Source organism: Crotalus tigris, unplaced genomic scaffold (assembly GCF_016545835.1).
Source record: "Crotalus tigris isolate CLP2741 ecotype Arizona unplaced genomic scaffold, ASM1654583v1 scf7180000017783.2778290, whole genome shotgun sequence".
Taxonomy (NCBI): Eukaryota; Metazoa; Chordata; class Lepidosauria; order Squamata; family Viperidae; genus Crotalus; species Crotalus tigris.
In genome coordinates this window covers 568,130-712,308 of record NW_024096633.1, presented here as the reverse complement: position 1 = coordinate 712,308, position 144,179 = coordinate 568,130, and positions in this window count along the sequence as shown.

Genomic DNA, 144,179 nt, shown 5'->3' with positions numbered 1-144,179 from the left:
CAGCTATTATCATAGGATTTGATCTCTCTTTCATTGTTCATTGATCTCTTTGTCTCCCAATAATTAGTCTCAAGGGTGATCATTGTCCTGTTGTCTCCTTGTGAGGAGCAGCTGCCTGGAACACATGTTGATGACTTCCTGTCCAGAGAGGTTTCAAACTATCTAGTGGTTCTTCAGTTTTTCCGATGTTCATCATCTTTGTGCTCCAAAGAGACATGTTTAGCTCACCATGCTTCCACCAGAAGTCTAATAAAATTAAATATGATGTTGTTGATGATGATGATTGACTCTACTTCCAAATGAATTTTTCAAAGAATTTTTGTAGCCTTGATCCAAACTATTTTTAAAGTATACTCTTGTGAATGATGTATTGTTTCAGTAAGTTTATGAGCATAATAATATGGGAACACTATACCGCATCCATTCAAAAATTTGAATTTGGTAACAAAAGGAATGTATTTATGATATAAGTAGAGTTGGGTGAACTTTTGGTCCCATATGGAATTTTACGTAATTTCAACATAACCCTATTTTTGATAGATGCAAAATGCATATGCAAAAAATGCATATGCATAGCAAAAGCCATATTTATTGAATATAGTGGCTTAAAATGTAAAAAGAAAAAAAACACACACACGTACAAACATATAAACAAAATGCACACAAAATACATGTTACCAAAGAAAATTAAGAAGAAAGCTACCTTTACCCTCCTTAGCATAAAGACTGGTGAAATCTCAAATAATGAACAAATAAACTCTTCAATGCCTTGGTAAGGCCACACTTGGAATACTGCATCCAGTTTTGGTCACCACGATGTAAAATTGTGCACAGGTTGCCAAACGAAAATGCATGCATTTTTAAAAAATCTGGATCCAAAGATGAAAGTGAACAAAATGTAGCTATTCCTGTAATAAAGAAGAACAAAATGGCATTTTGCCTAGGTGCACTAAGGCCAATCAAGAAGAACACAGTCTCTCAAAAGGAAAGCCTCTCTAAATTCATATCTTTAGGATATGGACTTCTCCTTCAGGCTTTAGGGTAGACACTTAATCCTATCCAGTCCTCAGGAGGGTCAGAGTCAAATGTGTCAGTTTGATCTGTTAACTGTGTATAAAAATAGCCATCTAAAGAAGCGAAGATACCCCCTAGATACCGTGGATATTGGCTAGTCTGCCTTCTCAGTTGTGATTTTACTGGAAGCATAAGAAAATGATGCCTTATTTTTAATATCAGCTCAGGCAGCACAATGTCTTGAGATAACCTCATTCAAATTACAGTAATTTCAATAGCCAAATAATGGAAACATATATCTTCTCTGAGGAGAAAAATTGAACTTGAGCTCACACAAGCCAGTACAATTTCAGAGGACATTAAACCCTTCCAGTGTTTTCTTTAAGAATGTAAAGTAAAATGAGCAAGTATTTTTAGAATATTGTACTTGTCTGTTTTTGAAATCTTTCTTCCTCTCTTATTTACCACTCTGGAGGTCTTCACATAAATCTCTTCATCCTTGTCATTTCCTGTCCCAAATGGAAATGCCACAAATATTGTTTTGTCAAAGTTAGCAAAGGAGAAAATTCCTAAGATATGTATATCACCAGACTTTCAGAGAGATAGCTCTGCCCTATGGTACAAATAAAATCTCCTCATGCTGCAAGCTCTATGCATCCCTATTTAGCTGATATACCAATGACCTTCCAGAGCTAAATGCACAAGCTTTACATCTTGTTTTATGCTGGCTCTCACATACGCAGGTTGGGTTGCAGAAGCTGAGAAGTAGATTTGATTCCTATTGTCGTGACAGTCTGATTTAACAATTCAGTGATGTTACCCCAAAGCATCAGTGCCATATACCAAAGAGAAAGATTACTTATCATTCACTCAAACATTGTTTATGTGTCAATAAAAGCTCATCTGCTAAGTGCAAAGTAACCTAGATTTGGCCCAAGAAAGAGCAATGTGCCATGGATAGGACATAATTATCTTGTCCAATGAAGAAGACAATGGATTTTTCCCCACCAAAACACTTTGCATCACCTGAAAGTCCTTCTGTGTTATTTACAAAATGGAGAAGAAAGCATTGCCTCTCACCAAGGTCTAGATGAGAGGAACTTCTGGGAAGTTTCTGAACAAAACCATATGCGGACATCTGTATTGTTTCACAAAAGAACTTCGAAGGATGCTGCTCTCAAACCTTCATAAAAACAAAGCAATCCACCCTTTGCATCCTCCTATCATCCTAATTCATTACAAACCCTCTTTTCCTCTGGTTGATGGAAAAGAAGGACCTCTTTCAAAACTCTAATGTAAGTAGGGTGAATATAGTAACAGTATAGATCAGACATGACAATGATCAGTAATAGTTACATAGGAAGCAGTTAGATTGTTAAGATCCTTGGGATGGATGTAGTTTAGCAGGTGTCCCATTAGAATCATTTGTTTGTATCTCCAACAAGTCTTGTCTCCCAAAGCTCCCATGATGAGCAATGTGATGCACTTGTGTATTCTTGACTCCTATTTGACACTGTTCTACACATCCTGAATTATGAAATATTTAAGCTGACAGATCTAATGTAGCGACAGGGAGAAACGTCCAAGGGCACCTTTGTTTTCAGCAATAGGTCACCTTACAGTGCATTTCAGTGTGCTACTTTCGCCATTACTTCTTCCACAGATAGTTCCAATAATGCTTTTAAGTCAGTTTTCTTGCCCAGCAGAGAGAAAATACTTTTATCTTATTTCATTAGAAAGCAAAATAAAAACAAACCAGTCCGTAGAACTGACTGTACTTTTGATCCATCATAGACAAACCACAATAATGATTGAAGCAAGAGCTGCTGTGTCATTCGAAATGGAGTTTAAATTGGATTGGATGATGAAGCAAAGAGTAAATGTGGAGGAACTTCACTCACTTGTAGTTTTACCCTTTTAAACCACATCTGACTTTTGAATCTCTTTATTTAGGATTGAAGGATTTAGATATCTGCACAGTTCTTTTTTATACGCACACACAGACATATACACGTACACACATACACTTTGGAGAAAACACAAAAGGACAAATAGCCAGCAAAATTTATCAATTAAAAGATTTATCAAGTCCAGATAAATTTTATATGCATTTTTAAGAAACAATTCAGACGTTGGATACAATGAAATTAATATTGGAAAAACAAGAAACTGTGAGGTCACACTGAACATCGTTTCCTATCACAAGTTAAAAACCTAATTAACAGTAATCTTAATATTCATAAAAAGGGACTGTTTAAATAATATTACAATGTTTTAGAAAACATGCACAACGAATGTACTTCCTTCTCTCTCTCTCTCTCTCTCTGTGTGTGTGTGTGTGTGTGTGTGTGTGTGTGTGAATTTTAAATTAATTAATTTAATCTAATGAATTTTAAAAATAATTGAGCAAAATAGGAGGCAGATAGCTCCCTACTTCATCATGGGATCTGAATGGCGTTCTTCTATCACTGAAGCTTATGGGTGGAGCTAATAGAGTTAATGATTTCTACCAATATAGAACATATTTATTAAAAGTTCAGGACCTGTCAGGACAAACTGATATTTCAAAACTATATAACAAAGTTTAGGATATATAACAAAACCTCTAATTCTTCTAATCAAATGTCTTAATTGCTAATTTGTGACTATCAGTTTTTTAACATCGCCAATGAATGCTTCCCTATGGTCTGCATTATATTCCTCTCTGAAATATTTGTCAGATGTTACCATATTCCTCCCCCTTTTTTCCCTAGGCTAAACAAACCAACTCTATAGACAGGTCTACTAAAGTGTTAATATCCTTGAAGTGAATTCAAAATAACATTACTTAAACCAGATAGATTATTTCATCTTTCAGATGGAAAGTAAAGTCACGTTTATATGTAATACAAAAAGAAAAATAGATTCAGGGGAAAATACAATGTTGAAATATTTTCTTACATAATGTGACAGGAAAAAATAATGAAGGATATAGGTTCTTAATTTTAAAAAGGAAATTGGTTTTCATTCTGCTTTTCAATCTTCTAGAAACCCTTTATTTGTAATAAACAACCCTTCACTTCTCATCTCTGAATTTCAAATAACCCTCCCACAATTGAAACAGTACCAAGAATTCCAGATAAATTTTATATGAGAACTAGAGAAACAATTGCAAATCAAAATTCAGCATGAAAAACACAGTGTAAATAGCAATAATATACACTACTGGGGCATTCGCCCTTCCAAAGTTTATATGGTTGCTTTTCAAGCAATATGTTTCATTACTTGGTTGTGATTGTTTGTTCCACTTTTGATTTAATCTGAACCAAGACTAAAGAAATTGCAATATATACAATATGTATACTGCTATAGAAGCTGAATATTCACTACAGCTTAATTAGCTCACAAAGAAATAATAATAAAATATGTATATTACACATAATTATTAAAGATACTGAAATATGCAATTATATACATTATTACTATTAAAAAAACTTACTCAGTTCTTGAATTAACACCATAGAGGAAGGGGAAAAAATAAGGACTACAGATTGTGTGCTCCAGAATGAATACCAAACGAGAAACAGTGGAATGCAGAATATATCAGTGTGGACATTTTTCCTATTTCATTTGCTTCATTGTTAATGTAAGGCATACAACTGCCACTTTTTCATCATTTTTGTGGATTGTTAATAGTTCAGAGTGCTAAGAAATTAAAAGGCTATTATGGAAAGAATTAATAAAGTTTATTGTCAAAGAGTACATTTTTCTTAGATCTTTTCTGGACAGCACTATTTCTACTCAATTCACAGCAGTTTGAAGCAGACCTGCTGATTGTTTTGATGACCTTGAAATCCAAGGATACTGAGGAAATTGTGCTTTCTCTGCAGGTATCCAAGAGGACTCCATAAAGAAAATTGTCCAATTAGTCTCCCTTTCAAGTTATTGCAGTCCTGAAGCAATGGGAAAAAAAAACCTCATCTCCATTTCACTTGGAAAAAAAAGGCTGTGTCATGTGATAATATTATTAATAATAATATTGGAATACATATAATGTGGCGAAACTGCCTGCTTAGCAAACCAAGCCATCATTCTTCCTGTGTTGAACATCTTAATGCTCTGAAGATAACATGTTATTATGTTTTCCGTTTTTAAGAGTTTTTCACAGTGGGTTTTGGAAATATGCAACCACACTTGCAGGTGATAAAAGTAGGAGCCAAGGGTAGTTACTAATTCTAAATAAAGGGCACAGTTTTCTAGGTTGTGGAAAACAGAAGCTGTTTTAAAGATGCTTCTATCCTGTAAAGGAGAATATTTGTAGCTTAGGGTGGAAATGAGGGTCCTTGGTTGTTTTCTCATAGACATTTCATTATCCAAACCAGGTGACATGATGCATGCAGTGGTGGGATTCAAATATGTGAGCAACCTATTTTCTGTGTGGATGCTGCTTCAGTAAGTCCATTATGGGCCTGGGCAACAGAAAATTAGCTACTGATTCTGCCAAAGTGGTGCAAACTGGCTGAATCCCACCACTGGATGCATGTTAAGAAAGAGTGGGGTTTGTTCTCGGTTTGTATTCTAGTGGCTTGCCTTGCCAAAAAACTGCCAAACAAACCAACCATGAGCAAACTAACAAAACCTCTAAGACTACCACCACCACCACTGATGGGGCAAGCCACTAGAATATCAACGGAGAGCAAAACCCACTAGCACTGATGATGTTACCTAGTTTGGGTAATGAAATGTCTGCAAAGAAACAACCAAGCCCAGAGAGCACCAAGGACCCCTCATGCTTCTATCCTGGCACCATTTCCATTCTATTGGTGTGACCAAAAAAGCCTCACTGCCCACCCTATCTGTGCTCTATTTAAAAAGGGAAATAAAATATTTTAATAAATAATAATAATAACAGCAAAACATATTTTCTATAACCTTTTTTTAAGACAGAACTCTAATTAAATTTATCACTTTTATGTTAGGTCTGCATTTCCTGTCCAAAATCCATTAGGAGGCTCAAGTTTGGAAGTCCAGAGGAAGGCTGAGCCTCAGCTTAAGACATAATATTTTTCCTGTACACTTGAAGAATTGCATTGTTTCTATATATTACAACATTTCACTTCTCCTTCTAATGGAAAAATGGATCACTAAGTCAATGAAAGTCAATAGGGTTTGGGGCATTTTTGGTGGGAGGAAGCTATTGCTGAAGTGGAAATAAATCTGTTCAGCTAACATGAGATCACAAGCTATTGGTTATGGTCAATGATCACAACCTATAATAAAGTTGGATATTTGAAATTTCAGTGTTATTCCTTCCTTCCTTCCTCCCTCCCTTCCTTCCTTCCTTCCTTCCTTCCTTCTTTCTTTCCTTGTACAAATACTGTAGCAGAAGGAATGAGTTTCCATGGGAACTCTGTTTTTACCTGACAGTTTTCAAAAAATATTTTTTGCTTTCCAGATGAAATTTTAGCAATCCCTAAGGTAGGTACCGATATTGCAAGTGGATATGAAGCATATGACCCGTAAATCATTGTTTGTGACCAGAAACCATCCAAGACCAACTCTGCCTCTTCTTTTGAAATTCATGCACTTCTGAAAGTTTGCCGGCAAGTCAGTGAAACGAGGCCAGAGGCAGGTTTTTTTTCTTCTGCTAAACGAATTTGTGGCATGTCTGATTTGAACCATATGTGACTCCAGTGCAAAGAAAATGAGCCTCAACATAAGACATAATCATTTCCCCATACACTTGAGGAATTGCACTGCTTCAGTGTATTACAAATTTGCAAGCAATTTCCCTGCTGCCATCCAAGGCTGTCTTGCAAACCGCTGGCAACTAATTGAGAGGAGAACCAGGGAACATCTCCGAAATACAGGAATAGGTGTTTCTCACTCATTTGATTTTTTTTTCATTAACGGTAAAGCAGGTGTTATTGGACTGTGTTATTGGGCTTTGGGAAAGGTTAAGAAGGATTTGGCTGTCATTCTCTTCCCCTCCAATTATTGAATATTTCACAGATTTTCCCTATGACTATGTATGTGGACGATCAATTTTTTTTTAAATGGAAACTGAAAGATACTTTCCTTTTTCTCCTTTTGTTTGCAATTGTCAGATAAAGGAGGGATTTGAAACAAAGGCTCAATAGGAACAGATCAGCAACAGGAAGACTGTCTAACAACATGAAAAAAAAATAAAGGCTAAGAGTAAACACATTGGTGATTCTCAAGTCTTATGTTAAAATTCTAAGAACATGTGCTTATCTGATTTGACTTCCCACCCTAATATACTGTTTGGGGTTTTTTCTTTTTCTTAACAGCAAAGGGACTGATGCAAAGAATAACCATTCAAGCAGGCATTATGACTACCAACGCAATCTTCTCACCCACATACCCACCTCAATACAAAGCACAGACATTTTGTAATATTTATTCATTTCTTTGCAAAACATTTCTGATCAGTCTAGACACAGGGAATAAAGAGTAATGGAGTGAGTAGGGCAAGGAAAATGGCTTTCATATTTGTACTTTGTCAGTCTCAAACTTCTCTATCAGCCACCTAAGAGGGTATGAAAGAAGATCCGCTATCAGAAATCAGCAAAATGTTTCAGTTCCAGACTGAAAGCCTCTCATTTGACTATTCCAGGCTCAAACCAAAAACAACATTTTTTTTAAAGAAACTGGGACAAAACATGTTGCTTTGTTCTGAATGCAAAAACATCAGGCTTGTCCCAACTTGAGCGTTTTGGAAAGAAAGACCCTTGACTCCATTTCTGAAGTGAAAGGATTATTTTTTACTAAAGCCAAATAGTTACAACATAAGCAAAACTGGATCTTAATATTTCCTTGCAAAGCCTGTGATTTTCTCTCTTCCGTGGCCCACCCCTCCTTAACCCTCAGTGTCCAATGATATTTGAACTAGATGCTTTGGGAACTGCTTTGAGGTTTGGTGCCTCTTTGGTGGAGTTTCACATTCCATTGCCATGGCTCTGTCCTTGATCAGCTGATCACCTCTGGTTGTCATCCCCCTTTCTACTTCCCCAATCCTGATGAAAACAAAATGTTACAATTTTGAATGATGTTAGTTCCAGTGCTTTAACTGTTTGGGATATTGTGATTAGGTAGTTTTGTGGCCTGTGATTCACTTGCTCTCCCCCACCCAAGTAAAGATACTAATTTATAATGAAATGGAGTGATAAAATGGAGCACTCTGTGGTGGCTTCACATGGAGGGGCAATACAGTTAAGGTAGGACTTGCAGCATTACAGTCCAAGCCCTGAGCCATTTGAACATGCATCAGTGTCATATACATGTACAAAGAAATGGGGCTTTGATGGTTATGCCATGACTGCCATCAGTCCTGTCTTGATGCCATCTGTAGATGCTGCTCATTGACACAAAAGTAGCATATGATCATTTGAGAAAAGACTGCTCATACTCATAGACTATTAAGACAGTCCAGTGTTAATCAGAATGGTGGTAAATTCTTATTTGTAAAGCAGAAATTGTGTGTTGACAAGGGGACCATTTAAGATTTTCGTGCATTTTTATTTATACCCAGAAATTACTAAACTATTATCTTGAAGAATTGGGTTGGATTTGACAAAGCTGACATCTATCCTTTTTAATAGCAATAGCAATAGTAGTTAGACTTATATACCACTTCACAGTGCTTTACAGCCCTCTCAGAATCAGCATATTGCACCCAACAATCTGGGGCCTCATTTTCCTGGCTTCAGATAGATAGAAGGCTGAGTCTCAATCCTGAGATACTCAGGACTGAACTGCTGGAAGTTGGCAGAGTTTTAACATTTTAACCACTGTGCCACCACAGCTCCTCAAGTAAGGCTGTAGCCAATATTTATCCTTAATTCAGCTAAGATCTTCACACACACACACACACACACACACACACACACACACACACACACACCACTTATCCTGTCCTAATATTTAATTGTATGTCTCCCTTGGTCAATACAATCCAAGCAGCTGTTCCCTGCCAATCCATTTTGGATCACTATCTATCGTCTATTCTTTTACTTGCATTAAAAGGCATCTTTGGTACACCTTGGATTATATTTTTATTGTACAGGAGTGCTTTTTTTCCCCTTCCAGACCTGAATCAAGTCAACTACAAAACATCAGCAAAGTTACAATGTGACAGATGAGGTTGTCTTGGGAAATGGCAGACATGGAAGTATACAGGTGAGGAGATGTCAACTAATTTTATAGAGAAGAAGGCTAGGAGAAAGAAAGAAAGAAAGAAAGAAAGAAAGAAAGAAAGAAAGAAAGAAAGAAAGAAAGAAAGAAGGGAGGGAGGGAGGGAGGGAGGGAGGGAGGGAGGGAGGAAGAAAGGAAGGAAGGAAGGAAGAAAAGGAAGGAAGAAAACAACTGTGCAATTTTATGACATGGACTTGAAAAATAATCAGACAAATATGTTCAATCTCAGAGCTAATCTTTGGGAATCAAACTGACATAAAATTTTATCTTTGAAAAATGCTGATCAGAGAAAGGATTTTGCTTCCAGCTTATTTCAACAACACCTTGGGATTCATTCCTGATGGTCTTTAAAAGAAATTGTTCAGACAAAATTATAATTTTTCCCTATCTCTCCTTAAAGAAAAGAACAAAGGGTATTACACATGATTTGGTGATCATTATAAAATAAGTGAATGTTCCTCTAGAGCAAAAATTAGATGTTAATGGAAAATAGGCCACATGAGAAGTTTAGCCTAGTTTTCACCTAGATGTTTATGTTTCACATGCCTTGCTTCTAAAATTCATAGCTCAAGTGAGAGGCATCTACATCCACTCCTTTAACTTGTATTTTAATATCTGGCCTTCCTCTTTTACTCTGTCTGTCTGTTTGTCTGTCTATCTATCTCCTGCCTTTATTATTTTTACAAATAACTCAAGGTGGCAAACATATCCAGCACACCTTCCTGTGAGGTGGGTTGGGCTGAGAGAAAGTGATTGGCCCAAAGTCACTCATCTTACTTTCATGGCTAAGGCATGACTTGAAGTCATGATCTCTCACTTTCTAACTAAACCGGTTCTTAATTTTACCTTTAAACAGTTTTTAATTATTTTATTCTACACTGATCTTTGACCCAATTAAACTTGGATCTCACCAGGCATGCATAAAATGAGATCTGATTTCTGCTATCTCCCCAGTCCACTTTGCAAACCCTCTCTACCTCACCTCATGCTGTTCTTATTCAATTTAAATCCTTACAGTAGACTCATTACTGCAAGATCCCAAGATTATGATTTGAAGATGATTTATTAACTTTGTTGCAGGTAAGCATATCCTCAGTAGACTATGAGACAGCATGAAATCACCTAGTTCTATTACTGAGGAACCCTGGAATATTTATTGATTGATTGATTTGATTTGTACCTTGCCCTTAATCAAATGTCCAGGCTGTCATCAAAATGTTGCAACTGCAGTAACAAAGTGGAACAAAATGTTTAAAACTGAAATGCTAACCCCACTCTTCCCCATAGTACTATAAAAAGAACCGAGTACAGTTAAGATGAATACTGTACCATTGTTTGAAAAAAATAATGCATGTGTAATATTTTTTTAATAGTCATTAAAAAGAATTGCTTTTTTAATAGATTTAATGGAAAAAGTGGTTCATGACAAGAAGGAGATACAAGACAATACTGTCTGGGAAAAGTTCTCAAGATCTGCAATGTAAACATTAAAATATTCCAAATGGACTATACCAAATGGTAGATAGAAACATGTCAAATCTTATTCTATGGGCATGCATGCATGTATGTATACATTCTATTTATGATCCTGTAGTTCCTATTCAGGGCAGGGTAAATGGATAAAGCTGTTTATTGGCTGGATACTCTTCCTGACACCTATGTGGAGTTTGCAGCAGATATTTTTTCTTTGCATCTGTCAGGGCCCACTTCAAAACATCATCCCAAGAAAGCAGGACTCTTGAGGCTGTTTCATTTCAAAAGGAACTTTTATTAGGAGAAGCTGATAGTAGGTATAGAAGGCAGGATCTGAGGGTTTCCCACTCAGATCAATAGGCTAAAAGAGTCCCAAGCAAACCCCACCCCAATAGTTTATCTGGTCAGTTTAAACGAGCCAATCACCAGGGGTTAAGTCCGCTATGGGAACGGAGCTGATAATGGGGTCCGTTCCCATGCTTGTGAAGATGTTGTTAGGTCTTCACTCCTTCTCTTCCCCACTGAGAGATAAGCCAGATGGCCAGAGGCACATTCCTTTCTCACCCCAGGTTGACATCAAGGGAAAGACAGTTCAAAGAGTAAGCATGAAGAAAGCAGTGGAAGGGATACAATGTAGCAAAGCAGAAAAATATACCAGAGAGCCTTCCCCCTCAGGAGAATGGCAGAACCCACAGAAAGAAATGGATAGAATTGAAATAGATCTCTCCCCAGGAAAAGGAATGGGTTCTGACAGCATCCTAGGAGAGAAACATCTGCCACTACCTAGGATTGAACTCTCAACCTTCCTAGTGGGAGGTGAGAATCTTCATCACTAGGCCACCATGCTACTCCATATGTATGTGTATGTGTATATGTGTTGAGTGTTTTTTTTTTTTTTTACAATGCACCATGTTGGCCCAAATATGGGCAGAAGAAATCTTCCCAGGTTCGAATCTTGGAAGGGTATGGCTGGCTGATGAGAGCTAAATAACTCGCAATTGCTATACCATTTAACTCTTTGTTAGCACTCCAAATTTAACATATATATATATATATGTGTGTGTGTGTGTGTGTGTGTGTGTGTGTGTTTTCTGAGGTTTTCGCAGGTATTTGTATGTAGGTCTTTGGTTGTTCGGGTTTTCTCCCACGTAAAATTGGAAGTGTCTTGGCGACGTTTCGACGAAGTCCCATTCGTCATCTTCAGGCTGGTGCTTTCAGCTTCGTGCTTTGAGCAGCAATGTGTGGTCTTAGCTGTTTATTCCTTTTAACTGACAGTGGGGGTATGAACTGATTGGGTGGGAGCTTGGCTGTGTTCTGATTGGGTGGAGGTGTGTTCTGAATGGTTAGGGGCTTGGCTGTGCTCTGATTGGCTGGGGGAGTGTTCTGTTTGGTTGTGCTCAGGTTAGTCTGAGTTGCAGAGGGGTTTGAGATTTGGGGCTGCCTTGCTATTTTTTGGCTTCGCGTTCGTGGTCATGCTTCCTCTTCATGGAGGGTGTCAGTTTGCTTCATGTATGGATTGGAGGGGTTTAAAGTGGCTAATGATGCAGCTGTGGTCTGGCTTCTGGTTTGTGGTCGTGCCTCGTCATCGGTGTGGATTTGGGTTTGTTTTTTGCATGGATGTGTGGTGGTGACATCCTGTGTGGTTTTTGTGAGTGTGGGTCTGGTATCATTTTTTGTGTTAGGGAGTCGTTTGTCAATAAGGGCGGGTTTCCAAATGGCTGGTAGGCGGGAGGTATCATCTCACTTGTTCATGCTGTGTGGGCGTTTTTCTATCTCGATGGCTTCTCTGATTATTCTGTTATTAAAATGTTCACTTTTGGCAATGGTTCTGGTATTTTTAAAGTCAATTTCATGTCATGTGGCTTTAAGGTGTTGGACCAGGGAAGATGTTGGTTCCTCTTTTTTGACTGAGTTCTTATGTTCTTCAATGCGTGCACTTATTCTTCTGTTGGTTTGTCCAATGTATGTGGTGGGACAAGTGGTGCATGGGATTTCGTATACTCCTTGATTTTCTAATTCAATTTTATCTTTGGGGTTTCTAAGGCTGGTGGATATTTTTCTGTTTGTGCAGAATGCTGTTTTGATGTTGTGTTTATGGAGGATCTTACTGATTCTGTCTGTGGTGCCTTTTATGTATGGGAGGAGGCTTTGCCGTTTTCTTGTTCTTTGTCTTGGATTTTAGTGGGGGTTTCTTTTTGGATTAGGTTTGTAATCTTATTTCTATGGAATCCATTGGATGTTAGTACATTGGTGAGAGTGTGTAGTTCGGGCTTTAGGTGTTGTTCGTCAGCTAAGAGTTTTGTTCTGGAGATGAGTGTCTTGGCTACAGAGTTGATCTGTGCTGGGTGGTGGTGTGAGAGAGCGTGCAGATAGCGGTTTGTGTGTGTTTTCTTCTGGTAGATGTTGTGTCCTAGGGAGCCATTGGATTTCTTTTAGACTAAGACATCCAGGAAGGGAAGTTGGTTGTTAGTTTCTGTTTCCATGGTGAACTGTATTTTGGGGTGTAGGCTGTTGAGGTGTGTGAGGAAGTTGTCCAGTTTTTCTTTCCCATGTGGCCAGATTATGAAGGTGTTGTCTACGCATCGGAGCTAGAGTTTGGGTTTGTGATCCGATTCCACACTCACAAAAACCACACAGGATGTCACCACCACACATCCATGCAAAAAAACAAACCCAAAGCCACACCGATGACGAGGCACGATCACAAACCAGAAGCCAGACCACAGCTGCATCATTAGCCACTTTAAACCCCTCCAATCCATACATGAAGCAAACTGACACCCTCCATGAAGAGGATACACGACCACGAACGCGAAGCCAGAAAATAGCAAGGCAGCCCAAAATCTTAAACCCCTCTGCAACTCAGACTAACCTGAGCACAACCAAACAGAACAATCCCCCAGCCAATCAGAGCACAGCCAAGCCCCTAACCATTCAGAACACACCTCCACCCAATCAGAACACAGCCAAGCTCCCACCCAATCAGTTCATATCCCCACTGGCAGTTAAAAGGAATAAACAGCTAAGACCACACATTGCTGCTCAAAGCCCGAAGCTGAAAACACCAGCCTGAAGATGACGAATGGGACTTCGTCGAAACATCGCCAAGACACTTCCAATTTTACGTGGGAGAAAACCCGAACAACCAAAGACCTACATACAAATACCCGCGAAAACCTCAGAAAACAAATATATATGTATATATATATATTCAGATTGTATCACAATTGCGACTTGAGCCTGCTTAACACCCCTAGTTGGGGGGCTGCAAGGCAAAAGAGATTATAAAAAAGTAGTACTGCAGTATAGCAGTCAAAATGCCAAGGTGCAATCAATCAGACCTGTCTGTCTGAAAAACTTTCTATATATGTATATGTATATTATTTATGTAAAACTTACATGCCATCCATCTCACTCTCAGGGTAACTCTGGACAATTTGGGGATAAAAGCATAGAAACACAATACATACCACGTACAATGGGAGCCAAGTAGAAAGAAAAAATAAGTTAAAAATTAAAAGGCAGCCGGAGCACCTTCGGAGCCCTGACCATTTCCAGGATTGCGTTCCTTTCTTTGAACTCCAGTTGGCAGAACCAGATCTTCAAAGTTTTCCAAAAGGCCAAGAGAGTGGGGGCACACCACGCCTCTGCAGGAAGGGTGTTTCATAGGTTGGGGGCAATGGCTAAGAAGCCTCTCTTCCTGGATCCTGCCAATCAGGATATAGGCTGGGCTATAGTACAGAGACAATATTGGTTGCACTTGTGGACATGTAAGTGCAATCATATCCTAAAGCAACTCTTTCTCTTTTTTTAATTTGGATCTTGACCAAAGCAGTCTGTGACACAACTCTAGTAAGAGGACGCGATTGCAGTTTTTGGCCCCCAGGATTACATCTCTGAGGACATCTCTGACTGTAGACAGGGTCACATTCCCCCATTCAGATCTGGTGTACATTTTGGGGTGGACTATTCTTGGACTTATGACTCCTTTAGAAGGACCGGTGGCAGCTGTGGCCAGGATGGCCTTTACACAAATCTATCTTGTGCACCAATTGTGCCTTTTCCTCAGTGGTGGGATTCAAATATGTGAACAACTGGTTCTCTGTGTGGATGCTGCTTCCGGAAGTCCATTCTGGGCCTGGGCAACAAAAAATTAGCTACCGGTTCTGCTGAAGTGGTGTGAACCGGTTGAATCCCACCACTGCCTTTCTTGGATCAGAAAGACTTGCACACACTCACTCATGCCTTGGTCATCACTCTGTTTGAGTTATTGCAATATGTTCTACCTTGGATTGCCCTTGAAGACCAGCCAAAAACTGCAACTGGTCCAAATATATGTACTCATTATTTATAAAATTTATTGTTTCTTGTCTTGCCTTCTGGTACTGTACTAGGCCTGCATATCGGTTTATGTGCCACTAATTTTCTGAGATAAGGAAAGTTGTCTGAAGTGGTACCTGTTAGCTGAATATATCTTCAGTGTTGGCATGGAGGCATCCATGGTCCTACTGAGCTGAAATAGCCAGCATTCCTTACATTGACTATGTTGGTTGATGTTTCTGAAAGCTATAGCTAAGTCACATATAGAACTCTGACTGTCCCTGACTCACTAGAACAGCAGTTCTCAACCTGTGGATTGCAACCCTTTTGGGGGTCCAACAACCCTTTCACAGGGGTCGCCTAAGACCACCGGAAAACACATATTTCTGATAGTCTTAGGAACTGAGACACCGCTCCATATCTGTCTCCGCACGGCCTCCTCCACCATTTGCAGAGAGAAAGAGACAGAGAGGCACTTTCACTTCTCTTCTCTCTCTCTCTCTCTCTCTCTCAGTGGACTTACCTCCTGCAGGGCTCCTAATTGGCCCTGGGCCCGGGTGCCCCACTCACTGGGAGAAGCGCAGGCAGGGCCTTGTGGCTTGGAGCTGCCTGGGGAAGCCCCGGCATCCCTGCTGGGAGCGGCCCACTGGAGGCTCCACTGAGTGGGCCAACCCTCCCACAAGCCATGGCCCAAGGGAGACCAGCCCCTGTGATCCCCAGCCAGCCCAACCATTGGACCTGCTGGCCAGGAAAGTACGCCAGAGTCCAGGCTGCCGGGAAAGAAGAAGGAGATTCAGCAAAGGTAGGAGAGGAGAGCCACCTCCTGGGGCCCAGCACTGGCGGCGGCTTCCTTGCCATCCTCTTCCTCCTCCCTTCTTCCTCCTACTGCCCCCAAGGCAGTTCGGGCAGGTGCTGGGGCAAAAGGGGTGCCTGGGGGGGAGCAGCTGAGCTGGCAGAGGGGCTGGCAAGTGCCACGCAGCACCAGCCCCCACCAAGGCTTCATCGGATGGGCGGAGGGCGAGGCTGGGCAGTGCAAAGTTCTGGCTGGGACAGTGACAGCGGTTTTCTCACCCTTCTCCTCTCTTTCCTCCTTCTTCCTCCTGCTGCCCCCAAGGTGGCTCAGGCGGGCGCTGGGAGGACGAGGGGTGACTGGCAGGAGCAGCCGGGTTGGCACAAATAAAGCCATAGAAGGAGCTACTAGAGACATTTATGTCTCACAAATCATAATGTTAAAAATCACATATATAAACATCTACATATCTATGTATACTAGAAAAAAAGAAGATGAAGAAAATAAAAGATATTTGAAGGATACTTGGTAGGTCTTTTGGATTTGAAACACAATTTAGCTTTGGTCTGAAGAATAAATGATGCCTTGTTCTATATTTAATAGTTATAAATTATGAAATATCATACATTCTGATGTGAAGGTAATGATTAAACAAGCAGAAGGAATTAATATATGCAGAGTTAAATTTAGAAGCCTGAAGTTATTATTTAAGTCATATATCAATCAACTTCAGCTACAAGGGCAAAATGATTTAATTAGCTTGTATTCATATTTGAACAATTTGGGAAAGAATTTTACTCTGTAAACTGCTTTATTTTTAATGGTGCATTCATTATCAAAACAGCAAGGAAATATTTAATTTTTCCCAAATTCTCAATTTTCTGTGATCAAATAAATTTATGCTGGGCCAACAGATTACTCCAGTTCAGCTTTAGATCCATTTATCAAGCAATGGTATGAAATGAGTCAATGACATATTTGCTAGCCCAGATTTGAGTGTCGTGGAATGAGAAGGTCATTGTGATTTTCATTATTTGTAAATCTTTATAAAATGTTGAAAGCCTTTTTAAAAAGAAAAGTTAAAAATTTTAAATCCAATAAAATAAACAATTAAATAATACAGGCATGGGTAGTTTAAAAAGTAGCCAATGATATAATGGTTAGAAATATTGGATTTGATTGAAAAATTATAGCTTAAAATGTCCTTGTAACATGGCCCTGATTAAGTATCTCTTAGCCATACCTGTCTCACATGCTTGTTGTGAGATAAATTTTATTTATTTATTTGCTTTTTCAAAAGTAACTGTCTTTGTTTTTTCTTGAAGATGTTTCACTTCACATCCAAGAAACTTCTTCAGTTCTAACACTTGGAACTGAAAAAGCTACTTGGATGTGAAGTGAAACATTTTCAAGGAAAATTTATTTATTTATTTATTTATTTATTTTCAAATATTTATATGCTGCCCAATCCCAAAGGACTCAGAAAGAAAGTCCAGTTACCTTTTGAAAAAACACCTTTGGGACAACCATGACCTGGATGACTGAGATACTCCATAGACATTTATATTTCTAAACTGCCCATACCTAATAGATAGCCTTCTTGATGTCTGCAACATATCTATTAAAGTGACTATTAGCCTGAAAGCATATTGAGAGGTGAACTAACAAATCACTTCTACCTTAATACAGCTTTTATACATTTGTCAATTGAGCTGATTCTAAATTGTTTTCAGTTCATTAAATGAAAATATTAAATTTCAACTTTTTCAGAAATTTAGAATGAGTATTCACCGATATCTTTAAAGAAAAAGTCCTCATTTTTTGTTTCAAGAAGAGTCCTATTGCAAAGTAATGACACTAAAATTGAAACCTGTGCCAAAATTGTTTCAAAATTCCCTCCCTCCTTTTAATTTCTTTTCTTTTCTTTCTAAATGGTGGAAATTATGTGGATTTTTTTTTCAAATAGGGTGAAGACAACTGACAAGAATAATATGTCTCTTGGAATATTACTTATTTTACCACATGAGAATGGTGCCAATTACAAAACTTTTGAGCTCATTATGTCTAAAATGTGTTTACGTTGTCAAGTTTCCAGGTTCTTATTTCCCCTTTCCTAGTCATACATGTCAATCATTATAGGTTTGAGAAAGAATCAAGACAAAAATCAGAACATATTATTTATTTCAAGAAGCATACATAAAAGAGGATAGTTAAACCACATGCATTTGACAACAATTATTAGCTCAACAGATCAATTTCATGAAACTCATACTAAATTTCATCTTGACATACATCTAATTGCAACAGATTTTCAGCATAATGACTAAAAAACAATTCATAAATGTTTTACACCTTTCAAGTTTTTCAAAATGTTCCTCAGATAAAAAGATGGACATTATTTCATCTCTCAGCTTGAAGAAATCTCCTATTTATATATGTGTTTATAAATGACACTTTTAAACCTACTAGTCCAGGAAAACTTCACAATAAAATTCTTTCTTCTGTAATTCCAATATATCAATTCACCAGATAAGAGTTAAAGATCATTCCAGAAATTTCAGCCAAGGTAATAAACCAAGCTATTTCTCCATACAGTTGAGGGGTTCCACCCTGGCAGTATATCGACAAAATGGTTATGGCTGTGTTTACACAACTTGCTAAACTGGGTTTAGATTTCTGTGGATTGTTGTTTTTTGTATCTTACTTTTTTTTTTTTTTTTTTTTTTTATTAAAATTTTTCAAAAGTTTTACAAATAAGAATCCACCCTCCCCTCCCCAACCACCCCACCCCCCCCGACTTCCCAGAACTGAATATAGGATTATTTAACAAATATTTTAAAAATAACATTTGCAATTTATAAAATAATTAATAATAATAATAAAAATCACAATAATAATATATATAATAATAATATAGATAACATAAACTTTAAAATGAATAATATATACTAAAAAAGAAAAAAAAATAAAAAAAGAAGAGAGAGAGAGAAAGAAGAAAGAAGAAAGTAGACGAAGAATAAAGCATATATATATAAAAAAAAAAATATATATATGAATAATAATACGTAAAAAATGTATATATATAAAAAAGAAAAAGAAGAAAGAAAGAAAGAAAAAACAATCATTACAAATTATAAAAAGGCTAAATAATATTTTTCCATATCCAAATTATGTTGTTGTATCTTACTTTTGATATGAACAATACTGTTATAAATGTACATTCTAAGAAAGATAATCCATGATTAATCAAATGCAATCCATTGGGAAACAAATGGTAACAGATTGCAATATTCTGTCCAGAAAACTGAACTGACATTCACAATTGGAACAATGTGAACCTGCTTTTTAGAAGATGACCCATCTAGGTCATAACATATCCAATAAGATACTGGGAAAAAGTGGAGGCAAAAATAAATAGCACTGGGACATATGCTGTGGCTAGATTAACACTGAAAGGATGCCCAGTTGCTAATGTGCCAAGAAGCAAAAGAAAAAATTGCTGTAAAGATATACATACAATCAGTATGCAGAATGTCAAAATCATAAGCCAAGGCAAACTTGATTTTGTCAGAGCTGAAATGTCAGGACTGAATATTGACATTTTTGGAACTGGGAAACTGAAACGGGTCATTTCATATCAGAGGAACATCAAATTTTCTACTACGGATCAGGAAAATCATAGAAGAAATGGAATAGCCATCATTATTAACAAAAGGGAGTCGAAGTCAGAGCTCAGATATGTCACCACCCCTGAAATGATCAAATTATCTCAATTCATGTTCAAGGCAAATAAATCAATATTGCTGTGATCTGATCAAAGCAGAGATGCAGAGAAAACGATAGTTGAACAATTCTGTAAAAACCCAGAAAGGCATCGTGCTAATTATATATATATATAAAAAACACCTAAAATGCTAAAGTTGGAAATGAGTCACATCTGGAATAACAGGGAAAAAAATCAATTAGTGTATGAAATGAAGCAAGAGAGAGACTAAAAAAGTGTGCCAAGCAAACACACTGTTTATAACAAATAACTGATTCCTAGAATTTAAAAGATGACTCTGCACATGGATATCACTGAATAGACAGCAGCAAAATCAAATTGTTCACTCTGCAGGCAAAAACAGGATTGGATGCTGACTGGCTCAGACTACAAATTCCTTCTTGCAAAATTATAATTTAAGGAAAATAAAATCATCTTACCATCTTACAATAGAACCTCAGCAATATTCCATATAGCTATGTTACAAATATAGAGAATATATTGAATAGTTAGATTAGATAAAGTAAATCAGATCAAACAACAATATCTGAAATGCAAAAGAAAAATAGCCTCAGCTGAGGGAAACAGCTGAAGAAAGATAGAAAGCAAAAGACAACAAACAGAGAAGAAATTTGGCCAAATAAATGCTGCATTTCAGACAACAATAAGAGAAGAAAAAAAAAACTCCAGAAAGATTAAAAGAAGGGATTGTGTGACCATATGGACAAACAGTACAGAAAATTTCCTAACAGTAGAGCATTTAACCAATGGAATAGCTTGCCTTCAGAAGTTGTGGGTGTTCAATCACTGACGGTTTTCAAAAAGAGACTGGACTCTTTTGTCTGAAATGATATAGGGTCTGAAATGATATAGGATTCCAGCTCAAGCCTCCAAGGTCCCTTTCAACTTTATTATATGTTCTAAACCACCAATGCTGATGATACAAATAAAGGTTTGATCACAAAACTACAGGCAAACATTCTGGAAACTTAGGTTAAATTTGCTCTTGAACAAATAGTTAACAAAGAAGCTGCAGCAAAAGTATTTGAATTCTTACAAGAGAATGAAATTAAGGTTCTACCACAACTTGTAAGCAAGTGTGAAATGCACAGGAGTAGCCAAGGGACTGAAAAATATTATTTTAACTTCTAGACTGCTCAAACTTCTGAACAGCTGTACTTATCTCAATACAAGTTCATGTTCAAGATTTTGTAATTCAGTCTTCAACAGCACAAGGAAGTAGTACTGACAAGTACTATGCAAGCTAGATTCATAAAAATTATGGGCACATAATATCACACTGTTAACATCCAACACATAATGGAAAAAGCATGTGTATTCCAAAGCTACTTCAATATCTGTATCTTTAATTGTACAAATATTTTTCACAGTGTAGACAATAAGAAATGGTGGATAGCTCTTTAAAAATGGATATACTAGATTATCTCTATTGCCTATTGAAAAATTGCAATGAGATGAGAAAGCAACAATTAATATAGAAAAAGAATACATTATTTAAAATGGGGCAAGAGGTGTGCCAAAGTTACATACTGTCACCTTATTTATTTATGTGCAGAATATATCATGAGCAATGAAGGATGAGAAGAATTAGAAATGGGCATTAAAATGATGGCTGGAAGCAAGGCTCTTCTAGCGTTCAATATTAAATAATAATAATGACATGTCCATAGACAATCCCAAGGTAGCTAGATAATGATTCAAGAATTCAAGGAAACAATCATTGAGGAAAAATTATGGTAAAATGTTGTCCAGCAGGTGATGAAAAGCCAGAAGCACTGAATAATTCAACTACTCTGGATGTGTTCCACATGACTGTGTTCTTCAATTACAGTATACACAACTCTGTACAGATTCCTATGGCACAAGTTAATATATGTTTCAGTATGCTGTGAGAACTCAGGAAAAAGGTTAATTCAGTAACCAAGTCAAAAGTTTTTTATACAACAGGTAAAACTAATTTTAAGTACAATTACATTCTATTTAACCAACAGACTTTACTAAAAGAGATGTTTTCAAAGAACAGTAATTTTCATCTTTACTTCTGATGGTGCAGACCATAAATGCTGTGTGGCTAGTCTTAATGACTTAACACAGTTCCAAAAAACTAATTCACGAACACCAAATCAGATTTGACCTCAGAAAATATCAATGTTTCCAGTTCTATTAACACTTGTATCCAGACAGAATTGTTTGCTGCACAGGAAATCAGTTTCTTTTGCGGGTGCATGGTGCAACTCTAATGTTTAATGATTCGTTTAATCAAGACAAATGATTATTAAACATTTAAGAAGCCATTTAGTATTTTCATCTCAGTGCAGAATAATCTCTGATGATGAGACAATCTGGCATTGGAATTATGACTTCATTTTCTCCTTTTTCTGATGATATGTTTTCAAGCAAAGTATTTAGAAAGTTATATTAGTCAATATCAAATTAGCTCATAGGGTTGTTTAGAATATTAAAAAGGGAAAAGTACGTAGGAAAATCTGAGAATTCAAATTCACAATATAAAAAGAGTTATAAAATAGCAGTAAGGAAAAGAATATGACATTATGGTTTCATAAAATAATAAGGATTACAAAAGCAACAGTGTAATAACAGTATCATGAAGAAAATATGGAATATCATAAAGAGAAAGTAAGGTGAAAATGCAAAACAACCACCAAAAAAACTCCTTTAAAATCTTTTGCAAAGGTGACCTATTTTGTTTTAGTTACAACAGAAAGAAGTGAAACTTCCATTTCATTTTTTCCATGTATATATATGTGTAGATATATATATACACACATACATACAAGTACAGGTAGTCCTCAATTTATTAATCTCCATTTAGCAACTGGTTGAAGTTACAAAGGTGCTGAAAGCAGTTACTTACAACTGGTCCTCACACTTATGACCATTGCAGTCACATGATCAAAATTTGGGCACTTGGCAACCAGCATGTATGTATGACAGTTGCAGCATCTCAATGTCAATTTGTAACCTTCACAGCTGGCTTCCTACAGGCAAAGTCAATGCTTAACAATTACATAATTCACTTAATAACTAAAGTGATTTGCTTAATAACCAGGACAAAAAAGATCATGAAATTAAGTGCAGCTCACTTAACAACCATCTTGCTTAGCAAGAGAAATTCTGATCCGTTATAGACATAAATCAATGATATTTTGTATTTAAAACTGTTTTTGCTGTGAGAAAAAAAAAACTACATAAAATTATGAAACTTTTTTATGCAACAATGGAAGAACTGCATTAAATTTTTGGTGACTCAGAATTGCACTGCAAGCAATCTTGTAATTTGTCCTATTTTAGTACCTTAATCCCATCACTTTAAAATAATTCCATCTTTAATAGTGAGGAGTTGCTTGTAAATAGCTGAAGATATATGTGCTCATAGTGCTAACTATAGTACTATAGCTTCAGTAGGAGGGTTATTGGAGATAAAACAGCCATAATATGGTGAGCAAAATCATACCGAAGTATTGATTATGATTTAATAATAACATATTGCAAGATTATGGTCTAGACTCATACTCCATTAGAAAGACTTGTGCAAGCTTACTTAGTTATACCTAATCAAAGAAATTTGTAGTGTGGATGAGTTGTGACTCTATTAGCAAAACAAAGAGGAAAACCAAATTTGCAAAGCAAAGAGAAATATAGTGAAGTCCACCATGGCTTTGGTGGAATTTTGACTTTGTCTTGATTGAGCAGCCATATGGTAATCTGTTCCCCTGATGTAAAAAAAAAAAAAAAGGAGTAGAGTCTAATTTTTCAGTTTTAGTCTGAGTTGTTGCTCTGAAATCATTGATTATTTTTCTTTTGGTAAAGGTCTCTCTATCTGCTGATTCACAGGATGATTCATATCTATACTTCCATATCTAAATCTGGCTTAACTTTGCCAACACTTGTGATGAATAGAAAGAGTAGAGTGATATATGGAAATATGACTCCTTTGTGAAATGTTTTGCCCTTATTGACAAGAGGTGGTCTAGAGAAAAGCTTGTAAACTGTCTGGCTGACTCTTTGGCCTGTTGCTCACTGTGTGTTTTCTCTTGGCATATGAGGAGAAAACCCAGCTTTGCAAAGGAGACTCCAGATAAATCATTGGTCTTCATCAATGTGTAAAATAATAGTAAGGTTGCTTGTGGTGAATTTGGCTTGATTTGCAAATTCTTCAATAGCAAAAAGAAGTGAAACAATTGTTACATATTAGATAGAAATACATAGGGATTTCTGGTTTGCAAAAAGATAGGTGTTGTTCTCTAATGCATTCTCTTTTGCCCAGAGAAACTGAGAACATTTTAATAAAATTGCTCCTTAAAAAACTAAACAAAAATCCACCTGCATGATGACTTAGTAGACATTGATGAAAATCACTATTATAGTAATTTCTTTATTTCAGAACTGGAAAGTCAGCTGATTTAAGCTGGGGCAGGCCAGGATACATGACCAAAAGACATGTTTCATCTGGTGGTCATACATAATATAGGGCTGAAGGTATTTTGCTAGAATACTGCTATTTGTTTATTTGGCTAGCTGATGATATTAATGAATGGCTCCAGTGATCAATGATGGTTAAAAAGATTTACCTGGGTTTGTGATGATCCACTTGAGTTATTCATTCTTGCCTGGGAATACAACCCATAGAACTTAATGAGGCCTTCTTTTGTGGAGATGGGTATAGGACTAATTTTATAGTGAGCCATATCTGGATAATCACATTGTCATGATAGGAAGAATTTAGCCTCAGGTTACTGAGGCTATGATCCCAAAAAGTTTTATTTGAGCCTCTTAATTGTAATGCTGATTACTTGTGGAAGCCACCTGGTGTGTGCATTTCTGCTAGAAACCACAAAAGCAAATGGAACCCCATGAGTCAAAGGCAATGTTCAGTTGATTGTCTTCTACTGAAATCATAAAACGATTGACAGAGAATGAGGATAGAGTGAAATAAAAACAAACACAAATAGGTTTGATTTAAAAAAGTGAGCTTCCCTCCATTGCTTGTCATCACCAGTGGGAAAGTATAGACAGCAAAGAATTAAAGCTGTCATGCTGAGAGTACTTTAGGTTCTAATTATTATCTCTGTTTTGTATATCCTCAAATAAATCCACATTATCTCTAATGGGACTTTTTCCAGAGTTGTGTGTTCTAGCAAATTAATTGTGTTAGTCTTTGACAGAGAAAATGGCAGATAGAGAAGTTTGATGGCATCTGAAAAGCCAGTACATCTTTTCTAAAAATACAGCATACATTTCCTGGAGTTAGAATCCATTTTGGTAGATAATATGCTACATATGCACAAAACGGTTTTCTATACTGTTGGGAAAAACCACGTAATGATGAATTTTATACAGAGGGACTGAAACATCTGGCCTACAGAACAGCTTTTCTCAACCTCATTGTCCCTTCTGATTTGTACCAGTGATTTTCATTTTTCTACTATTTTGGAGCAAAAAGCACTTTAAAATTGCACTGTAACTCTACAATATGTTTAACCTAATTAAACTGTGTTTCTGTGTATCACATACCTTACAAGCCACCAACTTTACATCATTACTATAGTCCTCAATTCCCCCCCCCAAAAAAACATGTGTGACTTTAAAGATTTGCCAACCTCATCATTATAATCTCAATTATATTGATTTATTGTATTTGAAATTACTATCTTTTTATCCCATTTCCCTCTTCTAAAAGCAAAATTTTTGCAATACTTTAAGTTGTTAAATATACAGAGATAGCACCTTAGCTTACTCAGACAAATCACTGGGTGTCAATCCATCATTTTATTGTATAGACACACTATTCTAAAACAAAACAAAACAGAAGTATAAGTAAAAATCTACAATAACATTATGAGTATTAAATTGTGAAACAAGTAGTCAAAAGGCCAGCAAATACAAAAAAGAAATGCTATGAGTTAGTAAAAACAAAAATACATTAAAAGTCTCCTAAGGTGGTATGCAAATAATTCCATCCAACAAAAAATGCCTTCCACCTGCAAAATGTACTGATGTCTTAACTTCCTCCAGTAACTCCCATTTCTCCTTCTAAGTCTCATTTAGGGAGCCTTCCAAGTCTTTGCAATAAAGAAAAACATATCTGGGAAAGTACAATCTTGGAAAATCAAACCCTATTTCCCCCAGTACAATTTCACTGGAAAGAGGTCCTTGGATTTCACCTAAGTTTTTGGGGAGAAAATCAAAAGAGTCACGTTCAGTTGCAACTGTCCTTCAATGGACATACAAAAAGGGCAGGGCTTTGGGTGGCCATGGGAACCATCTGTTCCTCCATGGGTACCCCTGATTATAGTGTGAGCATTTCATCTGTCTCTATTAAATACTATATATACATCAATTTATTGACTTCCGGTTTTGTGCAGTAGCAACTGGTTGCTGCTAATTCCCGTGGCTAATTTTGCCCTGCCAGGGGACCCTAAATGGGTCTAAGTCGCCCCAGAGAGGTAACAAAGAAAGAAGGATGCTCAAGTGATTCTGGAATTGTGGTGGCCATTCTGTTTGACTTGGGGAAAGCCTTCTAAACCCAACAAGAGAAAGGCTGGCTGTATTGCCCAAGCTACTAGCAGCTGAAGTCCAAAAGCACTAAGCAGCACAACTGTGAACAATATGCTTGAAACTGGGTGAGGAATTCGATCTTCTCTTTTCTATTTTACATTTAATTTCCTGGAAAAGATCCCCAAGAAGCAAAAAACCTCTGAAAGGGAAGGAGGGGGATTTCTGCCCCACTTTGATACTAACGGAAGCAGCGAATTAATCTTCTGATGGAGGATCAAAATATATGGAAGTGAAATAAATATAAAATCTGAAACTTAAAATGTAAATCTGGATAAATCTGTCTGTGACCTTCAAAGCTTTAACAACAAAGAATAGCTGGACAAAAGAAAGACAATAATCTGGGCTGTAGACAAAGAGAGGATTATAAATTTCAGAAAAAAAACTTTTTTGAACTATATGGATTACAAATATCTATCTAATTAGGTCTCTAAAACTATTTACAGAGAAAAGAAAGGAAGAAGAAAACTCAAATTCTTGGCTATCATGAATCAGAGATATGTAGAAAGAATATATCAAGAAAACATAAATACTTCACAGGAGGAGATATATAGTATACTGCAACTAATTCAAACAACAATGACTTTAAAACAACTTTGAAATATAAATTAATCTATTTCCAAGTTAATTCTACCACAACAAAAATCCCAAAAACAACAACAGAGAAGGAGCAGATAAAACAGATAAATGGATATAGAATTGAGAATAGAGACTTAAAGATGGAACTTAACAAAACAAGGATTTAATCCTAGTGGAAAAAAAAACCAACTTATCCCTTAAAATTACAAAATAAATCTGAGGACAAGAAAACAGATTGGATAAAATGGATGTAGAGATGTCAGGAACATTGGAGAGAAAGAAAATGATAAGAGAAGCAGAAAAAGAGAAAAAGATTTTCAACAAACATGGAAAGGCAGAAGTCCCATACAAAGATACTTTTCCTGATTTACTTTTTATATCTACAGCAACATTTACGAACATACGGAAAAACTTTTTGATTCAGCAAAATACATTGTTTAAGAAAGACACTGAGCAAAAGAAAAAGACTAAAGTAAAAACTAAGAAAATAGATGATGGGACTTACCAGAGAGAATTCTTTAAAAAGAAACATTTGTTTGAATATGGTTAAAGAAATAGAAAAGTTTTGGAATATGTATGTCACTCTAAGAGGGATGAATTCTCTAAATATAATATAGTATGCTTTTTCCCTTTTTTGTTCTCTTTTTCGATATAAGTAATATAAAAATATTTTAGATATTTAAATGTGTTTGAATTTAAGAAAATTATAATGGATAAAAATGTTTTGTATAAGAGTTAAAGGACTAGATGACTAGATGTATTAAATGGAATGTTTAAAGATTAAACATATTTTAATTATGGTTAAAAAGAATAAGAAATTTGGGAAATAAATACATATTAGCTTAGGACGGATATATATTTTAAGTAGTATGTTATTTTTTATGCTTCTTTTGTTTTTCTTTCTTTTTTTCCACTGTTTTATCTATTCCTTAAGAAAGGTAAAAGTGTGAGATGGTTCATATGGAAAAATAGAGTTAAATTTTTAGATGTAATTATTTTTTGAGAAAATCTTAACCAGTAAGAATATCTAGAATTTGGTGGGAGAAATAAATTAAAATAAGGACTGTAACAGGACCTATGATAAGGCAACCAGAATGATTGGATAGAAAAAAATATTATATTGATGTGATTATTATTTATAGGACTATTGGGAAAAATACATATTTAATTTTTATCTATCAAAACAATAAGAATTGTATTAACTCAATGTTTGCAAAAGAGGATATTTTGGGAAAAGAGGAAATAACTAAAACTATTATGTGGATTATGGATTATAGAAATCAATTGTTAATGATTGTTTTACAAATGTAACCCAGACAACACACTGTTCACCAATTATAAAGTGATTTATGTTTTTAAAAAATCAATAAAATATATTACAAAAATATATACATCAATTTATCTACATTTTTAAGGCAAACATGATATGACAGTATTGTATTTAATTTTCATTTCCGATATAATCAAACAACATAGACCTAACTGTATTATATGATTATAAGGAACAAAATCAGAGGTAAGTAATATGTTTCCTTTATTACTAGGAATTTTGTTGTACCCTTTCCAGAATGACTTGTTTTAAATTGGACAAATAAATAAAATGCAAACATGTTGTAATATTGAGTGAACTTTGGGAATTATCTCTAGAAATACATTCTTTTTAACCCTTTAACTTAAAAGTTAATAATTGTTGATAAAAATATGAGCTGCTGGCCCTCTGGAAGATGAAATTCAACAGAGATGTACAAAGTAAATTGAACCTTCACCAATCACTTCAGCAATTCAAAATGTTATACATCTGTTGTTATATGCTACATGTTCCTTATAAGCCCATAACTCTTGGTAAAAGTGTATGTGGCTTCTTGATAAAAAAAATGTCCACTAGCAATTAAGATTACTTTAGTCTGACCTGGAACATTAACTCACAGGGATTCACCTCTTGAACTTTAAGAAATGAGAAGTATCATTATAACTTTTAATAGTCTGAAATAGGTTGGTCTATGAACAAAAATGCCTTTCCAAGTGAGGAAAAACCTTTTGGTTTGCAGTGGCATCCATTGGCAAGGATCACATTGATACAGCCTCACTCTTGGCAAATTGGCAGAGTCAAATTAGGTACTTGGTTCAGATGTCTTATTTGTGTCTGGGTATTATTTTTCCCTTGAATGTTGAGAAAGCAGAATTAAATGTTATACTTGCCAGTGATTAAAATGCTGTGAAAATGAAGTATAATTACTTGGAACAAAATGGAAGTGTCATTTCATACTGTGAGTATAACACTCAGCTTAATGGGTTGTACATTCTACATTGCCTGACTCTTTGTATCCCAAATCCACATACAGTACAAAGAGAAGGAAGAGATATACAACGAAGCAGCAAACCGAAACACATTTAAGTATGAAATATACAATTGCTTGCACAACTTGTTGAGGAGAAAGGGGTACATTGATAATTTAAAAAAAAATGTGGGCTGCCAAGTGCCAGCCAGCTGTTCTCCAGCTAATGGAACAGTGGAAGTGCTCCATTGGAGCTGGTGGCAGCAAGGTTTGGAGATGCTTGGCAGGCTGGGGTTGCAAATTTATTACTTTGTAAAAACATTGATGGATATTTGGGGAGGCATGATCTACAGTCATTTTATAGCAGGTTTGCAAACCCTCTAACACATGTAACAAGAATTGGGAAGAGGGCATGAAACACATTACTATGGCAGCAATGTTTCCTTCTATCAGTGCTTTTGCCAAGCACTGGGAAGGACCTGGAAGACTAATAATGCAGGTGTACAGCTTTCCCATGTGGTCCTGCACCCTAATCAGTCTACAGATGTAAACATCTTGTGTGGGAACATCTATATATGTAGAGAGGCTTTCCATGTTTATCTAAATTCAAGGATAGATACCAATGGAAAAAGACAGATTTAGCAGGCTCAGAAGCAGGGCAAAGCTGTTTCTATACTTTTGAAATATGATGGTATGAACAATGTCAGAGCTGAGATGACCCGATTCAAAGCTCACTTTGTTTAGTTCATCAAACCATCATGTCTCACCATCTAGTCCATGCGGTTAATAATGATAACAATAGAATTATAATATTAATATAAAAGAACAGCAACAACACAAGCTTGCTTTATGGACTTGTTATAAAATCAGCAGAAAAAAGAACATAGCAAGGGGTTCATCACACATTAAATAAATAATAAACAATAAACTATTATGCAATATGTTTTCATACTTGTATATATGTATATATGCATGGATGGATGTGTATGTGTATATATCTTGCAGGAAGAATGTTTGTTGGGGTTTTTCTCCCCTGTGCTGGTTAGCAGCAATGGTAGGATTGGGTTCCAATCTTGTTTCCCAATTGCATACCTTGTCTAATGGAAAACAGCCTTTCTCTTATATTTCCTAAAATTCTTATTGTTCTCCAAGCCTTAATGGAAGATTCTCTCTTTAGTACAGTGGTTCTCAACCTGTGGGTCGGGACCCCATTTGGGGTCGAACGACCATTTCACGGGGGTCGCCAAATCACGGTGTCCGCCATTTTTTTCCCTTTTCCCCAGCTGTCCTACTCCCTCTTATTGGTGGCCACACCCACTTGGGGGTCACCACAACATGGGGACCTGTATTATGGGGTCACGGCATTAGAAAGGTTGAGAACCACTGCTTTAGTAAATAACAATTTTAGTGATATGTGGGATATGGAGTAAGACAGAAGTGGACAACTGGTTTTTGTAAGGCTGAAACCCAAAAGCTAAAATCCTTATTGAAACTCCACATTTGTGCTACCGTATTCAGTTACTGAGTAATAGCTGCATGATTGTCTTCAAATCTTTACATAAAAATCAAGTAAATGAACTACAATAGAATTGTTTAGACACTTAAGTTAATTTCAACTACCTCTTATTCCAAACATAAAGAAAAATCAAAACTTCTAATTTCTCCTATTTAAAAGTTGAGATTATTCCTATGGCATTCAGTCATCAAAATAAAATATCCCAATTCCTTCTTTAAAAAAAAAAAAAAAAAACGCTTTCTCCTTGTATAATGGGAATAACCCAGTTCTTTGTACAATCTGATTCCAATCTTACTCAATTTTCTCAGGAGCATCAACAGGGAATGAGAGAAATGAGATTCAAAAAAGCCAAGAAGGTGGCCTCAGTCATATGATTATTGTTATCATCTTGACATTATTAACATCCCTTCCATGGATACCCCTGACACTTCCCTCTAGTTCTTACTTTAATGGGGATTTTTTAATTAAATGACTTCTTCTTTGCATGTAACTGACAACTGAGCTATCTTTCTTAGCTTACTTAACCCTGAAACAAGACAGAGTATAGGGTCCTTGGTGGTATATGAACGTGGGTTTTTTTTTTTTTTTTTTGTAGACATTTCATTACCAATCTAGGTAACTTCATCAGCACAGCACTGACGTTACCTAGTTTGGTAATAAAAAATCTGCAAGAAAACCAGCAAGCTCAGAGAGCATCAAGGACTTATCATTCTGACCCTGAGCTACAAATATTCTCTTATATCAGTACAATAAAGAGTACGAGTGTCTAAAAACCCAGGGCATGACAGACACCAGTGTGGGCAGCCCAAAGAAACTCTACCAAATGGAAACCATGGAATGAATGGGTCCATTTTCTCCTTATTGTTTAATATATTCTTCCTGTACTTTTATGATAAAGGCAGCTTATTTAGTATCAACATTCTAATAACTCCACTTGGTGATGAATCCTTAAGCTTGTCACCTAATAAAGGAAGATCAAAGGAGTAGTACAAGCAGCTGCCAACACACTGGACTTCTCTACGGGAAAAATGATGAGTTTGCCATGAATTGGGCTATTGTCAGTTCCTGTTTCTTAAAACAGATTTTATAGACAGCCTGCCAATCATCCCAAATGTGGTTGAAAATAGCTGTTGGATTGGCATATTAAGTATCACAGGAGACTGATGTAAATGTCGTGAACTATTGAGAAAGAATAAAGTGAGCTATAATACTTTTCCTCATCTGTTCCCAGTGTGCGCAGATAAAAATTTTATCACACCAAACAGCAGGATAGTTTGCATGAATTATTAAATCATCTGCATACAAGAGGGCTAGTAATTAAACAGGAAGACCTACTGAGGATTATCATAAATGACAATGAATAGAGCTTGCAAAGTCCAGCTATAAGTCAAGAGACTAACATGTATGATTGCTTTTAATTTGTATGACAATTTGTGAGTTATTCATTTATAACACTTTCAGATGTTGCCGTGAGGGAGCTGAATGTGCAATTAGTCTTCCAGCATGCATATGTCAAACAGGTATAATAAATGGTGAAGATACAGGCATCTTTAGACACCCACCTTTTACTCCAGAAAATGAGCAACTTCATTTCAGCCCATGTTTCATTTCTAAAGTTCAGGATTTTCTTCAAAAAGAGAGAGTTGCTTTATCTGTTCTTGGGCCTGATGAAGCCTCATTGCCTGAGGATGTTCCCATTTGTGCCTCAGTTGGAGTGGCCAAAGTGGTGATGTTTCAAAAAACCTGATAATTTGACAATAGTGAAGAACTTGTTTAGGACTAAAGGGAGACATTTCCGATGATAAGGACAATAACACTGTAAGTCATACGGGAGAGTCCCATTCCACAAATTATTAATTTAATACTTTGACTTGAATAGACTGCTTTTGAGGTGTGAATAGACTGCCTATGAAAAGTTCTACTTTAGGAAAACACAAGGGAAAAGGAAAAGAAATATTCAGTTGTGGTAAAAAGATAGATTCCTCCTTTTTCATGTGTATTGTGTAACTCTCATCTTTTTTTTTATCTTGAAAATTTTTATTTTTTTAAAAACATACAATCATTTATAAAAATACAATAAAATTTTAAAATAGAGAAACCCCCCCTTACCCTCCCTCCCACCCCCACCCCCCCTCCCTTCACTTCCCAGAGCAGAATACAGGGTTAAGAAAAAAAAAGAAAAAGAAAATTATAATAATTAAAAAAAAAGAAAAAAAAGAGAAAGAAAAAAAAATATCATAATTAACCTTTAACTCCATAACTTATAAAACAATTCTCTATAATATTTGATATTCATTCATAAAATAAATAAAACTTTTTAATTCCATATTTTTTCTGAATATAATCTATCCACCTTCCCCATACAGTAATATATCTTTCTTGTGTATGATCCTTTAAATAAGCAGAAATTTTTGCCATTTCTGCAAAACTAGATACTTTAAATATCCATTCTTCTAAAGTAGGCAAAGAATCTTTCTTCCAATATAGACCTACTAGTAACCTTGCTGCAGTTAATAAATTCAACATCAAAGTAGTTTCTTTTTCATTTAAGTCAACAAAAATACCAAGTAAAAATAGTTGAGGAGTAAACTTTATCTTCTTTCTAAAAATCTTTTGAATGTTCCACCAAATCATAATCCAAAAAGCCTTTACTTTTTTACAATTCCACCAAATATGAAAGTATGTCGCATCATTATTGCCACATCTCCAACATTTGGGCTGTATGTTGGAATACATACAAGATAATTTTTTAGGATCTAAATGCCATCTATAAAACATTTTATAAAAATTTTCTCTCAAATTTTGAGCTTGTGTAAATTTAACATTTCTTATCCAAATTATCTCCCATAAATCCAATGAGATCGGCTCCTGTATATTCTGAGCCCATTTAATCATACAATCTTTAACCAATTCTGTTTCCGAATCTAACTCTAATAAAACATTATATATTCTTTTTATATGAGCCGGACCTTGGTTTTTAATCTGAATAACCAATTGTCTATCTTCTAGTGTTATTCCCTCTTTCTTGTCTACAGTCCATCTATCCATTATTTGTAAATATTGAAACCATGACTGTAGAATATTTTGCTGCCTTAATACATCTAGGGATTTCAAATGCCAATTCGAACCAGAACAAATTAACAATTCTTTATATGAAATTTTATCAAAATTTGTCCCCTTAGAGGTTCCCTCAATTGCATGTCTGGGAATCCCCCAGATAGGTATTTTATAATTTAATCTATAATAATACTTCTTCCAAACACGAAGTAAGGCATTCCTCAAAATATGTGATTTAAAAGTCCGATCAACTTTCTTATTAAAAATTAAATATGCATGCCAACCATATATTAAATCCCAACCTTCCAAAAAAAGAATATCCATATTTGTTAAATTAAGCCAATCACTTAACCAAGTTAGGGCGGCTGCATCATAATATAATTTCAAATTGGGTGCCTTAAGTCCCCCTCTTTCTCGAGCATCCTGTAATATCTTAAATTTAACCCTTGGTTTCTTCCCGGCCCATATAAAATTATTGATACCCTTTTGCCATTCCTCCAAATTTGCCTCTTTTTTAAGAATAGGTATCATCTGAAACAAAAAAAGAAACTTTGGTAGAACATTCATTTTTACAGCTGAAATTCTCCCCAACAATGACAATTGCAATTTTTTCCAATCTATTAAATCCTTTTGGACTTTTGCCCATAGTGGTTCATAATTGTTCTTGTACAATTTTCCATTTGAAGCAGTTAGATATACTCCCAAGTATTTAACCTTTTTTACCATCTGAAAACCTGTGGCTTTAATCAAACTTTCCCTTTCTTTAACTGACATATTCTTAGATAATATCTTAGTCTTATAATTATTAACTTTAAAACCAGAAACATTCCCATACTGTGTTATAAGTTCTAATAAACCATCAATCGCCTGATTCGGCTGTTCCAAAATTAAAACCAAATCATCCGCAAATGCCCGCAATTTATACTCATTCTTCCTTATCTTTACACCCTTAACTGACTTCGATTCCCGAATCTGAATCAATAAAATTTCCAATGTTAAAACAAATAACAATGGGGATAATGGACATCCTTGTCTTGTCCCTTTTTGAATATTGAAATTCTCAGTCAATCCCCCATTTACAACAATTTGTGCAGATTGCTGCTGATATATAGCTTTAAGTGCATGTAAAAAATTATCCCCAAAATTCATTTTCTCTACCAAAGAAAATAAAAATTGCCAGTCCAATTGATCAAAAGCTTTTTCAGCGTCCAAAAAGATAAAAGCCACAGGAATCTGATTATTCTTATCCAAGTACTCAATTAAGTTAATAATTTGTCTAACATTATGTTTCATATATCTCCCTGTTATAAATCCTGCTTGATCACTATGAATCAAGTCTTTCATAACCTGCATTAATCTATTTGCCAAAATTTTTGTAAAGATCTTATAATCAACATTCAATAATGAAATTGGCCTATAATTCTTAGGCTCTGTAAGATCCTGATCTTCCTTCGGAATCAGTGATATAAAAGCTCTTTTCCAAGAAGGAGGAACTTGCATACCCAACAAAATACTATTAAAGAGTTCCTTTAGTGGCTCTATCATTTCTTCAGATAAAATCTTATAATACCTAGAAGTCAGTCCATCTGTTCCGTGTAACTCTCATCTTGAAAAGGCAACCAAGCTTTTATTGCTTTTGTGTTTGAAAGTACAACAGAAAGATGAAACCCCTGCTGGATGAAGTGCCAATTCCAAACAATGGTGATTTTTTTACTAATGCAAAAACACTTTATCAAGTAAATAGGAATCTTGCAATTTCTGCAATCCATTCTGTTTTTCAGCCACACCTATAACATGCTTTTGTCTGCAATCAGGTTCTCAATTCATCTCCTAGCCTGGATCATATTTTCTGTTCTTCTATAGCAGGCATGTCAAACTCGCGAGGTCATGTGACGTCGTGCAATGTATCAGGCCGGTTTTGCCATTGCCGACAATGGGGTGGGCATGGCTTCCACGTGATGCGTCTGACCCCCAGGCTGGCAGTTTGACACCCCTGTTCTATATTATTATTCTACTTTCTGTGGTTGGCCCACCTATATATCTCTCTGTAGATCTATTATATTCTATTTTTTAATTATCTGCAAAGCAGCCTTATAACAGCCTTTTTTCCCTGCACTTTTTTGTTCCTTTTATTCTTTTCTCCAAATTATATTTCTCTTTTTTAATTTTAATCCTCAAAGTCCTGTAATGGACTTCCATCTTTTTTCAGTTCCACAATTTCATCTGCATTTATTATTATTATGGATGGTCACAAAGTCAGCCAGATGTTTAGACTAGATTTGGCATTTGAGTATTTCTCAAAGACTTGGGATAGTCAGAAGTTGTTGTTTGATTGTGGTAAAGGTAGGATGTACCAAGTAAAGCTGTCTTTTACAATGGATTAATGGTGATTTTGTCAATGCCAATGGTGTTCAAGTGATGCTCCAGACATTTTTGGGATTGCACCCAAGGTAGCTGTTACTATTGGTACTATCTTTGCTTTCTTTTGCCACAACCTTCTATTTATAGGGCTTTGTATGTTACGATTTTCTCCAGTTCTTTCTCTTCTGCCACAAATCTCACATTTCAGTTTCATGACTGAACAGGAATTTTTTTGTTTGATAATTAACACAGCACCTAGTGACATTTCTTGATTTTCAAAAAAAAAATCAGTTGGGTCAGACTTGCATTGTGATTTAGTCTGAGAAGAAAAAAGACCATAAAGGGTATTATTTGAAAAAAAAACTATTAGAATATATCCACAAAATCACAAGAAATCACACCTGATTTGGGAAGTCTGTAAGCTAAAATAATTGTTTTTCTTCCTTTCTTTAGCCATCATGCAGCAGGTGTGGGGTATTTCCTTCCTTCCTTCCTTCCTCCCTCCCTCGCTTCCTCTTTCTTCTTTCTCTCTGTCTTCCTTGTTGATCTGTCATTATTTCCTTCCATCCCTTCCTCCCTCCCATTTACTTTTCTTGTAGGAAACCTGCAGGAAGAAAGGTATTGGGGAAGTCTTCCTTCTCTCCCCCCCTCCTCTCCTAGATTCTTCTCAAATCTCTGCCAGTCTTGGAGGTCCTTTGTGACTTGATTGCAAGTCACATTGCAATCTCCTTGCATGCTGAAAGGAGACTGTAAAAAAAGAGTACTTCTGCTCTTCCCTTGTCATTGCCATGTGCAAGCTAATCAAACTAGCTCACACCTGCTGCATAATGGCTAAAGGGTTAATTGGATTAAGACATGATTATTTTATAAACTTAATCTGGCTTAATCTGAAGAATTTATGCTCCTGCATTTCAAACAGGTGTGTGTGGGGGGAGGGGGGGGGGAAATCTGCACTGAAGATCAAATATTAGTCAAATTGTAAAAGGCCAGAATATTTGTATTAATATTAGGACAGGTGCTCTTCAAACAACCCTAAAATGAAACTTAAAAATTGAAGATGCAAAGAACACATTATGTACAGTGAGTATCAGATTAACAGAGACATGATCTTCAATATAACACTCTGTCATTCTTCTGTAACACATATTGACAAATCAGCTTAATGCTCACTCCCATCCCATCCCTCATTCTTTCTCTCTCCCCCCCCCTCTCTCTTTCTCCCTCCCTCCCTCTCCCTCTCCATCTCCATCTCTCTCCTACATACACGCATTAAACTATTCAGGTCAGTGACATATTTATACAGAGGTCATTAACACTGTGCTGATTTAGAAAACTTAATCCTTTAAAGATAAGGGGGGGAAGGTTTAGATCAATATCAGTATGGTTTTTAAAATGTTAATATCAATGAAGTTAAAGATGCTTAAATTGTCCATCTACTGCTGAATGTAGCATTGATGAACAGCTGCAAAACCTAATCTTTTTAATCACTTTCTCAGTTCTTCACTCCATTATGAAATTCAGAAAGCCAAGAAGATGAAAGGTGCAAACGTAAGGCTGCTTGACCCAAATGTGCCACTTGTTCTAAATATTATAACTGGTCTGCCAAGTCAACAGAGTGAAGCCCCACATTTCTGGATGGTTAGAATGGACTGGTCAACTCATTCCAGAATGCTGGTGGGAATGACATTTTTGACCATTTTCTTACTTCAAAAATGTTTTCACTGTATCAGGAAGACTGATTCAAACAACTAGGAATGAAGTACAGACTTTTTCTGGCACACGTGATAGACGTTGTTATTGTGGAATCTTAAACAATGAGAGACATATCTGACATCATTCTACACTCTTGAGATCACTTTTCCAAATTCAACCCACATTCATACTGTAATATGTTTCAAAATCTTGTCTCCTGGTGACTTGATGGACAACCTCACACAGTTTTCTTGGCAATAATATGAAAGCTTTTTGTTGCCTTTTTTCAGGATGGATTTTTTTCTCTTTTTTATTTTCCTATTCTAATCTATAGCACTGGGATGAAACAGTGACCTCCAATCAACATTAACCAGATATGAACCTTCTTAATTTTAACTCAGTTAACTCAGCAGAGGTCTGTTTAGAGATGTATTACGGTAATTGTTTTTTTTTAAAAGCATTTCAGTTGATTTCACAGTATACATGCAAGAAAGAAGAAAAACACACCAATTCAAAACATCTGAGGGAGAAGTTCTGGCTATAAAAATAATCTTTAAGCCTGCTTGCAAGCTATGGTAACAGTTCATATTGGGAGAATCCTTGCTAACATATTAATTAATTAATTAATTAATTAATTAATTAATGCATGCATTCATTCATTCATTCATTCATTCACTAAATTAATATGATTACACATCTTAAATTCATGTCTGTGGATAGTTAATAATAATTAAAACAGCATATCAAGCATAAAATGAAGAATAATATTAAAAGGAGTATGCAAATTGATCTTTACTTTGTTGCTTATATCCTATATATATTTAGGACACCAGAAGTCCATAAGAGATGATCCTATGAGTTTTGTCACTTGGTACGTTTTTTCATGTGTATCATGATGGCTTCATTCACATGATACTGACTGCCATCATGACTTTTCTGACACCCCTCCACCCATGGCACTACCTTCCAACGAACCTACTCACTGGCAACTGTACCTTATATCACAGATTAGGACTAAATTAAATCATATGCAAAGTAAGAAAAGACTTGCTGCAGTTTCTGCTTTTTTATTTACTCAGTTATAAGTGAAGGCATTTTCTACACACAGGAATGTAAGAAATATAAGTTTAGTCACAATACTTTTCTAATGGTCTCAATAAAATCATAAATGGGAATAGAGTGACATAGATTTCATGTACCATCCAGATAAGCACTTCAATCATCATAGATTCAGTCTTCAAAACTGGTCAAAATGTTCTTGAGTACTCTTTCAGGAGGAATACCAACTTGTTACTTGAGCAAAAAAAACAGCAAGCAATTGATAATTACCATTCCTGAGGAATTTCAACAAATTTTCTGAAAACTGCAGAGTAGATTCTCTTTCTGAAAACATTTTACTTTCAGATCAAATCTTATTGCAATCTTCATTTCAAATGTCAAAATGTTCTTAAATAGATGTCCCTTAAAGCAACCAGGTGAGATTCAATCAGTTCTCCTGAGTTGTTTATAATACAGATCTTAAAAGCCAGGGAGAAATTGGTACCTTTTCTTGGCACCTGATTACTAAGGACAAAATAGGATTACTAAGGATAAAAGAACGGTGGTGGCACAGTGGTTAGAATGTAGTACTCACTGTTCACTCCAGGAGTTCGATTCTGAGCAGCTCAAGGTTGACTCAGCCTTCCATCCTTCTGAGGTTGGTAAAATGAGGACCCAGATTGTTGGGAGAAATATGCTGATTCTGTAAACTACCTAGAGAGGGCTGTAAAGCACTATGAAGTGGTATATAAGTCTAAGTGTTATTGCTATCAGTCATGAAATGTAATGAGGGTATCTCTAGGAGGTCAATGATGTCAAAACAGTGATGACAATGTATAATTAGGCCATATTTCTTTTTACATTTGGGTGATGTGCAACATATGCTAAATAAGGGCAGGGCTTCAATTGTTCAATTGTGCCCACCATCTTGATGTTATTGACCCTTACCTCTTTGGCATTCAAAGATGCTTTGAGTGCAACTAAACAAGCACAAAGCTAATGCTTGACTTTCATTTGAACAATGTGTTTGGTACAACTTTTTATTACCTTTTCTTGTTTAAACAACCATAGATAAAAACAGGTATGTATCATGAAATGCAGGGAGTCTGCTGATGTTTGAAAAAGTTGATAGGCATCATTGGTCCACATCTGAGCACCAAGATCCATATTCCATTGATAAGCCCCAAAATCTCTAGCCCCTACCTTTTGTTTTTATTTTATTGTTACTGTTGATTCCTTGCACTATCTAAGAAATGAGTAGAAAACAAGTAGAAGACACATCTACTTCCACTTTTATTGTCTTTATTATTCTGGCATTCACACTCAGAAGAAAGAGAGCAATAAGAATGATGGAGAATATTGCTTAAATCATTACACCCTGTAGAACAGCATCACCCCAGAGATAAAGACTGCACCATCTCTTCTAGATTTAGGAAAATTCATAATACCTGGCTTTGGTCTAATTCCTGGAGTTATTGTTTTAATGTATGATTGTATTATGGGGGCTGTTTTGTCTGATTTTTGTTGTTTTTAAGGTTTGGCTGTCTGTGTGGCTTTATAGTTGATCTGTTTTTCTGATTTTCTTTAGTTTGTACACTGCTTGGAGTCAAATTAGTTTTGAATAATGCTGAGAGTCACAGGATAGTTAAATCAGTTTTATTTCACAATGGAGTGTAGTAAATACATAAATACACTAGTTTTTTTTCTAGATTATCTTTCAGTCTAGAAGAGAAAAAAATCCTTTTTCATAACACTTCCTTCTCACAGCGCAACAAGGGCATTTGGACAGCAGACCTTATTCTCTCATCTCTTATAGAATGGATCTGCTACAGCAGGGCAGCATCGTTTTAGCATCTGTTCACCATCTATACATTTTGGCTGGAAGATTTATTTAATAAGTTACTCAGCTGGAGCAAAGTAGCAGCTGGAATACAAGCAAGGCAGGCAGGTGCTCACATTATCATCCTTTCCTCTTCTAAATGCAATGGCTGTATGATATCTGATGGAAAAGCTTTTTCTAAGAGTTTTGCTACTTCAAAAGAAGCCAAGCAGAATCACCTCTGGGCTGAATGGATAAATTTCACCCATTCTTCTTTTTTTGTGTGATATCTAAAAAGCTGATAAGAAGCAAATGGAAAATGTAAGGCTGATTGGTATTTTCCTAAAGGTAGAATGTGAAGATTTATTTATTACTTATTTATTAGCTTAATCAATTGTTCACCTCCATTATGATTCAGGTGACTTATAGAATTGCGTAATTTAAGACAATATAATAGAAAACCATACAAAAACAAACATCCAGAAAAATAACACTAACTCTACCAAATCAAATATCCTACAAGAGGTCTACCACTCATTCTTCCTCAAGATCAAGATTTATCCACTCAGATTGAATATGAACTGGAAGTAGAAAAAAAACTGGTTTGGCTTTCTTCACACTCTTTAAGTGCAAAAAATCCATTCTATGTTTCTGACTGTGGGAATTTTAACTAGTGAACAGGAAACTGTGGGACCGTGATTAGACACACTCTCACTGCTTAAAATTGGGGAAGGAGTTACACCTTCCCCCCCAGTTATTTTTTTCCTTTTTATGCATACAGAGACTTAAAGAGAGGCAAATAATTTTCAAATAATGTTCATTTTTGTATAACTTCTGGGAATTCTGGGAGTAGATTCAGATATGCAATGGTTACAGTTTAAAATCTATGCAATATATGCGCAATGGCTCCAATCTAGATGATAATCCCTCTTCCCAGCATCCTCTGGGATTAGCTATATACTAATTAAACCTACAGTAATACACTTTCAAGAGAGATGAAATAACACAGAGAGAGTATATTATTCAATAGGAAAATGGGAGGCAAAGTTGTCTTTTTTATATTTCTATTTTTAGAAAGATCTGAAAGTTGTTCATGGTTACCTGAAACCTGAAAATAGCAAAACTGTGTCACAACCTGTCATAGCATTTGCTTTAATAAAACTGGGCTAAAGCAAAATAAATTGTAATAATAGTTTCTTTGAGTTACATCTCAGGATAAAAAAAATCTTGCAATTGGATATTAATCATATTTATTTTTCAGATTGTTTTTTGCTACATAACTCTGAGAACATATAATGGTTTCTCAGTCCAATATATAGTCCTGTATATATAGTACCTACTTAGCAGAAGCATCTATTCTATTCAATGGACCTTATCCTCAATGACATATGGGACTGAAATCTAAAGTGACTGCTACCTACTATATATAACCTGGATACAGATGATGATTCTGAACATGAAACCGATGTAGCTGTGAGGAATAAATTTAATTAGAATTAATAAAATGTGCCTTAAGTAATGTTGGCTCATAATGTCAACTGCTGTCCATAAAAGAAGGAGCCCAGTTGTGAAATCTGTACTAAGAAAAGAAATAGTATCTTATTGGCTCAACTGCTCTAGCAAAATGCTGTAGTAGAAACAATTTATTCATGGCTGGCATATCATTTTCCTTGTGCATTTAAAAGTCAAATACTTATTTCTCCTTGTTCACAATGTTGTTAGATCATCCCTCAGGGTAAGAGGTAACAGTGCATTAAGCAGTATATTTTAATCAGTCTGAAAAATATTTTTAATGATCTTATTTATGATCACTGATACCTTTCATTCATTTCACTTTCCTGGAAACATGCTGCCATACATACAGAAGACACAATTTATTGTCTACTTTACAGAGATTGACTAATCATTCTCAACTCTGCCAAATCAATGTTCTGGGTCTCTTGGCAGGAAGATGGTATAAAAAGGTGGTGTGGGGCACATTGTTAAACTAATTTGTGTGACTAATTACACCATGCAAGATGCAAAATGGAGTTGTAATGTAGATCAAACAAATTGATGATAATCTGCTAGTTTGAGGGTCTGTAGATGCCCCATAAAACTCTCATTAGTCTGTTACAGTAGATTAGAATCTTAGCACACAACTAAATATAACAAGTGCTTGGGTCCACGTAGTGTAGAGGCATCAAGTATTAGTATAGTGGCACAGTTAGGGTATGTGATACTATTTATTATGAGAGATTTTTCTAAACAATGGATGCAAATTGAAACTATGTTAAAGTCAGATATGTATATAAATCAATGACTTTTTTCACCCAGCATATTTTTCTAGAATAAAACAGATTGAAAATGTTTTTACTAAAACAATGTCTCAAATTTGGAAGAGTAATACATTGTTTTATAAGGGATGCTTCTCCTTTAACTCTATCTATGTATCTATCTATCAATCTATCTATCTATCTATCTATCTATCTATCTATCTATCTATCTATCTATCATCTATCTAATCAAGATAATTATTATGGTTTAGTTAAAATGAATTTCTTGATAGAATATAATCTTTATAAATTAAAAGATTTTTATAATAATTGGAAACTTTCTAATAAAGATCAGATTGAGCAATAAATAGGTTGTAAATTATTTCTGGCCAATCATCCTTAGTAACACTCTACCATTTTTCCCACTTTTATTCTACAGCATTAGTGGCTGTGTACTTTCTACATTTATTTTCATAGTGCCTCTTATTGTCTCTTGTAGGACTCCTAAAGACACTTCCATCACCTCTGTTTGGAAGGTAATGTAATAGTGTGTAATGTAGTATAAAGTAACCCTCTAAAAGTTGTGGGTGCTCCATCACTGGAGGTTTCCAAGAAACCTCCATTTGTCCAGAATGGTATAGGATCTCCTACCTGATTGGGGGTTGACTAGAAGACCTCCAAGGCTCCTCCCAACTCATATTGTTATTCTGTTACTGTTAATGTATTAAATTATTAAAGCTCCACCATCAACTGCAGTGAGATAGCTATATCAGCTATCAATTTTTTAGATGTTTTTAGATCTTAGACAAGACATTGAAAGAAATAGTTGAACATGCTGCCTGCTTATTTGGCTGCCTCTGTTGATAGAGCATTTGATTCTATTGTCAGGGCTGAATAAAGATCTTAAATGCTTTTGCATTTGAATTGACAAGGAACAATATCTTATCCTTAGCTTTGGGCAGCAAAATGTGTTAGAACTGTCTTGCACAGACTTACAAATTTAATTAGAATCAAGTCTTTCTCTTTACATTGAACTTGCACTAATTCCCAACTATGATTCCATTTGTATATGCAACTTATCAGTGTCTTCTTTCATGTACTGTAATGCATCATAGCTAACCTTTAGTGATGTACAAGCTTAATACTTTCTGATACATCTAACTGGGAGATTCTCCTTATTAATTTCTGCACTAGTGTCTTGAAGTTAATACTCTCTGTTTGTTGCAAAAATTAAGCTCAATGGGTTCTGTTCTGTGAGGTAGATGGGCTTTTAACGATACTGTGAACTAGAAAAATGCTTTTTCAAATGTTACCACAAACATTATACAAGGACTGCCATGAGCAAAGCTGATTATACTACATTTTGCCCAGTAAGAGACCTTGTACAATTACAATAGACAATTTAAATCTAGAATGCTATCATCTTCATTTGTTGTGGATTTAAAAGGATAGGTAATAATGATTACCTAGAAGCAAGAATTAGATAATTACAGCTGATATTAGAAGAGCATTTCAAGTTAATATTTACTAGACTGTTTAAAGTTTAAGAACATTGATGTTTGAAATGGTGGAAGTTTGCTGCTTCTGACATTTTTCCTAAAGATAATGTCACAAAACAAATAAAAAAAAAAACATTGCTTGTCAATTTATAAAAAATGATAGCATATGCTAAATTAGACAAAAGTTGGTATTAATGAAAATATTTTTCCCCTTTGGTTTTTCCACTTAGGCAAATTCATATTCATATCAGTCAAAAAAGATTCTCAAATGAAAAACATTCTTAGAAATCAAGCCATACAGCCAACACTGTAACACTATTATATTTGGGGCTGACAGATAAAGAGAATGAGGAAGAAGGTGATGCTATATATTTTGTACAAATATACAACATACAATTGTTATGGACTGGACTGTCTGATAATACATAATACATCAATCACTTTTATGAAAGATTTAGTGGCTGTGTTTTTAGGGCTCCAGAAGCATAAACACACTGAAGACTTAAAAGAAACTCTGTTCCTAGCCAAGTTGTATCACCAGATTTATGTCCATTGCTACCAAAACCATGGTAAATGTCAATACTATTTAATGTTGGTGGTAACACTAGTCTGTTCGCTGAAAGAACTATCATGAAGCTAAAGCTAAACTATTTTGGACACATAATGCAAAGAAGAGAATCACTGGAAAAAATTAGAAGCTTGGAACGCATCTAAGACAAATGATAAAGTAACTGAAAGAAGACAAGTTGACTTAATATTGTCATGGATGACACAAACATGAGTGCAGAGCAAAGAAACAGTTAATGTCAGACTGTCCTGGCAAAACAGTGTCCATAAAGTGGGAAATAATGGAGCAATTTTTAACTACAATTATATTAGAATGACAGATGCATTCTCTTTTCTTAGAGTAGTAACCAATATTCTTCCTTACACCATGGAACTTGTCTGGGTAGGAGTAATCATTTTCCCTTTATTCCCCAAAATATCTTTAAAGCGGGAGAATTCTTCTGAGAAGGCTGAATGAACTTGGTGCAGGAAAAGTAATAATATCTATCTCTATCTAATCTATATCTATATCTCTATCTATCTATCTCTATCTATCTCTATCTCTATCTATATCTATATAGATATGTTTTCTGAGGTTTTCATGGGTGTTTGTATGTAGGTCTTTGGTTATTCAGGTTTTCTCCCGCGTAAAATTGGAAGTGTCTTGATGCCTTTTCGATGAAGTCTCATTCATCATCTTCAGGCTGGTGTTTTCGGCTTCGTGCTTCTAGGAACAAGTCTGTGAAAATAAATCTATCGGTTTTGTTCTCCAGGTTCCAAGGGTACGTAATTGTTTCCTATTTATTGTAGAGTTTCAGCTATATTTATGAGACAATTAATGTGTCTAAAACTCAAGACTTACACATATTTTAAATAGGTAAAAATGGAAATTAAAAAGCAAACATGTAACTTTTCATTGTAAAATGAAATGGATGTCATAAACACTAAATAATTCCATCTACATCCCAAATGAAAGAGAATTGCTGGAATAAGGAAAGTATTGTAGCTTAAAAGTAGAAGTGATTTGGAAGATAATGAAATAGGTGCTAGCTAGGCTGATTAGTATCCTATTCTGAACATTCACTTGGTCCTTGGATTCATTTTGCTTTCCTATGCTACCATAAATGATAAAAGCAGTGATTGGTGAGCAAAAGCTGACTGTAAGGACCCACCCCACTTTGCATCTTAAGAAGACAGAACTCTTGGAATAATTCTTCCAACAGGAATCCTTTATTAAGAGAAAATGGTTGCAGATATGCTAGACAGGACTTGGGGTTCAAGCTCTCCCATTCAAGGTTTAAGGGGTTCCCCAGTAGTCCCACCCAATCAACCCCCCTTCCAGTGATAGTTTCAAGTATCACAATTCCACCCCCTTTCTTCTTTCTTCCGTCTGGATGGAGACTTCAGATAACTACATGAAAGGCAAATACCCTTCTTTGTTATGATAAGGTCCTCTAGTGCTAACGCTTTGATGTTACAATAAACACACATTCAGCATTCAGCTCTTTGAAGTGTACTGAAGGAAGTGAGGGCCATAAAGCCCCTTTGTTCTCCCCCTTCTCTCCCTCTGATGGCAGAATCCAGAGAAGGCAGAATTGGGAGTTTCTATATTTGATAATTAAAGATGAAATATAATTGGATTCTGACATCCAGCCCCTCTTAACAATAAGAGAGATCCACCTGCAAGAAAACAAAACAGGTATAAAAGTTAGTTAGGCTTGTTGGGATACTCTGTGTGAAACTTCTTCAATAGTTTCGGGGCTCTGACATGACGTTTATGGACCCACTCATTTTGTGAGGGAGGGAGGTGTTTCCAGGCAACTAGGTACTGAGTTGCTCCATGATATCTCCTAGAGTCAAGGACTTCCTTTATTTCGAAGTGTTGTTCACCCTCCACCATGATTGGAGGTGGTGGGGGGGGATTTTTGGCCATAGAGGTGACTGATGCTCTCTTTTCAGCAAGCTGCAATGAAAAATTGGGTGTATTTGCCTGAGGTTTTTGGGTAATTCTAATTCTACTGTTACTGGATTTATGATTCTTTTAATTGGAAAAGGTCCTATATATTTTGGTCCAAGTTTTTTACAGGGCTGTAGGGACTTTAGGTATTTTGTAGATAAGTACACCATTTCTCCTATAATGAATGGTGTAGGCTCAACCCTTTTTTTATCGGCTTGTGCTTTGTATGCCCGCCTAGCTTCATCTAGTGATTTTCTGACTATTGGCCAGGTGTTTTGTAGGTTTTCCATCCATTCTTTCAGTGAAGGGATCGTTGGTTCTTTTGGGGTTAACTCTGGCATAGGGTTGAAACTTTGGCCGTTGGCTATTTGAAAAGGAGTGTAGCCTGTGCTGGAGTGGACTGCATTATTGTAGGCAACTTCTGCAAAAGGAAGTAAGTCCGTCCAATCACTCTGTTGGAAATTTAAAAAACATCTCAAATATTGCTCAAGTACCGACTGGCACCGTTCCGCTTGTCCATCCCTTGAGGGTGGTGGCTAGATGTCAATCCCTGAGTGGTCCCTAAGAGGGATAAAAATTCCTTCCAAAATGCAGACGTAAATTGCACTCCCCTATCAGAGATGATGCGTTGGGGTGCCCCGTGCAATCTGTAAATGTGCTGGATGAAAAGTTTTGCTAAGGCCTTTGCAGTGGGAATTTTTTGGCAAGGGATAAAGTGCACCTGTTTGGAAAATAGGTCCGTGACTGTCCAGATAACAGTATTCCCATTGCTTTCTGGCAATTCCACTATAAAATCCATGGCTATTTCCCTCCAGGGGGCTGAGGGACTTGCCACTGGTTGTAATAGCCCTGGCGATTTCCCTTGCAACCTCTTTGCTGATGCACAGGTTGGGCAGCTGGCAACATAACTTTCTATGTCCTTTTTTATTGATGGCCACCAAAATTGCCGTTTAATTAAGTGTAAAGTTTTTACAAATCCAAAATGCCCTGCTGATTTTGTGTCATGGCAAAGTTGCATGAAAGTTAGTCTTTGAGTTGTTGGTATATATAACTTTTCCCCTACCCAAGGCAATCCGTCTCTCATTGTGCACACATGTTTGTTTTTCTGGAACCAATCATCTGTTTCCAAACTTTTTCTGAATTCAATCCCAGTTTGGCTGTCCAGTTGTGGTTTTATTTTGGCTTGGGTTCTTGTGGTTACTGGCGCTGCCAGTTGTGACTCTGCCATTATTGGTCTAGAGTCTGTGGTTCGTGCGCTGTTATATTGGGGCATGCGAGATAGTGCATCTGCCAGGAAGTTCTTTCTTCCTGGTAAATGTTTGAGCTTAAATTGGAATTGGTGAAAATGCTGGGACCAGCGGGCTTGTTTGGGATTGAGTTTCCTGGAAGTTTTCAGGGCTTCTAAATTTTTGTGATCAGTCCACACCTGGAAGGGGATTTTGTTGCCTTCCAGGAACTGTCGCCACGTGAGTAATGCCCAACGTATCCCATAAGCCTCCTTCTCCCATACGGGCCAGCGCTGTTCTGTTTCCGTGAGTTTCTTGGATGTATATGCACAGGGTTGCAATACTGCATCATCATTTTCTTGTAATAGCACAGCCCCCACTGCCACATCACTTGCATCTGCCTGTATTATGAAGGGCTTGTCCATGTCTGGGTGCCTTAGTACTGGTTCGGCAGAAAAAAGTCTCTTTAGTCTCTCAAACGCTGCTTGGCACTCCATTGTCCATGTTAGTGGCTGGCTAGGTTTTACTGAGGATGTTCCCTTTGTTTTTAGTAAGTTAGTGAGGGGCAAGGCTATCTGTGCAAATGAGGGGATGAATTGGCGGTAAAAATTTGCAAAACCCAGGAAACTTTGTAGTTGCTTTCTTGTGCGGGGTGGTGCCCAATTTAGTACTGCTTTGACCTTCTCCGGGTCCATTTCAATGCCCTGTGGGGATATGCGATAGCCTAGGTAGTCTATCCTTTCCTGGTGGAATTCGCATTTTGAGAGTTTGGCATATAGGTGAGCGGCTCGCAGCTTCTTTAAAACCGCTCTGACAAGTTTGACGTGTTCTTCTTTTGTTTCAGTAAAGATAAGAATGTCGTCCAAGTAAACAAGGACCCCCTTAAATAGGTGCTCCCTTAGAACGTCATTGATTAATTGCATAAAGACTGCAGGGCCCCCTTGTAATCCAAATGGCAAGACTTTGAATTGATAGCACCCCATGGGGCAGTTAAATGCAGTCTTCCATTCGTCCCCTTCCTTGATTCTCACGCGATAGTAAGCTTCCCTTAGGTCTAGTTTAGAAAAAATTTTCCCTTTCGATAGGTGTGACAGCATGTCTTTCATGAGGGGCAGCGGGTATAGGTTGCTTTCACTGATTGTATTCAGGGCCCTATAATCCACACATAAACGTAAAGAGCCATCCTTCTTCTCTCTAAAAAGGACCGGGGCAGCCACTTTAGGCTTGGCTGGCTCAATGAAACCTCTCTCCAGGTTTTTTTTATAAATCTTTCCATTTCCTCCTTCTCCTTTGGGCTCATGGAGTATAATCTGGGCTTCGGAAGTTTTGCCCCAGGCTTGAATTCAATGGTACAGTCTGTGGGTCGGTGGGGGGGAAGCTCATTCGCCCTCTCCTCACTGAAGACTTCAGCAAGGTCCCTATATTCCTCTGGTATTTCTGTTAATCTTTTTTCCTCTCCTATGGATGCTTTTTCTATTCTTGATTCTGGTAGCCTCCCTTGGGGTTTTAAGTCCATAGGGTCCCCCTTCGGGAATTTGATTTCTGTCGTCCTCCAATTTACCCAGGGGTTCCATTTTTTCAACCATTCCATCCCTAGAATCATTGGGCATTCCATACCTGGGTCACCACAAACGTTAAGTCCTCTTCATGGTTGCCCAGGGAGAGGTGTATTGGCAGAGTGGCTAGGGTAGCTGGCACCCCCCCCCCTGCTATGGATCCATCTAGCTGGCCAAATGAGATTGGTTGTTCCAGTCTCCTGGATGGGATGCCCAGATTCCCCACTAGTGTTGGGCTAATGAGGCAGCGGGTGCAGCCAGAGTCTATTAAGGCTTTCACCTTCACAGCCTCGGGCATGGGGGGGATTAATATAGTCACTGTTTTGAAGATGGGTGTGATGCATCCACTTACCAGGGGTTCGCCCTCCGAGCTGTCATCTGAGGCATCCACCATCCCTGTGGTGTAGGCTGGAGTTCTTTCCCCTTGGTGAGCAGAGGTGGGGGTTTCTGAAATTTCCATCATTCTCATGGCTGTTTCTTTTGGCTTAGCTGAATACTCTCTGGGTTTGTTGATTGGGGATCTGTCTGGGTTGTGCTGGGGGGCCTTTGAGCAGCATTCTACAGCTTGATGCCCTTCTCTTCTGCACTTGAAACACCCCATTTGCTTCTTGGCTGTATCCGATGATTTCACCGGTTGGTGTGTCAGCTCAGGCGGGGGGCGGCTCCATTGTTTTCTTCGGTGGTGCCTCTTCAATATGTCGATCTCTGCTTCCTCTGCCAAGACGTACCATTCCTCAAGTCAATGTGGGTCCCCTCGGGGCAGGCAAGCATCATATAGATCATAGTTTAGTCTGTCTTTGAAATGGCCAAGGAGGATGTCTTCTGGCCAATTCAGTTTGCTGGCAATGGCCCGGAATTCTTGTGTATACTCGGCCACTGGGCGTTTGCCTTGCCTCATCGTTGTTATTCTTTCATGGGCTTTGCGATCAGCCAGGGGGTCTTCAAATCGTCTTCTCAAAGAGGACATGAAACGGTTGAAGTTACTGAGTTCTGGGGCATTGGAGTCATGCAAGTTCACTACCCAATCCGCAGCTGGTCCATCCAGGGCAGATTGCACGATCCGGATGCGGGCTTTGTCGCTGGGAATGTCCTGCCCATATTCCTCCATGTAGCTGAGTACTTGGGTTAGGAAAAACCCCAAGCGTGTTGGCTCCCCTTTGAATTTCACCTCCAACGGTGGACGTCTTGGAATGGATCGGTGCCTCCGTTGTGGGTGGTAGTGTCTTCCGTCCAGATTGCCATCTGTGGTCCAGTAGGGGGTGGGGGCTCCTGGATCAGTAGATGTCCCTGGGGTTGCAGGTTCCACGTCCCCCTCGGTGTTTCTCTCTTTGTGGCTCCAGGAACTGGGGCGGCCATAGGGCTCAGTATTCTCCTCTCCTAGGGAGCTGAGAGTTCTCTTCATCAGGTCAATAGCTTTCTCTAGGATCCAGTCTGAGTACGGTACCCAGCTTCCTCCCTCTTCACTTGCGTGCAGGGATTTCTCCATCTCCTGCTTCCATTCTGGTTGCTTGGTCCCCCGTCTCAGGGTCACCTTTCTTGATTCCTTTCTCCACTCACTTTTCTTTCCAACGTTCATCAACCAGCGAGGCTTGTGGTCCTGTGTCTCCACCACTTCTTCTCCCGAGGAATCTGACCTCTCAGATCCCAACATCTGGCAAGGTTCCAACTGGGTCAGTGGCTCTCTTTCCAGGGAGTTCTCCATTGTCTGACATGGTAAATTTTTTGCAAAATCCCCCGGCAAGTGTCTCCCTTCCAGGTGGATTAATTTTGCAAGTCCTGTCTAATGTAAGGACCCACCCCACTTTGCATCTTAAGAAGACAGAACTCTTGGAATAATTCTTCCAACAGGAATCCTTTATTAAGAGAAAATGGTTGCAGGTATGCTAGACAGGACTTGGGGTTCAAGCTCTCCCATTCAAGGTTTTAAGGGGTTCCCCAGTAGTCCCACCCAATCAACCCCCCTTCCAGTGATAGTTTCAAGTATCACAATTCCACCCCCTTTCTTCTTTCTTCCGTCTGGATGGAGACTTCAGATAACTACATGAAAGGCAAATACCCTCTTTGTTATGATAAGGTCCTCTAGTGCTAATGCTTTGATGTTACAATAAACACACATTCAGCATTCAGCTCTTTGAAGTGTACTGAAGGAAGTGAGGGCCATAAAGCCCCTTTGTTCTCCCCCTTCTCTCCCTCTGATGGCAGAATCCAGAGAAGGCAGAATTGGGAGTTTCTATATTTGATAATTAAAGATGAAATATAATTGGATTCTGACACTGACCAAGAAACACACACACACACATACATACACACACACACACAACAAAATATGCACCAGATATTTAAGACAGTAGACATATTTGAATTATCTTTTGGGTCCTTCCATAACTGGCTGAGATTGGCATGCTTGCCTTCTAATGATGTCAGTCACAAAACATTAATTTATTACACAGTTAACTGGCCAAGTTGCCCACTGCTTTTCTAGCTCCTCAGGATGCTTTATTTCACTTTTGCCTTCCTCCCCAAAACACATCTCACAATATAACCTTTTAACTAGTGTATTGCAACATGCAGAGAGAAGATATAAGAAAGCAACACGATTAATTAACTGACAATGATTTTTTTTATGTTTTCCCATTCAAAGTATTTGATAATATGAGAAACATGAGAAAATTCCCCTAAAAAATAAGTTAATCTTAGAGTCATAGCCTTAAAGTAAAACACTTCTTGCAAGACTTCTGAAGTTTCCTCAACTTGAAACACATTATATAATTGGAAATCATGAATCTTACACTTATATTAAAGATATACAGTCTCTTTCCTATACTAAGTTAATATTATTTATTTGAACAGGCTTCAAGTTTCTGCAGAAGTTCTGTATAATATGCATGCAATTGATGGTCGGGGAATTGCATTTTCTGTCTCAAAAAAAAAAAGTTAAACTTGTTACTGGAATATTTCTTGGCTGCCGTTCTAATAGCCAGCTTAACCTTTATTGCCAGAAAGAAGCAATGGCTCTTCTTTCCTGTAAAATCCTTGTAGAGTAGTAAAAACACTGTCATTAGCTAAGCTGATGCAAAGATCATTTCCATTTATTGCCAGAGAATGAGATAAAATGTAATACTTTGCTTCAAAAATAAAAAAGAGAAGTTTGATTTCATCATATAAGAAATGTTGATATATGCTTCTACTGAAGCTGTTGTATAATGAAGTCCATTACAACAAATGTTTTGTTTATTGGGGTGAAAAAATAATAGATTTGTTTTCAGCGTTGAATGTTTCTAATGTGAGAGCAAGTGCTTCTAAATAAGTAATCGATTTTTTTTCTCCCTTCTGATATTTTTTCAAGATAAGATAAGATAAGATAAGATAAGATAAGATAAGATAAGATAAGATAACCTTTATTGTCATTTTTTACCTGTGGGCACAAGGCACACATCAAAAATGAAATTTAGTTGCCCGCTCTCAAAGTGAAACACACCTAAGCATACTATGTACAACTGGCTGGGTATTTAATAGCCAAAGATGGGTTCCTACTAATTCACAGGAACAGACAAAAATGTTCCTTTATGTAAGATCAGTATTGACATAGTTTCTCAATTGCAATAGATTGAAAAAGAATTATCCTACCACCTGAAGCATCTGCATTTATTCCTCCTCTCTAACCAAGAAACTTTCTCCTCCATAACCATGTTTCAAGTAGGTCTGTCTAATTATATATCAAATTTTGCCCAGCAAATTTGGGACAAACATAAACAAATATTCTCCCAAGGAAAAAAAATGAGGTTGAAATTCCCATCCTCATTCCCATGTTAGACAATATTGTAGAAGAACTATCATCCATTTCATTACCATAGAAAATGTTGAGGGATGAATTCTGGAGATATCTATCTCAAATATTGAACAAATTCACAGTTTTCTGATAAAGAACATAGGAATTTCTCTCTCGCCTTCTCAAGGGAAAGAATAAGTTATGATCCTAGTTGTCTTTCTGAGGAGTATAACCACGGTCCCTTTGCCATAGTTAAAATTTCCTGCTCTAGCAAAGTGATAATGGTGATTGTCTTAACTAGTAGTGTAGGGTGGATCTTGCTGTGGGGCACTCTTATGTCAGCAGATAGAAATCTCATTGATGGTGGGAGAGAATAATTCCAGAGCAATGAAAGGCATTTTGTACCAAATGAATTTCAAAGAAATTTCCCCTAATGAAATATCTATTTAGCTAATTCAATGTGGGCAAATAGAGATCACAAGACCACATTTGACCTTTCTTTTTTTGAAATCTTTGTATTGCTACTAATTTTTACATCAGTGCTTAATTTACTCTTGCAGTATGGCTACAAAAGGATGAAAACACCAAGGGAGATTTCAGGAGATGCTAAAATTGAAGTTTATAAGAAATTGTCAGGGAGTCTCTCCTTAATCTATCAGGATGGCAAAGACATTCTCCATAATTTGACTCACTAAAGGATTGTTTCTTATTGGGCAAATTTTATAGCCCAGTAACCTCTCTTTTTCCTCAACCTCCAGAGTTCCTTAGTTTAGACATCAATAAAGGAAGGTTACACATTAATTGGGATTAAGTGTCCAACACTAGATGCCTGCTGTGACAAAATAGAGAAATAATTATCTAACTGAGACTACAGCAAAAAAAAAAAAAATTGTTATCTCACAACTTGCAAGAGTAAATAGAAAAAGTTGGCTTGTCTGAAAAATCTCCTGGGTGTTAATTGAAAAATACAAGTCAGATACAGGACACCTTGGAAATCACTTTAACTCAAATTGCAGATATCTGATAACATAGGTTCTCACTGTTTGGAGAGGGGAAAAGATGGAGACTGTAGTATAATCTCTAAAATAGTTCTAAAATAAAACAAAAACAATTCAAAAAACTCCCTCAAATTCTATCTATTCATGCACGATAAGTTCCTACCCACTTGGCACTTAGATTTTCAAGACTGACCTGTGCTGTCATCTAATTTTCTCCTTGCTAAGTACTTTGAGATATGGTAATATGAACATGAATTACCAGATCAAATCATGTGTCTTGGGTACGTATCATAATGCAAAGTTTTCAGTTCCTGAGCTAAAGATCTCCAACTTAAAACTACATAGATCACCATGCTTTGAAAATTATCTGCCTGGTAGAATATATAATAAAGTCAACAAAATATAGTTACTATACAATAATCCAACCTTAGATTTTGAATGGGAGTTCTTGACCAACATCAAATACTTTATTTGGATGGTACCAAGGTCAAACAATTGATTTGGTGGTAAACTGCAGATTAGAAAAACTACTAAATCCACCTACGGAAATAATGACTTTCAAATAACCTTGTTGTCTCATATAAATATCCTTTATCCATCTAAAAAATCTAAGGACTAGCACACCAAACTTTAGCAACATACTTCTGAATTAGTTAATGTTTGGCAATAATTGTATAAATGTTGGGAAAAGTTAAAAGTATACTTTCATTTTAAACATTAGTATTCTAATTTCATGAGCTCTGATATAGTCTGGAAATGAAGTACTCTGGGAAATTACTACAGACATTGAAAATCTGTTTAGGTCATTTTCAAATGGTATAAAATATCAAAATAAAATGAACAGTTTAATATAAATTGGTTTGGCTCCATTGACTTCAGCAAGGACAGTGCATGCTGTTTGAGAAACAATATGTGATTAGCTCAAAACTTATCCTGAATGTGAATTAGCAAGGGTCTTGACTGAATATATTTGCTTTTAAAATAGGAAATCTATAATTCAATCCAGAGATAAATAGTGAATTATGAAATCAAGTTTCTAGAGCAATGGCTGTTATGGAATATTTGTCCCTTTAAGTTAAGTTGTTAAGAAGAACCATCTGGCTCATCCTAAATTATATCATTGTTTCAATACCATTTGGTGTTAAGTATACTGCAGTAAAATCAGTGGCAGATTTAAGAGACAACATATAAAAATCAGGCAGTCAACTTTGGACAGATTTCTGGAAGAGAATGAAGCTGTCTTTATTAAGAATATGATTTAACTACTCTCCAAATAAATAAACAAGAAATGTCTTTTATTCACTGACTTGCTGAGGATTGCCATCAAGTATTGGAAAATCTAGAGGATTCAGATAAATTGGACCATTTGATAGGTGAACAAGAAGAACTGGGACTCTCTCTGAAGTGACCAAAATTGTCAGGAACTTCTGACAGCCCTAGGAGAAATAAAATTTCATTTTATTTAAATAAACAAAACACTAGTAGCAAGATGTATATCCAGAAGGATAACCAGATCTATCATCTTACCACTTGGCAATAGCTTACAGCAATACAGATACACAAATCACAATATTTTGAAGGAAGAATGGTGAATCTTAGATCAGCTCTGAGAGACATAGGCAAAGAATTCAGCTTTTTCAAATCCTTGACCAATTTTAATCCTTTTTTCCCCCAGTGTTTTTCTTAACATTCATCCTTTTTTTTGCACTCTAATCCATTCCTTCACATTCTGGTACTTTCTGTAGATGTTATTTCATCTGTTGTTTACATGCCTCCCTGTTCATCACCTCCTGATTATAAAACATACTTTAGCATTAGGAAAATGGAAGGACATTGTGGTGAGTCTGGTATATCATGGGCTGTGCCATGCTCTTATTAGTATTTTGTGTCGTTTCTCTCTCTCTCTCTCTCTCTCTCTCTCTCTCTCTCTCTCTCTCTCTCTCTCTCTCTCTCTCTGTATGTGTATGTATATATATATATATGTTAAAATCCAATAAAAGTCAATCACCAAGAGAATAAAAATGTAGAAAATTTATTAGCTAAATCTAGCTTTCATCAAGAGCTCTTGACATCGTCAGGGTGTAAAAGGTAGTTTGTTGGGAAAGCTTATATGCAATCGCTAATCATCTGCACTCGGCTCCTAGACCATGTCACGGGCTCCAGATGGGCGTGCTGTAATTTGAGTGTGTGTCTTGCATCAGAGTGTAGTTCTTTCTTACTTCCCTTCTGTGTTCCGTCGCGCATATCTCTTTCACTAACCCTGGGATTGGCCGAAGTTCCTTCACCTCCCTCATGGGTAGTGATTGTCTCTCTCCCACCAGCCTTCTGTCCATAGTTCTGCTTGTTGGGGTGTGTGTATGTTATCCCCCGTTTTTTACTTGTTAATAAATAATATATATATATTAACTAGATATAAGACCAAAAACTCGACTCTTGGGTACATTCATAATAAAATCCGAAAATAAATCGATCACCAAGAGAAATATTATATATATATATAATATTGGAATCCCAGGTAAGGACATTTAAAGTCAATCAGATAAAAAAAAGAGCTATGGGATGTAAGATAAAAGGCTTTTTTTATTAATTGCTGAGCTTTCATTAACAACCTGTTAACATCATCAGAGCAAAGGGCTAAATGAGAAGGGGAGTGTGTGCATAAATTTACATAACAGTTAAAAAACAGTTGCAGTGTGGCATGTGCACATAACGTGCTTAAGAAGCTCTTAAAGGCATAGAGCAGTCTCTGTTAAGGAAGCCAGCCTCTTGGATTGTATAGTTTGTTTGGTATAGGGTTGCTGTGTATGTGTGTGTGTGTGTGTGTGTGTGTGTGTGTTGTTGGGTACGGTTATTTGGAATGTTTGTGTGTGTTCATTTGTTATGCTTATTAGTTGTGGGTGGTTTTGTGGTGTTTGGGAATTGGGCTGTAATATTTTGTTCCATTGAATGTGATAAGTCATATTTTACTGCAAGGGGGAGTTTTGGTCTTGGTCTTAATATTCTGTTGTTACTTAGGTGTTGTGTGTGTACGTTTTGTTGTGTGTGAGTGTCTTGTGAGGTTGCAGGATTTATGTTTTGGATGTTTGTGTCCTGGATGTTGTTGTTTCTGTGTGTGAGAATATCAGAACATGGTGTGTTGATTGTGTGAGTTGTCATGGTTGTGTCAGAATTATATTCTTTAATTAGGTTTGATGAAAAAGACACCATGTTCTGATATTCTTGGGCTAGGTGTGGTTAACCTTTCTCTTGTTGGATTGGAGAGTTTCCCATGGATCAAACAGATCAACCACCATCATTCTGCAATCAGCGAGGAGAGCCCTCCTTCGTCGCCTCTTCCGGGTGACTTTAAACCCATTTAAGGGTCCCCTGGCAGGGTGAAACCAGCTGTGAGGTGTGGAGCTCCACAATCTCTCGGCTATATCACTATGATGCAAGACCAGAAGTCTGCTTTCTCTTAAATGTTTTCTAAGTGGCCTTCTTAACCCTCACCTCAAGATGTAAGGATTCAGACTTTAGTTCTAAAAATCTATGTTTTGTTATGCCAAATTCCTCTGCAGATGAGCTTTTTCTAATGTCTTGGCACTTATTTCTAACAGTTCTGAGGCTAGAGAGCTACAGATCAAGATACTTCAGGCCATCAGTAGGAGTTTATGTTCTCCATGTCCTTTGTTGCTGCTACAGTATTCTCCATTCAAAGCATTGATGTTTAAAGAAACAATTTAATAAAATACAACACCACATTTTATGAGATCCCTTTTGAAATCTCTTTGGCCTCTGGCTGATTGGCATTCCATAAAACCTTGAAGATATGTTCTTCCAAGCCTTGCCTTGAGTTGGATCCGACCTCCTGTTGGGATCTCTCTTTGTTTCCCTTTATTGATGACTGTATGGGGTGAGTAGATCACATTTTGTTCTGTTGTGTATTTGGATTTCTAACTTGTAATATGTAGTGAGCTGCCCAAGGTCAGTTGGAGTTGGGCAGACCCTAAATTGCATTAAATAAAACAACACAACAACAGAAATGCTATGACCTGCCAGTTCTTTCTCTGTGTTGTCTTTTTATTACTTAAGGGAAGCACTCTGTTAGCCTATTTAATATTGGTAAACAAGTACCTGATCTAGAGAAATTTACTCTGATTTTTCAGGAAATTGAGAAATTCTTCACAAACAAAAGGTTCTTTATCCAAGATAATCTCTTCAGACAAACAAATTCCAATATGTTTAAATCATCTTAGCACCAGAAATGTGTGCCACACTCCCATTTCTGCTCTCCTGAAAGCAACATCATACAAGCCAATTGTTTACTTTTCACTTGATAAAACCAATGCACAATTTTATCATGTCTTAGCCTCAGCTGTTACAGAAAACAGTCTGGTTTATTCCAGCATAATTCTGTGGGTCTATCTACATGGATAAAATCTAGCATTCCTAATATTAGGCACACTAGGGGTGGGGAGATTTTCTAGAAGTTGTGATAAGCATGCAAAGCTAAGCAGATGATCTTAAATGTTGGTACTGTTTTGTTTTGGTTTTCAAAAAGTATTTGCTCTCAACATTATCCTCACACTAACTGGTCATTCTTCTGATATTTTCATTTGGAGTCTTTACTCTTCAGCAAGCCTGCCCTAAGTATCAGATAATTTCATCCTAGAAATTTCCTCACTAACCTTGCTCAGTTATAAAAACTACCCACCATGGATTCCAATCAAAGTTATGTTACGAATGGGTAGCAGTGTATAGACTCCATTAGCAACTCTCATTCTCCATTCAAACAATCACATAACATGCATGTGTCTGAGGGAAAATGCATTTCAAATTATTAAACTTTATTATAAAACATGAAGCAAAGATTCATAAAGGAGATTTTGAACTAATTTATTTCTACCACATACCACTACCAATGGTACTCCCACAAAGAGAAAAAAATGTTTTTCATTTGGGGATAATCCACAGCTAGATTATAAGGATTCCAGCTGACAACCTTAAGAAGGTCTTCATGTAAATATTCAGACTTCCCAAATTATGTTTGTTTTCTAAGTTCACCAAGTCTCATGTGCAGAATGGCAGTTCACCTAGACATTTTGTATAGGTATTTCTTCTTTGGTGATTAAATTAAAACAGCTATTGAATGTTTTTTTTTATTTATTGGATATAATTGATGATATCTGTTTTGACTGCACCTTAATTATATTTCTAAATTTGTTTCTATTTTAATGTTGCTATATTATTTTAACAATCTTGAATAACATGCTTCAGTGATAAACTGGCATATATAAATCCAATCAATGAATACATCCATGCATAAAATATAGGCATTTGATCAAATGTGTATTGGAATTCCTCCTGGGCATTAGCTGTTGCAAAAGAAATGAACTGCAGTTTTATCCTCTAAATAAGTTTGTAAAAACTAATATACTGTAAATACATAAAAGTTAGTGTAGTTAAGATCAATGATGATTCATTTCAGGTATCTACTCAGAGATTTACATCCTAGAACTTCAGGATACAGAAACAATGGAAAATATATTTCTGACCATTTCCAAGTTTTTGTTGTTGTCATTGTTGTATACTTGGTCTTACAGTAAGTATAACAGAATAACAGAGCTGGAAGGAACTCTGGAGGTCTTCTAGTCCAACCCCTGCTCAGTCAGGAAACCTATACCATTTCAGATAAATGGTTTCCAATTTCTTCTTAAAAAACTCCAGTGTTGAAGCACTCACAGCTTTTGGAGACAAATCGTTCCACTGATTAATTGTTCTTTCAGGAAATTTCTCCTTATTTCTAGGTTGCTTCTCTCCTTGATTAGTTTCCATCCATTGCTTTTTGTTCTGCCTTCAGGTGCTTTGAAAAATAGGTTGACCCCCTCTTCTTTGTAAATATTAGACTATTGCTATCATGTCACTCCCTAGACTTTCTTTTCATTAAAACCAATTCCAGCAACCGTTTTTTATATGTTTTAGCCTCCAGTCCCCTAATCATCTTTGTTGCTCTTCTCTATACTCTTTCCAGAGTATATAAACATACATTGTGGCAACCAAAACTGAATGCAGTATTTCAGGTGTGGCCTTGCCAAGGGATTATAAAGTAGTATTATATGAACCATTATAAATTGGTATATATGAACCACTATAAAGTGTAATTTTGTATAAGAATATTTTATAATATTTCTGGCAAGTTCATCAAGTTATTCAAAACACAGAGAAACCTTTTTTGTATTCATTGAAACTCGTTTATATTACATTCATGAATTTTTATGTAAGCATTAAGTGCCACTGCAAAATGTGATTTGTGATAGTGTTCCTATTTTTCTTTTTAAATTACTAGGCAAGAATCCTTTGATGTTGTTAATGTGATAAATCATACACTCCCCCATAAAATTAAAAACAAGCTTTTGTGATCTTAAGTAAAATTTTAAATTAATACATTAACTATTTTTGGAGGAAAAACTATTTGCAGAGTTAAAATCTGTGGCAAATAATCATGATTTATTGAAAAAAAGAATTTGAAAATCTACAAAATATGACAGCTCAGTCCTTGAAGATTCTGATCACCATCACAGTTAAGTCAAAAAATTGCTTATAGTGTTGACTGAATATTGTTTAGATGTTAAGGGAACAAAAGATCAATCTCTCTTCACTTTATTAATTGCTTACATGAATAGTTCTTTGAGGATGAGGAGGAAGAAATGAATGCTTTTGTACTTCAAATATAATGATTTTTTTAATTCTCCACCTTCAAAAACAAAGCACTCCAGAACCTACAGTATAATCTTATTCCTGGCACAATGAATAGGGTGATTCAGCCACAAAGTTTCTTGGATTATTATTAGTTTACTACTAGGCTGAAGAAGCTACAGAGAAGCAAGGAATGTAGACAAAGCACAGAATATAAACAAAGTCAAGGTTTGACTGCAAGATTTCTTGAGAACAGGACCATGCTAAACAATCATTAAGAGTCACTTCAAGGTTTCAGGGACCAATCAAAATCCAAGAAGCACAGATGTCACATTGTTTTGAACAAAGAAAATGACATTGGAATAGATTTTTTTAAATAGATTAAAGTCAGTTGTTTTCACTAATCAGGTTTACTTCTTTGTTGAAAAGGAGATTCAATAGGTTTCTATGGAAATTCTCAGTCATCCAAATCTTGGCTGTCCCAAAGGAGATTTTCAAAAGGCAACTGGACTTTCTTTGTTTTTTCCTTAAAGGCATTTCATTTCTCATGCAAGAAGCTTCTTCCGTTCTGATGGAATGTTGGGGAATGGAAGGATTTATATTCTTTGTAGTAGTTCTGATGTTCAGTCATTAGCTCTCTGAGAGTCATTGAGGGTCCCTTGGGAGTTTATCTGTACCCTCAAGGTCACCTGAATCAGAGTAAAAATGGGGAGGAACCTTCTTGGAACTACTGAAAAGACTTTGTTTATAGACAGGAGATAGATGGGGTCATATCCCTCTCCCTCTGTTGAGAGATGACTGTTCAATTTTTAACATAGATGACCTGTTTTATCCCTCTTTTATCCCTCTCTGTTCAGAATGTGGACTTTGCTGCAGTACTGGGATTCAGCCAGTTCACACCACTTCAGCAGAACCAGTAGCTATTTTTTTGTTGCCCAGGCCCAGAATGGACTTCCAGAAATGGCATCCACACAGAGACCTGGTTGTTCACATATTTGAATCCCACCACTGCTTTGCTGTCTTCAAAAGAGTGGTCTTTGTCTTTCAAATGTAGATGATCTACTAAGTCTTGTCCTATGGTTCAACTCTGACAGATTGTTCTCCTATGTTGTACCATGCATTTGTGAAGTGGTAATTTTGTTTCTCCAATGTACAGATCTGCACTGCTGGAATTCTTAACTGGAACAGCAACTTCCAGAATTCTTCCTGCATGCTGGCTAGGGAAGCCTGGGGTCTGATGTTCACACATCTTAAAATGGCCAAAGACAAATAGGCAAGTGATGGATTAAATAGGCAAGTGATGGATTAAAGGGATACATAATAAATCCATAATTCTCTACCTCTATTCTGTTTATACTCTTTGTGGCCAGGAAGTGAGAGATATTAAAGAGTCAGTCATAACAATTTATATATAGAAGATGGTATTTTGTTTTGTTTAGCAATGACAAATAATCAAGAATTGTATTTCTTTAAACATTGGACTGATAACCAAGTAATTCCCTCTTGTATAAATTAAGAAAAGAAAATCTGCATTCAGTCCAGTCATCTGTGAAGTTCTATAGTTTTTTTCAAGTAATCCTAAATTAATAGAGATGTGAACAATTCAGAAGGAATTCACCTAGGAATATGAAGCTAGACCGATATCTCTCTTAGTTGCATAGCTAACAATGTAGCAAAGGAAGACTTACTTCATTTATTTTCAAAGTATAATAAGGTGATGAAATAAAGATAGCTGTTGTTAGAATGTATCAAAGGATAAGTGAAAATTATTGTCAAACCATCCCTGAATAAAATACTCTGTTTTCTTTGTTGCCTATTGAAAGTTAGTTCTCATACTACTGGGAGAAAAAAAAGTGGAGAACAAAACAGTTATATAAATAAAGAAACCAAGAAGATAAGCTAAACTACGGTACCAAAAACAGGGATCCACGTTTGTATTCATTGGGGCAGAAATCAAAATGTAAGAAGTCGTGACCATATTTCAAAATCTCCAAAGTTGTTGAAATTAAAATGAGTTTTTAATTCTTCAATTAATATTTCATAGTCTGAATTGTTAACTATTCTTAGGAGTTTTGAGAGGTTTCTGATCTTGACTGGGAAGGGAAGTTTAATAGATGTTTTCCTATCATTACAATAATTACAATTCATTTCCACTTAATCCTGGCTGCTTCTTAGGTTCAGAAGACAATGACAAACCTGGGTGTGAGTTTGAAGTAGAAGGTTAGGGCCTTCAGCAGTTGGATCAGCTTCCACCCCCCCAGGCCTCTACATCAATCCTAGTGCTACTGCTGCCATTCCCTCATTGTGTTCTCCAAAGTGTTGCAAGACTTGGGGAACAGTACAGTTGCCTCTGCCTTCCAGTGTTTCAAAGGATCTGTCACATACCACTTATCTTCAGGCATTTTTCTGATGCTTGCATATCCTATCTGAGGCAGCTCTCAGTTGCCTCAGATCTTTCCTGGAGTCTGTTCACATATGAATTGGAAGCCTCCAGAAGCTTCACATGGACAGCTCTGTTTTTCAGAACCCCCACACAACTTCAGAAGCCTCTAATCACTGTGTGACTTTAGAAACCTTTGGAAGCCATGTGCAAACAGGCTCCATTCTCATAGGGTTTCCAAAGCCTCCATTCTGGAGGCTTCCAAAGAATGAAGCCTGTGTATATGGAGCTTTAGAAGACTTTTACACAGGAATGGGCTCTGTTCTTTAGAACTCTCTGGAAGCTCTGTACAATTCCCAAAACCCCATGTGATGTCAAAAACTTTCAGAAGCTCTGTGCAACTTTCAAAGTCTCTAGAAGCCTCACTTGATTTTGGAAGCTTCCAAAAGCTGTGTACAAACAGGCTCTGTTCTCTCAGGGCTTCCAAAGAGGCTTCTGAAGTCATGTGACTTCCAAAGGCTTCCAAAGGATGAAGGTTGTTTGCACAGGGCTTCCGGAATCCTCCAAATTGTGTGAATAGGATCCAGGAAAGAAAGTCTAGTGTGATTGCGATCTGTCTCAGATATGTGGTACAGTCCTCTCAACCACAAAGGAAAAAAACACCTGAGGTTAAGTGGAGCACAGCAGATCCTCAGACATACTGCGTGGCAGGGGAAATCATGCCTTGGAAAATGGTGGGAAACAGTATTTCTAAGTGGTGGCAGCAGTACGAAGGCTGACAAAGAGGCCTGGGATGGTGGCAGCTGCCTGAGACTGTTAAAGGCCTGGCCTCTACTTCAGGCCCAACCTTCAAATTGTCACTGAATGCTGCTGTGCAGACTGGAATGGGACAACTGCAACTTTGTACCACACAGCATCCCCCAGCAAATTCATGACCTATGCCACATGTCCAAGAGTTTTCTCCACCCCCTAAGGCACCCCTATGCTCCCCTTAACCCATGCAATTTCTTAATGACCACATAGGTGAGCCTGGATTACAGCTGGCGAGTGAAACAGTCACATTGGTAAATCACCTGCCTGAAATGGCTTATGACTGAAATCCCAATTGTGATCATAAGTTGAGGACTACTTGTAAAATATTTCACAAGGTCAGTCTGATTCTTGGTGACTATATTAACATCCTGATGTCATTTTCTTGGAAAAAATGTAGAAGTGGCTTACCGTTGCCTTATTCAAGATGGTGTTTGTGTGTGAATGATTTGTGACTGAATGAGTGAGTATGCATCAGTTCCCAATCTATCCAGCGGTCCTGAGATTTTTAGGCAGTGTACTATCTAAGCATTAGCTTGGATGAGAAATTGGCTCTTCAGATTTCAGCAATAATAGTCAGAAGAGATACAAGACACTACAAATGGGGACCCATGATCGTGGCCTAGAGCTGAAGGTTGCTCACATACCTTCTATAGCTTTTTATCATATGAAAAACATCTTTAACACATAGCAGAACTTGAAATAAAGGAATCTATTCTAAAGGAACCTATTGTCCAAAGCATTCAAAGGCAGGACAAGAAGCAATAGATGGAAACTAATCAAGGAGAGAAGCAACCTAGAACTAAGGAGAAATGTCCTGATTGTTAGAACAATTAATCAGTGGAACAACTTGCCTCCGGAAGTTGGGAATGCTCCAACACTGGAAGTTTTTAAGAAGAGACTGGACAACCATTTGTCGAAATGATATAAAGTTTCCTGCCTGAGCAGCGGGGTGGATGAGAAGACTGCCAAGGTCCCTTCCAATTCTACTATTCTGTTATTCTGTTATATCAGATTCCATAGTATAGACTGATAGATTTCAGAATAGTTCAAAAGACTCAGTTCTGGAATTGAGAACTTGAGACTTTATTAAACTCAAGCCAATAATTTTGTTTTTCTGACTTTAGATGGTCTCATAGGAAACATGCTACATAAAACATTGCTATACAAAAATAAATAAATTGTATAGCAGACTGGCTCTGAAGAAATTAAAAGGTATTCTCTTTAAAGGCTAATTGTCTCTTAGGCTTCATTTCTTTGTTCCCAAATATATTCGATTTTTCTTCACTTCAAAGAGAAGAGCAGAAATGGGTCAGTGCAAAAATAAAAGCGGTGGACAAATATGTGAGCAGACTGTAATTCATCCTTAATTCAAAGCAACTTAAATGGAACCAAGATATGAGTTATGAGCTACAGAACTGTCCCATGAAAATTATCCTTAACATAACAAGACATCACAATTATATATTTGACACTGTGTTTTGCACACAGGGCATACATTTCAATTAAAAAGGCCTCTAGATTTCACTGTACAGAACTGCTGCCTGCAGCTTTTTAACGCTGAGAATATGTTCATTTTTGATAGCAATTCACAGAATTCACACATTTTTTTGTGTCAGATATTACTTCATTTGAATATAAGCAAAAATTTGTTGTGAACATAGAACAATTATTTCAATAGAGATACAGTTCTTAATATTGTTTTGAAAGAGAAGGAGCATAAGCTTATATTACATAATTAATTGCAAGAAGTTAATAATGGCTTCTGTTTATTATCTTTTAAAATCAGTCCAAATCAATGACTTTATGGAAGCAAATTATATAGTTTAGTGTGGAAAGCATCATCTTGGTTGCTCTGGGCTTCCAAACAGGTGGCCGTACCATTTGCTGAAAAAGGGGTGGGTGGATCATGTGAATCTGAAATACTTCATTTTAAGCTGTGCTACTGGAAGCCTTACGTGTTGCAGTCCTAAAGCGGAGGTTCTAGTAAGCTTTCTCTCTATTCCATCAGTCCAGTTTACTCAACTAAACATGTACAGGGATTTTTTTTTTTTTTGTCACTGAACTTTTTTTAGTCCCATAAACTCTGTTTCCCTGCAGCAGAAGAGAAACACGCCAGAGCTGGAAAGCAGGTTAGCAAAGAAATGCTTTTGGGAAGAGGGAGGAGCTGTGCTGGGAGGAGAAGTGGCAGGAAACGGGGCTTAAAGAAAGCCCCTCCAGCGGCGCACAGCAGCAGTGGAACCGTTCACCGTCACTCCTTCCTGGCTCCAAAATGGCAGAGGGGGACCAGGCCTAACCTGACCATCCCATCTGCCATAGCATGGCAGTCCAGCTCTGGAGGAGAATGAAAGGTCGCTGATCAAGGAATGGCCTGGTTGGGGGGGGGGGGGCTGACTGAGTTCTGTTATCTTTTTTCTTACCAAAAAAGCATGAGTATGTATATCCCTTTTTTTACTCTTTCTACCCCAACATAGCCTTCTTCCATTCTTGTAACATGCTGTATCTCCATAGCATTCACAAAATTATCTCCATAACATTCCCTCTTTTATGAATGCCCCATTACCTTAAATGTATCCCTCTTCCTCAACTCTCCTCCCTCCCTTCTTTTCATCTGTCTTTACATTTCCTTTCTGCACCTCTGTTCTTTTCATCCTGTTTCATTCCTCATCAGTTCTTTTTTCATACTTGTATTTGTACACAAATAGCAACAGGTTTTCAACCATTTATGCAGGCTCAGACCTTATTATCACAAAGTGTGTGCATGCAAGAGCAAGCACACATATGCTTTATTTTTATTTTTGAAGGGTCACTACATGAACTATTGTATGTAGAGGACTAATTGTAGTAAGTTTCTTCTACAGTGAACTACTCATCAGATTTATTATCCCAAAGGCCATTAGTCCTCCATGTCTGTTTTGCATCCAGTGGGCAAATGGGAAAATCATGTGGTATCTCTCAAAGAAGTGGATGTGGTTTTGTGATCTGATTACCAGTTTTTGCATTAAGTATCTTTTGTTTTTTTTAATGCATGGCTCAATTTTCACAACACATATTAATTGCCTGTCATCCACACCCACCCAATGGGCCACACCCACCCAGCACCCAGCGATACATATGTGGGTTGCAGTTTGGGCACATGGTCTCTAAAAGTTTCACCATCACTGGCTTAGAGAATGCTGTAAAGCCCTGTGAAGGGCTGTATAGTGTTATTGCTATTATTTCACTTATACTACTGCTAATGGGCTAGACATTTACAATATAATTGAGTGTCATGTCCCTAACTGGAGACAGCTTCATGCTGTACATTCTTGGAAACATATGCCATTTTATCTTCTAAGTTAGTGGTTCTCAACCTTCCTAATGCTGCGACTCCTTTAATACAGTTCCTCATGTTGTGGTGACCCCCAACCCATAAAATTAGTCCTTGACTTACAACAGTTTGCTTAGTGACTGTTCAAAGTTACAACGGCATTGAAAAAAGTGACTTAAACTTATGACCATTGTAGCATCCCCAGGGTCATGTGATTTACATTTGGATGCTTAGTAACCGATTCATATTTATGATGGTCACATTGTTTCAGGGTCATGTGATCACCTTTTGCAATCTTCTGACTAGCAAAGTTAGTGGGGAAACCAGATTCACTTAAGAACCATGTTACTAATTTAATCTCTTTCTCCCTCTCTCTTTCTCTCTCCCTCTCTCTCCCTTTCTCTCTTCCTCTCTATTTCTCTCTCCCTCTCCCTTTCTTTCTCCCTCTTTCTCTCTCTCCCTCCCTCTCTCCCTCTCTCTCCCTTCCTCTTTCTCTTTCTCCCTCTCTTTCCCTCTCTTTCTCTCTTCCTTTCTATTTCTTTCTCCCTCTCTTTCTCTCTCCCTCTCTCTCCCTCTCTATTTCTCTCTCCCTCTCTTTCCCTCTCTCCCTCTTTCTCTCTCTCCCTCCCTTTCTCTCCCTTCCTCCCTCTCTCTTTCTCCCTATCTTTCTCCATCTCTTTCCCTCTCTCTTACTCTCTCCCTCTCTCTTTCTCTCCCTCTCTTCCTCCCTCCCTCCCTCTCTCTCTCTCTCTCTCTGATCAGGGATCGATTTGGAGGTGGGGAGGGGATTGGCCGAAGGCTACCTGTGTGACCTTGAAGTGGCCACCTTTGGAAGTTCCAATGCTGCTCCAGCCAGGCTCGAGGTGGGCAGAGTGGGCGATGGGAGAAGAGCGAGCCGATCGCCTTCCCGGCAGCCAGGACTCTGGCACACCTTCCCAGCCAGTGGGGCCTATGGTAGCACTGGGATCGCATGGCTCCCTGGGAAAGGCACTTCCTGCCACACTTCTCAGGGGGTGGGGCACCCAGGCTAATTGGGAGCCCCACAAGGAGGCAAGCCTGCATGAAGAGCCATGCCCTTTCTGTGGGGGAGGGACACGATGAGGGAGCCAATGAATCGCGGGACAAATATGCAGCCAGCCACCGGAAACACCATGCAGGAAAAACAGCTGACAGCAGCCTACCGGATGCCGGGCGGGGCTCCGACGCACCCTAGGTCTGCCCACCGGTGCCTGGTTAGAGCAGGTGGCCGGCGCTCCATTGTGCTGGCTCTGGTGGGGTGGGGATTCCCTGGCATCATGGAACACGGCGCGGCAACGTCACCAATGGGTGGGGCATCCTGAGACCACCAGCATCTGGTTGAAGCAACTGGCTGGCATTCCATTGTAGCTGACTCTGGTGGCAGTGGCAGGGATCCCCCACAGCTTGTGGCTTCTGCTGCGATGCCCGGATCAGTTTTCCACCGTGCAGGCGTTGGAATGTTTGATCGGTATCGGAGCTCAGTGAGCCTGGAGCAAGGGAGCAGCAACCACCACCCACGGCTGTACCCCAAGTCACCATCAGATGCCTATCACAGGCAGCTGGCCTGAGCCAATGAGGCACCAGTGATTGCCTCGAGCCGCTGCCACAGCCTGATGAGACTGCACTGAGCCCAACAGGCAGCATGGAGTGGCCAATGAGTGCTGGGTGGGGGATGGGTACTGAGAGTGCAGCACCATTGTGGCCAGTTCAATTGGTAACAGGAGTGGGGAGCGGAGAGCTGAGCTCAGCGAGCTTGGAGCAGGGGAGCAGCTCCTCCCCACTGCCGGCCCCCGAGTCACCGTTCTGATCAGCACCAGCAAAACAAATGTGGGCCTCGATTCCCACCTGCTGCTGCGGGAGGAGTCCTCTGGGAGGGCGTGCACCATCTGGCTGCTTTGCTTTTCCCTCCATAAAGCCGGGCACCTCGGGGAGAGGGGGAAAAGACTTGAGCCCCGGGAGGCAATGTGAGGGCCATGAGGGATATTGCAAGCTCGCGAGAAGGGAGAGAAAAAAAATGGAAGAGAATGAGGCCGAGAGAGAGAGAGAGAGAGAGAGAGAGAGAGAGAGAGAGAGAGAGAGGATGGGGAAAAGAAGGGGGCGGTTGTGAGATTGGCTCTCAGGGCTGCCACTCAAACGGTCTGAAACAGCCATCTGTGAATGGATGGCTCTGCCCCCTTCAGGCTCGCCCTTGCTTCTGAAGTAAGAAGAGGGGGGAAGGGCGACACAAATCCTGCACAATAAGTCCCTGGGGGGGGCTCACTCTGAGCCTGTGCTCTTCGCGCGCCCTCAGGAGGGTTCCTGCAGGCCATCACCAAGCAACTTGTTTTCAACAAGCAAGTGAGCTGTGAAGGAGGGGGGGAGGAAGGCGACGCCACAGGGGGAACGGCGGGGGGAGGAAATATGTCTTAGGCGGCCCCTGTGAAATGGTCGTTCGATCCCCAAAGGGGTCATGACCCACAGGTTGAGAACTGCTGTTCTAAGTATTCTCTTCTTCCTAAATCGAATTAAAGTAACAAGTTCACTCCATGAATATAGCTTTAAAGCATTCCCATAGAGACATGAAAAATGTTGGATTTTATATAGCAAATGAAAATTGTAGTGGCTATAGAGATACTTCTTTTATTCCATGAGGATTCCCAACTGCTTCAAAATGCCGTTCAGGATTACTAGACACCGCAGACAATGCTGTCCATTTGTATTACTCTATTATAACAACAATTGCTATAGTAATAAGACAGCTGCTATATTATGCTTAAAGCTGACGCCATGAAATTAAGAACCTTTGCATTTTCAGAAGAACAGGTTTTAGGGAAAAACTTACCACCCACCACCTCAGCACAGCATCTCACTACAATTTTCATTTGAGTTATATTTTTTTCCGAACAATGGCTATACACTGACCATGTGATGGAAGCACCAAAAAATGCCCAGGTATAGCTATTATAAATACCTTCCAACTCACATTTTCTCTTTAATTAGAGTGAAAATCTTCAGGCAGGGCTGCTGCACTTTTGATCTTTACGCAGAGTCAAGCAGCTGGAGACATTCTAAACATACTGTCAGATATAATTTTTGTTTACATGTAAGGCAGCATTCTGCAATCTCTGAGGGTTTACTTTCACGGAAGTTCACATAGATCATTATATAGTAGTCTTAGGATACTTTCCAACTAGTTGTTTCTAAAGCTATGAGTCAAAAAGTACTGGGCAATTATCCAGTCTTTTCACCTGAATATATTTTTTCTAATAAAGCAAAAGGATAGAAGCATCATCAAATTATGTAAACAGTAAAATGGAAGGTAAAATATTGTTTGGTTTGTCTGGTTTGGTGGCAGTAGTGCCTCAGATAAAAAGTCCATACAGGAAGCTCGTTCCCTGGTATTCAGGATGCTGCTTATAAGCGCTATGTGCTTAGAGCTCAAAGCATTTTTAGAGACCCCACACATTCACTGTTTCTGTTGCTCCCCTCTGGGAAGAGGTTTGGAAGTATTTCTAGCAGGACTACCCAAATCTCTAATAGCTTTGTTCCCTATGCCATCCATCTGGTAAACTTGCAAGATGCACTGAAAAACGAGGATCAAAGTGAAACCCTCAGTATGAAGAATGGTGATAAATGCACAAATAAGTGTGATGTGTGCCGGAAGAGTGGAAGAGAGAAATGCCCCGGAAAACACAGGAGGAGGGCCCAGCTCAATAACGAGGAGGACACTTTAACTCTGGGAAATACACGCTGCCTTCCCGGCTCAAGAACTAAAAGGGGTGGGGAGAGGGGCGATCATGCAGATGTAAGTAGGGATCATAAGAAAGAGTCATCAAATACTGAAAGTGAAGTTAGAACCAATCAGCTGGGACCATCACGAGGTCCATGCGCAGAATGCGGGGGCGGCTGTACTCATAAGCAAGTTTCCTTACCGGTTGGTTTGTACCCTGACGATGATGGCAGATTCCTAGCCATTGAAAGCTTGGTTTTATCTATTAAAACTGTATTGTTTTTATCTCCTGGTGAATGCCTTTTTTATGACTATATATATATATATATATATATATATATATATATATATATATATATATATATATATATTTGTTTTCTGAGGTTTTCGCAGGTGTTTGTATGTAGGTCTTTGGTTATTTGGGTTTTCTCCCACGTCAAATTGGAAGTGTCTTGGCAACGTTTCGATGAAGTTTCATTCGTCATCTTCAGGCTGGTGTTTTCGGCTTCGTGCTTCTAGAAGCTTATATATACGAACTAGACTGTGTTGTTTCTCTGTGTCATATGTGAGCAGGGCTTTTTTTCCCATAGAACACCCAGAACGGAGTTCTGGAACTTTTTTGTATGGAACCTGTAGGGTGGACAAGGCGGGTTGTATGACATGTGTGAGTACTGGCACCTTTTTTTTTGTTACAAAGAAGCACTGTATGTGAGTATATGCATAATTCTATATTTATTTATTTTTGTCATATTTATGTAGTGTATATTGGAGGTGGTGACCTTTGAGAGCTGTATGCAACAAAATTTCATTTTAATGTATGCCAATTCAAAGTGACAATAAAATTATTATTCTATTCTATTCTATTCTATTCTATTCTATTCTATTCTATTCTATTCTATTCTAGCTAGACCAACTCTTTGCAGTGTGCAGGGACACCTATCAAGCTATCCATGAGAGGTAGTTATTTTTAAGTTTTTTTATAAAACTTCCAGAGATGGAGAACTCACCCTCCCCAAGTGGATTATTGCACTGTTGTATGTTATTTTTCCTTATATTTAAATGAAAGTAATAGCATGAACAGAATTACAGAATAATGAAGGGGGAAGAGACCTTACAGGACTTCTGGTGCAATCCCTTGTTCAAGCAAAAGATCCTCTATGATTCTGGACAAATGGCTGTCCAATTTCTTCTTAAAAACCTCCATTGATGGGGCATCTACAATTTCTGGAGACAAGCTGTCACTGATTAATTGTTCTCATCAATAAAAAATCATAAAATTAGAATAGAATAGAATAGAATAGAATAGAATAGAATAGAATAGAATAGAATAGAATAGAATAGAATAGAATAGAATAGAATAGAATAGAATAGTTCTTTAAAATATTCAGAATTTAGGTGCTATTTCTATTATTCTCCTGGTATTCTATGAATTTACCAGAAGGCTTGAACATCTGGAAGCTGCCATGATTTCATTGTGCAGTTAACATTAATGTTGTAAATTCTTGTTTGATTTCCCCATTTTATAGAGGAAGGGAAAAAATCTAACTGGATCACTCTGGTTTGGATAAAGAAGATGTTTGAGATAAATTTAATTATCCTGTAGTCACTTTCATTAATGAATTATTCACAATGATCATTAATATTTTGAGATCCAATTCAGTCCTATAGAATTCAGATTAAGCAATATGAGTATTTCTGGTATTAAAATAATTGACATTTATGAAGAATTCTGGGCATTACTTTCTTCTCTAGTTGCTGCAGGCTAAAGAAAAATGTGACTTCAGCAACAGATCAATGTGAAATAGAAGTATCCAACATGAATCAAGGATATAACATGAGTGGTTGGGGTAACACTTCACACAATCAATATTGTTTACATATCCATAGCTCATAATGGTGCCAAAATGTTTCTTCTACAATAAGGGGATTGGATTTCCTTTCTGTTTGCACTATTACTGTAGGCTGATTGAGAATGTTGGAATTCAACTGTGAACATCCAGCTTGAGAATCCAAATAAAACTACAGGTTCATTCCATCTCTGAAAATCTTACTGTTTATTGAATACCCTGCATGGTAATGTCAAAGCAAAACTAACTCTGAGGTTCCAACACCAGTTCATAGACTTGGTCTTAAGTAGTCCATATAAACAAGTTTGCTTTGTTGTGGGAACCGTCTACTTCAAATCCACACCTGTCCTTGAAAAGGTTTTAAGTTCTCACAGTATTCAGCTGAACTGTAGAAGTTTCATTTCTCCATCTAACCCATTGAAAGTTACAGCTCCCCCCTTAGTCTAAAGGCAAGTTGAAAAGCAGAGGCACGTAGCTGCCAAAGTTTCATCCTTGACATCAACTTTGTACATACCACCTTTCTTAATCACTAGGTGTACAGGTAGTCATCGACTTACAGCACTTCACTTAGTGACTGTTCAAAGTTAAACAGCACTGAATAAAGTAACTTATGACCATTTTTCACATTTACAACCTGTTGCAGCATCCCTACAGTCACATTAGCAATGCTTGACAACGGATTCATATTTACGACGGTTGTAGTTGAAACCTTCTAACAAGCAAAGTCAATGGGGAAGTCAGATTCATTTAACAACCATGTTACTAACTTAACAGCTGCAATGATTTACTTAACAAATGTGGCAAGAAAAGTCATGAAATGGGACAAAACTCACTTAACATCTCTCACTTAGCACCATAAATTTTTGGTTCAATTGTGGTTGTAAGTTAAGGACTACCTGTAATAGTATTATCTCCTATCTTTTAGGGCCTTTCCTTGTCTCAAAGACTTATTTTTCACTTTCATTTTAAATAGACTTCTATTAATTAGATTGATACCCTTTGAGCTTTCATCATTTCCTTCCTTTCCTTCTCAGTCCCCTTGCCTTTTCTTCCTCTGACTCAGGTATGTTTAGTTCATGTACTTTTTACCCAAATCATACTCCCTCCATAATGCAGAAGTATATACTACAGATTCTGGGTTTTGGCTATAAATAAACTGAGTAATTTAAGCTTTCTTATCACCAATTGTTTTCCTACGTAAAGCTTTCATGCATGCATCAGCCTCAATACTCTTTCTTATATTAACTTCCTAGCTTTAATGTTTCTCTCTCCATGTATTCTTTCTGTTATATAAAACTATCTACTATCCAAGAGAAAATAATAACGGAAATATACTAAGTGTGCTATCAGTGTTCTAAAATGATGACATTGACATTCATAGTAATGTCAAACCTTTAGACATCAAGCCATTTTCTACAAAACAAAACATTTTAGTATTATACTTTGTTCTCAGTACTAGGAGCCACACAAGGCAAACCTTTAGTTAATGTGACATGTCTAGGTCATAAAGTACATATACTGCAACATAATTCTTATCTGATTAGTTAATAGACAATTATCTTTATTAGATGAATTCTGTTATCTGAATATTTAAGAAGTTCTTTGTGAAACAATAAAGTGAGATCTATTTACAAATAATTCAATAAAACTACTCTTTCTATTCTTCAGAGCAATTTGAAAAATATGCTAAGAGCATCTCCAGTTTTGTAGCACTGATCAAAAAGAACAGCACTTAATACCTACATCTCTAACCTTATAGTAGAGCACAGAGAAACAAAAATCTACTTACCCCATGCAAAAAGAATGGAGGTAAACACAAACACACAACTTCCATCTGCCACCATATTTGTGTTGCATGTAATTATTTGTATTTACCAAACATGCCTTTATATGAGAAAAAAATATGAGTGATTCCTATAAAAAGAATTGAAAATTATCCAAGGAGGCTGTAAAAGCTAACGTTGTTTTTAAATTACAGACTAGCTTTACTGTGGTTTCAAATAATACTACAGTTCAACTGGAAATAAATAGTCGCAGGTGCTGAACACAGATGATTTTGTAAGATCACAATGGCCCAGAACTGACTCTACAGTGGTGCAAAGACTTGGTATACTATATTTCAATAAAGTGGATTGTTAGTAGAAAATAAAAGAATCATTTATTATCCCATCAGTGAAATCATGTCCATTCAAAATAGTTTGCAATACATGCTAAATAGTGCTGGGAATATTGTTTGCAATGTTACTTTGGCTAAACTCAGATTTAGAATAAATAACATTAAAAAAATACTTCCTAATGACTTTTTGTTCATTAAGAACAAAATATATTTTTTTTTGTTTTAGTCTTATTGTGGCTTTTTGCACTTGTTGCTTTCTCTTTTGCCCAGAATGTACATGTTGATTGTGCCTATTGATGGCCAATTTGTCAGAGTGCCATATTCTTAAATGTATTTAAGAGCCATGGTGGTGCAGTGGTTAGAATGCAGTACTACAGGCTACTTCTGCTGGCTGCCGGCTGCCAGCAGTTCATCAGTTCGATTCTCATCGGCTCAAGGTTAACTCAGCCTTCCATCTTCCGAGGTCGGTAAAATGAGGACCCAGATTATTGGGGAGAATATGCTGACTCTGTAAAAAGCTTAGAGAGGGCTGTAAAGTACTGGGAAGTAGTATGTAAGTCTAAGTGCTAGGTCTAAGTGCTATTGCTTCCAAGAATTCTCTACTGGTTTTGGACTTGGATTGGTCTAGGATGGTCACATTTCTCAATTGAAACTATGGTTAAGTCTGTATATCCTAAGCCAAACTCTCACAGTATATGAACAGACATAACCATAGTTTCAACTGGGAAACTATGGCCATACTAGACCAATTTCTGTAAGTTTTCTTTACATTTTTCTCCAAATGTTTTTACTATCCTGAAAATCACATGAAATCAACCCGCCAAAGCTATTCTCTATGATCTTCCTCCAGGTGAACAAATTGATAACATCAGAAAGAACTGGAATGTTTTTCCAAGATTATCCTGACAATGGACACTTCCTCCCTTGTGAAATTTATTTTCCCCAAAAGTAAGTTGAAAGAAAATCAACTTCCCCTTAAAAATGGTCTTTGAGGTAAATTACTTTTTTTTTCTTTTTGGGAAGATGGGAAATATTTCCCCTATCTTTTGCTTAGCAATCATTTTTTAAAAAATAAGATGTACAGTTCACATTGTGTTACACTGTATTATTTTTATATTTCACTATACTGCCTGGAGTATTCTTCCAAAAAATCTTTGTTGAGAAATGCCAATGCTGTATTTGTTGTGCTCCTGACCATTTCTTTTTGCTAAGAACAGAAATGATTTTTTTCAGGGGAATTGAGAAAAAATAATGGAAGGGGAAACATGATTGGGGGGAAAGATTGGTGTTTCTTTTTCTAAAGGAAATGGAGATGCATTCCATTGTTGATTACTTTCAGAAACAGTTCCATAAATAAAAAGCAAAGGATTATGGCCAATGACATCTAGAAAGCTTAGCAGAACACAAAGTTCGTCATGAAAACTTTTTACATTGCCAGTTCTGGCAGTTGACAAGGTTTACCAGTATTTAAACACACACACCCCAAAATGGAAATTTTTCTTAGTCACTGGATTTCTTTCTTATTTCAAATGATAAGCTCTTTGTTTTATGTGCAAGAATTAAGAAAATAAAGGGACATGGTTACAGCAAATATTGAAGAAAAGAATTTTTTATTCTCTATTTATAATTATTGATTTGGAACAGGATAGGGCCGAAGTCTTAAAGTTAAAAGTAATATTAGAAGGATGGGAGATAGAAATGATTACCAGGAAATATTTTTAAATTATGTAACCACATGCTTTACTTTTTATTTAGCTAAATTAGACTTTAATTGATGATATTCCTAGACGAGGTCAGAAACCTTAAAACAAGGGCCAGACTAGTATAATTGAAGGCCCAACCTTCTTTGGTGTGTTATCATAGACACCATTTTTTATTTTATTTTATTTTATTATTATTTTATTTTTGTCCTCTACACACAGAGAGTCCTGGTATGTGAGGAAAAACCTTGAAAAAAATGGGGCAAAGAAATGCTACCTAGGGAACAATAAGATAAGAAACAGCATAGTCTGCAGTGGCATAAGGCAAAGAGACTCAGAAGGGATATTCCATTGCTTCTTGGATTGTAAAGGAGATGGCAGGAGATTTATACTTTCAGACATGCAAAATTTTGTTACCTACCATAAAGTAGAATTAGCTCATCTAGTGTTGTCAACCACCCGGAAAGGCTGACATGAAGCTTGTAAGTCTGAAAGTACAAATCTCCTGCCATCTCCTTAACAGTCTGAGAAGCTAGGGAGGTCCCTTCTGAGCCTCTTTCTCTGCAGTTATGCAGCTGTGGCTATGCCCTCTCTTATCTTACTGTCCCTAAGTAGCATTTCTTTTTACATTCAGTTTCACAGCTACTAAAATTGTTGTCCTTGCAGGATCAAAAATAGCCAGGGAAAAGATTGAAACCTGGGAAATGGTCCACCTGTCAATCAACAGGGATGCTGATTTACTGCTAAGGACTTAGGAAACAACAGCTAATCGCAGACCATCAACACACCAATCAACCAATAGGAAGGCACCATATAAATACAACACATAGAATAGCCCAAAGCACACATTCTGCTAGTTTCCTGAGGATGGGCTCCAGCATGAGTTGAAAGCTCAAAAGTCCAAACCTCTGGTGAGTGACCCAGACTGGATTTTGCAGCATTTCTTTGCCCCATTTTTTCATTGTCTTTATACTATAGTTCTAATATAATAGTACTTAACTAGGTCATATCCAATCTCCTTAAATGATCTCAGATTATATTTATTTTAAAACATTTTTTTATTTATTATGAAATTTGTTTGCTACCCACCTTGCCACAAAGCAATTCTTAAATGTTTTGAAAAAGAAAGTTTGGTATAGGGATTAATGCAGTGGTTAACTCATTGGAGACTGTGAGTTCCAGTCCTGCCTTATGCAGCGGGTGACTTTGGCCCAGTCATTTTCTCAGCCCTAAGAAGGGGGCAATGGCAAAACACTGCTGAAAAATCTCACCATGAAAACTGCAGGAACTTCTCCATTCCATGGTCAAGACTAAAAATATGACTTAAAAACATGCACACATAAAATTGTGCAAAGTCTGAGTAAATAAACTAATGTATTACTTTTATTATTATGCTGTTTTGTGTTCTATACTACTTGCATACCTTAGATATTATATAAATTAAATCCAGTCAATTTTCTGATTATTCCAAACAGAATGAATAAGATAAATGAGTAAGATCACATTAAAATGTTCAAGGGATTTTAATAACCTAATATTCTTGCAATCTCCTCTGTTATCATTTAAACAGACTCCAATGACGTCCCACTGGTCAAAAAGCTATATATAATCTTCCATGGGAACAATATCATTTACCCTGTGACAAAAATGGCAGCATTGGTTTTCCTATTTGCTGAAATATTTAACCACTAAATAATCAAACAAACCATAAAATCGATCTTTCAGAACTGTTGTTTGAAAAGCAACACTTACCTGGAAACAGAATAATGCCTATTTGTCTCCTTTGTATATGATTTCATAGCAATATACCATGAGAAAAGCATATGGTTTTGTTCATGGAAGCTAATGGAAAATGACAGGCTGTTTGAAGATGTTCTGGTGTCAATTTCATGAATAATGCATTCCTGTAACAAGTATAATCAGTGTAGTTTAATAGTTTACAGAGAAATGACAGTAGCATACAGAAAAAAATGGATCAAGGCTATCTAAGGTATAGCCTATCTAACTGTTCCTTTTCTTCTTCCTTCTGTTTCTCCTTCTTCTTTCTCTCCTCCCTTCCCTTTTCCTCATCCTCTTCTTCTTCACAACAGTAATAACAATAATCAGTAAATATATTCTAAAATGCCAAAGAAATGAAACATAGAAATAAAACATGAATAAGTTGTTTCAATTAAAAAATAACAGTTGTGCCATTGTCAAAGGAATTAAGATCAATGCTTATCAGTGTTATTTTCCTTTGAATGCTGGCATTATTATATCAACGGACATTGTTTAGTTTCCAAAGGAAGAAACAAACGTTGAGTTGTTATTGATGGCATACTCCATTTCCATACAGCCATAAATGAATTTTGTATGGCTGTGTGCATCATGACACTATAAACTGTCCTTCCTGTCCTTTTATTTCCCTTTTATATTGAAAAAAGTGTTCATTCTATCTTTTTAATAATAACCTCAGCTAAATTTTGTCATCAGAACCAGCCGAATTGGAAGAAATGAAAACCACTGGTCATTTCTACTCAGAATATATACTGTGACCATCCTAACTTTGGGCTAAGAGAGAGAAGGCATATACGCACAATATTCTATTTAGGTAGACCAAATAATGATTTTTCTTATTTTAAATGGGTAAGCATTTAATAACTAAGTGGATCTTGTTTTGCCCTTATTTAGGATGAGAAGGCATTTTTTGTTCTTTTCTTTTAGTGCTTGTACAGTGTCAAAGAGCCCCAAAGGGTTTAAAGACAAAACGAATATATTTAATATATTTGTTTGTGCTTTGGGACTTGGGAGAAGATGCATCCTTCTGAATCAGAGGTAAGTAACGATCATTTCTAAGTTCTCCTAGAGAAAATCTACTCCATTCTATCAAGAAAAGGCAGGATTTGAAGCACAGATGTTATGGCCCTTGTGAATGAAGTTTCTTCAAAGAAGGAACTACATGGGAGCCAAGGTCAGGCTCTTGAGATATTTCAGCATCTTTGACACTACAATTGTGGATGCAGATTCTGAAAAAAAAAAGACACAGCAAACTCCTCTTTGGAGATGGACAAAAAAAAAAAAAGCCCACACATGGAGAATATTGATAGAGATCTACTTGAAAGTAGGACATTGCTCTTAAATAGGCCAATAGCTTAACATTGGTTTTTGACTCACAATGTTTTGATAGGGGTTGTATAGTACTGTATAATCATTAGGATTGATATGGTAGCATCAAATGGCATCGTTTCATTCTACAGACAGAACAAGGTCAGATGAGAAGCTGAAATGTATTTAAATATTTGCTCTTACTTTGTCTAAGCACGGAAACTAATTTAAAGGGCTTCAAATTTTTGTTTTCAATAAAGGGGATATTAGAAAAATATCAGGAAAAAAACTTGTGTCAATTGCCTTACTCTGCTAATTGATAGACTGAATCTGAGAAAAAAACAACAGAGATATTTACAGGAATGGAGGGAATATTCTTCTGGACATGTTATTTTCTAGCTTACATAGGAGAGAATAAGAGATCTTTACTAAAATTCAAGATTTTTAATAAGCTATAATTGTATACTGGTAAGTGTGTATCCTTCACTTATCTCTGCACTGTACAGATGTCTTCCAAAGCATGAATTATTTTAAAGGTGGGGGTGATTGTTGTTTTTGGTAAACCTTAGCTGACTACACAAATTGCAACAATTCTTTGGATATTCACAACTAAAAATAATGTAATTCCTTTCTGCCATCCTGAAATTAATTAGTTCCTTCCCAGAATGTCATCTGTAGCTGAAAGGACAATAACCTTAGCCAAAAAGTCAAATGCTCACAACACTTCATTAAATGCAGTACAGAAAACACTATGTTGCTCCTTAATTTCATAGAGAGTTAATTCTATCCTGTGGTTCCTAGAAAGGAAGAGAAAAACTCACAAAATAAAGACAGCCACCACACAGATTTATAACTTAATACTTTAATGAAAGAGCACTTTCCTTTTATAAACTGTTGGACCTGGACAAGTTGCTAAGAAAATGGATAAGTGTTGTCAGGCATTTCAGCAAAATAGGAACAATCATTTTATTTAATGTGGCAATCCCACAGACACTCAGTTTGCTTTTTGTGAAATGCTAAAAAACTGAAGTCACCCTCTCTTTTGCCCACTGAAAGCACAGCATTAACTAGATGACATTGCATAAATGTTAGCCAGTTAATCTGAATACTGATTTAGAGTGCTAGATAAATAGATAAATACAGAAAAGAACTTGCAAAAGATTATATAAGCTGAATGACAAATGAATGTCAGATCCCATTGTGAATAATAACATAGTAAATAGTATCAATCATAATTGTTAATGGAGATATAAGATGCTCTCCATATATTTTTGTAAGAGTAGATATTTTCCCTACAATGGGGAAAATAATCAACAGTAGCAAATCCACACAGCTATGTTTGGGCAAATATCTCCTCAATCCAATAATTTTGTCTTGCTATGCATTCTTGGAAAATGATTATATCATTTAAATGATTTCAGTATCTTCCTGCTATACATCAAAGTAGTATGTATTGTTATAGATTTTCTCATGAACTTGAAAATAGTTGCATTAAGAGTTAACATTTTTATAGGCTTACCTATAAAAGGGCAGAAGCCTGCCAAATTTTATTGCTTTAATATATAGCAGATGGATACTGATCTTGCCCAAGTTCTTAAACACAACTTCTAAATCATGTCTAAATTTGCCCAACCTCAGAAAAGGCCACCTGTTGCATGTCCATGTCCAGCATCAACTAAGTAACAGGTTTATTCTATATGGGGATTGATTATAGTTGGTCCTAAAGAATATTGTTTATATATTCCAATCCCCCCAAAATAAAATGGAATAACAATCCTTTCTGAGATCTGCCATTAGAAAACTTTTATATCCCCATCTACTACTTAACTAGATTGCACTACACAATTATAAGTATGCTAATATTCATACTGATAAGTATGAAATAACTTTAGCAATTCTATTGCATTTCTCTGAATATCCACAGTTCATAGCAATTGTTGTGGCTGTGTGCAGCACTCTTCTACTATTTTCCCAACAGAGGAACATCTATACAATCAATCCATCAATGCCATGTCTAACACTAACAAGAAAATAATTATTTATATTTTTTGTGGTATAATTATTGATTCACATGTGCCCAGTTTAAAATACATTTTATACATATGCATAAATACTAACTGATGAGAAAAAGGGGGTAGAAAGCACAACACAACATATTACAGCATCACTGAAATAAAACATTGTCAAAGAGTTATAGTTTGTTTTATAATGACTTCAGCATAATTAGTGTCTGACTGCATAAATGATTAATAACAAAAATACAAATTGTCCCTTTCAGTAGGAGTAACATTGTAACTTTTTCAAGCTAGGAAAAGAATGATAAATAGTACTCTTTATAGAAAATCAGTCTCTGGGAAGAAAAATGAATTTGAACTTGTAAATGCAGATAAAAGCATTCTAGAGGCCAAACTGGTTCTGGGAAAAGAAAAAACACACACTTCTTTTTAGTCCAAAAGTAAAAGTGTTAGAATATGAATGTGGTTGGGAGGAATACCATATATACAGTGGTGGGGTTCAGCAGTTCAAACCACTTCAGCAGAACCAGTAGCTAATTTTTTGTTACCCAGGTCCAGAATCGACTTCCGGAAGCAACATCCACACAGAGAACCAGTTGTTCACTTATTTGAATCCCACCACTGCATATATATATATATATATATATATATATATATATATATATATATATATATATATATATTGTCCAAATAATAATGATCACCAAGAGAATATCTATAAAAATAGAAATTTAATCCACCGAGCTTTCGTCAAATACACTTGACATCGTCAGGGTTAAAAGGCAAACTACGGGGGGAGTCTTATATACAGTTGTTTAATGCCTGTTTCCGGCTCCTGGAGCGCGTCATAGGCCCCAGCTGATCGGGCTGAGTCCTAAGCATACGCCCCACGTCAGCATCTATCTCCGTTCCATGGTTAGTTTGAGTTCGATTATATGTTGCTTCGTTAGTTGTTACCGGGTTGGGAGCCCAAGTCCTTTCTCCTTCCCTATTCGTAACCCCTCCACCATCCCAGACATCACTTCCCTTTGTGAGCGGGGGTAGGCAATTATCCACACTGCCTTCAATATCACTACATGCCCCAAGGCTGCTTTGATCCTGTTTTCCTATCTCCCGGGATTGTAACACAAGCTCGTAGTCCCCCCCCATACTATTCCTCCTCCCCTCCTTCTTCCCGTAGGTTCTCCTGAGCGGTCTGCTGTTCGTTTCCACGCTCTCTCTCTTGCGCGCAGTCGCGATGTTTCTTGCCGTTGTTCCGTTATCAGTGCTTCGTTGTTCCGTCCATTGTTGGCGAGCACTATTGTATGGACAGGACACTCTATGTGGCCAAAGCACTGCAATTACTAAGTGACAGGACTGCTTACAGAATTATCAAGAAAGACCCCATGGTGACCTTGAAAAACAAAATCAATAAGCTACTTGACGGTTTTAAACGGTCAAAGAAACTTGATGAAGATACTTTAAGGAGAATACGGCCCAATGACTCGGCGCTCCCAAGGTTTTATGGGCTGCCAAAGATCCATAAGGAGGATATCCCACTTCGCCCTATCGTGTCGTTTAGAGGCACTCCCATTTCGGGGTTGGCGAAGTGGCTTAGTGATCGCATATCCTACCTGGTCGATGGCAGCCCTACTACAGTTAGATCTGCGGAGGAGTTCCTGGAGAGGATCAGGACCCTTAGGGTGGAGGAGGATGAGGTGATGGTCTCTTTTGACGTCACCTCACTCTTCACCTCCATCCCTCAAGACCTGGCCCTGAGAGTCTTAAGGGACAGATTAGAAAAACTAGGAAAAACTGGACACCGAGATTCTCTGCAACCGGGAGATCTAGCGCAACTCATTGAGCTATGCCTTACAACTTACTTCTCCTTTCAAGACAATATATACGAGCAAGTCAAGGGCACACCGATGGGCTCCCCAATATCCAGCGTGGTGGCGGAAGCGGTTCTACAACAACTGGAACACGAGGCCATGACCCGTCAACAGCCCAAGTTCTGGGCACGGTATGTTGACGACACTTTTGCTGTCGTCAAACGCTGTCATCTGGCTGGCTTTATGGGAGTATTAAATTCAATATATCCGGACATTAAATTTACGATGGAGGAGGAGATCCGGGGCTCGATAGCCTTTTTGGACGTGTTAGTCCAACGTTCCCTAGATGGAACCCTTAACACCAGGGTCTATCGGAAGCCCACCCACACGGATCGCATCCTCCATTTCTATAGCAACCATCCGGCCTCCCATAAGGCCAGCTGCATCAAGACCCTGTTTAAACGGGTGCAATCGCACTGTAGCACTAGGGAATCTAAGGCAGAAGAAAGAAAACATCTGTTCCGTATATGCCGGATGAATGGGTACCCCCCAAGATTTATTAAGCGACACAGTATGGCACCAGGACCTCGAAATGGACAACAAAGAGAAGAACCTGGGACACGAACCGTACGAGTGTCACTACCATACATCAACAACGTGTCAGAAGCTACTGCCAGAATCCTAGCACCCCACAACATACAGGTAGCTCACAAACCTACCCAGACTCTACGAGCTAAAGTGATGCGCCCCAAGGACCAGCTCCCTACTGTCGAGAGGTCAGCTGTAGTATATAGAATCAACTGCACAGACTGCCAGAGCCATTATATAGGCGAGACCTCGAAAAGACTCAAGACTCGTTTACACGAGCATAAGCTGGCCATTAAACGAGGCGAGCAACATTCGCAGATCTGGGCCCATGTAGCGGAACACGGCCATCGCTTCGATTTTGAGAACGCACAAATTTTGGCCAATGATATGACAAAAAGAGGTCGCCTATTGAAAGAGGCATGGTTCTCAGGAACGGAATCTATCAATCGACGTGTAGATTTGTGCGCAGCGCACCAAGCTCTAAAAATATGGAGTACTGGTAATCGTACTGATATGGGGAGGGGACCCAATCAAAAAGCCGCCCTGGCCTCCTCCCTACGTAATTACAGCAATGGAGTTTCCATTGACAGCTCCCCTCCCACGGATCAACAACAGACTGATTCCAGCAAGCAACTGCGGCTGAGTGCGCCACGACCCATAGAGAACGGATCATTGGTGGGACGGAATGGAGATGGAGTAGAGCCCGATGAACTGAAAGAAGAACGGAATACAACCAAGTTCAACCAAGATGACGAGACCGAGGACGAACCCCCCGTTGAGGATATTACCACACGCACTACACACACCATGACAACCCGGTCACAGTCGAGTAGAAGAATGCATCCCCCTCGGATACTCCCAACACCAAGTTGCGAGACAAAACAGCGACTGCAGTTAAAGGGGAAGAGCACTATACGGAGTGGGAACGGAGAATTGGGGATGAACGGCAATAGTGCTCGCCAACAATGGACGGAACAACGAAGCACTGATAACGGAACAACGGCAAGAAACATCGCGACTGCGCGCAAGAGAGAGAGCGTGGAAACGAACAGCAGACCGCTCAGGAGAACCTACGGGAAGAAGGAGGGGAGGAGGAATAGTATGGGGGGGGACTACGAGCTTGTGTTACAATCCCGGGAGATAGGAAAACAGGATCAAAGCAGCCTTGGGGCATGTAGTGATATTGAAGGCAGTGTGGATAATTGCCTACCCCCGCTCACAAAGGGAAGTGATGTCTGGGATGGTGGAGGGGTTACGAATAGGGAAGGAGAAAGGACTTGGGCTCCCGAAGCAACATATAATCGAACTCAAACTAACCATGGAACGGAGATAGATGCTGACGTGGGGCGTATGCTTAGGACTCAGCCCGATCAGCTGGGGCCTATGACGCGCTCCAGGAGCCGGAAACAGGCATTAAACAACTGTATATAAGACTCCCCCCGTAGTTTGCCTTTTAACCCTGACGATGTCAAGTGTATTTGACGAAAGCTCGGTGGATTAAATTTCTATTTTTATAGATATTCTCTTGGTGATCATTATTATTTGGACAATATGAATATTCCCAAGAGTCGCATTTTTGTTTTTATTTCTATATATATATATATATATATATATATATATATATATATATATATATATATATATATATATGATGTACGCACAGAGAGAGAGAGAGAGAGAGAGAGAGAGAGAGAGATTAGATCAGACACAGAGAGAGAGAGAGAGAGATTAGATCAGACATGTCAAACTGCCAGCCCATGGGCTGGATGCGTCACACCGAAACCGCGCCCATCCCATTGCCGGCAATGGGGAAAAAGTCCCAATACATCACACGATGTCACGTGATGTTGAGAGTTTGACATGCCTGGATTAGTTGAAGAACTTTTTTAAATAATGGAACTGAGACTAAGTAATAATTGAATCTTTTTCTCCCTATATTTTATTATATAAGTCTACTTGAGAAACTGATGGTGAAACCTGAGATATATAATCAATAATACAACTTAAGCCCTGGGGACACATTCAATCCTCTTTGCAGTGTGTTTGGATAGCCTCTATACTGTGCTTCAAGAGTAATAATGTTTAATGTGACAGAAGAGAAAAATTATTAAGAACATGACTGGAAAATAAACGCATTAAGTATATTAAATCTTAATTAACATTTATCAGGTGACAAAACTAGCTGGCTGTTGTTGGTCTTGAAAAACTGAGCATACCCAGACCTGATTAGTTGTTGAATGGATTTTTTTTTCTTTTAATGGCCCTATAATCCAGTACATCAGGGTGGAGTCGGGACGACTAAATGGAGTGAGAATTTACTGGCCCAATGTCTTCCTGATGCCTGTACAGACTTTACACCAGATATTTGCTCTTTGTACCCCAAGAAAGAAACATCTGCAGCTATCTAGAATCGAACTCATGTCCTCCTGATTGTGAAGTGAGAGCTCCACCGATAGGCCACTATGCCGCTCTTAGTACTTGAGTGGAATAATTCTTGGAAATTCCAGAATGATAAGCAAGACTGGGAAATAAACCAACACATACATTCAAAGAAGATGCCATACTGCTCCTAGACTGTTGCCAATAAAATAACATGGATGTCACTTTGACACTTATTTTTTTTCACATATTGAGACATACATTAATATCAAACAAAATCTATTTTTCCCACTCAGAGCCACCCGCTACTTTTGGAGTTTAGCTACAGTATGTCATTTAAAAGCCAGTTGAGTTCTGCACTGCAGCAACAAATAAATAAGAAGTTGTTAGCCCAGAAGCAAACTATGCCTTGCCCTTTAAAGCTCCACAAATGTATCCATGATTTGTTATTGATGTGCAGTGTTTAGATAGACATAATGTTGTCTCTGGTCTTGGAATAACCTAGTACAGGCTGCAAGTCCAACTGACACTTATCAAGGCTTACTCTTTTTCCTATGCTCTTGTTCCAGTAACTTTCCCCAAACATCTGAAGGGAGAGTTTTTTTTCCTCCCTTCATCTTGGCTCACTGATAGTTCAGGATTTTCTTCGTTATTCTGCTGTGACTGGCTGAAGGCTGAGGAGTTTCTCCCTTTTTCTGTATTGATTAGTTAAAGGATTTTTTTTTTTACCATGAATTTTTGGATCTGAGTGAGGAAATCCATATAGTTGAACAGGTTAATCACATTGGATCACAGTTGCCAGAACAGTTAAGGAAAAGAATAAAAGATTGAAAAAAATGAAAGAATAGAAAGACTGAAATATTGAGAGGAGAGATAATGAGGTATGGTGGGAAAATAATAACTTACATAATTGCCTTAAGGCACTAAGAATTTGTATTCTACATGTCAAAATTCTAGGACCTCGGGAGCAAGTTAAAAGGCTCTTTTAGAGTTTGAAGATACATTAATCCAGAGTTTTGGAGTTGAACTCTAGGGAAAGTGGTTGACAAGCATCCATCTATCAAAAAGAGTCAGAAGCAATCATGTGATTATCAGACTGAGCCACCTAAAATTGTGGGAATGGGAGATAGGTAATACAAAGTCACAATAGCCGGGAACCTGATTATTTATGGGACTGCCTATCCCTATAATATCTGTATGTCCCATGGTAGAAACACTTTCCTTCCCTGAAATCCTGTCATCTTGTATGACTTCGGAAGTGTTCCTTTTCTGTGACTGGCCCTACCTTATGTGACACCCTTCCCAAGTTATATGGAAGCCCCTCATCCCTTTAATCTTTTGGAAGGCCATCAAGCTTGTGGAATAGAATAGAATAGAATAGAATAGAATAGAATAGAATAGAATAGAATAGAATAGATTATTATCACTAGAGTTACTGGTTACTGTTGCTGCGGGCCACCTAGAATTGTTTAAGATAGATGACCATATAAATATTTTAAATAATTAAATAAAATAAGTACAGAATTTTAAAAAATTGACTCGCTGCAGTTTAATTTGTTGCTGGAGTAATATTTCACAAAGCTGGATGTTTAATTCAAGAACAATATGTTACCTAAGTCATTATGAGCATTCTATTATCTTAACTAATTTTTTTCTCCTCAAGAAATGATTTGTTCCTCAGCAATACTAAAATAATAAATATAGTTCCCTGTAAACCATGTTTCTCTTTCCAAGTTAAACAAAATGGAAGACGAGTCCCAGATTTTATGGTTTCCATAAGATTGTATTATGAACATTAACATTTTTTTCAAAAATGTAGAAGAAAATGTCTCTATAATACAGTAAGTCAGTAATCAAAGTATGCATTCAATATGTCTCAAGGAACTGATTTCAAAATTATTCTCAAATACTTAAGAAAACCTCTCCAGACAAATTACAATTAAGTTCAGGTGTCCAAATTTTACAAATTTTGCTAGTTTTCTTTTTTTTTCTAGTGTTAATTATTATATAAAAGAAATGCAGCTGTCAGCAGCTAAATTTAGGGTTCTATTTGTTTCTTTTTAAAAGCAACATAGCAATTCTTAGAAATCTTATACAATGATTCAGTGCAGGTGCACTAAATTTCACTTTATTCTTTTTCTTTGATGGACATGTGCAGAAAGACTGGGTGTGAGGATATACTTCTGTATTATATTTGAAAGTGGGTTTTTTCCCCCAAAAAATGAGGAAAGGAAATGAGGATAATATTATCTAAAGAATTGTCCTTATTTTCAGCTACTTGTATCACTCAATGATCAGTACAGATTATATCTAGCAGCTAGAGTTATATTTCAGACACAGTGCACAAAAGAAAATACAGCAAAAACATTGTTAGAATGACAGGCTTCAGCTCTGAAGAAAGAGAAGTGCTTGTGTCTCTGAATTTCTATAGATCATTGAGCTTTTCTGAACACTGCACAATAATAATCCACTCTTCTGTTTCTAAACTGTGATCAAGAGATTCTCCTTCAAAGTATGTAGTTTTCAAAATGATTGCCCTACTTTGGTTGTAGTCCTCAATAATATACTCATTGATTTCCAAGGTGTACAATAAATATCAAAGATAGCATTAGGAATTGCTCAAATCTATCTGTTCTTTGGATTTCAAGCTTAAGTAACACTACTAGAGGTTTTCTTATTTGTTGGTTCCAACATCCCAGCAGTCCTTATGAAAAATTGGAGTGCTCTTGTTATATTTTGAAACAGTTGCTGTAATTTGTGTTTTTTTCCCCTTACTGCAGGTTCATTTTACCTTTACAGAAGCTTTGACTTGTTATAAAAACTTGTCATGGAAGGATGAAGAGGCATTACAATAAATTGGGCTTTCCTGTTCCTTATAAATTTGGTTTTACTCAATCCAGTAATACTAAAACCGATCTTTGTTTTTAGTGCATTTCTCTTCTACTTCCCCATTTTTGTTTTCACAGCAATATTATTTAATAGATGTTGTTTTTCTTTAAATCTATAACAGTGCAATGGTTTATTTTATCCTATACCCCTTTCACCTAACATTCACACACTCTAAAATAAATGGAAACTTAACAGCGATAACACCTATGGATGTTCAATAATTCTCTCATTGGGCCTACTGGGAAGAGATTTGATTTTTTTCACAGCAAAAATGAAAATGTACAGCAAATGTTTATTTCTGTCCTATGGGTGGAAAGAGAGAAAGTTGCTTTTAAAAATATGGAAGCTGGCTAGATTTCTATAAATTTCTTTCCTTTATTCCTTTTCAACGAACCCCACAGTAATGGAGTACTCTCTGCAAAAGATGGTTATCCTTTTTTGGTTTTTATAGGAAATATGCACACATATGCCCTGAAAAGAATCAGAAAATCTTTTGCAATTTTTAAGAGTAAATTTCTGAAGAGAAAGCTACCTGAGTAGAAGTCTGCTCTGTAAAAGGACAGTAAAAATGATGGGAGAACATTGATCCACATCCTTAGAGACATCTGAAAAAATTGTTCTTCATAGGTACAGAACCGTGTCAAGTTTTATTTTATTTTTTTTTGGGGGGGGGAGGCAGAATATAAGATACTAGTCTATGAATTACCCAAATAGCAATAAAGCTAGAAACCAGAAGGCCATGAGTTCTAGTTCTGCCTTAAGCATAAAGCCAGGTGGATGTCCTTGCCTAGCCTGAGATTCTCTCCTTGACTCTCCAATAAAGTGAAAATATGATCATACTCTTGATCATAATAATATGAATAGTTAGTATAAGTCACAATAAATTTGCTTAGTTATCTATTTGGAAAAAAAGTAAATTGATTTATTAGTATGCATTGTTAACCATACATTTTTGAGAACCTGTGGATAAAAAGTGACTACATTTATGGTATTTTGCCACAGCATTATCTTATAGGAAGGCAATATTTTTAAACACTATTCGAAGTAAACACCCTAGATATCAAATGCTGGCAGAGCAGTTTCGAGAAGAAAAAACATGTATTTTAATTGATTTTTTTTGTATGTTATATATGCTACTTTTCTAACCTGGCCCTCCTAGAGAAAAGAAGTTCTGGGTTTGATACAATAAATGTAATACAATTATATTTCAGTATTATTGAAGCATGAGAGTAAAATTAAAGTATTTAATCCACAGATAGCCCTATAGCATTGCATAAACTAGCATGATTGTTGTTCCAGAAAATGATCATTCAGTTAAAGTAATACATTCCTTAAAAATAAATTTAATCGACAATTTCTATTCCATCCTATGACTGCTTACTTAGTAATGAATCCTATTAAATTAATTGGGGCATACTCTCTCAAAGAGGTGATTTTGTCAGAAATGATTTGCTACTTCATTTCAAGAAATTGAGGGCTTTTTTTTAGTCATTTAAGTTTATTATAGTTCCTTAAATTTAGGAAATTTTCTCATTGGCCCCTCTCACAGATACCAGAATGTTTTAACTTACGCCCCAATCAACCCTTTATAATAGGAACAGATATTTCATAACAATCTTTTTTATTGCTCTATATTGCCTTATATTATGGTATCACTAAATTTATTTGCTACCATTATGTCCTAGCAGATGTCTTCTGATACTAGAATTGACTAACTCAATATAACTTCCTGTTCCTTTCAGCTAACAGTCCAGTGTTTAAATCATCCCATAGCAAGAACATTAAGAAAACCAAAATCATGGCATCCGGCCCTCTCAATTCCTGGCAAATAGATGGGGAAGAAATGGAGGTAGTGACAGATTTTATTTTTCTGGGCTCCAAGATCACCTCAGATGGGGACTGCAGCCAAGAAATTAAAAGACGCTTGCTCCTGGGGAGGAAAGCTATGGCAAATCTAGACAGCATACTAAAAAGCAGAGACATCACCCTGCCAACAAAAGTGCGTATAGTCCAGGCCATGGTTTTCCCAGTTGCAATGTATGGCTGTGAAAGTTGGACCATAAGAAAGGCTGAGCGCAAAAGAATTGAGGCCTTTGAACTATGGTGCTGGAGAAGACTCCTGCGAGTCCCTTGGACTGCAAGGCGTTCAAACCGGTCAGTCCTAGAAGAGATCAACCCCGACTGCTCTTTAGAAGGCCAGATCCTGAAGTTGAAACTCAAGTACTTTGGCCACCTAATGAGAAGGAAGGATTCACTGGAGAAGAGCCTAATGCTGGGAAAGATTGAGGGCAATAGAAGAAGGGGACGACAGAGAATGAGATGGCTGGATGGAGTCACTGAAGCAGTAGGTGTGAATTTAAATGGACTCCAGAAGATGGTAGAGGACAGGAAGACCTGGAGGAATGTTGTCCATGGGGTCGCAATGGGTCGGACACGACTTCGCAATTAACAACAACAACATAGCAAGAAATACTTTGTTCATGGTATTTATAGAGTATGGCTCTATCCTAAACTCTACCTCTTTTGATCATGCATGTGACAACACTACACATTTAGAAAATTGCATCCTCTTCCTATTCCCCCCTCCATCTTCAGAAAATGTCCTTCTCCTACTCAGTTTTAAACTCATTCTTCTCTGATAGTAGACCTTTCATAAAATATTTGATGAAGCATTGAAGTTTCCCTTCTCTATGAACTGCAATTAATGAAGTTAAAAATGACTGAAGTTCAGAGTTGCCTTATAGTAAGATGGGTGGCCAGTAAATTTAATAAATAAATATACAGTAACAAGCCCTATGCCATATATGATTACATAATAATGTCACACAGGAATCACTTACAGAATCTAGAAACCATTAACTCAAATGGATTGAAACTATCTTTCTTCAGGATTTCTAATAACAGGTTATACTTCAGGAAAATGAACCTAAATATATACGATATCAAGTTAAACTTGAATACAGTTACGTAATAATTGCATTACAATTATTATTGTTGGTTGCACAATCTGCCAGATATTAAGACTGAATTTGGCATTTTTCTCCTTCCCAAAGATATGGAATAGGTAGGTGCTGTTGTTTAACAATAATATGGTATCATTGCAGGATATAAACTGTTCCAAGTAAAGCTGCCTTTTGCAATTGTCTTTTGTAATTAACAAATTGATTTTGTCAATGACAATGATGTTCAAGTGGTGCTATAGGTGTTTTAAAATTGCATCAAGGTAACTATTATTATTGTCACTATCTTTGCTTTCTTTTGTCATAGTTGTTCTACTTGTATTTGCAGATCTAGAGGGAACTAGACATAAAGCTATACTGGATTTAATTCTTACTAATAGAGAAGAAGTGATAGAAGGGGTTGAGGTTGCCGGAACCTGGGATGAAAGTGATCACATCATACTGGAATGTAATATAATGCAAATACTAGCAATAGAAAACAATCCAACCAGTGTCTTAAACTTCAAAAGAGCTGACTTTAACAAAATCAGAGAGAACCTAGGAAAGATCCCATGGATGAAAATCCTAAAGGGGAAAACAACCCAAGAAGCGTGGGAAACTCTGAAAAATGCAATTATAAAAGCCCATATTAGCACAATACCACTGAAAAAGAAAAACAAGAAAATCAAGAAGAAACCAACATGGTTGCACAAAGAACTCTCTGACAAACTGAAAGACAAAAAGGTCAAATTCAAAAAATGGAAAGAGCGCCACATAACAAAGGCCGATTATCAGCAAACAGCCAGAAAAGAAGAAATAAGGGAGACATGATAGCAATATTCCAGTATCTGAGGGCTACCACCAAGAAGAGGGGGCCTTGTTATTCTCCAAATCACCAGAGGGCAGGACAAGAAACAATGGTTGAAAACTGATCAGAGAGAAGCAACCTAGAATTAAAGAAAAATGTTCTGACAGTTAGGACAATTAACCAGTTGAACAGCTTGCCTCCAGAAATCGTGGGCGCTCCATCACTGGAGATTTTTAAGAAGAGGCTAGACAGTCACTTATCTAGTCCAGCCCTCCTGCTTGAGCAGAGGGCTGGACTAGAAGACCTCCAAGGTTCCTCCCAGCTCTATTCTATTCTAAGATTCTAAAACCTTTATATTTTGTGATTTTCTTCAGTTCTTTCCTTTCTATTCTGCGGTCTTATGGTATTTCAATGTCCACTATCCAGATTTTTTTGTTTTTCTTAGTAAGTGAATAAAATCTGTCAACATTGCTGCATGGAGGAAGGGTGTGATTCCTTGTCATTATTTTTTTAGTCATCCTATCCAGGGATTCTACTGCAGTTTGAGTTCAGTTCACTATTCCATGTGCATATCTAAAGGCTGGAATTGCCCCGGTGTTAATAGCCTCAATAGTATTTTCTCCACTGAATTAGGACTTTAAGATCTTTTTCACTTCATGATGTATTCATTTCCTTTTTGACTTCAATGTGCTTGATGCTGTCAGCTTAAAGGACACCAGGTATTTGTAATGATCATTTTCATCCAGATTCTTGATGTCATTTCCAGAAGTCATCGTGATTCCTTTCTTGATGTTAAGGGTGGTAGATTTGTCCAATCCAAATGCCATTGCAATATCTTGGCTGTAAATATGAGCAGTGTTGAGCAGCAATTCTATTTCAGTGGTGTTTTTTCTATACAGTTTCAGATTATCCATCTAAATGAGATGGGATAGCCTGGCAGATGACAGAGGAATCATTGCTATGACCAACAATAGTGGTGATAGTGAGCATCCTTGAAAGATTCCTCTCTTGATGTTAACCTCTCCCAGTCTATCACCATTGACCAGCAATTGTGTCTTCAATTGTCTCATTGATCTTTACATAAAGTTTCTGATCATTCTACTTTCCAGGCACTTGATTATCCAGTCATGTGGCAAGGAGCCAAATGCCTTCTTGTAATCAATCCACTCTACATTCAAGCTGATCTTCCTTCTCTTACAGTTTCCCAAAATCATCTTGTCAGATAGGAGCTGAGTCTTTGTTCCTCTGTTGTTTGGGTGGTTTCCTTTTCTATTTTATTGTTGTTGCTGTTGTTATGATATTTGTATTAAAAATGTCAACCATTTAATGTCTCATTTTTAGTTAGATGTTTTCTGGTCACTTTTTTAAAAGTCAAGTGAATACTCTGATGAGATAATTTAAATACAAAAAAATATATGTTTTGTTCTCTATTTAGGAGATTTTTGTTGGCCACTTTGGGTCTTGAAAATCAGTGGTGTTCCATCATATTTAAATGTTGAACATGAATATTCATAAATGATTATGAACCAGTCAGAATGAAACCCACTCAGCCAAAAGTCATTCATAAGCTAGTTTTATTGCAACTATTTATGGTTCATAATGCTTTTGGAATTAACCATGAAATTGCATTAAGTGTTTGATATCTGAGGCTATGTAATTTCTACTGCTATTTTTTTTCAGCAGTTCTTTATGATTGGCTTGAGTATAATCAAAGTTTATAATAGGTTTGTAAGGTAAATGGTGTAAATAAATGAATAACTTTCTAGATTGTGACTCGATTTCTGGTATGAATATGAAAGTAACTGCATCAAGCAAATAATAATCTGAAACAAATGTACAATATCATTCCCTGGTTTTAGTTATTTAACAAATAGTTGTTAAAATGAGTTTTTAACAACTTTTTAATAGGTTCTTATCTTCCTTGTTTTTGTGCTTTTAATAAATGGTGTAAATAAATGAATAACTTTCTACATTGTGACTCGATTTCTAGTATGAATATGAAAGTAACTGCATCAAGCAAATAATAATCTGAAACAAATGTACAATATCATTCCCTGGTTTTAGTTATTTAACAAGTAGTTGTTAAAATGAGTTTTTAACAACTTTTTAATAGGTTCTTATCTTCGTGGTTTTTGTGCTTTTAATTCTGTGAATAAGTCTTTAACCAACTGTCTTGACTATCAGTTTGAAATAGCTGTTCTGCAGCATAACTTCTGTTTCTTCCTAATGTAAGATGTCATTTTCCAACAGGATAAAAAAATTAATTGCACCAAGAATGAACTGCACTTAGGGTTATTTTTTCCTTTACAAGGAATTTACACTTAGATCAGTTCATGTGTGGCTGGCTTGGTCTTCAGGTCAAACTGTGAACCTAATATAGACAGTTATAATGGTTATCCAGACAGCTCTTATACTATTTATAACAATTTTCTTAGAGAACTCTTAAGATTGTTTCAAAGTGTTTTTTTCCCTGAAAGAACTGAATATATCAACAGTACTGTAGGCCTGTATATTTTGCTACTTTTTCCTTCCTAAATGCAAAACTCCTTTTATCAATTTCAGGTTTTTTTAAACCAATGCTAATGTTATTGCATTCAAATGAACTAAATTAGTTTTTCAGGTTTAGATCTTAGAGAGACTGCTATCTGTTAAAGACACACAACACAAATTAAGACACTTTGTAAACACAGTGGATTATTGCATTAAACAGTTCAGTATGGGTAAAAAAATGTTGAAGAATATTACAGGGTTTTTTTTTAAATCAGTTATTTCAGAAGCTTCATTACAATGAGAAATTTATTCAGAAAGAAAGCAGAGTAAGTTGGTTTCACTTTTTGGAAGTGAATTGGTTTTAGCCACATAAGCCCCAGCGCATGATAAAAATTTAGAAAAAAAATAAGACTATAAAAAAACTTTTGAAAAAGCACTTTTGAGGCAACCATGACCTGAATCTCCATAGACATAAATGCTCAGCTGGACTGAACTTCATGGTTAAAGGGCTATGCCAGTGTGCGCATGATGGAGTGCTGCCCAAAAACTCTATTGCTGAATCTGGCCTTGAGGTTGCTCTGTAGATGAGGCTATTCAATTAAAATACTACTTTTATGACAGGCTACAAGGAAAAGCAACTGAATTGGGCTAAATGTAACCTTGATGGTATTTCAGCACACTCATGGTGGTAGGAGTGGGCGAAATCTCTTCAGAAATATCTGATACCTGTTAATTTCTGTGAATATACCCATGGCAGATGCCTAAAACTAACTAGCTAATATTCTTAGAATCTACACTTAATTTTATATACATATTGCTTAGTTTATAGTTTTGGTCAGAAACCTGCAGTGATACCTGAATCACCTCCTTGTGATACGGACTCAAAAATTCTGGGATTAAATTGATGCTTTCGATAATTATTGCATAAATATTGGGGAAAAAATCAACAAAAAAAAACAATTTATCCCTGAGAGTTAAAACTAATAATATAATCATCTGCAAAGCCATTCTGGAGCTGCATTCCAGTGTTAAATTGTACATTAATATTAGAACATAAAATTTGATTTATTCTTGTTGACAACCCAATGCAATCCCACACTTGAAATTAAACTGTGTTTTTTAACATCCACATCAGCCAAACAATGATGTAAGCAGGTAAAAGGATTCTGGTTAAAACAGGAGACAATCAAACTAAGCCAATCATATTTATTGATGGTAGTAGTCATCACTACCAGAAGTCTGTTTCATGCTGGTTTGTCTTATTATTAGGTAATGAGAAGAAGGTAATGAATCTGTTGCATGAAATATGAGGTTCTGTGCCCTTCTGAAGTTTTGTGTAGCAATTGATGCACAAAATAAAATTTCCACTAGGAAATAAATGTGAGGATCTACAAAAAGATTTGCTCTGGGTGTTGTAAACAAGATTTACCAGGCTGTGATACTTGTGGAAATAGTTTTTATAGTGAGTATGAGCTCACTATAAGGAAGAAATGACCCCAGAATGAATAGCTTTAAATTAAAAAAAAAATTAAAAAGTGTATAGTATTCCTAAGCTATTTTTAAAAAGTATGTTTGGGCCCTTCATTTGGTATGAATGTTTCCAAAGTTTTTTTGTGACCCCTCCTGCAACCTCCAGCTAGAATTATGGCTGATTTTCAGCAAAAGCATCAAGTCGTTGTTGCTTTTATATGGCACATCCAAGAAATGATCACAGAACCTTGGTAGAGCATCTGTAAAGCAGAGGTCTTCAAACTTGGCCCCTTTATGACTTATGGACTTCAACTCCCAGAATTCCTCAGCCAGGCACACTGGCTGAGGAATTCTGGGAGTTGAAATCCACAAGTCATAAAAGGGCCAAGTTTGAAGACCCCTGATCTATAGGAACTATTATGGATGTCATTTATGTCAGCCATTCTCCTTGATGACAGGCACTATTAACATTATTCTTGGGAGAGCATGGCTAACTGTAGTGGCTTTTGTTGACTCAAGTTGGTGTGCCCTGTACTGAAAATATTCAGACTTTCTTGTTAAATTTCTGCAGTAGCATCAGAATGCTATGTCCATGAAAGGTTATCTCTAGCTCTTTACTTTCTTCCAAATGTAAATTATGTTACATTGTTCAGAGTATTTCAGGTAGAGAGCCAGAATTTTAAACTCAAACTGAGTTGGATTTAAAGTAAATGTGAGCCAGCTTAAAGTAAAGGACATCATCAGTAATGAAGAAATAACAGCTACTATTTGGTAATAAACATTATCTCATCATTTAGGACTGTCTTTATTTCTGTGCTGCTTTTCATCCCCAAAGAGTTGAGAGCAGTAAGAGAAAAGCTCTAAAGTCTAGAAACAAGAAATGCAAAAATAAAAATAAATATTAAAAAGGGAAACAAAATAAATATAACATAGTTTCAGTAGTAGCAGGAAGGATAATATTAAGAAATGATAAGGAAAGTTCTTTGCTAGTAATTCTTTCTCATTTAAATTAAATAGTTGAAGGGGAGGGCTACTATTTTGAATCCTTGAATCCTTCCAAGACTGGAATACCCACTGAATCCCTGGTTGAAAGACACCTGCTCACCTTTTGAGAAGCTTTGACTTCTAAGCCAGACTCTCTTTTTTGGTCTGCAGACATAATAAAACAACCTCCCTTTGGTATCTACAAGCCACCCTCACAGGACTGCTTACTCTTTGCATCCTTTGCTTAAAAGGAAAAAAAAAATTACTGTGTTAAAAAAAACCAGTCTTTTAATTAATTATAATGTTGATTTTTCTATTTTTGAAAAATTTCCTAAGTTGTGTAAGTCAGCTAGAGCTTTTATGTGCTGGATAAATCTCACTAATTAATAAAAAATAAACGCTTGTGTAAATAAATTTCAAATATTTGGAATCTAGTAGTGCACCAAGGCTTTATTTATTATGCAGAATTATGATCTGAAATTCTAAACAAAAAAAGTCATATGACCCAACATACCAAAGCATCTGTCTCCTCTTTCCTTTTCCTTTTTTGTTTCTCCTAACCTTACAATTTATAGCATCTGCATTAAAGTTTAGACCTCTTATCAGGGCCTATCATAGTCATTTATGTTTTCCAAAGTTCATGTGAAATGTAATCTTCTAACAGAATATCAGCCAATTTTTATGTTAAGATCTATTAGATTTAAGTTCTGCTAGCGCTATAAAGAAGAGGAGCACTATAAACAAGAGGAGTGGCTATTATACAAAAATGTGAATATCTGATTATGTACTGAAAAAGTGGATCAGTGTTCTATGCTTAGCTAGAACTATTCTTCAGACTGCTAGAATGGTCAGATTAGGATGCCCATTTTGGTCAGTTGTTGAGTATCAGCTCGGATTCTAAGCAGTGCCACACACAGCAGATATAGCTGAAATGAATTGATAGTGACATCATTGTCCATGTCAAACCGTGGAGTTTCTGGTGACACATTGGATGCCATTGCATTCCTCTCCTTTCTGTCTTCTTTCCTGCAAACACCAGAGAGTGATGGAAGATTCAATAGCTATTTCCCTTTCCTCCAATCTTGCTATGCCATAAAGGATGGGACAACCACTATTTGGTCTAAAATAGTGAAATGTCACTCATGGAAACAAACTGTTGAATTGGATGATGGATGGGTATGAAAGTAGAGAAGCAGTTTCCAGGGACTGTGAATTAGGGCTTTTCACTGGTCAGAAGGAATGAATGTATTCAGATTGAAAGCCTACTGACACTTTTCCCATCATCCTTAATTAGCCCCATCATCAGCCAAAAATGTATTTCTCTGGATCTTAATATTAGCATGCCCCAATTTCCTATGACAGTGTACTGCAAGATGTATTTGCACTTTTCAGTCCCTGACAGCTATGCTCATATAGTGCAGAATATGAGGAACTAAATTTAGTTGGCAGATAGTGAAAGCCAGAAAGATTTTCTTTGTTTCAGGAAAGGAAATTACCACATAGAGATTAGCTGGGTATGTGAATGACCAATGTGTTCTGTTTCGTTATTTAATATATCTGTCATCCAATATAATTAGCTTGTCCCAAATCTTCATGAGAAACTATTGTAATAGTATCAAATAGCCTAATTAGTTACACCCTTAATGCACATGACAACATAACAGAGATGCTACTGTTGAAAGTAGTAATGAATAGTACTGAAGATAATGTTTGGAAACTAAAATGGCCTGTCAAGAAAACACAGGAAAACTTAGAAAACTTTGCATACTGCAAATGATCAGGCCATGAATACTTGTTGAAAACTTGCCACCGACAATTGGGAAAAAAATGCATGCTTCCAATTAGAGTAAAAGCTTTTGCCCAAATTTTATCCCTTGCCCACAATCTGTTGGTATGCCAGTTTCTCTCACCCAATCAGCTCTTAACAAATGAAAGCATTGCATTTTGAAAATGAAAATGAAGATGACCTTTGCAAATGAGAGGACCAAAGTAATGCAACTTTTGAATCTTTAAAACCTTTACACAATTTTTAGAATTGCTGATTACTGAATCCTTGGAAAGATGGTCTGAACTGCATCTGTAGTCTTCTGGTGAATCTTTTCATATTAGGATATTAGAGGGATAACTTGCTGCAGCCAAGCCACAGTGGCCATCTTGCTGTGGACAACTTGCCAGGGCCATTACGCCATGGCCAACCTGCCTAGACCATGTTACTATGGCCAACTCACTCCAGGACAACTCGCTTCAGACAATTCCACATGGAATAACTCAATGCAATAAATGTTACCCACCACTGTTTCTTTAACATTATTTCCATTGTCAAAAAATGGAAATAATGTTGAAGAAGTAGTGACAAATAACATTTATTCTGTTGAGTTATCCACATGAATTTTTTTGTGGTGAGTTGTCCCAGGTGATATAATTGCAGTGAGATGGTTGTGGTGGGTTGGCTGTGGCGAAATGGCCATGGTGAGTTGGCCAGGGCAAGATGGCCATGACGAGATGCTGAGGCAACTTGGCCATGGTGAATTGTCCCTTCTACTCTAGAAGATGGGGTTAAAAATTCCTTTCCACCCATACCGTTTATTCTCTTCTATTTCTCTGTGTTTCTCTTTTATCCTGAAACCATTCTCATATCTAGAGTGCAGAGCTATCTATGTTCTGATGCTTTGTTATATTTATATAGACTATATTAGAGTTCATTTTATGCTGTTGGTTTAATCTTAGTTTTAAACAGTTTAGATATTGTTTTTAAAATGTATTATATTGAAACTGCCTTGAGAAAATTTTAGTTTTGAAAGCTAATGTATACATTTATACATAAACAAAAATTGAATAACTGTAAGGCATTCATAGCATAGTGTTATGTCCATTGAGATTATCCATTTGTAATAATAAATAGTATCAAAAATAATTTCTTCCTTTTCCTTATCATCATACTAATCTTGAAAAGGCTGTGCAGAATACTGGTTTATAACTGAATGGTTTGGTTAATGACCTTTGAAATCTCCTCTCGTACTAGCCTGCCAAGGGGAAAAAAGAAAAATCAAAGTCTCAATTGAATCAATTTCAGTTCCAGATATTTCATGGACATCAAGGAATAAAATGTGAAAGTGGCTTGCCATTTTCCTTACAGGCTCATCGGTTACTGCATATGTTTAGGTTTAGTAGCATACTAAATGACTAACATACATCTTACAAGCAAATTGCATATAAGAGAAAAAGAGCGGAGTGTGAATTTAAATAAACCAAGTTAGTTTTCTAGGGATGATCCAATAATTAGAGTCACTCTAAGACATAATTTTCAAGACAGCATTGTCCTGGTGGCTTTATGAATCTCAGACTGATTTCTAAGGATCATTCTGTGACTCAACCCAGAACAAATGATCTTCATCAGGTGTAGCTTCCTCCCACAAGTTTCTCCTAACTAGTCCCATTCTTCTCCCATTCTTCATTTTGTTACTTTCTCATCAAATGACGGTGAACTTGAATGTTGAATAGAGAAGGCTCCAAGTCTGGATCAAAGTCTTCTGGATCTACAGTACAGATTGCAAAACCCTCATGACCTAGTAGAACATGAACTGTTTTGGATGTACCACTTCCTGGTTCTCTTCCTTTGGCATGTCACAAGACACTACTGCTGCCTTCAAGGTTTGCTGATGTTCCTACACTGGTCTTCTACCCAGCTATTAACCATATCTGACTAGGATTTGGAGGGGTTTTTTTGCAATTAGCCAGACTCAACCAAATCAGAGTCAGTCAGCCAAAACAATTTCCATTCATTTCACTGGTGGTGGGAAGTTATACAAGCAATACCAAAATGAATGAAGATTATGCAAGCGGTTCTGCTGCTCCTTTGTTCCTTTCTTTGAAGCAATGTTCTTTTAAGCTTCCGGGGACTCCAATGTGAAGCTTTGTGCTTCATGAGCTGCTAACTTGTTGTCAGTTTGATATGTTATGACCTGCTTCCAGGTGCAGTTTCAAAGCTATAAAAATGCTAACAGATTTATTTCCCATTTGTTGCAGAAGGAAACAATATGCCTGTGAGTGTATTGGAGGGTGAATTGTCCATATGGCCTAGTTGACTCCACACACTTTAGCTTCATTTGCTCTCTTTCTTATTTTTTCCCCAAGGCAAGGTGAAAAAAACAACAACCACCAAGATACTCTTGATTGGCACGGTTACTAGAAAAGTTCTCAAGAAATGTTCCTATTCTTTGGTAAATAAATACAGTTTTTATTTGTATTCCTACAGAACATGGAATGTAATGAATTGCTCAGAATATAAAGAAACCTCGGAAAAGGACATCATTTAAATAATTACAATAGATTTTTTTTAAAAAAACATGCTGGATTCCATGTTCTATAGTTATACAACTGATTACATTAAGAAGCGGGCATGCAAATAAAGATTTTTACATTTGTCATATACTTTTGCTAAATCAAGTTAATTACTAAAAATGCTGGTAAAGTGTTTAAAACAAATCCTTTTACATCAACAAAACGTGGAAATCCTTTGTAGAAACTCTGTATAGATCTGGCTTTTCCCTGACAGGCCTAAGTGGAAAGTATAAAAAAGTACTAAAGGGTTCAGGAACTGCTTATGAGTAATTTTGCTACAGAAAGGTTATTAGCCAATATGAAATAATTCCAGCATTTCTGTGACTCAAACAGGAGTCCTTTATTTAATTATCTCAGTGTTCAATCTTTGTGCCTCCTTTTTCTGCCCACACTGTTTGACTAGATGACCCATCCTATCTTCTGGGAGTGAGATCCTGTTGGCTTTCTGTCTCTCTGTCTTCCACCTGTTTTGGCAATGGGAGATCTGATATGAGTTGTTTCCCTCTGAATTCAATCACACCTTACTGATCAAGAAAAAAGTCAGAAATATACATTTCATTTATTTATTAAATGTATATGTTAAGATACTGTTCATCTTCAGACTTCAAGATATATTGCCTTACATCTTTAAGATCCTGAAGATGAACAGTCGCTAATAATCTCAGCTTCACAAAACTGAGATAGACAAACCATACCCGAGTACTATATTGTATGTTAGGTTGCAGACCTCTGGAGTGATTCAGCAGGACCTAACCCTTTCCAAAGACCATCAAGAGCTGCCTTTCCCCTAGGTACTAGGTTGAGTAAGGAATTGGTTGTCCAAGGAGATGGACAACCAACTCCAGGTTTCCTTACTCAACCCAATGCCTGAGGGTAAAAGCCAGGTTTTGATATCCCAAAGATGCTTTTTCAGGAGGCAATTGGACTTTATTTCTTTTTCTTTTTTTTTTGAAGATGTTTCACTTCTCATCCAAGAAACTTCTTCAGCTCTGACTGGATGGTGGGGAATGGAAGGATTTATACTCCTTACAGACAGCTGGTCACCTGGAAGTTTATCTGTGTCATCAGGATCACCCGAGTAGTGCAAACGCGTGACCCTGATCTTTGGGTTAACTATGACCTGGATGACTGAGATTCAGGTTAGTGCCAGGTTTTGTCTTGGTTTTGTGTTTTATACTTTTTAAAAAAATTGTTTTGAGTTTTATTTCTGTTGTGAGAGTTGTGTTTTAGGCCTGGCAAAAACACAAGTCAAATAAACAAACAAATAAATAAGTAAATAAGTAAGTAAGTAAGTAAATAAATAAATAAATAAATAAATAGTTTTTAACCTGGCAGGCATGATGTTTCTAATATAAAAATTAACATTAATTCTGGTGACTGCTTTGATGTGAATTTTCCAATACATAAGAATTGTTATATGCCACCAACTTACTTTAAATTGTTCTACTTAGAGCTATTTCCAAGTGATTTTTTTTTCAAAGAAACGAGGTGTGAATTTTTTAAAAAAGGGATATAATGTCTTGCTTCCCTGATCTGTACTCTATCATCAGAAATCATCTCTTGCATATGAGCTGCTGTATGCGTGTTTTTTATTTCAGTGTTCCAGACAGAGCAACATTTCTTTTCTTTTCCTTTTTTAATCTTTGACAAGTTTTGAAAAATATATCTTATATAGGTGCTTCTCCTCCCTGCAAGTTCTAAAATCCAAAAGTATGATTGACTTTATCCAGCACAGCAGGAATGCTAAAAGGTTCCAGTGATATATTTCTCAATTACTGATAAAGAACTATAGACAGCTTAAAACTTAAATATTTTTTTTTATTTCAAAATTATCACAACCCAACCACTAAGGGTATTTAAATCAAAATTTTATGAAATTGATAACTTCCTCTTGCCTAGCTTATAAACCTGGAAGGTTTTAAATATACATTCTTTGTCCTTATTTTAGCATCATTAAAGTTAATTCAGGAAGTAGAGGGTCAAATGTTTTATAGTATTACCTTTGCAGAGAATTTTCATTTCTGTAAATCATTTGTGGCTGTCAGCTATCAACAGGAACAAAAACTATACATGAGATAAGTAAAAGTAGAGGGCTTAGTTCAGTAGTTATTCTTATTAATTTCACTTTTTTGCTACCTTGAGGCACTTTTCCAGTCTGGTACACAATCTTGTTATAGCTTCTCACTCTTTTCATTCAAAAATATTCCTCCTGATATTTTACACCCTTTAATATCATAGTTATGTAAAACCAGTGCTTTTTTTCTAAAAAAAAAAAAAGTGCCAGAACTCACACACGTCATACAACCCGCCTTGCCTATCCTACAAGGTTCCATCCAAAAAAGGTGCCGGAACTCTGTTCTGGGCATTCTATGAGAAAAAAAGCCCTGTGTAAAACAAAAACTGAACAAAAACAAATGAAACATAAAACAGGATTGGATGAAACAGCAAAAGGAACAAGATAATGATGATGGTGGTGATGTTGATGACAATGATGGTCTTTATTCTTATAAGAGCCAACAGAGATCATTGCCAGTCTTGGCTTTTCTGTTCTCCATGGAATAGGGATGACATTCTACCCCATTAGCTTTTCAAATTTATTTGTTTGTTTGTTTGTTTAATTGGCTGCCCATCTTATCACAAGGTAACCCTGGGTGGCTTATAGACATAAAAATACATCTACATTAAAACAGGAGTAAATTAAACCAAGATTAAAAATACATTGCAATAATATTTTTATGCTTTTATTTTGAAATAAACCCCTTTAATTTCTGTTTAAAAATAAACAAACCATATACAAACAGATAAAAATGTACAGAAGTTTATAATCCTTTCTACTTGCCTTTCTTAGAACCACTTTAGAAAGATTCAGGAATTCCTTCATGTCTTTTCCAGCAGGACAGCCTCCAAATTAGGATGTTGGGATTCTATCTCTCAGCATTCTCAGCTATCACTGGGCATGGAGGCTGATAATTTTGACCATGAAAGTTCAAACACTCAGACATCATAATAAGGCATTAGGAAGTATATAGACATAATGAGTTTGGATTGGAACCTAGGAATCAAAGAATTCCATGAAGACCGAACAACCTCAAGACAGTATTATAGAACTAAACTGCAAGGTCCATTAATTTTTATACTATGAAATGTCTTATTTGTGTACATTTCATAAGGGGGCAGCAAAATGTCTATTAAAAATAAAAGTATTGCACTAATTTGTAATTATAGATGATGACCTTTATTAGGGCTGAGCAAAACTTGAAAGGTGTGCTTTGTTTTGATCAAAGATTTGTCCATGTGCCTCTTTGAACTGCAGAACATACTGGTGTCCCATTTACAAAGGCAGGAGTGCAGTGGCTGCCTTACTTTGCTTCACCCCTTTATGAATCAAAGCCACTTTGACACAACTCTGACGACCGACAGAGTCACATTGACTGCACTTTATAGAGGCAAAGTATCTTTCTTCCAAGAGTGGAAATGTGCTTCCTTAAGCAAATGTGATGCAATCCACACATCCTATTATTTATTACATTTTTGATAAATTACTTTCAAGGGACTCTTATTATTGATGGCATTTTCAGTGTTTGTTCTCCATTTCATTGCCTTTGTAGTTTCTCCTGAATGTCAAAAGCATTTTAAAGTTGATAATTTCCCCACAGCATCTAAACAAAGAACATTGCCTCTTATGAGCCTGATGGTTAAGTCTCCCTATGGAGGTTCAGTCATGAATAGGCACAGCAGCTGTTTCTAGTAAGAAAATCAAGGACTATGTGTTTACCCCTTAGATATCTCTCGACTTATTTGCATGTGTATAACTTGCAAATGTACAAAAACCAGCAGAGACACATCCTTGGACTATGAGGTACAGATTAGAAACAAACTGAAAGAGATGGCATGCATCCATTCATGCCCAAAACTCACTCAGAAGGACTTTGTAGAAATTGATTTAAATGTGTTTTGTTTTGTTTTGTTTTTGTACAATAGACTCTGGTGTTTTGTTTCCATGTATCTACCTGCAGGTAAAATTATATCTAAGGTTTCATTTCTATAGTTCAATTCAAAACATATCAGGGCTTTCCAAATCTGCAATTAGACTTTTACTTAGTATACGGTATAACTCATTTGCCTGTGAATGCTGCCAAACTGGAACAAAATTGAAAACAAATCCATAAACCTGCACTTTAGAAAGCTTTTCTTCTGAAAAGGGTAGCAGAAATGGAAGTGAAATCTACACTTTTCATTTTAGCTGCTTATAAGTCCTGATCTTGTTTCATAAAAAATCATGTTCACTTTGAGAAATTCTTTCATTTGGAGGCACCCCTTTTAATGCAATGTTATGTGGCTATTATTTACTATTGTGACAAAAGAAATTGAATGACGTTTTTCAATAGTCTAAAAATTTCATTAGAGCACAAGCTTCATTGTTCTTAGTGTCACAATTATTGCAGATTTAACTAAAATATGGTCAATATATTTTCACACTGCAAGACGTCTTCAGCTCCATTTATATCCCACCTGCATTTCTAAGAGTAATATTATTATTTTAATCTGCAGGAAATTATACTTTGTGAATGTTCACATTACAGATAGGGCCTTCCAAACCATTTGGGATGAATAAAGATTTGGTGCTTTCATATGTGATTATTCTCTAGGAATTTTGTTTGCTTCTAAAAGAGAGAGAATTTGTCAAACAATGTTAAATATATCCAAGCACCAGCTTTTGAAGCTTGTTCTTGATGATAAAGAAGATATAGGTAGTCCTCAATTTACAACTATTCATTTAGAAACCATTCAAAGTTACAATGGCATCAAAATAAGTAACTTACAACTGGCCCTCACACTAAAGACCATTGCAGCTTCCTTCCAACCATAAGATTAAAATTCTGGCCCCTATTATGGTTTTAAGTAGAAAAGCTCAATGGAGAAAATTCTCACATGATGTTTTTTCTCTGGGATTTAATTGCAAGCTAAGTAGCCAGAAATATTGCAGACTATTGGGGAGTAGGCTGTGCAATGAAAAATAGAGTTACCCACACATTGCCAATTTGTAACTCAATAAGAATGACACCACTACAATCCAGTGATAAAAATTAATTGAAATTGAGAACATAAACAGATACAGAACTTTGCTGTAACAAGCTATAAGCCCACAACTATTTGATCATTCTGTGTCACAGTGGTTTCCCAGATGCATTTGGAGATTTCTCAATCCTGAACTGAAGGGTAATACACTTTTTTGCTGTTATTTCTGCTACCAATAGATTGGGATTTATGGTATGGTATGGTATGGTATGGTATGGTATGGTATGGTATGCTAGTAACTAATTGAATGAATATATGCCATCACATTGGTGTTGACTCTTAGCAATCACAGATTTTCTCCAGCTGGATCTGTCACCAACTTGTTCTTCAGCTGTTTAAAGGTGAACCCATTGTTACTGTAATAAACGCTATTCACCTTGCTGCTGATTATCCTCTTCTCTTACCTTCTGGCTTTTCCAATGTCATAGACTTGTTCAAAGAGCTTCACATAATGTGTCTGAAGTAGAGTCTGGTCATATATGCCTAGACTGGAAACTCTGAGTTGATTAGCTTGCTAATCCATTTGTTTGTTTTATTGGTTATCTGTGGTGTGCTTGGGGTCTTTGCCTGCACCAAAGTTCAAAAATATCAATACTCTTTCTATTCTGCTTCTTCAAAGTCTGACTTTGGCTTCCATAGAGTGTCCTGAGAAAAACCATTGTCTACACAATTCTAATCTTGTAGATATAAATATATGTGTATCTTAATCTCAATATCTTTTCTAAGATCTTTATGACTATTCTACTTATCTGTGGTATATGCCTTGACTGCTTATTTCTTTATTATTGATAGCTGATCCTAAAAGGCAGAAACTATATATCATTTTCAATTTCTTCGTTGTCATTTCTAGAGCTGCTTGCTGTATCTATTATCATTAGTTTGGTCTTCTTTATCATTGATCTTAGTTTTTTTTTTCCATTTTGCTTTTAATTTTCATTACCAGAGTCTGCCAATCACTTCCATGCTCAGCAGTCATAGCAGTATAATCAGCATAGTAGAGGTTACTGATCTCTCTTCATACAATCTTATAACAATCATGTTTTTCTAAACCATCTTCCCTTAATATATATTCAGTGTATAGGATAGATAAATAAGGGAAGAGTATAGAGACTTGTCCCATTCCTTTGTCAATCTAAAGCCCATCTATTTTTGTTCTGTCCCTGCCATAGTTTCCTGACCTGTGTATGGATTTTGCATGATGATAATGAGATGTTTTGGGATTCCTGTTTTTCTAAGCACATTCTACAGATTGACATGATTTGCACGATAAAAGGCTTTTATATAATCAGTGAAGCACAGACTGCTTTCTTTTTGGTATTCTTTGATTTTTCCTCCTTTTTTTCCCCAAATCAAATCAAAATCTTTATTTTACTCATTGATTAATATAGCATTACAAATTAACCCAATAGTGTGGTTAGAATGAAATCAGAAACACTGGGTTTGAATATAAGTTTGGTCAGATAACAAAATAAGAGTTTGTTTGTTTTCTTTTGATTGTTTAATGAGATTAAAATGTTTATTTCTACCAATACCATTGCTCTGAAGATGAAAATAAAGGTATGAATGCTGATATTATAGCTCTAAAATTCCCATTATTTTGACAACCTAGCAGTTTGAAAGCTTGCAAATGCAAGTAGATAAATAGGTACCACTTTGGTGGGAAGGTACCATGTTTTCCCAAAAATAAGACCTGGTCTTATTTTCTTTTGGGCTACAAAATAAGCACTAGGGCTTTTTTCAGGGGATGTCTTACTTACCAGCAGGCAGCGAGCACGTGGGGGCAGGGTGTGGCTTGTGTATGGGGTGAAGATGTAGCGCGACAGTGATGGGCCAACCTCAGAGTGTGGTGACGGACGAACTATGGTAAAGGTACCATATGATAGATTTGGGGGGGATGCATGTGCCCTTCCCATGCCAAGCCAGCCCCTGCAGCCCTGGGGCTGCCATGCTGGGCAGCAGCAGGAAGGGTGCCAAGGCAGGGGCGGCTATGCTTACACTCCTCTGGGCAGAGCGGGGGGGCCTTTGCCTTTCTTGCTTGCCCTGCCTTAGAGTGGGGAGGTGGCAGCCCAGGGCCAAAGCAGCAGGTGGAGCAGAGGGTTGGGAAGGGAGGGTGCTGAAGTGAGCGGGCATCCTGCCATCAGCACCTATGCCGGCTGCCCCTTCCCCACCAAAGCTGGAATGGTGCTGTGTTTACCATAAGTGCTGGTAGATGCTAGCCTTCCCTCTGGCAGGTCTGGACAGTGGTGGGAGAGTGATGGGTATGTTTCAGCACCTGACACCCTTAGGGGTTTGTCTGGCACCTGCTTTCCAGCTCCATCATATTTCTCTATCACTGCAGAGCTGGAGAGCTTGCCCCACCACCCAGATGTCCTCGCTTCCTCCAATCATTTATTTGTTTACCTGATTTCCAGCTCCACCGCCGCATGCAGGAAAACAAAAGAAGTTTGGAGATTACCCAAAAAAAGTTCAATCAATCAATACCAACTTTGTGAAATCTTTGTTTTCCAAGAGAAGTTGGAATTGATTGATTGAACTTTTCTTTTAGTCCCACAAACTTCTTTTGTTTCCCTGCACACGGTGGCAGAAGAATGTGATGGATAAACACAACAGAGCTGAAAATCAGGTAAGCAAAGAAATGCTTGAGGGGAGCAAGGACATCTTGGCAGTGGTCTATGGGGCCCAGGGGCAGGGCAGTCCCATGCTCTTCAAGCCCTGGTAGCACTGCATCTCTCATGCCATCTGGGTGTGGGGCTGCCCCTGTCTGGTTTCAGCCTTTCAGACATCCCAGATGATTCTGTTGTTACTGTTGCTGCTGGGCTACACCTTGGCCACCCCCACTGCTGCCTCCCAAGCCAGATGACATGCATGAAAATCCTGCACAGGCCAACCCAGTGGTGAAGATGGAGCTTGGGAGGCAGCAGCAGGGCATAGCCCAGGCATGGTGCAGTAGCACCAGTAAAGCAACAGCAGAATCCCCCCGGGACGGCCTCACCGGCACCAGCTGCACACTACTGGTATTTACCAGTAACACTAAGCACCCAGACTGCCACTGGCTTAAAGGAGTCAGGTGCTGCCTCAGAGGGGAAAGCAGCGGCAGCAGTGGAGCACTCCATCCTGGGAAAGGGTGGAATTCGGCTATTGCTGTTGACAGAGACTGGAAGCTTCATCTGCTTGAAAATGGGGCAATTGGAAACAGAGAGAATCGCTCCATTTTCAACCACCCCATTTTTAAGCAGACAAAAGTTTCAGTATACCTTTGGGCAAGAGAAGTGTTTGGGTGCCTATGGGGCATCCAAACACTTTTCATCCAGACATAGAAATGATGGAGAATGGGCATTTTTATCTGCTTAAAAATGGAGCAGTTGGGAATGGAGAGAATCCCTCCATTTCCAACCACCCCATTTTCAAGTAGACAAAGTTTCCAGTCTCTGTCATTTCTCCAAAAAGTGTGTGGTGTGTCCAGATCACTTGCCTCCCTCTCGGCCTCCATGCTGGACTTATCTGCATTGTTCCAAGGGGCTGGTGGGCTGTGGCTTTGGCCAGACACTGTTGGCCCCTTGTGCTCATCGCTGCTTGTGCTGGCCACACCCATACCCCACAGGCTTATTTTCAGGGTAGGTTTATATTAGGCCCACCCCAAAAATCAAGCTCAGGCTTATTTTGGGGGTTGGTTTTATTTTTGGTAATAATAACACGGTAATAATTTTCTGTGCAGCTTGGCATATAGTCATACTAGCCACAAGACCATGGATGCATCTTCAGACAGCTCTCTCATCTCTCTTGGCTAGAAAACAAAATGAGTACCACCCCCTAAAATCAGAACATAACTGGACTGGGGAAACCTTTACCTTTAATTCCCATTTAAATCTCACATCCCATTAAGGCAAAGTTGGGATTTATATTCTGTGTATATGTACGCACATCAGCATTTGACATTTGTTTACATTTTGAAGTCTAGTCATCCAGTTTTGGGAGGTTTTCTTGAAGCTCATCACAATCCCTTTTTCATTTTGCTACCCTGAACAATGATATAATTGGCATTTCCATCCTCCTCTTTGCTCATTCCTTTATATACATGTTGAAAAGCTCTAAGGCCAATGCCTGTCTTTGGAGAGTTCATTCCACTTTTCAGTAGAGTGAGAATTGCCTATTTATTCTCAAATTCTGTTTCCCACTTGTTAACCAAATTATTGTCAGTTCCTAAGAACATCTGTCCTTTAATCTCCTGCTGAATTTGTTCAGAGGCTTTGTCTTTTTGAAAGACCTTGTATACAATATTTGTTGGGTCCCATCCTGAATATGCTTACTGATTCTTTCAAAAATGTTATTGAGACAAGACTTATATTTGCTGGAAACATATTGTATGTTTTTTCAGCAAGACGGTCTCCTGTTTATTTGTTTTTTCTTTAATAAAACATTCAAACAACTTTCCAAAAATGGATGTCAACCAGCCACACTTTCCTTTATATATACGGTATACAGCATATAGCATATAAGCTACAATAATGTCAAATGATATCATTTTCCACTTCTACCCCTCTGGATGCACAGAGCAACCTCTTCACATATTCCCAGTTGTTGCAATTATTAGCCTGCCTTGTTTATCTGTGGAAAATTCTATCTGCGAACTTAAAGGAATTGGGCATTTTTGGTGTTCGCTGTGAAATGGGATTCAAATGTTCATGAGACTTGGGCTTTATTATAAGGAGCCATAAAAAATGACCTTAGAGAAGGCATCTAGAAAACATTTGGACAGGAAGAGGTGAAAAAGAAGCATGGGTTAAGCCCAAACAAATGGGAAAGTATTAGAAACTTAGACTGATTCTCCCCTTGACTTCTTGGGGTATAACATTGAGGGAAGGGAAAACACTTACAAGATTATGTTACTAAGGTTTCTCTAAAACGGTTTAGGTCTAATCATCCTGCAGAGTCAGTTTCCTGGTGTGTCCATCTAGTAGAACTGAAGGTTATTTCAGGAGCTTTCTCTACCAACACTGTGTTCTGTAATATTTTTTCTTTTTTCATTCATATTTTATATCTTTAAACATTTATGTATTTCATTTGTGCTTTTTGCAAATTCAAAGACTTATTATCCAAAGGGCTCTTCTGAAAGTATCTGATGTTCTTATTTCAGCCCCTGTTGAGATGGAATTCATTTGCAAGGCAATAGTTTTCATTTTATAGTGGTGAGAAGATGGGTTTGCTTATTCCTAAAAAATGTACATGGATATTAAATGCAAGTGCACCTGTAATAAATAAAAGGAAATGTTAATTAAATGATAAGTAATTTTGCCAGAATATAGTATGAATTGCTGTAATGTCTATTTTAAAAAAGGTATTCAGTTTAATTAAAAGTACATAGGATTATAAAATATTACTATTGTATACTAGCCACAAAGCAATAAACATTGTGTGACAACAAGGCAACAGTTTGTCAGAGGATGGGAAATAGGGACAGGGACTTTCCAGACACACCCATACTGTTATTTTCTAAGTTACTACATTTATTTTTATGTTGCTTTTTGATAGACAATTTGTATACAATGGAAGGGCCTTGATTTAACAAACTATACACATTCAGTTTCCCACAGATAATTTTAAAGATAATTTCAAGAGTGTCTTACCAGTTTCATTTTCTCCCATCATGGCTCAAACAACTGTTCTAGGTACAGTACTTTTAATCCCAGGATCTCTAAGCCTATTGGGAAGGGAAAGAACAGGAAAAGGGAGAAATAAGAGTTACCTTGTAGTAAAATGGGTGACCATTAAATTTTATAAATAAATAATATAAATAAGTCTTTCCTGGGATTTCAGGGTTCCAGTACCTTTCTCTGGCTATTCTCAATGAAGTCCTCTAAATGTTGCAGCCATTCTGTCCATTGAGACCTAGCACAGCCAGTATTGACGCTGTTGAAGTGGCCATTTCTATAAATAAATACTACAGGGTAAAAAATAAATGATACAGAAAATGTATATGTATTTTTTTTTTGTTTCGTTTCCCGCTTGTGCTTTATTAAACTCAAAAAAGAAAGAAATATAACTTTATATTTCTGGGGGGGGGAGGTTGTGACCAAAAATCAAAATAATAATAATACCACTAATACTAATAGGTGTCTTAGGTGCAATCCCAAAAACTGGAGCACCACTTGAACACCATTGGCATTGACAAATTCACCATCAGTCAATTGCAAAAGGCGGCCTTACTAAGAACTGCTTCCATCCTGCGATGATACCTGTAATACCATCAAACATCCACATCTGCCTATCCCAGGTCCTGGGTAAGGACTCTATAGGTAGACAAAATGCCAAATCCAGTCTGAACATCTGGCTGACTGTGCGATGATCCATAATGATAATAACAAAAACAACAATAACAACAACAACAATAATATAATGTGGGTAGCAGAAGAGTAGCCTGCAGATATCTCCAGTGTTAAATCTATAGCCTTCTTATGATGCAGCAGAATTTAGTTAAGTTTTGCAGATCTTTCTATGGACCAATCCCCTAGGAAGAATAAAGCTTTTCCTCCAAGTTGTGCTCACCAAAACAGAATATTTACAAAGCATATTGGAACATGCCATCATGTCACCCCTAGTCCTTCTTTCAATTAAACTAAACATACCCAATTCCTGCAACCATTCTTTATATGTTTTAGCCTCCAGTTCCCTTTTCCTTCAAGATAGACTTTTAGATCTTTTCTCCATGATAGGGGTGTAGCAGGTTGGTTTAGTAGATATGCACTTGAGATAATGAGATTGCAAGTGCAGCCTCTAATGAGATAAATATATAAAAGAGCGGAAATTGTGAAGGTTACATAATTCATCATTTCTCTAGTGACCTCTTTGGAAACTACTGCCTGTTTCACACAGTTCACTTTTTGGTATTTCTTTGTTTGCTAATTGATTTTGATATGTATAATACTTTTGTAATTTACTAGAACTGGTGCTCACACACACACACACACACACACACACACACACACACACACACACTGATTTATGAAGACCAGAAGATGTATAAGCCTTATTCTATCTTTTTAAGCAAGAGCTCATAAGATGTTGTGCTGGAAGTGAATGATAGTAGGGCTTGTTTTTAACTTGATTTCAAAAATGTGTTTTGGACATGCAGAAATGTTACATGCAGCAGTGTGGACCCTGTTTGCAACAGCTATATAAGTTGTAAGACAGTTTCAGATGGCAGCTGCATGATCCTAGGAAAAGACACAGCTACTTTAAAGAACTGCTGGAAGATGCTACGTTCATACCTTCAGACACTACAAAACATGGTCTTGGAAATGAATCTGAAATGCTTCACAACTTTAACACATAAATATGAAAAATGAAGAGATCTGGTAGAGGAAAACTCTGATGAGGGTAAAAGGATGCATGTAGAAAGCAGTAAAGTATTTAGCACAATGAAACTATATTACATTACAAAATGGGAATTTATTGCCTTTTGCATATCTTAAAAATAATTATTTCTGGAATATCGCTTCAGCATAATTTAATGTGCTATGAGAAAAATAAATGCTTCAAAAGTGTTTAATTGGAATCTTTTTGAAAATATTTTCTGTTTTTAGCTATTGATAGCTCTGGTTCATTATTAATCCGTTCTGTTAATGGAAGACTATATGATTCATCGGGTCATTTCTACTTTTCACTTTTTTCAACATCTTAGTGCTTTGATGATGAGCAATTTAAAAACTCAGTATGATACAAATAGATGGTTCTCCTTATTACTTTCATGATAACTAGAAATGTTAACAATTGTATGAATTCATAAATTGTATAATTCAAAACAGTAACAAACTGAAAAGTAAACAGGAACATTAACAGCATTTGTAAGCAAAGCTCAGAATCACAATTAGGCACAAAGTTTAGCACTGCCTAAAGCTATTGAACAGATTTCTATTAGTTGGCAGATAAGTTCTTTTCATTTTGAACTTATCTGGGGCGGTTCCTCAATTAAGAGAGATAAATTAGATAGGTCAGAAATGCCTTTACCTTGCCATTACCTAAGTTGTACAGTTGTCAAAACTTTCAGTTTTCTCATATATCATACAAACTATTTTTTTTTTCCTCATAGAGATGTAGAGAGTGAGAGGATTTGTTGCTGTTTATTCGGAATATTTCTGAGTGGCTCTATATCAAGAACTAATAATCCCACAATTAGTTCCCATGGAGACATATCACCTGAAAATCAAGGGCTATTACCACTGCTCTGCCAAGTGCAAGGCTTAAAGCAATCCACAATAATAGTCTTATTACCATAGCAAAACCCATTAATGTAGAAATTTCATTACAAGCCTATGCATTTGCAACCAAACTAATGTGCAGCTCAGTATGACTTGCTGATACTGTCTCATAAAAATCAATATTTAATTGCCTAACTAACAATGAAACTTCTAAGGAAACCATATCTGGTAAAATGAAACTTACTTTGTGACCATAGAAAGGGTTCTTTTTTTTTTTTCAGTCTGCCCTATACAAATTGGAACCACTTTCTAGATTAAAGATGAAGAAAATCAGATCTTTGATTTTGATTTCATCCAAGGTTGGTTAGATACTGCCATCTACTAAGACATTCCTTAGTAAGGATGAACAAATTGAGGACTGAAGTTTACATGTGACTTTTAGTCTTTTTTATGGCCTCAGGATACCTGTTTTCCATCTAATCACACGTCTGAATTTCACCTGTGGTGCAACGTTCACCATTTGTATGGGATGTTGGGGAAGAATACCTATCAAATAACTCCATCAACCCATCAAAGTAGATTTACTGATATACCTAATGAGCTTATGAGATGTTTATCTCATAAGCCTATTAGGTATAAAAGTGAATCTATTTTTCTTGAAAAGAAAAGTCAACTCCACACTTCTTTATGACATTATCTCCCATTGTCTCTGGAAGAAAATAAAGGGCAACTCTGGACTAGATAAACAGTGCAGACTACTCATTGCTGGCAATTGTAACAATGAGAATGTGGCATCAGCAGTTTCGCAGATACAGAAGCAGGTTTTTTTAAAAAAATACAGGGACATTCTCTTTTAAAAAATATTGCAGAATACAAAGAAAAAGCTTGTATCCTCTAAGGCAGAGGTCTCCAACTTTTCCAGAAAGGAGAGCAGCTTCAAAACTGGTGCAGCACTAATAGCCCCATTTGCACATGCAGCATGCGCTGGCACTATGCTCATGGGCGAATAACCACACACCCCCATGGCAGCTAGCGGCATATGTGCAAATGGGTTAGCACAAGTGGGGGGAATGCGCACCCACACATGCGTGCCATGGCCAGCCGTTTCCGTGGCCTGCTGGCCAAGAGCCCATGGCCATGGACCATAGGTTGGGGACCCCTGCTCTCAGGCATCACCAAATATTTGGCTTCAATCAAATTCACCAAAATGATGTAGAGTGAGAGTGATGTTTCTCAACTTTGATAACTTCCATGTGTGTGGATTTTAACTCTCAGAGATCTCCAGATATTTAATATTGCTGAGAATTCTGGAAGTTGGATCTAAATGTCTAGATATTGCTAAAACTGAAGAAAACACTGACATAGAGGAGTATTTAGTGTCTATTTCTACCCAAATTGTGAAGTATCAGAAATTATACAAGATTAATGCAAGTTCAAAGGAAAGAACTTCCAGGGTTGGAGCATTCACCACTTCTGGAGGCAGGTTGTTCCACTGGTTATTTGTTCTAATGGTCAGGAAGTTTCTCCAACCTAGAACTAAGGAGAAACTTCCTGACAGTTAGAACAAATAACCAGTGGAACAACTTGACTCCAGAAGCGATGAATGCTCCAACCCTGGAAGTTTTTAAGAAGAGACTGGACAGCCATTTGTCCAAAATGGTACAGGGTTTCCTGCCTGAGCAGGGGGTTGGACTAGATGACCTCCAAGGTCCCTTCCAACTTATTATTATTATTATTATTATTATTATTATTATTATTATTATTATTATTATTATTATTATTATGGATCATCGCACAGTCAGCCAGATGTTCAGACTGGATTTGGCATTTTGTCTACCTATCGAGTCCTTACCCAGGACCTGGGATAGGCAGATGTGGATGTTTGCTGGTATTACAGGTATCGTCGCAGGATGGAAGCAGTTCCTAGTAAGGCCGCCTTTTGCAATTGACTAATAGCGAATTTGTCAGTGCCAATGGTGTTCAAGTGGTGCTCCAGTTGTTTTGGGATTGCACCCAAGGAGCCTATTACTATTGGTACTACCCTGGCTTGCTTTTGCCACAGTCTTTCTATTTCTATTTGTAGGTCTTTGTATTTTGTTATCTTCTCCAGTTCTTTCTCTTCTATTCTGCTATCCCCAGGCACTGCCACGTCCACTATCCAGACTTTTTTGTCTTTCTTATCGACAATTGTTAAGTCTGGGGTGTTATGTTGCAGGTGATTGTCTGTTTGAATTCTGAAGTCCCAGAGCAGTTTTATTTTATCATTTTCTATGACTTTCTCTATTTTATGATCCCACCAGTTTTTGCTTACAGGCAAATGATATTTTTTGCAGATCTTTCAATGCACCATTGTTGCTACTTTGTCATGCCGCTGCTTGTAATCAGTCTGTGCAATCTTCTTGCAACAGCTTACCAAGGGGTCCACTGCTTATTATTATTATTATTATTATTATTATTATTATTATTATTATTATGTAACAATAAATTAAAACCTTAATTAAAACCTTATTATTATTATTATGTAACAATAAATTAAAACCTTAAGGCAAACACTACTCTTAACTGTAGAAAAGAGATTATTGCTTCTGTCCTGACATTCTCTTGATGATATTCATTTAGCCAGATATCCATTCTTTTCAACTATATCTGAAACAGAAATTAAAGGTGGTCCCTAAAAATGGCCTGAAACAGAACTGGTCAGTTATCTAATAGGCGACTGCTTGGGTGTGCCATCTATAGATGCTATAATGAATTCCCTGTTGGAAAAAGTCAGGATGCAAACATATAAAATAAACAAGTAATTTTAAATGATTCAAGTACTTAGAGTCTATTCTAGCACCACTCTTCAAGGGGAGACAATTCCTAGCCTTGCACTTATAGCAAATAAAAGCAGTGTATCCCACAATTAAAATTGGGAACTTTAATAAATGTAAATATTTGCAGATTAAAATTATAATTAAAAATATTTGTTTATTTGTTTTGCTATGCTTGGGATCCAGCCCAGGACTGGAGTTGAGATACAGACTTCTGATTACCCTAGTTTCTGTTTCCTATTGTTGGAAGAAAAGTCCTATTCAAAGCTGGAAGGACGCTGTAGAAATGAGCTGAAGGCAGGCTGCATTTTGGAAAGAAGATTTTTGTTTATTGTTAGCCAGAAACTCATGACAACAGCATGTTTCTGGGTTTGGCTGACAAGATGGAATTGAGAGTAGGTGGGTTTTTATACCTTTTTTGGGGTTTTGTGTTTGAGATGCCTGTCCCTGTGCAAAAACATTTCTTTTAATAGTCAAATGGCTGTTGCCAGTTCCTCTGCGGTCATGTAGGCTGGCTCTATAGGCAAAAGGGAAAATGCAAATCCTAGGTGTTTGTCTGAGCTAATCTTGTCAACTTTTGGCTTGCCTAATTGTGTTGCTTATCTGGCGTCTCCATTTGCTCTTTGCTTATCAAAAGAGTGGCCCAATCTTTCTGAATGGATGAAAAATATCCTAAAGACTGGGCTCTTCATGTTTTTGCTTGAGACTTTTTCCTTTAGCAGGAAGACTGGGGCTGCTTTCTGCCTTTGTTAAGATTTTTTCTCCGTTTCTCCTTTGGGAGAAATATATTATCCTGCCTCTTTTAATATTTCCCAAAATATTTCATTCTTGGGGGGGTGGGTGGGATGACTTCCTACACTAGCAAGACTGAAGTCTAATTCTCTCTTTTTCTCTTTCTCCCTTTCTTTCATCTCCAGGAAGAAATAAATACCTGACAATTGCCAAGAAAACTAGATGGATTCAATCATCTTAAGTCAAGCTCAAGAGTGCATTCATCTTTATAAAAACCAGGATCTTTAATTCAGAACCAAGTCTTATTTAGTTAAATCCTTTTTATTCCATAGTAAATGCATTTAAAAGTGCTGCCTGATTAAGTCTCATTGGAAATAGCAGCTCCTTCACTCACAGTTTTTCCCAGTTTTACTTGATTCTCTATGATGCATGAAGTGTAAAGTGCTAAAATTGCTGACTTCAATAAAGGCAGCCAAAATAATGATTGCTGTCAAAGGAAAAAAATACTTTTATTTAAAAACATGTGAAATATTGAAGTAAAGTCAACATTTAGAAATTTCATGCCTTTAAATATTGGCCTTCTAATTATTGTATGTTAGATCCATTTTCTTTGCACAAAAGTGATCAAAATAGTGTGTATATGTCACAATCCCATTTTCTGATGAAAGATCTCTCTTTGGTAGTGTGTAAAAAATAATAATTGAATCAAGATTTTGCAATGAAAGATGAAACATTACCATTAATTTGCATAAATGGGCACTGGCATAGTAATTGAAAATCTAGAAAGTAACAAACAAAAGACAGTCTAATGTAATATTTGTTGTTTCTTGGGTTAGGAAGGAATTAGGAATGTGCAGCTTAGTGGTTTAAAAATGAATATCTTTTTTTCACCAAATCATAAAGGAGGGATCAGTAATATATACATCAAAGTGTTCAGTGTCCCAATCTCAATTAAGATCACCTGTGCAATGCAGTAGGCGCTCTATCGGTTCCACCAAGTAATTCAAAAAAAGTTGCACAGAAACATCCACATGAGCACTTAGTTCAGTGGTTCTCAACCTTTTTATAGCTGCGACCCCAGTTGTAAGTCAAGGACTACCTGTATTTTCCTGCCCGGGAGCGCCGTGCATGGGTGGTGCTGCCCCCTGAGCCGGCCGAGGCATAGCTGGCAAGGGGCGGCAGCAGGCAGGCCCAGGAGCTCCTGGGCGGCCGCAGCAGTGACGGCGCAGGGCGACCACCGGCTGGGCCACCAGCTGGCCCAGCCCAAGGCAGGTAAAGCACCTGCTGGGCCCCAAGCGTGCCAGCAACCCTCCCTGCACCCACCTGCCTCCCACCTCCCATCCCTGGCCCTCTTTTACTTACTTTTTAGTTGCTCAGCAGGGAGGGAAGCTTTGCAGAATGTTCGCCTCGCAGCACCGTATGGAGACTGGGGCTTTTGGCGGGCTCAGCAGAGCAGAGACAGCCTGGACAATTCCTATTGGCTTTTGAAAGCCAATAGAATTAGACTCTGTTCAAGAGAGTCTATTCTATTGGCTTTCGAAAGCCAATAGAATAAGAGGGAGTAGCACAGCTAAGGAAAAGGGGGAAAAATGGTGGACTGCGTTGTTTGGTGACCCCCGTGAAATGGTCGTTTGACCCCAAATGGGGTCGCGACCCACAGGTTAAGAACCGCTGACTTAGTTATTTAAAAGAAAAGAAAAAAGAAAAAAAATCCATGTTCATGAAAGTGTGGCTGAGAGAAAAGAATCAGTCTTTCTTTCATCATATGCAGTGGTTTCAGTTTAAACAAATACAATGCTATATTTAACCCAAAGGAAGGAAAAGGTACAATTAAGATAGACTTCCTTCCTTCCTTCCTTCCTTCCTTCCTTCCTTCCTTCCTTCCTTCCTTCCTTCCTTCCTTCTTTCCTTCCTTCCTTCCTTCCTTCCTTCCTTCCTTCCTTCCTTCCTTCCTTCCTTCCTTCCTTTTCTCCTCCTCTTCCTCCTCCTCTAAATAAATTGGAATGAATGGGAAGTCAACACACTAGAGATTGTTTTAACAAGAATCCACAAGGGAATAACATATACCTCACAAATATGCTTAACAGCAGTGTTTGTTTTCAGGGAGTGATAGTTCAAAAAAATTAAGATGATGGACATACAATCATGTGGCTGAAATCTATCCCCCTTTTATGGGTATATAAACTTAAAAAGGAGTAAAAAAAATTTTATTTTGGTGCAGCCACCATCTTAACTTTTTTTGACTACATTTTTGTGAATGTTAGCTGCACACAATAGCTTTCTATTAAAATCTGGAGAGTGGATTGTAGTTTGGTCTGTTTTCTTAATCATACTTTGTTTCAAATAATAGTATTAAAGATTACAATAGAAATAATAAAATCTAATACAGACTATACAAAAGAAAAAATAGTTAATCAATAAGAATAGAGCTGGAAGGGACCTTGGAGGTCCTCTAGTCCAACCCCTTGCTCAAGCAGGAGACCCTATAGCATTTCAGATAGGTCGCTGTCCAGTCTTTTCTTAAAAATCTCCAATGATGAAGCAGCTACAACTTCTGAAGGCAAGCTGTTCCAGTGGTTAATTGTCCTCACTGTTAGGAATTTTCTCCTTAATTCCAGGTTGCTTTTCTCCTTGATGAGTTTCCATCCATTGTTTCTTGTCCTGCCCTTTGGTTCTTTGGAAAATAAATTGACTCCCTCTTCTTTGTGGCAGCCCCTGAAATACTGGAATACTGTTATCATGTCACCCTTAGTCCTTCTTTTCTCTAGACTGGCCATACCCAATTCCTGCAACCATTCTTCATATGTTTTAGTCTCCATCCCTCTAATCATGTGTGTGTGTGTGTGTGTGTGTGTGTGTGTGTGTGTGTGTGTGTGTGTATGAGTGTGTGCGCACATGGGTGTGCATGGGTGCATGCACACACACACCTTTGAATTAGTCTTAGATCTGGCCAACTATCTGCAATCATTCTTCATATGTTTTAGTCTCCAGGCCTTTAATCATCTTAGTTGCTCTTCTTTGCACTTTTTCCAAAATCTCAACATCTTTTTTATAATGTGGTGACCAAAACTGGATGCAGTATTCCGGGTGTGGTCTTACTAAGGATTTATAATAATATACTATGTATAATTGTATGCTATTTATAATAGTATAAGAAAGAAAAGATGAAAAGGGGGGGAAAGGAAAAAACTTCCCCTTCAACTCACTTTCACTAAAACAATTTTAGTAGCTTATTATCACCTGTTAATACAACATAAATTAACTGTAACAGGTACTTTACTATTTCGAAACTTGTTGACTTTGGTACTTGATGCATTTTGACATGAAAAGTTTGTCCTGGTACTTGTTTGTTTGGTCCTTGACATACAAGCTAGGAGTAGCAGTGTTTGGCTGCCTCATGACTTGCTATTCTTTCCTGCTGAAATAAAGGGTCACACATAAATTATGCAATAGCTGTTGTCCTGTGTACATGCCCATGTGGTCTTAGCTTCTGTGGTCATTTTGTGTATTGTGTTTCATTTTCTCATCAGAACAGATAGAGTGTAGTTTTTATTTTATTTAATCTAAGTATTCATTAAGTGTTAGATTTATTTCTCATGTAAAGTAATGTATACAGCCTTCTCTTTATACATATCGCTTTAAAATGTGCATTGTCTTTTGTTTGGGAACACATTAAATTTTTCTTATGAGAAAAAATTGTTTGGTACTTATCACTTTTAGTATTCATCATGCCTCCCAGAACCAATTAACAACAAGTATGGGGTACCATTGTATACTCTTTTCACTCCATAATTCATCTCTTAACTAAAAACAGAATCCAAAGGTTTCATTATTCATTCCATCATTCATTCATACAAATGTACAATAAGGGATAGCAGATACAACTCATTATCTATTTTAATCAGGACCAAATAAGACAACCCTGTATTCTTTCCCTGCACTTTTAATAATCTTAATTTTTAACCCCTTCAACCCCTTGATTTCTGTTCATCTTTTTTTCTCAAGAATTTGAATAAGCCTTTTCTGTACAACTAGTAAGTAAAGTTTGTTCTTTTTTTAACATGACTTCTAAAAAAAAAATCATTCAAGATTTTGACAGACCTCTTTTCGACATCCAGTAAAAAATGAGTTATCCAAAACCCTTTTCTGATTTAGTAATATTAATGAAAAGGATATGAAAAAAGTTGTACTGGATTTACAAACAAAACCAGTTGAATTTTTATTACATAAAGGAAATGTAATAAACCTTTATGTAATAAAACTTCAGTTAGTTTTGTTTGTAAATCCAGTATATCTTTCTCCACATCCTTCTCATTGCTTGCCACATTTACATCCACATTCTAATTAATTTCAAGCTTATCTGGTGTAGCTTATGTTTCTTCTGCAACTTCATTGCACACTATCTATTTATCATGTCAAATAATTTCAAAGATCAATGTTCAAAAATACCCATCAAAGTTTTTTGCTCCATTCTTTCTTAACAAGGCAAATTTATAATGCTCTAGCTCCTTGTAGTGTCAAACCTCCAAGATCCATTATCATGATTCCTCTTAAAGAAACCCAAACAATCACCATTTCCCATGGAAAGGATTTTTTTAATTAATTTAAAATTCACAGGGGGGATTCTTCTAATTAATTCAAAATTAAAATTCCATCTGGATCCATATTTCTTTGTTAGATTTTCAAAATCAATACACTAAGCACTTTTTGTTATTAAATCCAAACAGTAATGTTTTTTACAAACTTTAAAATTGTATTTGAACATTCTTTCTCCAAAGAGAAGGCGATGCACCCAGTGAATACAGTGTAACTCGCTATTGTGAAAGATCTTAATGTTTCAAAGGAAATTAAAAAAAACAAAGTGATTAAAAAATGAGTGTTGAACAAGCTTTATGTCCTTAAAAAATGCTGCATTCACAACAGGAACAAAGGTTCCTCCCTTGACTCTCAGTCACCCAACTCATAAGTCAACTGCTAAACACTGATTCCTGTGGTCTACTCATTAAGAGTGACTGTTTGGAGTCATGTGGCTTATGTCAAGATGTCCCCTTTCTCTTCAGAGATTATGGAGGCTAGGATCCTACATGCAACTGCCAATCTTCATTATAAACACCATCCTGATGCAAGAGGGACCATGGAACTCTCACCAGAAGTCCTTATACATCGGTTTAATGGATTGGGCCAATGTCTTCAACTGTAGAATCCTTGTAATTCATCAGCTGTCCTCTTGACAGAGGGGAAGATGACTACCTGAGCATTTTATGAAAAAGAAACATCATTTAGGGATATCTTCATGAAACAAATCCTTTTGAAAGCTTGTTTTGCCATCTTCTAATAATCAGGATCTGATAGCACAGAGTAAATGTCTATGGAGCTTCTCAAAGGTGATTTTCAAAAACTTTCTTGTTTTTCTTTGAAGACATTTCTCTTCTCATCCAAGAAGCTTCTTCAGCTCTGACTGGATGGTGGGGAGTATAAATCGTTCCAATCCCCACCATCGAGTCAGAGATGAAGAAGCTTCTTGGATGAGGAGAGAAATGTCTTCAAAGAAAAACAAGAAAGTCCAGTTGCCTCTTGAAAAAGCACCTTTGGGATTGAATAGTATCCTGCATGCAATGAAATAAGCTATTGATTCACAACAGATTGTGAATTTACACTCTTTGCCATTATGTACAGTTGCAGGATGAATTTGTTGTGGTTATTCATGAGCAATAACCTGATCTCAATCAAAGCTATAAATTGCCTATTTTGCACATGTTTGTCTTCACCTATGCCATGCATTTGATTTTTACTCACCACTGTAATCATAAGCAGTCTGCTGGGATATTTATTTTCTATGCCATTTCTCAAGTTACATCTCAGGTGTTTAAGGTCTAAGATTAGATGACACAGGCAAATTAATTCAGGTTATGCTCTTTCCATTTCAGTTCCACATAGCCATTTAGTTTTACTCTGATAAGCAGATAAAAGGTAAATATTTTTGCATTTTAAAATATGGTTTGCCTGTGCACTCTAAAATTGTTCATTGCTTCATTTGATTTATGAGCAATGCTCTTCTAACTATAATATTCCTTGCCTTTTTATAAACCTATTATTCTGATAAAAATACTATTAATTTTGGGGAAATCCAGTGAATTTCATTTATAATTATGTCTGATTTTAACAGTTAATTTCAACAGTGGTTAACCCTGCTCCTGTTCTGCAGTCTAGCAGAGACTGCTACCCTAAAAGGAGAACCATACACTCGTTTTTCCTCAAACTAGGAGCTGAAGGAAACAGAGGAAACAGAATCTTTTTCCTTCATAGAATAGTAATATTCCAGCCCTTCAGCATAGTAGGCAAATACAAGTCTGTGTACCATTAACTCTTCACCTGCTGAAAACCATGGGGACAGGTTTCATTAAGCTCTATATTTTATTATATCCATATCCTGCCTTGATGTTATATTATTCAAAGTGGAGTACATAAGACTCCTGCCTCCTGTTTTTGCCATAACAACCCTATGAAGTGAATAGAGAACCACTAGTCCTAAGTCACCTAGACAGCTTTAATGCCTAATGGAGGACTATAATTCCCATTCTTTTGACTTTTTGTCCAACACCCTAAATGCTACATCAATAGGATGCCCTCTCTTTTAATTAAAGCCTCTAAACTATATACCTATGTGGGCTGATTTTCTTGCTTTCACTGATAATCCCTATTTTTTTAATCAAATCCCAGGGTTTTTTTTTTTTTTTAGTCTATTGCATTTTCATTTGGTTGTCTCTGTTCAGGCTATGCAGGCTCTCTGAAGGCTTTATGAAACTGGCATGTCTTCCTTCCCCACCCTCATCCCATTATCTGTTTCCTAAAACTGGGACTCACATCTCATTGTCTTCTTTCCTAGGAAAGAAGAAATTATGATTAACCTGCTTTGATTTGTTGCCCACAACTGATGTCTCTCCTCTTTTTTTAAGAGCCATGGTGGTGCAGTGGTTAGAATGCAGTACTGCAGGTTAATTCTGAAAACTGCCAGCAGTTCAATTCTCACTGGCTCAAGGCTGACTCAGCATTCCATCCTTCTGAGGCCAGTAAAATGAGGACCCAAATTGCTGGTGGCAATATGTTGACTCTGCAATCTGCTTAGAGAGGGCTGTAAAGCACTGTGAAGCAGCATATAAGTCTAAGTGCTATTGCTATTGTTATTCTGATTTTGCCTCGGCATATATTTCACCAAGATATGTCCAAACCTTTTTCAAAATGTGTCACACTAGAAAGCTAATAACTCTCCATAATGAGACCCATGCTATTTTTTTTTCTCCCTTGTATGTGCACCTGGCACCAAAACTGATGGTTTTTAGAAGCTGGTTAAAACAGTTTTGTTTTTCAGATTTCAACATAATTGGTGATTTATATGATTTATTATCTCTTTCATTTTCCTACTAGTCATATTTGATTGTATTTATGAAGTATTTTACCCTATTTTAATGCTGTTTGTGATGGATGTCTTAGTGTATGGTGCTCTGTCTTGGAAATATAAAATTGAAAGCTAGATTAAAAATATTATAATCATTAAAGATCTACTCCAGAGCTTTGTCTGAGATCATGAATCTCACTACAAATGAGATCATGACTACCTACATTGGTCATTACTTTTAAATGCAAGAGTCAGAAATAGGAATGATTTATACAGTTTACACTTACAATACTGTTTGTGAGCAGAAATGATTTTCTATTTCAATAAACCCTATCTGAATTCAACTCCTTAAAGATAGTCAAAATCTCCACTTACAACAGCCTTATAAATTTCACAGGAAGTTTTGTTCCTTTGCACAGCTTGAAATCTCTATTATGAAGCATTAAGCTCCGATGATAACATGTTAGACATTTTCTGAAAAGTCCAAAATTGAGTTTTTTCTTTCCTTTTTGAGCTCCCAACCTCTAATATGTTTTCATAGAATCTTTATTGTTGTACAATAATACAACGGTAATGGGCAATAATAAAATAAAAATAATAAAAAAATCCTGCAATATGTAAAAAAAAGGTAAAGCCAAAAATACATGTATTTGTTGTGTGATGTGAATAATTTGTTCAGGGTTTTTTTTTTTTTTTTGTTCTAATTTCCTAGACCCATGGTGGTGAACCTATGGCGCGCGTGCCACAGGTGGCACACAGAGCCCTCTCTGTGGACACATGCACTGTCGCCCCAGTCCTAGGCTTTCAGCTGGGTTTTATAAAACCTTTTCACTTTAGGCCTCTTCCACCATGTGCAAAAAAAAAAGGTTCAATCTATCAATCAATTTCAACTTCTCATGGGAAAAAAAAGATCTTGCAAAGTTGGAATTGATTGATTGAACATTTTAGTCCCACCCACGGCCGTTACCACCCCAGCCATGCCAACCCAATGGGCCACACCCACCCAATGGGCCATGCCCACCTGGCACCCAATGATACATAAGTGGGTTTTGGGTTGCAGTTTGGGCACTTGGTCTCTAAAAAGTTGGCCATCACTGTCCTAGACTTCCTCTGTTCATGTTTTATAATGCATTTGTTCATTTTTCCTTTAGAAATCTCAGTTCTTGAAAAAAGTCATCCTTGGTTATTCTATCTTGAAGATGGTAATTGTATAACAGGGAGAAGGGGCAAAATTACTGACAGAACAGAATGAGCATTTTATCAGTATTGTACATGGGACTAAGCATCTTGAAGTAAAGTGTGGTGATTAGAAACTGAAATCATATTTCATTGAAATCATATTTCAAAAATGATTCATTTCGCGTTTTTGAAAACCAGAGCTCTCCCTTTACCATTTGTTAATTCTAATCCTGCTATTACTTATGTTTCTTCTATTCTTGTATTTCCCCTTTTAATAAAAAAGACCTGAAGTGACTTTTTTTCATTCAGTTCTAAACTTTTTAAGCCCAAACAAGAGCTAGAAAAGAATCAGCCAGCAATAAATAAGTGCTTTATCCCACTGTTTGATACGTCCCTTTAGAGTATACTTCACAGAACCTGTGCTTTGGTGGCATTATCTATTATCTTTTGCAATAGAGGCCCAACAAGTAATTTTATAGCCTAAATGAATCACCCCAACATTCACTTTCAAAATCTGTAAAGAAATGCATACTTCCTCCTTAATTTTTTATACAGTGGAATAAAATGATTCAGCACTTTTCTATACAGCAGCAGAGAGTGCTGCATTGTGAGGTATTATGCCTCAGTTCTATCATATCTCTCAGTGCTTCAATGATCTCTAACCAAGACAGATTTGGTCGGCGTAGGAAAAGCATTCAGGATGGATCTCATGTACCCACACAGTATTCTACTTAGGATATTTTTCACAACGTAATATCTTTGCAGAGTGAGGTTCCCAATAAATCTAATCCAGTTTCAGAAGTGGTATTTCTGTGTTAGTGATCTGGTATCTGTACAATTTCAACTTTCTGTCTTTGCTCAGATGGTTTTACATTCATAGTTTCCCTTAATTCTTAGCCATTTATTTTCATGCTGCAGACAGACAGAGAGCATTTTATGTCATTAAACTACTGTTTAGAAAGCTATCATGATATAACATTTGATAATGTTTTTTTCCCTTCAACCATTCTGATATATGGATTTGCTTTCCAATGAATTTTGAAGAAAATACATATTGATAAAATTTGCATGGATAATTTCCATATATTTCACTTAGGAAGATGAAAGATTGGTATGAGTACCGTGCCTTTCATTGCACAATAATTTATTCTATGATCTGCAATTTTCCATACCTCTATTAAATCCCAAATGAAGACTTTATGAGAAACTTTGTCTCAGGGGTTCTTTCATCTCCTGGTATTAAAAGAAGTTTATGGGCATTGAGGAAGAGGTATAAAAATCACTCCAGATAGCTGAAGAAAATACATAATAATAATAATAATAATAATAATAATAATAATAATAATAATAATAAAAACATCATCTGAAATAGAATTGCTGCTCAACACTGTCCGTATATATAACCAAGATATTGTAATGGAGTTTGGCTTGGACAAATGTGCCACACTTACTATCAAACAAGGAATAATAATGAAAACTGAAGAAATCAAGATGCCCCACAAAAATAACATTAAGAGTCTGGATGAGGAAGAGTACTACAAATACTTGGGTATCCTTCAAGCTGACAACATCAAGCACACTGAAGTCAAGAAAAAGATTAGAGGTGAATATATCAAGAGAGTGAAGAAGATCTTAAAGTCCAAACTCAATGGAGGAAATACCATAAAAGCAATCAACACCTGGGCAATTCCAGTCATTAGGTACACAGCTGGAATAGTGGACTGGACTCAAGCAGAACTAAAAGCAATGGATAGGCAGACCAGAAAAATAATGACAATGAATCATGCCCTTCATCCACGCAGTGACATTGATAGACTTTATCTACCAAGGCAAATAGGTAGGCGTGGAATGCTACAAGTACATCAGATGGTTGAAGAAGAAAAAATGGCTTTGGAAGAATATCTGAAGAACAATGATGAAGATGCACTGAAATTAGTATATCAGGAAGGCTTACTAACTACTGGAGAGACCAAACTGGCCTACAAGAAAGACCAAATGAAGAACAGAATAGAGGCATGGGAAGACAAAGCACTACATGGCCAATACATGAAAAAAATAGCTGGGAAAGCAGATAATAATAAAACTTGGCAATGGCTAAGAGCAGGAAAATTGAAGAAAGAGACCGAGGGACTAATTCTGGCTGCACAAGACCAAGCCTTAAGGATAAATGCATATAAAGTCAAAATTGAGAAGACAGCAACAGACAGTAAGTGCCGCCTATGCAAAGAAGCTGAAGAAACAGTGGACCACTTGGTAAGCTGTTGCAAGAAGATTGCACAAACTGATTACAAGCAGCGGCATGACAAAGTAGCAACAATGGTACATTGGAAGATCTGCAAAAAATATCATTTGCCTGTATGCAAAAACTGGTGGGATCACAAAATAGAGAAAGTCATAGAAAATGATAAAATTAAACTGCTCTGGGACTTCAGAATTCAAACAGACAGGCACCTGCAACATAACACCCCAGACTTAACAATTGTCGATAAGAAAGACAAAAAAGTCTGGATAGTGGACGTGGCAGTACCTGGAGATAGCAGAATAGAAGAGAAAGAACTGGAGAAGATAACAAAATACAAAGACCTACAAATAGAAATAGAAAGACTGTGGCAAAAGCAAGCAAGGGTAGTACCAATAGTCATAGGCTCCTTGGGTGCAATCCCAAAACAACTGGAGCACCACTTGAACACCATTGGCATTGACAAATTCGCTATTAGTCAATTGCAAAAGGCGGCCTTATTAGGAACTGCTTCCATCCTGCGACGATATCTGTAATACCATCAAACATCCACATCTGCCTATCCCAGGTCCTGGGTAAGGACTCGATAGGTAGACAAAATGCCAAATCCAGCCTGAACATCTGGCTGACTGTGCAATGATCAATAATAATAAATAATAATAATAATAATAAAATAACAATAATAATAATAATATAATATATGGCCAAGATATTGTAATGGAGTTTGGCTTGGACAAATGTGCCACACTTACTATCAAACAAGGAAAAATAATGAAAACTGAAGGAATCAAGATGCCCCACGAAAATAACATTAAGAGTCTGGATGAGGAAGAGTACTACAAATACTTGGGTATCCTTCAAGCTGACAACATCAAGCACACTGAAGTCAAGAAAAAGATTAGAGGTGAATACATCAAGAGAGTGAAGAAGATCTTAAAGTCCAAACTCAATGGAGGAAATACCATAAAGGCAATCAACACATGGGCAATCCCAGTCATTAGGTACACAGCTGGAATAGTGGACTGGACTCAAACAGAACTAAAAGCAATGGATAGGCAGACCAGAAAAATAATGACAATGAATCATGCCCTTCATCCACGGAGTGACATTGATAGACTTTATCTACCAAGGCAAATAGGTGGCATGGAATGCTACAAGTACATCAGATGGTTGAAGAAGAAAAAATGGCTTTGGAAGAATATCTGAATAACAATGATGAAGATGCACTGAAATTAGTATATCAGGAAGGCTTACTAACTGGCCTACAAGAAAGACCAAATGAAGAACAGAATAGAGGCATGGGAAGACAAAGCACTACATGGCCGAGGTGGCACAGCAGTTAGAGTGCAGTACTGCTGGCCACTTTAGCTGACTGTGTTCAGCAGGTCAGCGGTTCCAATCTCACCGGCTCAAGGTTGACTCAGCCTTCCATCGTTCCGAGGTAGGTAAAGTGAGGACCCAGATTGTTGGGGGCAATGTAAATATATATATATACATTGCTTACTGGTGTACACCGCCTTGAGAGTGCTTGCACTTAAAGCGGTATATAAGTCTCATAAATAAATAAATAAATAAATGGCCAATACATAAAAAAAATAGCTGGGAAAGCAGATAATAATAAAACCTGGCAATGGCTAAGAGCAGGAAAATTGAAGAAAGAGACCGAGGGACTAATTCTGGCTGCACAAGACCAACCCTTAAGGACAAATGCATACAAAGTCAAAATTGAGAAGACAGCAACAGACAGTAAGTGCCGCCTATGCAAAGAAGCTGAAGAAACTTTGGAGCACTTGGTAAGCTGTTGCAAGAAGATTGCACAAACTGATTACAAGCAGCGGCATGACAAAGTAGCAACAATGGTGCATTGGAAGATCTGCAAAAAATATCATTTGCCTGTAAGCAAAAACTGGTGGAATCATAAAATAAAGAAAGTCATAGAAAATGATAAAATTAAACTGCTCTGGGACTTCAGAATTCAAACAGTCAAGCACCTGCAACATAACACCCCAGACTTAACAATTGTCGATAAGAAAGACAAAAAAGTCTGGATAGTGGATGTGGCAGTGCCTGGAGAGATAGCAGAATAGAAGAGAAAGAACTGGAAAAGATAACAAAATACAAAGACCTACAAATAGAAATAGAAAGACTGTGGCAAAAGCAAGCAAGGGTAGTACCAATAGTCATAGGCTCCTTGGGTGCAATCCCAAAACAACTGGAGCACCACTTGAACACCATTGGCATTGACAAATTCGCTATTAGTCAATTGCAAAAGGCGGCCTTATTAGGAACTGCTTCCATCCTGCGACGATATCTGTAATACCATCAAACATCCACATCTGCCTATCCCAGGACCTGGGTAAGGACTCGATAGGTAGACAAAATGCCAAATCCAGCCTGAACATCTGGCTGACTCTGCAATGATCGATAATAATAATAATAATAATAATAATAATAATAATAATAATAATAATATCTACCAAGGCAAATAGGTGGACGTGGAATGCTACAAGTACATCAGATGGTTGAAGAAGAAAAAATGGCTTTGGAAGAATATCTGAAGAACAATGATGAAGATGCACTGAAATTAGTATATCAGGAAGGCTTACTAACTACTGGAGAGACCAAACTGGCCTACAAGAAAGACCAAATGAAGAACAGAATAGAGGCATGGGAAGACAAAGCACTACATGGCCAATACATTAAAAAAATAGCTGGGAAAGCAGATAATAATAAAACCTGGCAATGGCTAAGAGCAGGAAAATTGAAGAAAGAGACCGAGGGACTAATTCTGGCTGCACAAGACCAAGCCTTAAGGACAAATGCATACAAAGTCAAAATTGAGAAGACAGCAACAGACAGTAAGTGCCGCCTATGCAAAGAAGCTGAAGAAACAGTGGACCACTTGGTAAGCTGTTGCAAGAAGATTGCACAAACTGATTACAAGCAGCGGCATGACAAAGTAGCAACAATGGTGCATTGGAAGATCTGCAAAAAATATCATTTGCCTGTAAGCAAAAACTGGTGGGATCATAAAATAGAGAAAGTCATAGAAAATGATAAAATTAAACTGCTCTGGGACTTCAGAATTCAAACAGACAAGCACCTGCAACATAACACCCCAGACTTAACAATTGTCGATAAGAAAGACAAAAAAGTCTGGATAGTGGACGTGGCAGTGCCTGGAGACAGCAGAATAGAAGAGAAAGAACTGGAGAAGATAACAAAATACAAAGACCTACAAATAGAAATAGAAAGACTGTGGCAAAAGCAAGCAAGGGTAGTACCAATAGTCATAGGCTCCTTGGGTGCAATCCCAAAACAACTGGAGCACCACTTGAACACCATTGGCATTGACAAATTGCTATTAGTCAATTGCAAAAGGCGGCCTTATTAGGAACTGCTTCCATCCTGCGACGATATCTGTAATACCATCAAACATCCACATCTGCCTATCCCAGGTCCTGGGTAAGGACTCGATAGGTAGACAAAATGCCAAATCCAGTCTGAACATCTGGCTGACTGTGCGATGATCGATAATAATAATAATAATATAATATATGGCCAAGATATTGTAATGGAGTTTGGCTTGGACAAATGTGCCACACTTACTATCAAACAAGGAAAAATAATGAAAACTGAAGGAATCAAGATGCCCCACGAAAATAACATTAAGAGTCTGGATGAGGAAGAGTACTACAAATACTTGGGTATTCCTTCAAGCTGACAACATCAAGCACACTGAAGTCAAGAAAAAGATTAGAGGTGAATACATCAAGAGAGTGAAGAAGATCTTAAAGTCCAAACTCAATGGAGGAAATACCATAAAGGCGATCAACACCTGGGCAATCCCAGTCATTAGGTACACAGCTGGAATAGTGGACTGGACTCAAGCAGAACTAAAAGCAATGGATAGGCAGACCAAAAAAATAATGACAATGAATCATGCCCTTCATCCACGGAGTGACATTGATAGACTGTAATACCATCAAATATCTGTAATACCATCAAATATCCACATCTGCCTATCCCAGGTCCTGGGTAAGGACTCGATAGGTAGACAAAATGCCAAATCCAGTCTGAACATTTGGCTGACTGTGTGATGATCGATAATAATAATAATATCACTTCCACCCCCAGTGAGGCACTACCTTGACGTGGTTGTGGGGCTTGTGTACTCTGAGGAAGATGAGAGCTATGCCAGAGGTTCAACCATACTGGACAGGTCTCATCAGAAGAGTCAAACAAAGAGTGTCTCTCCCATAAAAAATATGGTGAGACGTAAATTTCAGAATGCCATACCGGCTCGGATGTTGTCCAGGTTAACAAGGTCTGCACTAGATATTGGAGTTCCTGGATATCTGGTGAAAAACGGGTTACAGGACTCAGGACTGTTGGCTGAGCAACCAGGGTCAGCAGTTGCAGAACTACTGGAAGAAAAGGTGTTTACCCGTCACAGATACACAATGATTGAAAACAAAGAAATAATGATCTGTTACTACAGATCAAGTCCAACAAGAAAATAATATCTAAAAAGAATGTACCAGTTCTGGAAAGAACAACATCCAGAATCAGAAATAACAGAACAGAGACTAGCAGATTAACGCCGATTTATAATACAAAATAAAGTATTCACAGAAACAGAATTGGATGAACTGCAAAGGTTTACCCAGGGCAAAGAATCAAAGCCTTACCAGAAGTAATTCAGAATGTAGAGGCAAACCAGGGGGAGTTGGCAGTGAAGGAATCCAGCAGAGATATACTACTGTTCTCATTTGGAATCCAGGCACCTCTTCCTCAAGAAGAACAAAACCCTCTAACTAAAGAAATAAAAGAATTGAAACAAAGAATAACTGAGCATCTAGAACAGCACAAAAACAATAGAATAAGGCTGCCTGCATTGAAGCTTGTTCCAAAGAAACAGCTAGCACAAGCATTAAAAGATGCAAATTCTGCAATATCAAGTATAAGCACCAATTCACTGCAAAAAACAAATCAACTAATGTACAGCACAGCTGCAGTTATAACTGAATACCTGGGATGCAAAATCAACAAAGAAGAAAAACAAACAAACAGTGCACCACAAAAATGGAAGGTTAGACTAGAAAATAAGATCAGCAAGTTAAGATCACATGCAAGCAAGCTAGAACAGATGAAAGAAAAGAAGCTGAAGAACAAGAAGACCAAAGAATACCTAATCAAGAAATACCACTTAGAAACAAGGAAGATCAAGGAAGCACTGGAAATAATAAAGCAACAAATAACAGCTATAGCCAGGAAAATCAGTAGATATGAAGCTCGAATTGCAAACTATAGGCAGAACCTCCAATTTCAATCCAATCAGAAACGTTTCTACCAATCCATCAATGGAGAAACTGCAATGAATCAGTCAGTACCTGGCAAGGAAGAAACAGTTCTGGAAGCAGATATGGGATAACCCAAAGAAATACAACAAGGATGCGGCTTGGTTAAAAGAGGTGAATGCAAATAAAACAGAAGTTGAAATGAAAGAACTAGTAATAACAACAAAAATGGTAGAAAAAAGAGCAAAGAAAATCAAAAATTGGTCAGCACCAGGTGAAGATGAACTGCATGGGTTTTGGTTGAAACATCTAACTGTTATACACCCACTCATTGCCAAGCAGTTCAACCATATACTACAAGGAGGAGAAACTGAAAAGTGGCTAACAATTGGGAAAACCTACCTAATAATGAAAAATCCAGCAAAAGGGGCAACACCAGGCAACTACAGGCCAATTACCTGCTTACCAACAACTTTCAAATTATAACTGGTGTGGTAGCTGATGCAGTACAACAGCATCTAGTTGAAAACAATCTCTTTCCACCTGAGCAGAAAGGAAACCGCCCCAATAGCAGACGAACAAAAGATCAACTTCTAATAGACAAAATGATCTTGGAAAACTGCAAGAAAAGGAAGACCAACCTGAATGTGGAATGGATTGACTACAAAAAGGCATTTGACTCTCTGCCACATGACTGCATAATCAAGTGCCTAGAAATAACAGGAGTCAGTAGAAACATCAGAAAATTTGTGCAAAGATCGATGCACAATGGAAGACACAGTTGCAGATCAATGGTGAGAGACTGGGAGAGATTAATATCAAGAGAGGAATATTTCAAGGAGATTCATTGTCACCATTACTATTTGTTATTGCACTGTTTCCTCTGTCAACAATACTGAATAACTCAGGACATGGCTATCAAACATCAAAAACATCTACCAGACTATCCCATCTCCTTTACATGGATGATCTGAAGCTGTATGGAAAAACATCATCTGAAATAGAATCGCTGCTCAACACTGTCCGTATATATAGCCAAGATATTGTTATGGAGTTTGGCTTGGACAAATGTGCCACACTTACTATCAAACAAGGAAAAGTAGTGAAAACTGAAGGAATCAAGATGCCCCACGAAAATAACATTAAGAGTCTGGATGAGGAAGATTACTACAAATACTTGGGTATCCTTCAAGCTGACAACATCAAGCACACTGAAGTCAAGAAAAAGATTAGAGGTGAATACATCAAGAGAGTGAAGAAGATCTTAAAATCCAAACTCAATGGAGGAAATACCATAAAGGCAATCAACACCTGGGCAATCCCAGTCATTAGGTACACAGCTGGAATAGTGGACTGGACTCAAGCAGAACTAAAAGCAATGGATAGGAAGACCAGAAAAATAATGACAATGAATCATGCCCTTCATCCACGCAGTGACATTGATAGACTTTATCTACCAAGGCAAATAGGTGGGCGTGGAATGCTACAAGTACATCAGATGGTTGAAGAAGAAAAAATGGCTTTGGAAGAATATCTGAAGAACAATGATGAAGATGCACTGAAATTAGTATATCAGGAAGGCTTACTGACTACTGGAGAGACCAAACTGGCCTACAAGAAAGACCAAATGAAGAACAGAATAAAGTCAAAATTGAGAAGATAGCAACAGACAGTAAGTGCCGCCTATGCAAAGAAGCTGAAGAAACAGTGGACCACCTGGTAAGCTGTTGCAAGAAGATTGCACAGACTGACTACAAGCAGCGGCATGACAAAGTAGCAACAATGGTGCATTGGAAGATCTGCAAAAAATATCATTTGCCTGTAAGCAAAAACTGGTGGGATCATAAAATAGAGAAAGTCATAGAAAATGATAAAATTAAACTGCTCTGGGACTTCAGAATTCAAACAGACAAGCACCTGCAACATAACACCCCAGACTTAACAATTGTCGATAAGAAAGACAAAAAAGTCTGGATAGTGGACGTGGCAGTGCCTGGAGACAGCAGAATAGACGAGAAAGAACTGGAGAAGATAACAAAATACAAAGACCTACAAATAGAAATAGAAAGATTGTGGCAAAGGCAAGCAAGGGTAGTACCAATAATAGGTGCAATCCCAAAACAACTGGAGCACCACTTGAACACCATTGGCATTGACAAATTCGCTATTAGTCAATTGCAAAAGGCGACCTTACTAGGAACTGCTTCCATCCTGCGACGATACCTGTAATACCATCAAACATCCACATCTGCCTATCCCAGGTCCTGGGTAAGGACTCGATAGGTAGACAAAATGCCAAATCCAGTCTGAACATCTGGCTGACTGTGCGATGATCGATAATAATAATAATAATAATAATAATAATAATAATAATAATAATAATAATAATAATAATAATAATAATAAAGTTGGAAGGGACTTTGGAGGTCATCAAATCCAATCCCCTGCTCAGGCAGGTAACCCTATACCATTTCGGACAAATGATTGTCTAGTCTCTTCTTAAAAACTTCCACTGTTAGAGCATTCACCGCTTCTGGAGGCAGGTTGTTCCACTGGTTAATTGTTCTAAGTGTCAGGAAGTTTCTCCTTAGTTCTAGGTTGCTTCTCTCCTTGATTAGTTTCTATCCATTGCTTCTTGTCCTGCCTTCAGGCCCTTTGGAAAATAGCTTGACTGCCTCTTCTTTGGGGCAGCCCCTGAGATATTGGAATACTGCTATCATGTCCACCGTCATCCTTCTCTTCATTAAACTAGACATACCCAATTCCAGCAGCCGTTCCTTATACGTTTTAGCCTCCAGTTTCCTGACCATCTTTGTTGCTGTTCTCTGTACTCTTTCTAGAGTCTCAATATCTTTTCTACATCGCAGTGACCAAAACTGGATGCAGTATTCCAAGTGTGGCCTTACCAAGGCATTGTAAAGTGGTATTAACACTTCACGTGATCTTGATTCTATCCCTCTGTTGATGCAGCCTAGTACTGTGTTGGCTTTTTTGACAGCTGCAGCACACTGCTGGCTCATATTTAAATGATTGTCCATTAGGACTCTGAGATCTCTCTCACAGTTACTACTATTGAGCAAGGTACCCCCTAGACTATACCTGTACATTTGGTTTTTCTTGACTAAATGTAGAACCTTACTTTTTTCACCACTGAATTTCATTTTGTTAGATAGCACCCAGTATTCAAGTCTGTCCAGATCTTCCAGATATCCTAAGCCTGTCTTCTGGAGTGTTGGCTATACCTACCAGCTTGATGTTGTCTGCAAATTTGATGAGTTCCCCATCTATCCCCTCATCCAAATTGTTGATGAAGATATTGAAGGGCACTGGGCCAAGAACACAGCCCTGGAGCACCCCACTACACACTTCCCTCCATGTAGATGCGATTCCATTGAGGACCACGCATTGAGTACAGCCGGTCAACCAGCTACAAATCCATCTGGTGGTGATGCTGTCTAACCCACATTTTTCTATCTTATCAAATAGTAGGTTGTGATCTACTTTCTCAAATGCCTTACTGAAGTCCAAGTAAATTATATTCACAAAATTCTTCTGGTCCACTAATATTGTCACTTGGTCAAAGAATGCAATAAGATTTGTCTGGCATGATCTGTTTTTGACAAATCCATGTTGGCTTTTAGTAATGACTTTGTTTGCCTGTAGGTGTTCACTGATTCATTGTTTGATTATCTTTTCCAGAATCTTCACAGGTATTGAGGTCAGGCTGATAGGTCTGTAATTTCCTGGATCCATTTTTTTTTCCTTTCTTGAAGATGGGAACTACATCAGCTCTTTTCCAGTCCTCTGGTAGTTCCCCAGTGCTCCAGGATCTTTGAAAAATATAGTTTAGTGGTTCTCAGATCACATCTGCCAGTTCCTTGAGAACCTTGGGGTATAATCCATCTGGTCCTGGTGATTTGAACTCATCTAGGCTGGACAGCTGCTCACTTACCATTTTCTTGCCTATCTTAACTTATCTTTCTATTTGATTTTTATGGCACTATTTTTGATAGGTTGGTCTATTTTTTCCCTTTGTGTAAATACAGATGTGAAAAACGAGTTAAATAGTCCTGCTTTCTCCCTGTTGCTTGTCACCTTCTTGCCACTTTCACCCACTAATGGACCAATCATTTCCTTCATTTTTTCCTTTTTTTTTACATGTTCAAAGAAGCTTTTTTTGTTATTTTTGACTTTGGTCGCAAGCCTTAGTTCATTTTGAATCTTAGCTTTCCTCACTTCATTTTTGCAGGATCGGGCTATTTGCTGATATTCTGACTTAGTTATGTGTCCCTCTTTCCACTTTCTATACTTGCCCTTTTTATCTTTCAATTTATCAGAGAGTTCTTTATGCAGCCATGCTGGTTTCTTTTGAGAGCTGTTATTTTTCCTCTTTGAGGCACACCTTTATTGGTTACTACAAAGGAGATATTTAGGTGTAGCATAGACCAAGATCCAAATAAAGTACACTGCAGCATTAAAATATTGTTCAATAATTTTTAATTAACACTAAGAAAGAAACACAGAAACTCATTTTTATAAGAAGAAAATAATTGGAACTCTGAAGGGTAATTCAGTATTAATCAAGATACCTCTTTACATTGTATATTCAGTGATGAGGATACTTGTTGCCAAGGCTGTGAAAGAGAAAAATTTTCAAGGACATTGGTAAGGCTATTTAAAGAAAGGCATGGATCTGAGTCCAGAGCAAGACAACTGCAACAATATAGAAAGAAAGGAGGAAATATATGTGATTGTTGTTATAACTGCTTATATGAAAATAGCTTGATGCTGTTCTTGACTATCCAAAACTTAAAGGCTGAAGTGTACATTCTGACCCTTCCCAAACATGTCACCAAATTGTAACACAGAAAAATGGTAAATTACTATATTACTGCTATAATATTTATTAATAATTACTACATTATTTGCTACTAAATATTGTTAACTATTAATAAATTTAAGTTCACTATTTTTAAGTGAGAGAATAAAATATAAATGTGTCTATAAACACTGTCAAAAAGATCAGTAGATGCTTCTTTAGAATTTTTCCTTTTTTTCTATTTCTTTTTCTATGTTCCTTTTTCACCTTCTTATAATTTTTCTTTACTCTTCTTTAATTCAAATGTTGAATCAATGAAAAATATTTTTAAAAAATGTTCCTTGCGTTTATGTTTACATCGAATTTTTTTGTTGTTGTTGTTTTTGCCAGCCTTTCCTCCTTCTCCAAAGGTACACAAATTCATTTACTGATTTCATGTAGTGAACATGCTTTAAATGTTGGTTTTTCTGCAGTCCCGGTAGCCATTTCCTACTTTTGGGAAATAGCATCATAGGGAAATATTTCTAGAATCTAACAACCACTTCTTCATGTGCACAATGTAGTTCTCATATAAAAGAAAATGACTGTGTTTATATGCCAGATGGTTACAGAGATTTGACATAATGTGATACCAAACATTTCACTCAGATTTGCATGATCAAAATTCAGCACCACATTTGGAATTACCTCAGTATAGCTGTAATGATCTATTAAGTAATGTTAATTCTATATGCACTTGCTAAATATTGCTACATTGTCCAATCAAAAACAAAATCTAAACATTAGGCACCATTTGATTTCAGTCTATTGACTAATTTGTGTGGAATATATGACAAGCTCTAAAAGTATATAAATGTAATAGTGCTTAATTCAGTCATATGGAAGTTGCCATTATGGAATGAATGAATGGAAATACAATTACAGCCTTAGGTTCATTAGTGTTTTCCCCAAAACTGTTTTTGAAACTCTATACTAAAAGTAGTTTTCCATGTGTTACATGGAACAAGAAAGATTTTCTTTTTGAGGATCTGAGTCCTAAGCTATCTAGACATGAAACAAAATGGGATGTTCAAAGCCGTTAAATGGAAAGCAATCTCACCAACTACACTAGAGTGAGATAATACAGAAGCATACCAAAGAAATTCCTTACATTATCTCTATACCCTACTGCCCTTTGTGGCAGTTGTGAGGTGCAAAGGGGTTAGTGCACCTGGAATCACATTTACAACAACCCCAAATTTACGAATAGCAATTTAGGGATTAATTTTGAATAAGCCAAATTCTTTCAGCAGAAAGATGTACAGTCTGTTGTCATGGTAAACCCTCTTTTCTTCCAATTTTGACAGCTGAAATAATTTTGCCCTGTTTACTTAGCACTGTTAAGGTTATACTTCATTTTTCTTCTCCCTCTAACAAAACAGAAAGAAAAAACAGAAAAAACCCCAGGATGGGGCAAAAAACCACCATCATATCCCACTTTTTGATTCAGAAATTGCCTAGACAATCATATACCATTCTTTGATTTAGATAGTGCCTTCCAATATACAGTGAACAAAAATGTATATATGTGTATATCTACATGCACATGAATGTATGTGTATGTATTGTAAAAATACCAAGATAAATCTATATGGTCAACATTTGAATGAATAAAAGACCTTTGCTTTTTGCTAAAAGGATATATGATATATATATGTTCTCTTGGAGAACATTTGTTAAATGTTATGATGGTACGGAACATGCATTTGGCACTTACTATCTACAGAACCTGTGTTTGGAGCAGAGAAGGCATCTGATAGGCAACTGAGTTAAAGTATAACCCACCAGCCCTTAAGGTGGCAGAAAAGCATGTTGACATAAACTGCTTTGCTCCCATTGCCAGTCCTTCTTCTGCTACAGTAACAATGCTGTCCAATGATATCATCCTTATCCATATTATTATCCATATGAGCCGAGGTGGCGCAGCAGTTAGAGTGCAGTACTGCAGGCCACTTTAGCTGACTGTGTTCAGCAGATCAGCGGTTCAAATCTCACCGGCTCAAGGTTGACTCAGCCTTCCATCCTTACGGGGTAGGTAAAATGAGGACCCAGATTGTTGGGGGCAATGTAAATATATATATATACGTTGCTTACTGGTGTACACCGCTTAGAGAATGCTTGCACTTAGAGCGGTATATAAGTCTCATAAATAAATAAATAAATAAATAAATAAATAAATAAATATCGCTGGAACAGGTTAAGTTGTCTAACTGCTTGGTAGTAAGTGTTAAGGCTGGACACAGAATAAAGTTGAAAATAGCTGATTAGATGGTCCTCTAAACCCTTCCTCCATGTCTTTACCTATAAGCAGGGCTATTGCATAGAACAGAATATTTTATATGGAATAGAAAAATTCATAAAACAGCCTATGGCTATCATGTATAAAATGAAATTGTATAATATATAATATATAAATATCTTAAATGTATCAGTAAAAAAAGAAAGATGGTGTTTTAAAAGCAAAGAATTGGATAAAATATGCTTTCCTTTCTAAAGCCAGAGATTCCTGACTGAAAGTAGATTCCAGGTTATTAAAAGGAAATCTCCCTTAAATAGTGCCTTCTTTACTGTGGTCCCTGACCTTTAAAGCACAGAGGGTAATGGTGAACTGGAAAGCAGCAGGGGGTGGTGAAGGAACAGCAGAGAAGGTAGCTAGCTATGAGTGATGCAAGCAGAAGAGAGCAATGTCCTGGCTTCACCGGTGACAATGCTTATCTGGTTTATGGTTGTAATTAATCCATTGGGCTTATCTCAAAGTTGTAAATCCAGTCAGTTTCATAAGCTTGGAAGCAGATTCACTGGATAAACCGCATACAAATCCTTCATTATAGCCTTATGGACAAATGAGGGATATATAGTTCTGCTGTCTGGTGGATTTGCAACTCTTTGAAAAAAAATGAATCAAAAGCTTTGCCCATAATCTGTTCTTCATTGTGTTGAAAGAAGTATCATTTCATCTGACAGGGCAACTCAGTGAGCAATGTGGTATATGCAGTACACTGCAGTGAACCATGTGCAGATATGAAACAAAACAACCACTTCATAAACACATGGCACAACATAGGAGAACAAACCCATCAGGACAAGATTCAGCAGTCCATCTGCATTTAAAAGACAAAGGACACTCTTTCAAAGACAGCAAAGTCCACATTTTGGACAGAGAGGACCACAGGTTTGAAAGAGGGGTCAAAGAGTATCTCTATGTCAAAACTGAACAGCCCTCTCTCAATAGAGGGGGAGGGGTACAACATCATCAATCTTCAGTCTACAAAAGAGTCTTTTCAACAGCTCCAAGTCCATTTGCACTTTTCAGGTGACCCTGATGACACAGATAAACCTCCAAGTAGCCTCAACAACTCTCTAAAAGAATGCAAATGACCAACTGTCTGCAAGGAGTATAAATCCTTCCATTTTCTACCATCCAGTCAGAGCTGAAGAAGCTTCTTGGACTAGAAGTGACACATCTTCAAAGAAAAACAAGAAAGTCCAGTTGCCTCATGAAAAAGCATCTTTGGGGTAGAATGGGAATATAATATTATTCAGGATGCAATTATCATCAATTGATTAACTCAGCTTTCCATCCTTCCAAGTTCAGTAAAATGAGGACCCAGATTATTGGGGTCAATATGCTGACTCTGTAAACTGCTTAGAGAGGGCTTTAAAGCACTATGAAGAAGCGTATAAGTGCTATTGCTATCAAGAATGATAGAATTGTTTGATACTTTAGAAGA